This window comes from Amblyomma maculatum, chromosome 10 (genome assembly GCF_055883805.1).
Source record: "Amblyomma maculatum isolate TAMU_Amacu chromosome 10, ASM5588380v1, whole genome shotgun sequence".
NCBI lineage: Eukaryota > Metazoa > Arthropoda > Arachnida > Ixodida > Ixodidae > Amblyomma > Amblyomma maculatum.
Genome location: NC_139353.1, coordinates 115,123,751 through 115,245,646, shown reverse-complemented (window position 1 = coordinate 115,245,646; position 121,896 = coordinate 115,123,751). Strand labels below are relative to the sequence as shown.

General features: G+C 44.9%; 1 pseudogene; it reads left to right on the top strand.

The window, feature by feature from the left end:
* The first annotated feature begins 2,669 nt into the window (after positions 1–2,669).
* On the top strand, positions 2,670–78,117 carry LOC146177292 (uncharacterized; annotated as a pseudogene).
* Positions 78,118–121,896: the final 43,779 nt, after the last annotated feature.

Genomic DNA, 121,896 nt, shown 5'->3' with positions numbered 1-121,896 from the left:
CGCTTTTCTGCGGCCACACTCTTCCGCTGGCCGTCTATGCGGCGTAGGCCCGGACACCTCCCTATAAGTTGGAACCGTTTCAATTGAGGACGAATCTACTATGCCGCCTCTTTTCCATGTACAAACAGAAACGCAAGCTAGCATACACACACACATGCTGCAGTTTTTGCAACCGTTCGTTCAACCCGCGATAGACGCGATTCAACTGCGCACTTTACAATGACGATGCTACAGATTTTACATTTCAAGCCTGATGTAATTCTTCACTAATTTTTTGCAGTGGTCGTCCGCAAAGGAGAATTTGTTGTGTGCTAGCCCATGCGTCTCAGAGGCGTTTGTTATTGTACTGATAATGTTTCATATCTTCCTTCCCTGGCTTTTGAAAACTTCTCCCTCAATGATGTCGCTCTCTCCCTCCTACCGGTGCCTCTCGCTTTCTCTTGTGCTGTTTTACTAGTCCCTCGACATGGGGATCACGTCCCGCGTAGCCTCCAGAGCATCGTCTGGAGGCTACGCGGTATAGATTGGTGATGTTTTGGATTTATGGTGAATGGGAGTCCAATTTTCCAAAGGCTCCTAGAACTGTCTGTCGATAATTTCAGGAAATATTCGTGCGTAAATGCTTGAGCGCCACATTCTTGTCTGAAGATATTATACACTAATATGGTTAAATAAAGTGGGTGAGGTGCGGGGATATGAGGTGTAGGTTATTTTCATTGGCAGGCTATTCAAGCAGTACGAAGATGCTGTTCACGGTTTAGGGCGAGACATTACACGCTCTGGGAATGCCTAAAAATAGTGAATGAGGACAACCCCTCATTATCATCACATTCCGATGCCATAATCAGGCAACTATATTTCGTCCACAAGATTTCTGCAGCACTGCGAAAGGCAGAGGCACCAGGGTGCAGTCAGGCCCACCGGCATTACAATCGGCCATTGTGCTCGTCGCGCCTCTCGTTCCAAAATTGGCAGGGTGACAGTAGGAGTACAATTATCTATTATGGTGTGCAGGGGCAATAGACACTTAGGAGCACAATTGCAAGGGCAGTCTGCATTTCGAAGGGCTGCAGATAGCTTAGGAGGCCAAGTATAGAGCTAGACAAGGCGCAAATGGCTGGCTTAATTGTACCAAAAAAATAGAGCTCATCTTCTTGGAAAACGAACAACCTGCTACACATGGTTAGGAGTGCCTGCTGACAGAGAAGGGTGGAGAGAGGGAGGTGGGTAGGATTAGAGCACACAAAGAAGACACAACTCAGTATATTAGGGGAAGACAGGCACAATACCAGGGCGATTCCCTGGATGCGCGTCCTGGAGATAGGCATTGGGCAAAGGGGGCGGGAAAAAAGTCGCCGGAAGGAGGGAGAGAAAGATAGTCAATATAGGTAAAGTTACCGAAGCCTAAGAATTAAAACATAAAACAACACAGCCACAATAGTAAACACCCCTCAGACGCATGCGGTAGCTTCCTGCGCGTCCTCCTTGGCGAAAAGAAATGCACAGGCATTAGTGATAATTCCATAAGGCACGAAATGTAAAGTATATAGCGTAAACGCCACTTAATTTCTTACTGATTTGTTGAGTATAACATTGAAGATGCATCTGTACGATATTAGGTACATTTAAGTGATCATCAGCCTTTCAATATGTTTTTTTTCTGTAGAACAGAAGTGACAACATGGCGATTTCTTAGATTAAAGCTAAACTAAACCAAAGGATAAAACGTTCCGTGACATCGATGACGTCATTCATTGATAATTAGGAGACCACCAGAGAAATGCATGCAAACATTAATTCCGATCTGAATTTGCATGCATCGGCAAGCGTAGGAATCTTCTCTGAGAAATAACCTGATTATGTGGAGCAAGCACATTATATAACATTCCATTCATTTCAATCCTCGAGCAGGAAATATGCAGTGTAGGAGGAATCTGTCCCCGCGCTGGGCGTCATATGCCACTGCCCTCTCTTCAAAGGCGCGCGAACACTTTAAGGCTATAAGCAAGTGATGGCCTGATGATGTGCTGATGTCACGGGGCAGCGTTAGCTACACCACTATTCATCGTTGAGGTATTTTACGACGATGTGATTCCCAACAGCCTCTGAGCCAAGTGTGGTTTCACGTGACATCTAACCCACATTCCAACACCAGTTTGGGCAATGTCTTCGGCACTTCACAGAATTTCACATGCTCCTGAGTTGTACAGAATATATTCAAGAAACAGAACGCCTCCGAAAAGCCATAAAACCAGTGTTGAGTACAAACCGTGCAGAAAGTTGGCGGAGCCATTTGACACCGACCATGACTCATCAGAACAAGTCACAGCTTACAGCTAAGTAGACTTACAATACCTCCTAGAACCAAGAGATAAGCGCAGCCTCCATTTCTTTGTGGGTCATTTCCCCCCCCCTCCCCCCTGGGATGACTTTCACTGAGAACAACAAAAGATGGAAAGTGTTGGAGTTCAAGGCGAAAGGAAAAATTTTGTACTGAGTGGCAAGTGGGCGAGCCAACCTTGATGGGCCTTCTTCCAAAGAACCAATCACGCTTAGCAGGGCGAAACGCTCCAGCACGTATAAAAAGGCTCCGTTTGAAGACACAAATCACTGACTCGAGGTCATCTCAGAACGTAGTGTTTGGTGGCGTCAAGAAAATATTTTAAGAAATGCGCATCTACGTGAAGGTCAGTACAACTGCTCATTTTTAACACCTTTTGGTAGATTACGTTCGAAACTTCAAGTTGTCTTTGCAAAGCATAGCTAAATTTATGACCCTACTCTCAGTTGCTTTTGGAGGCTTTCCTTACTTGTGCATGCATGCTAATTGTTGTCTCTAATTGCGGTTTGCAGTGCACAGCGTGTCCCGCAGAGATGCGGTGCTACGTCTATCGTGGAGAGCACTATTTTTACTTTCAAGTTTGGGTTGTGGAACCAGGAGATATTGTGAGTGCCTCCTCACGCTGATTCTGGTCGCTTAAATTCTTAAGTTAGCATGGTATAGGTAGAGCATTTTATGAGTTAATTTAGAAACCCTGTCAAATTGGCAGGAATAGAAGATCAACTTGGCGAGGTTTAGAAAGCATACAAAGCATTTTTTTTTTCGCGGAAGATACGTGGCTATTGCATCACCCTTAGGCTTATTTGATCATAAAACATAGATTTCCATTTCAATTGAAATGAGTGTACGTCACAGCCCGACTTTGCTCAATATATTTTATTCGATTATATTCTATCATCGCTCCTCCGATCCCTTATTCCAAACATATTAGACTGTTTTAGTTGATCACCAAGAAGAAAACATTTGTGTATGAGATTTGTACTGTTGTGAAGTTATAATATTTAAATTATATTGCTTTGAAAGAGTAACAAAAATGCAGCGGGCAGGAAAGGTGGTGTTAAAGGTGCTATCCTGTGAATTGATATGTTGAAGCAAAAGCGTCCTCCTAATTTTTTTAGTGTTCGTCGCTCAACCCTGACGCACCCGAATTCTCCCAGAAGTCCAGAGAAAGTCGTTCCGCACTGGACACGACATGCGATTCAGTAAACGAGGTAAGTTCGTCGTTCAGTCATTTTTTCCTCACCTGTCCAACGTTCAGTGGCTAAGCATGCAATGAATAGACGTAATCCTTCCATAAAATGGTAGGGCCAGTCTTAGTGCACTTTCATGGAGGTCCTCGCGATGACCGAATAAGTTGTGCGTCAAATTCTCCCGGTGTACCGCAAAAACAGCCTCCCGATCTGTTTTTGCGGTTTCTTCTTTTCTCTCGTCAAAGTTCCCGCAACCATATTTAAAGTGTTGCGGAATTAGGATGCGGGCATTTATCACAATAGTCAATGCGTCGGTTTTGCTTTCCAGGCCACACAGCTCAGCGCTGCCGACAAGGGCCTGCAAAGCGATCCGAACGTGGCTGGAGCTGGTAAGCCCCCACATCACCCGGCAGGGCACCTACAGGTCCAGCCTCCCTTCTATGCCACGGATCTTGACCAGGTCAGCTGTGTAAAGCAGACTTCGACCTCTTGCGACGGTCATGACTTAGGCGGGCGTAATAATACGCTGGATTCACGGGTCACAAGCGAGGAGTCCAGCTTCGAGGCCGTCGGGGACCTTTACTGGCGTCTGCGGAAGGAGCACGGGCGTCTTCACCCGAAAGGGCTGTACTCAAAAGCCCATATACGACCATCAGCAGCGGCACGCACCGAAAGATTCAACATGCTCCCCTTGCAGAAGCCCCCTGTATAGTGCTTTTCAGGCATTTAAATAAGCTCTTTTTTTTTTTACTTGCCATTTAGTTGCAGTGTTGTCTCGGGAACTCTTTGGCTGCTGGGCTTTTTCAGCCTTTGAATTCGAATGCAGAAAGGGGGACAAAATGTTGTTGCGGGTAACGTGTAACTAAGTTTAGCGAATAATGAATGGAATGTCTGAATGGCCTACTCCTTAAGGGGCAGGCCTAGGCAACGTTATAGCTTAAAACTATGCGATCGTGTTATTTGATTTGATATACCAAATAATGGAATATTTTGTTTTCTCATATTTGTGAAAAACTGGGCATTGTTTTTAAGCGGATTGAAGAAAAATTTAGCGTGGTCATGTTTCTAAATTCAAATAGAAGTTGTCAACTTTTAGACAGTTTTTAAACTTTTTTCCAATTTCGAACTAACATTAGAACAAACAGACAAGTACAGAGCTGCAAATTAAGAAACAATAAGGCCTGCGTAATGCTGGGAAATGATTTTCGTGTCGAAAACTTTTTGGATCCCGCCAGAATCTAGCGCTCAATATTGACCATTTTCTGCAAAAGTTTTTAGTTTTTTGACATTTTTATAATTGTAAACAGTATAGTGCAACACCGTTTAGTCCCAAATGAGTGAGTTTTTCAGGGCGAATTTAATAAAATTGAAGGAAGTGCTTTTTCAAAAAAGTCATCAAAATTATTCGATTTTATATTGTGTTCTAAATTGAAACGAATTGTTTGCGTTGTCAAGAAATCACCTCGCGGTCCAGAACCTTAAAATGTTCTTTAAATAAAGAATAAACCTTCGTAATTAAGAAAAAGCTTACTTTACAGCAACTCAATTCTTCGTATCAGAATGCAGGATTGAAAGTGGACGTTTTGCTGCTCGTTGATCCTTGAACAAAGTTTTCGACTTTTGACTAATACAAGTGTGACGAGGAAAAAGGAATTTATTAACGCTCCTCGAAGTGAATGCTCCTAGCTCTATAGAGGCAAAATTAATACAGGATAAAACTTTAGTGTACAAGCAGCAGGACTTCAAACTTGTAACAATTTTTTATGAAAAAACACCGCTATCCATCTCTAGTGATATGCGATTTTATTCATGAAAAACTACTGCATATCTTGCAAAACTAAGGATCATTCCTTTGCGCACAGAATTTGTGCACAACATATAAAAATTTGAATAATAAATTGGAGGGAACCTTGATTACCTTTGTCTCGCACATCCACATATAAGGCTGTCCATGATATGTTCCCATGGTTTTCCAGAATACGGTGCGCCTGAACGTCGTGAAAACTAGTGAGAGCTTTAAGGTGGCGTTTCCATGGTCGCCATCTTGAAAGTAGTTCAGATTCTGCCACCAGTCTACGCCACTAATCCATGACTGAGGAATTGAGCACCCACCCAGCCCTCTCGACTTGCGCTGCCTGAAGGCTTTTCTTGTGTTGCTGCGCGGACTTTCAAAAGTTTTTGCGGCTCCACATCAGTGTCCAGGCAGAGAAGGGGAGGACTTTTGTCCCCATCTTTGCAGCATGGGCTGCCCCATATAACTCCCCTCTTCACCCCACCGCACCACTTCTTCGGACAATACGCGCTCCGAAAATGGGACAAGAGCCTTCCCTCTCTTGCCTATACTTCGTCTCACAAGATGTTTGCAGCACAGGGAAAGGCAGACGCATCCCAGCTGGTCCAATCATGCAGGATCACACGTACAATAGGCAATTGTGCTCCTAAGCGCCTCTCGCCCCCCCAAATTGGCGGGGGGACAGTAGGAGCACAATTCTCTATTATAGTGTGCACAGGCGAGAGGCACTTAGGAGCACAATTGAAACGGCTCCTCGGCCTTTCGCAGTGCTGCAGATATGGTGTGAGACGAAGTATAGTTTCCGCTGTAGAGCCACGAACCCGATTGCTCCTACCCGCCGAGCGTGAGGGGGTTGGACAGGACTGCAGTAGGCTAGCTTCACTGAACACAAATAAAACAGGGTGTCAACATGATTGCACAGTGCACTCTTAGTACGAGTGAAAAGGAAAAGCGAATGACATTATTTCTGCACACTTCGTCAATGAACCTTAGTTGAAGTCGGCGCCTGTCTTGTGTTCTTTTGATCCTCGTCTTTAGGGCTGTGCAATCGTGTGATCATTAGCGAGCTTTAGAATACCGCGACCCTATCCGTAAGTGGGATATAGTAATAGCGGAGCGCGCGCACTATAATAGAGAATTGTGCTCCTACTGCCACCCGCGCTATTACCCTGTCCCCCTAAGCGGTAGGGGTACCATATTCTAAACCTCCCTATTGTTGATTCCATAGATATAGTAGGGATCTGGACACTCCTTGACTGGAGTGAGCTGCCAGCTCTTGCGGTCAACAGAAATTTGCTTTATCAAATATGATTACAAATATGATAATGTAGCTATAATTCGCTGAACTTCAGTCAACAGTCGCCCTTGTTTATTTTTTGTTCGTGCTTGTCCAGTCTTGGAAACTAGAGCTGGTAAGTTACAGTGTGCAAATAAGTGAATGATTGCCCATTTTTTCCTTTTGAGATGAATCGATATTTCGAAATAGATGTGAAATACACCAAGAGGCTATGTATCGCGCAGGAGGCCGGCATGTATTCATGTTCTCTTCGGCACTGAGGAGGCGCATTCACACTAAACTGTGTGGGAAATGGGGGAAGGGGAGATGGGGTTGTAACGGAAGGTTGCCAGAAGAAAGAACCTAACGGGGACAGTTTTATTTATTTATTTATTTTGAACATACTGCAGGCTGCGCGCCCAAGCAGGAGTGGCATACATTTACATAAATTCAAAAAAGCATGAAAGCACAATGTACAAAACACACCAACACATCGAGTAGACCAGTTGAAGCGGTTATTACTGCACATAAAATATAAGCACAACAACAGTAAAAAAAAAAACTCACTCAATCAAAACCGACACCCAAGAACTGACAGGAGGCAGTATTTCATAAGTCATCACATACTTAATTCAAGCATATCTAAAGACTGGAGGGAAGGCGCTTATGGCGGCCACTTCCCCACTCCCAACTGGGTGCTCGACAGAGTCCTCATTTTATGTATTCGATCCGCGCGTACGTGCGCGCGGATACGTATATATATATATATATATATATATATATGCGTGTGTGTGTGTGTGTGTGTGTGTGTGTGTGTGTGTGTGTGTGTGTGTCTGCAATTAAAGGAACAAAGTATTTTCAGGCAATTATGTAGAATAAAATTTTAACAATCAATCTCCTAGAAACATTTTTCTCCTGCAGAATTTCACTCGACACTGAAACCTGATGTGAAAAGTAGCATATGCTATGGAAGACGCTGACCTGTCCTGCTGCAGCTTCCCGTGATGACGCATGCGCTTTCTGAACCAATATATTGGGCGGACTACTGTTCATTATTAGCTTGGAGCCTGACTTTATTGTACTCATTTCACAGGGCACACACACGTATGCAACAAGTATGCTTTACTGTTGAGCCCTCCTTTCGGCTTCATGTGTTGGTAGTAAATAATTTCGTGATGTGGCACTTACTTGTACATTCACACATTTGCAACATAATAATCAGAGCCCAATTTTTACTCCATGCAAGAGCGCCTATGCTTACCAAATGTTTTCCTGCAAATGCCAAACGATTAGACGCATCGATCAGATCGCGTTCTGTAAGATTTGGCATGTGCTATAATTTCTGCCTTTTTCCATACCAATGCAGCACAGTGGTTTTGCTTCATGTAGTCAAACGGAAGCAGGTTCTTTGTATGCTTCGATATTCTCACATGCTTCTATGACACTTTTGCTAACATGATCGGACACCTTTCAGAGCACAGGAAGTCGAGTTGCTTCAAAACAAGGTTCAAATATAAATTCAACAAATTGTGCGTTGAGGCGGCGGGTGTGTGGACGCCTGGGTGACACGGTATCTACCTTACTCGAGAAAAGGGCCCCATTCTTTTGGAGACGCTCTGCCTGCCGATGGGCTTTTAGAGCGTTAGCTATGTTGCTCACTTGCGCGAGTGGCGCGTTTTTCTAAGAATCGTAAACAGTGCCAGCACCATAGCAACATCGCCGTCGTCGTTGTGCCCGGGCAAACCAGATCGAACGCTCCACGCCACCGGCCACAGCGGCAAAGCGCAGTAGCGGGCTATGCTAGGCAGGTATAGCAAATTATAGGAAAAATGAACGCCGAGCCAGCTTCCCTGCCGAATGCATCAACGGTTTACCGTAGACGCCGTAATGCTTCGAACAATCCGCGGTGTATCCCCCTTCACGAAGCGGAATTAGCTAGGAAGATGACGGGACATCATGCACGTGTAAAATAAATAAAATGAGCGCAAATAAAAACATCGAACTGGAAACCAATTCAGTGTTTTCTCTCATAAAAATATATAGGGCCACTGATCAAGTCAAAGTATTTGAAGAAGATATAAACGAATGCTTTTTGTCTGGTTTCTCCATTGTGAGCAACGAAGCTGTAGGGCTTCCGAAACGTTAGTACGTTTACATGAAACTTAGACTTGGTCAGTGACCCTGTATATTTTTTATGCCACCACCTGATCAGATTGCATTTCGTCGAACTATTGATTACAGTGGTTTCTCTCATTTGTGCTAAAGCTCGACATTCGGTTCAGAAGCGTTGAGCCTCATCGTTATTTTTTTTTTCAATTTTAGTGAAGGAAATGACTGAAACGCAGTGGCAAAGCCCGATTCAACATCACATTTTTGTATTGGAGTAGTTTCACATGGCTGTTTCCTATTTGCCCATTCACCGAAAAATTCCCCGGAAGCTACTGCGGCACGTTAGCTTTACTATCATCACCGGAACACAACATTCGGAAAAAAAAAAGAAAGATGACTGAAATGCTGGTGATTACCTTCGGCCGCCCACTATATCATTTTTTCTCCTTTTCTTTGGAGCCTGCACTGCTTGCGCTATATAGGAACTTCAGTAGGAAGGTTGAAGAGGCATGCTTGTGCATGTTCAGGTTTTCAAGTTGTACTGGGCAGACTGTCGAAACATTTTATCTGTACAAGTAAATTGGCAGAGGGTACAAGTATTCGTGGAATTTCTCCTAGGGGGACGCTCTTTGAAATTATACTATATTAATTTATGAAGTGTTATAGTTCCGTGCCCTACTATTCATTTTATCGTAGAAAGGGGAAGATATTTTTTCTTCTTGCCACTGAAAAAAAGAAAGTCTAAATTCCGCACCCACACAATATATGCTAACACCGCGAACATCTGAAGATAGCTTTGTGGCGGAGCTAAGACGAGGAATAACCAGCTCCGACAGCGTTCGTGTTCGAACTGTTTTTTTTTCGCTGCTATTGCCCTGAGACGCTTAGTGCCAAATTCTTCTTTGTTCAGCGCCGTGCCGTTTTTTGTGATAAAAGCGCGGCGCGAGAGGCGCTCCAAGATTACAAGCAACTACGACCCTGCCAACGATTTTTTTTCCTCCCTCGACTGCGGCGGCAAAGTCAAATTTATTCACACATTTGTAACACTTTTTTTCCTGTCCTGCCTAAGATATGGAAAATAAACAAACAGCAATGCAGTTAGGCTGATACCAGTAAATAAACTACACTTTAACAGCCGATGCATTCTTTATCATGTGCGCAGAGCGAAACAGAATTTTAGTATTTGTTTTACCGTTTCTATCTTTGTTCTGAACTCGTAAAATCTTCATATCATGCAATAAATTTGTGCGGCACGTAGCCTCTTATCCTCATTTGATTATTTCCATAGCATCAAGTTTTATTTTTCCTTTGAGGGTTTGCATGATACCGACCCTCTAACGTGCAAGAGTTCATTGCCTCACTTTCAGTGGAAGACTGACTCGATAATAAGAATGCAGAGATTTCGCGTTGTCTGAATGTATCTCTAGCTGCTAGGTTTAAATTATGACAGCGCTGTTCTTTGAATTGCTCATTCCGCTTAGTTGTTTCTGAAGAAGGAAAGAGGCCTCCTTTGTTCGTCGGTTTCCCCATGTTAGCGGCTATTCGCTTCTCGTGCGAGGCAGCCCCATGAGCAGAAAGATGCCTGCTTTTGCCAAACACAAGCATATATCATGTGTGCTACTAAAAAAGCTAGAAACCAGTAACGAAAGCCACTACTTGTACTGGACAAGAAGCACGTTTCGTTCACCGGTGTACAGTGTTGATTGTAGCCGGGGCGCACCTCAGCTGCACGCACGAGAGCCTTAGCTGGCAACGTTTCGGCACACAAACAGTATGACACACTTAATTCGAGGCGATAAATAAATCTCAAAGCAAGTAAGTGTACATTTGTCAAGGGACCATTTTCAAGTAGCGCTACTGCGCATGGGCGAAGCACCTGAGTGCGCGAAGCACCTGCATCTCAGTTCGACCCGAACACTCGACCCGACTCGCCACTGTTTACCTCTCTCGCCCGATGGAAAGGAAAGGGCAGAGGGAAGACGTTGTAGAAGCACAATAACCTCTCGAAAATACCCCTCGATTCAAGGTGTTTGTGGCGCCTTCCTCGTATTTTTCTGAACTGCGACATTTTAGTGCACATGAAATTAAACAGATGGCGCTACATACTAAATTTATCATACGTGGCTCTGTTATTTCAGTATTATTTGCGTTTTGTACACTTTGTAGTTGATAATTGTTAGCGGCTGAATAACGGAACGAAAGCCCGAACCTTTAAGTTATATTCGCCAGAAACAAACAAGCCATGGAGCATTTTCATCACGCCTAAAATATTTCATAAAGAGTTCGCGCGCTTCAAGTGAGCCACAAAAAAAATAGCTGAAATCACCCTGACAGTGCACATTCCTCGAGAGTCGTAGAACAAAACCGATGCTTATCCTTTGACAGCCAGGTGTAATGTTTTTTCACGCGAAATTTCAGCACAGATAAAAGCGTATTACTTGAACAGTTTAGCATTTACTTTTAGCCATTTTACAAAAAACGCTAAGTTTGATCACAAATAACTTTTACACTAAATGAAGCAGACAGATAATATTTTCAGGAAACAGCGAAATATGTACGACCTCCAACTGCGCAAAACATAGCAGCAGAATGCATATTTTGAAAGTTATTGTATGTATACACTTTATACAATTTTCACAGGCGCGTCGCTAATAAACTATGCGATACACAGTAATAAAAATGCTTAACTTTGTTCATTAGCACCTAGTCTCAAAACACCTCGAACGGGTTTTTTCTAGGTGCAAAAGATTTCGCACAATTCTGCTTTTCCCGAGCCAAGTAGAGCTGAAGAGCAGTTTCTTACCTTTGTGTTTTCCTTAACAGCTTAAACATCGTTGCAGCTATTTATAAACCAAATGCACCATTGGAAAGGAGAGTAAATAATCTTTATAAATATATTAAAGTCACATTTATAACCTAAACGAGTGAGGCGCAGTGGGCGTATGAATATCACCAAAAATGTCGTCTCTTCCCCGCTGGAGTGGGACCGCCATCTTAAGCATTGAGCATGCTGACCTCCCAGACGAACGATGAAGTAACGAAGTTCTCTTTTGTCTGATACTATCGCAAGCATGGTTTGCAATAAATGGAAGCGAGCAGAAGAACATGATGATGGAAGTTTTTTTTCGCGATGAGATTGTCGTGCGAAAAGAATTTGCTCAAGGATTTATTTCTTTATTCTTTCAAAATTCCTGCTTCATTTGACAAACATAAAACCACGTTCCCGAGAGAATTGCAAAGATAACCGATTTCCTATATGGTCGGTCATCTAGGGGCGCTTAAATCGCTTCCCTATTAGTTCCGTGTTTCGCGGACGTTTTTCGAAGAGCAATACGAAAAGTGACGCCAATTCGCGAAAAGGACATGGCGAGCCATTTCTTGAGCGAACTACAACTTTTGCGTTGACCCTAGACTCCTCAAAACAATAAATGCAAAACTAGAAAATATTTATTTATTGTTGAATAAAACGAAAAAACGAAAAATTCACCATATTCTCAGCACCCCTCAGTAGATTTGAAAGGGCTATGACGCAGTGTATAGACTGGAGTGCTGGGCCAGTTGGTACATTTTAATCCTTACCACGCAGTGTATGTTTAATACTTTGCTGCTTACATTTACCTAGAACACCCTCTGAAATGTACTAGAATTTTGTCTAGAAATAAAATTCGTATATTTAAAGCCTGACTGGAGAATTTATAAATTATATATCTTCGAACTAGTGCTCGTTGATTGAAATGCTAGGAAACTGCTTTCGGGAGGTATTTGCAGGTGTCCACCCGATGGCCGTTAGGCCGTATACGTTCATTGATTGCCCCGTCTCTCTTATCTACTGTTTATGAGAGAAGAGCTTTCTAGAAGGTAGACAACTTTTGAAGGTGTGCAATGAAACCATGCGTTTATGTGAAAAGTGAATTCGTTTGCAGTACTTTTAACCGCGGTGTATTTTTGTATATGATTGCACGTCTTACATCTGGGCCAAGAGCAAGGATGTATTTATGTTGGATGCTTATTGTCGAGCTTAGATGTTATTGGTTTCCAATTTTCCAATGGGAAATAGGACTACCTTAGAACTACCTTGCACAGAAACTCAACAGATAAGCAACAAAACCTAGGTTTTACCTTTCATCACCCGAAACATTCTATCCAAGGCAGTTTCCCAGCATTTCAAGCGGAAATACCATAAGTTCGGAGAAATTAAAATATGTATTCTCCAGTCAGGCTTTAAATCTAAAAGGGACCGTAAATATAGATAGGCATATCTAATCCACAAATTTAGAGCACTAGAACCAGAAGGAATAAATATCTCTAAAGGGACCTTAGAATCCCTTAAATGTGTTCCTTCAGCAATTTAACTAGTCGGCAAAAGAATCCCATATATAGAGTTATTTGTACAGTTTATTCACCGCACTTGCATACTCTATCCCCCCTTCTGCAATAGCTGCACATGTTCCTGTAAACACTGTCTTTCTTATCGTTTTCTACTTTTGCTGCACCTCGAATTTTTTTTTTTTTTTGTTTGGCGCGGCAGTTTCAATCTTCCGTCATTATTCTATTTCTTTGTCATTCTCCCCCCCCTTTTGCAGAAAGTTTTTTAGAATTGTTCGCCGACAGATATATTCCTTATCAGGACCCTTTGAAATGCTGGTCTCCATTCAAGAAAGGTGTTTCTGCACAGCACCTTCTTTAGACGCTGACTAATCATCCTCCGGGCATTGCAGTTTTCCCTGGTACTGCAGCTATTATTTCCTTGTGTGGTGAATGTTACATGGGCTGCTGCTGCTAGTGATGAACTAGTGTTTTGTTCAAGCTTTCCTTTTCTTTTTTTTTTTCAGATGTTGCTGAGCTGGTCAATCAGCTGACGGAATCCGTTAATAATGCTGCGTGTCCAACACAAGCAGTTGTGCCGTCAACCGAGGCTCAGGTTAGTTTCTTTAGTCTAGTGTCTGCATGGTTGTCTTCATTACTGCTTTTCTCGATAAAACATTTTTAAGGGTCACACAGGAACTTGGTTCTAGCTTTATGATAGCACTGCCACAAGTCATGCACTTCCATTATGAAGGTGCAGGGATAGGGAAACGAGGAGCTCATTATCCATGTGAATGAAGTCAGCAGTCACCGAATTCAAAGATAGGCAAGGAGCAATGCTCTTTATGATTGGTTGGCTCTTAGGGTTTAATGCCCAAAGCGACTCAAGCTATGAGAGATACTGTAGTGGAAGGCTGTGGAATTTTCGACCACCTGGGGTTCTTTACCGTGCGCCGACAACACAGAGCCCACGGGCACCTTGCGTTTCGCCTCCACTGAAAAGCGGCTGCCGTGACCGGGATGCTCTTTATGAGGCTGGGCTCAGACTGCATAATTAGTAGCATATTGATATTTTAATATAATGTCAATTTAATAGAAATGACAAAAAACAGACAGTGCTATTTTCTTAGGTTTGTCAAACAACCATGAAAAAAACCCGAACTGCTTCCTTTCGTTTTAGTGACTGTTACTTCATTCGTGTGTACTTTGATTTGGAAGAGCTTTTGTGAAAGCTGTAGTGATCAGAAGTGCAAGGTTACTTTTGTTTACGCTTCCTGTTGAGTATACTTCGCTTGGGCTATAGCAAAGCCCTTTTCTTCAGAAAAGAGATTTTCATTAGGTTGTTTAATATTCAGCAATTTCTTAGGTTATCGATCTCGGAAGGCCATCTTTTTGCACTACAACTCGAATGACGCAGCTGGTGCTCCTCTAATGAGGCATTTTAGCAAGCGATTTGGGCCAGTCATCATGGTATTCAAGCTAATGTGCAGATAATTCACTTGCACCTGACAGCCACCTGCAATGTCACTCTTACAAGTCAAAGGCAATTAACCACCATGGTATTGCCAGGAAGGTCTCCTTTGATAAGGAGTTGTTGCTTCTTAAGCTGATCCAACAATAGTTCAATTTCAATTTAACCCCTTGAGCACTATTATTTCAAGATTTCTAGCTAAAATTGCTTAAAGTTACGATATCGGTAAAGGCCCCATTACATGAAAATTTGTTGCCTGTGTTGTGAGCTAAACATCAAGAGCATGGTGCTGGCAAGTAGCATGGCCGAACACACATTCTTCGATGATTTGTGTGGCTTAACGAGACCACATGATATCCAAAAAGTTAGGAGGAGCTGCTAACTGCGGTCGTCCATTTCAGGTGGGAAGGGGAAATACGAATCAACATTCCAGTGCTCTTCAATGCTGAGTCAGGCTTGCTACACCTAGGCTACGCAGACATGTTGATACAGCTTGGTTAAAGCAGGGCTTTATATGTTGGGTGGTAGCCTACACTGGTCGCCTCATACCCTTAGAGGCGGAGCTTAAGTGTCCCTTTGGTTTTTATTTTTACTGCTAGTTTCTATTGGTAGTGTAATAAAAAGGAGGTATCCGAGATAAAAATATTTGAACCAGAAACTAAGTCAAATTAGCGCAGTGCAGTTTATTGCTCATTACGTGAAAAATCAGCTGCCCGCCAATAAGCAACAATCTAGTCGAGTAAAATATAGCGAGGTAACTGGAAATGTCTTACAAGGGACCACCAAGACTGGAAGCCCAGGGGGTTTCATCGGAATGTTGTCAATTTTCATCCACTGACACAGAAACAGAACTCGCAATAGTATCTTCTGAGCTGTCATCATCTTCACCTAAAGAACTACTCATGTCATCATTGTCGTCTTCGCTTCCCATAACAGTGCAAAAATTGGTGGCTGAGCTATCTTCGGATGGCGAGGATGGCAATGAAGGAAAGTTCTTTTCCGCGATGATGGGCCAACAGCGCATGCGTTGCCTCTACCAGGCGCCATTTTTCTCATTAAGGCTGCTTAAAAGGCTTTCAAGCGGTAGAACAAAAAGCAGTTAACGGGTCAGTGGTGCCATCTGTCAAATGGCGCATAACCTAAGCCACAGAGGAGTGCTGTACTCGCCTAAAACTCTCAGGGTGAGGAACTATCCTGCAAAGACAAGCTACAGTTGTCCAAAATGGCTTGAGGGCAGCTTTACAAGGACGAGCTGCTTGTCCAAAGAGCTTGAGGGGTTAAATTATGAAAGCTACTTGTGCAAGCTGGAAACTAAATGTTGCCTCAAAGTAGCACATACAGAGCAGGGAGTGCATGCTTTTACTAAACCTTCATTGGCAGGTTTTTTAATTGGTTGAGCTTCTGATGTACGAAAAGGATGTTAATATTTTGAACAGGAGGTGACAATGTGGGCACTGTGCTATGTCTAAACTGGCATTAAATGACCTTTGCAATGTTAATGATGAGTAAATCACTTTATTTTCTGACTTAAAGTCTGTTTTTTTTTTTATTGTTGAAATGCAAACATAAATTAGGTCATTAAAAATCTCTTATTTCTTGTTTTTTCTTCTGCTATAGCAATGCACTGTTAGCGCTCAATCCTTTGCGGGGCATTATGTGCCCTCTTTTTGGCTAGTTACTTTAAATACACAGTACAGAATTGTCAGGTTACGCTAATAAAAATGTTAAAAGATGTTCGGCATCATTCAGAATTAGATCAGCGCTCGGGAAGGTGTCAACAACATCCAAAAGCAAGGAGGAATAATTTCAGAGATATCATTACTGAGCGCGCTGTAGAAAGGCGGTAGAATAGTTAGAGAGGATGTCGGTAAGCTGTCTAAGGAGACGAATGATTTGATTAAGAAACGCGAGAGTATGAAAACTTCCAATCCAACAGACCGAATAGAATCGGCCGAGATATCAAAGCTCATCAATAAACGCAAGGTGGCCGATATAAGCAAGTATACCATGGAGAAAATTTAGCATGCTGTAAAGAACGAGAGAAGCCTTAAAGCGGTAAAGAAGAAATTGAGCATAGACAAAGACCAGATGTATGCGATAAGGGATAAGGCAGGCAACGTCTTCACGAATTTGGACAAGATAGTCAAAGTAGCCGAGGAGTTCTATACAGATCTCTAAAGCAGCCACAGTAGTCAGGACCGTAATAAGATGGGCGGTAAGGAAAAAGAGTCAGACGTTCCACCAGTGATGAAGGACGAGGTCAGGAAAGCGTTAGAAACTATGAAAAGGGGGAAATCAGCTGGAGAGGATCAGATAACTACAGATTTGTTAAAGGACGGGGGGGATGTCGTGCTAGAAAAACTGGCCACCCTGTATACACAGTAAAAAATTTTACACCCTTATGGGTGCTAAAAACGTGCTCTTGCAAAATACACCCACTGGAGCACCCTTCTAGCACTCTAATTCTCATATATACACCCTTCATTTCGGTTCCAAAAAGTGCTTTTGCTCTAAGCACCCTTGATTTTATGTAGGCTGTTGCAAAGGTGCTGAAAGGGTGCTAAAAGCCTGCTCAGAAATGAGTACAGATTGCATTTCAGTACTCACATATACCTTATACAAACAAAAAACGAGCCCGGAACCACAGTTAAAGAACCGCCAGTGAAGTGCAGTTTTCTCAAAGCGCAGCTCTAAAGGCTAATTTGTCTAAATTACATGCTGGAATACTAACTTCGCAGCATAAGCTTTCCAAGGTCGCTCGCCTTGATGAGCCTTCCGAACGCGCCATCTTACCGCATTAATGACAGGGAACAAGCTATGGCAATATTCATCCACTTTATTAACTCTCTTCTTTCTAGCGCGATATTCGTCATGTATATATTCATGTAAGTTGCAGTTATTCTTCCATCAATATAAGAATGAATATATTCTTTTTGACTGTGACCTTTGCATTCTAAGAGGTTCTAGTATTTGATTATTAAATTTACATTTTATTTCAATTCAGCTAAACAATCAGGCGCAAAGGAATGTCTTTCAACAATCACTATTTTATTCATATTGTCACGTGGTGGTGACCAAGGTCGATGACAAAAATGAAGACACAGGCTTGATAGTACGGAAATTAACTCTTTATTGGGGCTGACTTGCGCCCGCAAAAGAACTAAGCAACTCGAGCTAAGCGATAGCAGCAAACGTGTTGGTCGATCGTCGAACAAAGAATGCCCGTCACACTCGTCAACGCTCAATTTAAAGGCTGCACAGAACAATCTAGATATCGTCGCAAACAGCTACCAGCACGGGCTGGAACATTGTGGAAAGACACCCGAGTGACCGGAACCTTCGAGACAGATCTCGGTGCATCTTGCGCTACAACGAAACTGATAAAGTTGTAACTCGCGACATCGAGCATTAACAAACAAAGATTACGGAACTGATACGCGAACCAGAATCGGAGTGATAAGCCTGTATGCCAGCGGCTGTTAAAAAACAACAGACACAGCTTTGAAGGTTTCGAGGCAAAACTCCCCCCTTAAAAAAAACATCGCCTCGATGTTCCAAAACAAAGAAACTTAAACATAAACACTGCAAAGTTTGAACACCACAGATTCTTTAACGCGCGTAATATGGCTTCAGTCGTACAGCATGCACAATTTCTGGCCGTGCGCGTCGCCGTTGTGATGCTGACGTTCCGTCGGGAATGACTTCATAGTCCAGTGGTCCGACACGGCGAATGATTTTGTACGGCGGAAAGTATCGACGCAACAACTTTTCAACCATCAAGCCTGTGCCTTCATTTGTGTCGTCGACCCTGGTCACCACCACGTGACATCTGGTGGAGGTGCTGCCCTTGATCCTTTAAGCGAAGACCTCAGCCTTATTTCTGTCGCCCTGGAAGACCAACCTACAGGTCACCGAGCCAGCCGCCGACTCCAAGGCCTACAACCCGAACACGGTCTGCTGCCTGACCCCACTCGATCTCTGAAGGCATCGACGCTGACAGTGGCCACGCCTACAGCACCGGTTGTGTTCATCCAGCCCAGTGAGCCCCCTTGCTTCCATGGACGACCGGATGAAGATGCGGGAGACTGGATGGACCTTTTCGATCGTGTGGCAGAATTCAACGGCTGGAACGACGCCGCGAAACTTAGGGAAGTCTACTTTGTTCTTCAAGGACATGCCCGAGTTTGGTTCGAAAATCATGAGGCGACTATGAAGGATTGGGAGAGTTTCAAGGAAGCGTTTCTGACTGCCTTTTCAAGCGTCGTCCGAAAGGAAAGAGCCCAGGCCCTCCTTCAGTCAAGACTTCAACTCCCTAACGAGCCTGTCCTGGCGTACGTTGAGGAGATGAAGCGTCTCTTTCGCGGCGCCGACCCTATAATGACCGAAGGTGACAGAGTAAAATTTTTATTGCGAGGCGTTAAAGAGTCGCTCTTTGCAGGTCTTGTGCGAAATCCGCCAAGAACTATGGCGGAATTTGAAACAGAAGCGTCTACCATCGAGAAGACGTTGGACAGCTGGATGCGACATTACGAGCGACCGCTTCAACCGGACTACCCCAGCGCATTTGCAAGCGGGGAGAACCTTTGGGACCTCATTCGTACTGGGATCGACACCCAGCGCCTCCACCAGATATCACGTGATGGTGACGACACAAATGAAGGCACAGGATTGATGGTACGGAAATTAACTCTTTATTGGGCTGACTTGCGCCCGCAAAAGAACTAAGCAACTCGGCGGCGGCGATAGCAGCAAACGGTCACACTTTTTTTCTTGAAGGTTTGTACTAAAGCTTCGTGTTCAGCGATAACTACGCCCACGGTAGCAGAGCACCACCGAGGAGCCGGCGTTGGTAAACTTACCATGAAGTCAAACTCCACATGTTAAAATGATTTCAGTGCATGAAATAGTGCGCATAGGGATCCAGAACATTAGTTGCAAGTCGTGAGAACAGGCAGCAAGCTCCAATAATCAAAAAGTTATATTTGTTAGAGCGGCAGCAATGGCCTGTAGACTGCGAAACATGAAGTCCTAAGCTTATAAATGTGGTCATGACATAAAACGCAAAAAGCTTCAACGCCAGCCCCTGGCAGGCTTATTATATTGCTACGAAGAAGACGAAGCGGGCAGTGGCGCGGGGCGGAGCGCTCATGCTAGGCGCTGGCTATTAAAACATATTCATCGTCATGTCATCACGTCGTTTTGTTTCTTTTGTGTCGCCGTGTTTCATTGCTTGTCATGCCACCACGTAACGTTTGGTTGGAGTTGCGGTTCATCCCCATCCTCGCCTTGCACCGTCGAAGTCAACCGTACGTCGGGTCCATCTGCCGAAAGCCCGTGGAGATCGCCACCTAGCTCTGCCCCAGCCCTTTTTGCTCAGACCCGACCAGCCGCTGTCCCCAGCCTCGTCCCCAGCCCTCACCACAACACACGACGACCAGGAAGAGCCCAAAGCCGAGCCGAGCCTACCGACCCTACCGACGCCACGACGAAGCGACCTCACGACCACTCGAGCGAAGACAGCATCCCCGCAAAAGCCGTTCGGCGTGTCCATGAGCCTTGGCCTTCGGCAAACGGTGAAGATTAGACTTGATGCTCCGGTCTAATCATTCTTTCCATCTTCGCATTCATTTGTGGTGTCCAGCGTTTCATATCCCAATCCTGTGCCTATATTCATCGTCACGTCATGCATTGGATTTCTAGCAATCGATCGGAAAGATCGCTCGGTGGCCCCGGGTAATGCTACGAAGATGACGAAGCGGGCAGTGGCGCGGGGCGGAGCGGTCGCGCTAGGCCCGTTGGCCATTAAAACATATTTCATCGTCATGACATCACATCATTTTGTTTCTGTTGTGTCGCCGTGTTCGATCGCTTGCCATGCTACCACGTAACAGTATCAATGTCTTGCGTGTGCTTGTGTTGTCTTGCAAAAGTCAGGAAGAACGGTTTCCAGTTGAGTGGTTAGTGTAGGGAGCTACATATTAAGAGTTAGCTAATTCGAATCTTGCTTAAGTGTACCTATTTTTTCTATTTTTTTTTCTAGCTTTTTTATTTACTTGCGGTGCTTCGTTAGTTTTTAGCTTTCAATTTTTATCCTAAGCCTTCTTTTCTCCGGGCGATCAGTTCCGTCAGTGCGGAACGAGCCAGTATGCTGCGTCCCCGTGCGCCCAGTGTTAAGCGCCATACTGGGCCCATTATCAGGTATGGTGCTAGGGCGCTTGCACCCAGCGGCACTGGTTTTTGCAATAGAGTAGGCAGCGAAACTGCCTTTTCAGTCTTGTTTGACTGCTTATTCTCGTGAATACTCGACATTCAGTGCCGTGCTTCCTTCGCATGTAATTGCCTCACAGCGCTCATTTGCTGCGTTTGCAAGTTCTTTGTCTGGCACCCACTAACTTCAGTACTCGAACCTGTGGTCATTACCTCACAGTGCTCATTAAGCCGCCGCCAGTCCTCTAACGACAGAAAACAGTTCACATCCTCGGCCAGCTCTTTAGTGAGGGCCCATACTATGCCTAATTTTCTTTCGGATCGTAACCCAGATTTAATCCCGCTCACATTCTATAAGTGGTGCGTTACAGTAAAAGGATACTGAAAAATATGGCTACTGAGTACATGTACCCGGGAAAAATTTCCTTAGAAGAAAACTTGCTATGTTCGAAGTAGAAAAACATTGTCCTGAAAAGTGCCCTGAAACATATTGTAACGTTAGGCTTCGCATAGCCTTATGGCCAGCTAATCACTGATTAATTTCGTTTACCGTCACCATGCAGCGTTTACTTATTTTAGTTTTGTACTTGTTTTTATATCCACGTGGTTTCAAAGTTCGTTCTACACTATCCTCTTCAAAAGGGTTGACGCTCGTCATCCCAACATGTGCGGGGGGGCTCTAATCACCTCTCCCCTCGTGCGCTGCCGAGAAAAGTCTTTGTTCGACTAACCGATTGTACTTTCTTGAAGAGTGATATTATTCGCCTAATGACACATGCCTTACCGAGTGCTAAAAAAAATGCGAACGTTACGACCAGACAACTCTTTTTGCGAAGTTGGTTCCGAGCGATTCATTCTTATGTCTAATTTTTGTCTTGGTGATGTTTTTTTTAGACCACTTCTTCAAGGGCCTTTTCTTCCTCAGTAGTTTTCCCGGGGCCTAATTTTTCAGCGGTTAACCTCGGGTGTTGCGAATCATAATTTTATTTGATTTGGTACCATGAGCCTCAATTCAACCATGAGAATTTTTCCTGAGGCGTTTGATTCGGGTACAATTTCTCCAGCGGCGTTTTTACCGGATCCCGGTTCCCCACGCTGAATGAGTTATTTAACTATACTAGCATGCCGCAAATATGGCCAATGAACCAGTGTTCGTACCGAATTAGAAAACGGTTTGTTCAGTTTATTGTCTCACACCACACTGCAAGGGACATACCTTAAGGTGGCGGTTCCACGGTCGCCATCTTGGAAGTAGATCAGATTCTGCCACCAGGCTACTCCACTAACCCATGACTGAGGAATTGACTACCGGGCCGCCCAGCCCTCTCGACTTGAGCTGCCTGAAGGCTTTTCTTGTGTTGCTGCGCGGACTTTGAAAAGTTTTTGCGGCTTCACATCAGTGTCCAGGCAGAGAAGGGGAGGATTTTGTCCCCATCCTGCGCAGCATGGGCTGCCCCATTGAACTCCCCTCTTCACCCCACCGCAACACTACGAACGATACGCGCCCCGAAAATGGGACAAGAGCCTTCCCTCTCTTGCCTATACTTCGTCTCACAAGATTTTTGCAGCACAGCGAAAGGCAGAGGCACCCCAGCTTGTCCAACCAGGATCACATACATAGACAATTGTGCTCCTAAGCGCCTCCCCCCCCCCCTCCCAAGTTGGCGGGGGTGACAGTAGGAGCACAATTCTCTAATACAGTGCGCACCGGCGAGCGGCACTTAGGAGCACAATTGAAAGGGCTCCTCTCCCTTTCGCAGTGCTGAAGATATCTTGTGAGACGAAGTATAGTTTCCGCTCTAGAGCCACGAAACCGATTTCTCCTAGCCTCCGAGCGTGAGGGGGTTGGACTGGACTGCAGTAGGTTAGCTTGACTGAACACAAATAAAACAGGGTGTTAACAGGATTGTACAGTGCAATCTTAGTACGAGTGAAAAGGAAAATCGAATGGCATTATTTCTGCAGACTTCGTCAATGAACCTTAGTTTAAGTCGGCGACTGTCTTGTGTTCTTTTGATCCTCGTCTTTATGATTGCACAGTGCAATCTTAGTACGAATGAAAAGGAAAAGCGAATGGCATTATTTCTGCAGGCTTCGTCAAGTCGGCGCCTGTCTTGTGTTCTTTTGATCCTCGTCTTTTGGGGCTGTGCAATCGAGTGATCATTAGCGAGCTTTAGAATACGGAGACCCATTCCGTAAGTGGGATAGAGTAATAGCGGAGCGTGCGCACTATAATAGAGAATTGTGCTCCTACTGTCACCCGCGCTGTTACCATGTCCCCCTAAGCGGTAGGGGTACCATATTCTAAACCTCCCTATTGTTGATGCCATAGATATAGTAGGGATCGGAACACTCCTTGACTGGAGTGGAAGCTGCCAGCTCTTACGGTCAACAGAAATTTGCGTCATCAAACGTGATTACAAATATAATGATGTAGCTACAATTAGCTGAACTTCACTCAACAGTCGCCCTTGTTTATTTTTTTTTGTTCGTGATTGTCCAATCTTGGAAACTAGAGTTGGTAAGTTGCAATGTGCAAATGAGTGAATGATTGCCCATTTTTTCCTTTTGAGATGAATCGATATTTCGAAATAGATGTGAAATCCACCCAGGGGCTATGTATCGCGCAGGAGGTCGGCATGTATTCATATTCTCTTTCCCCGCCGGGGTGGTGCAGTGGTAAGACGCCCGGCTACTGTGCCGGAGTACCCGGGTTCGAACCCGACCTCGGTGGCTGCGTTTCGATGGAGGCGAAACGGAGTGGTGTCTGTGTGCTGTGCGATGTCAGTGCACGTTAAAGAACCCTAGGTGGTCGAAATTTCCGTTGTCCTCCACTACGGCGTCTCTCATAGCCTTAGTCGCTTTGGGACGTTAAACCCCGCAAACCAACCAATCATATTCTCTTCGGCACTGAGGAGGCGCATTCACACTAAACTATGTGGGAAATGGGGAAGTGGAGAGGGGGTTGTAAAGGAATTTTGCCAGAAGAAAGCACCTAACGGGGACAGTTTTGTATGCGCTTATGGCGGCCACTTCCCCACTTCCAATTGGATGCTCCACAGAGTCCTCATTTTATTTATTCGCTCGCGCGTGCGTACACGCGCGCGCGCGTGTGTGCGTTCGTGCGTGTGTGTGTGTGTGTGCGTTTGCGTGCGTGTGTGCGTGCACGCAATTAAAGGAACACAGTATTTCCAGGCAATTACAATAAAATTTTAACAATCAATCTCCTAGAAACATTTTTCTCCTGCAGAATTTCACTCGACACTGAAATCTGATGTGAAAAGTAGCATGCTATGGAAGACGCTGAGCTGTCCTGCTGCAGCTTCCCGTGATGATGCATGCGCTTTCTGAACCAATATATTGGGTGGACTATTGTTCATTATTAGCTTGGAGCCTGACTTTATTGTACTCAATTCACACGGCACACACACGTATGCAACAAGTATACTTTAGTGTTGAGCCCGCCTTTCGGCTTCATGTGTTGGTAGTAAATAATTTCGTGATGTGGCACTTACTTGTACATTCACACATTTGCAACACAATTATCAGAGCCCAATTTTTACTCCATGCAAGGGCGCCCATGCTTACCAAATGTTTTCCTGCAAATGCCAAGCGATTAGACTCATCGATCAGATCGCGTTCTGTAAGATTTGGCATGTGCTATAATTTGTGAATTTTTCCATACCAATGCAGTACAGTGGTTTTGCTTCATGTGGTCAAACGAAAGCACGTTCTTTGTATGCTTCGAAATTCTCACATGCTTCTATGTCACGTTTGCTAACATGATCGGACGCCTTTCAGAGCACAGGAAGTCGAGTTTCTTCAAAACAGGTACAAATATAAAGTCAACAAATTGGGCGTTAAAACGGCGGGTGAGTGGACGCCTGGGTGACACGGTATCTACCTTACTCGAGATAAGGGCCCCATTCTTTTGGAAACGGAAACGGCCGACGGGCTTTTAGAGCGTTAGCTATGTTGCTCACTTGCGCGAGTGGCGCGTTTTTTTTTTAAGAATCGTAAACAGTGCCATCACCATAGCAACATCGCCGTCTTGTTGTGCCCGGGCAAACTAGACCGAACGCTCCACGCCCCCGGGCACAGCGGCAAAGCGCAGTAGCGGGCGATGCTAGGTAGGTATAGCATTATAGCAAAAATAAACGCCGAACCAGCTTCGCTGCCGAATGCATCAACGGTTTACCGTAGACACCGTAATGCTTCGGACAATCCGCGGTATATCCCCCTTCACGAAAAGGACTTAGCTAGGAAGAGGACGGGACATCATGCACGTAGAAAATAAATAAAATAAGCGCAAATAAAAGCCTCAAACAGGAAACCAATTCAGTGTTTTCTCTCATAAAAAAAGTATATATATATAGGGGCACTGATCAAGTCAAAGTATTTGAATATATAAACGAATGCTTTTATTTCGGTTTATCCATTGTGAACAACGAAGCTGTAGGGCTTCCGAAAAGTTAGTACGTTTTCATGAAACTTTAAATGGTCAGTGACCCTGTATATTTTTTTATGCCACCACCTGATCAAACTGCATTTCGTCGAACTCTTCATTACAGAGGTTTCTCTCATTTGAGCTAAACCTCGACATTCGGTTCAGAAGCGTTGAGCCTCATCGTTGTTGTTTTTTTTTTTTAGTGAGGAGAATGACGGAAATGCAGTGGCAAAACCCGATTCAACATTACGTTTTTGTATTGAAGAAGCTTCACATGGCTGTTTCCTACTTGCCCATTCACTGAAAAAGTCCCCGGCAGCTACTGCGGCACGGTACCTTTACTATCATCACCGAAACACAACATTCGGAAAAAAAAAAAAGAAACATGACAAAAACGCTGGTGATTATCTTCGGCCGCCCACTACATCATTTTTTCTCTTCTTTGGAGCCTGCACTGCTTGCGCTATAGGGACTTCAGTAGGAAGATTGAAGAGGCATGCTTATGCATGTTCAGGTTTTCAAGTTGCGCTTGGCAGACTGTCGAAACATTTTATCTGTACCAGTAAAGTGGCAGAGAGTACAAGTATTCGTGCAATTTCTCCTAGGGAGATGCATTTTGACATTATATATATTAATTTCTGCAGTGTTATTGTTCCGTGCCCTACTATTCATTTTATCGTAGAAAGGTGAAGATATTTTTTCTTTTTGCCACTGAACAAAAAAGAAGTATAAATTCCACACCCGCACAATATATGCTAACACCGCGAACATCTGAAGATATCTTTGTGGAGGAGCTAAGACGGGGAATAACCAGCTCCGACAGCGTTCGTGTTCGAACTGTGTTTTTTTTTTTTTTTTTTCGCTGCTTGCACTGAGACGCTTAGTGCCAAATTCTTCTTTGTCCAGCGCCGTGTCGTTGTTTGTGATAAAAGCGCGGCGCGAGGGGCGCTGCCAGAGGGGCTTTATCCAAGACTACAAGCAACTACGACCCTTCCAACCATTTTTTTTCCCTCCCTCGGCTGCGGCGGCAAAGTCAAATTTATTCACACTTTTGTAACATTTGTTTTTCCTGTCCGGCCTAAGATATGGAAAATAAACAAACAGCAATGCAGTTGGGCTGATTTCAGTAAACTGCACTTTAGCAGCCGATGCATTCTTTATCATGTGTGCAGAACGAAGCAGAATTTTAGTATTTCTTTTACCGTTTCTATCTTTGTTCTGAACTTCATATCTTCACATCATGCAATAAATTTGTGCGGCACGTAACCTCTTATCCTCATTTGATAATTTCCATAGCATCAAGTTTTATTTTTCCTTTGAGGGTTTGCATGATACCGACCCTCTAACGAGTGTAAGACTGACTCGATAATAAGAATGCAGAGATTTCGCGTAGTCTGGATGTATCTCTAGCTACTAGGTTGAAATTATGACAGCACTGTTGTTTGAATTGCTCATTCCGCTTTGTCGTTTCTGAGGAAGGATAGAAGCCGCCTTTGTTCGTCGGTTTCCCCATGTTAGCGGCTATTCGCTTCTCGTGCGAGGCAGCCCCATGAGCAGAAAGATGCCTGCTTTTGCCAAACACAAGCATATATCGTGTGTGTTACTAAAAAACCTAGAGACGAGTAACGAAAGCTACAACTTGTACTGGACAAGAAAGAACGTTTCGTTCGCCAGGGTACAGTGTTCATTGTAGCCGGGGCGCACCTCAGCTGCACGCGCGAGAGCCTTAGCTGGCAACATTTCGGCACACAAACAGTATGACACACATAATTCGAGGCGATAAATAAATCTCAAAGCAAGCAAGTGTACAATTACAAGGGACCATTTTAAAATAGCGCTACTGCGCATGCGCGAAGCACCTGCACATCAGTTCGACCCGACCACTCGACCCGACTCGCCAGTGTTTACCTCTCGCTCCCGATGGAAAGGAAAGGGCAGAGGGAAAACGTTGTAGAAGCACAATACCCTCTCGTAAATACCCCTCAATTCAGGGTGTTTGTGGCGCCATCCTCGTAATTGTTCTGAACTGCGACATTTTAGTGCACATAAGATGTCATAGATGGCGCTACCTACTACATTTATTATACGTGGCTCTGTTATTCTGCTATTATTTGCTTTTTGTATACTTTGTAGTTGATAATTGTTAGCGGTTGAATAAAGGAACGAAAGCCCGAACCTTTAAGTTATATTCGCCAGAAACAAACAAGCCATGGAGCATGTCAATCATGCTTAAAATACCTCATGAAGAGCTCGCTCGCTTCAAGTGAGCCGCAAAAAAATTAGCTGAAATCACCCTGACAGTGCACATTCCTCGAGAGTCGTAGAACAGAACCGATGCTTATCCTCTGACAGCCAGGTGTAAGGTTTTTTCACGCGAAATTTCAGCACAGATAAAAGCGTATTACTTGAACAGTTTAGCATTTACTTTTAGCCATTTTACAAAAAACGCTAAGTTTGATCACAAATAACTTTTACACTAACTGAAGCAGACAGATGATATTTTCAGGAAAAAGCGAACTATGTACGACCTCCAACTGCGCAAAAAATCTCCGCAGCAGAATGCATATCTTGAAAGGTATTGTATGTATAAATACCTGTTTTTTACACTTTTCACAGGCGCGTGGCTAATAAACTATGCGATACACAGCAATAAAAATGCTTAACTTTGTTCATTAGCATCTCATCTCAAAACACCTCGAACGGTTTTTTTCTAGGTGCAAAAGATTTTGCACAATTTTGCTTTTCCCAAGACAAGTAAAGTTGAAAAGCCGTTTCTTAACTTTGTGTTTTCCTTTACAGCTTAAACATCGTTGCAGCTATTTATAAACCAAATGCACCATTAGAAAGGAGAGGAAATAAACTTTACAATCATATTAAAGTCACATTTATTAACTAAATGAGCGAGACGCAGTGGGCGTATAAATATCACCAAAAACTGTCGTCTCTTCCCCGCTGGAGGGGGACCGCCACCTTACATTTTTCAAAAAGTACAAATTCCTCGTCAAAGGTAATCACTGAACAAATTTGTTAACTCCGCCTTCCCCATCAGATAGCTCGTCTAGAAGCTACCTTGCTGCGCCGTTTATGGCTTGATGTTGCGTTCAGCAACAAGTATGATTTCAGGATTGGAACGGCCAAGAGCCCTGCATGCGAAGAGACAATCGAATATCTTTTATGCGAATGCCCTGCATTTTTGAGTGAAAGACATAAGTTGCGTTGTGCGCTGGACCGCTTCAATCCTCACCCTTTAACGGCGGATAAGATCCTTGGTCCGTGGCCACAGCAGTCGAGTGCCTTTAAGGAATACAGGTGTCACGAAATCGGCGCACATTTTCATCAAGCCGGTAGGGCGCGAGGCCCGCACGGCGTCGCGTGGAAGGCATGGAGAGAAAAGCCCCCTTCCCCGCGCGGGAGAGCGCGTAGCTTTGTACGCGTTGCCGTCACCCTCTTTCCCAATGCCCGGGGAGGACGGTGGTTCATCGGACTGGAATCAGCCAGAAAATTCCAGCATCTTCTATGGGACCTGGCCAATGGCGACGCGCGGCTCGACGGGAGGAAGAGAGAGCGCTATAACCAGCAAAGCTAAGTGTGTGTGCGCGCTAGCTTTGAAGCGTGCAAACAAACAGACGCGGCGCGCCCTATTTAAAGAGACCGCGCCGCTTGATGAATCAGTCACACAGTCAGTCAGTTCGTCAGTGTTTGCGACGTGTTCGCCTGTGCTTCGGCTGGACTCCCGGGGATCACCCGCTGCTGGCACGCCCACGGACTTTCAAGGGAGCGGCGCTCGTCTCGTGTGGCGGCCACATCGTGACTCTTGAGGCGTCGGACTGCAACAGTGCCCGGTGAACAATTTGGTGTTTGTTTATGTAACTCTCTCGTGTTTGATCTGTTGTAAAGCCTCTAAGTTATTGAATCATTCTGTGGTTGCATGCTTAGCGTTTGTTATTCTGTGAACCTCTCGTCTGTGCATTTAAAGTGATCTTGTGTGTTCCGTTGTATCGTCTCTTGCTGTGCATAAATTGTGTTTTGTTTGTTACTTCTGACTCCGTTCCTTACTCTGGTTTGAACCGGCGGTGCATGGAACGCCCTATCTACGATTTGGTGTTGGGAAATATCAAGGGCGCCACATTTCCCGAGGATCCTGATCAAAGTCCCGCGCCTGTGCGCTGCAAGGAATCTAAAAAGAAAAAGGCAAGGCGAGGAAAGCACGGCCATGAGAAGCCGGAAGAAAAGCCTCGAGACATGAAGAAACAAAAGGAAGCCTCTAAGGAGGAAATCGAAAAGAAAGAGACGACTCATAAAATTAAGCCAGAAATGCCTAGGCCGTCGTTGATGCAGGTAGCCCAAGGGTTCGTCCTACTTATGGGGGCGTTACTTGTGATATGTCACCTTCAGCGGAAGTAATACCGGTGCCTAGGAAAGAACACTATTACAGTGATGCGCGTTGGCACAGGTTCCCGTGTATCCGTCGGCGCTACTGGTTGTAGGGGCAATTATCGGCACACATTGGTTGTGTGATTTGCAAGAGGATAAGTCCTGCCTCAGGGAATTTTCAGTAGCCCGATCGGAGAACATAGAAGCGTCTCAAATGCGAGAGACTAGAGCGAAGGCAGAATCCCTGGCGGACAGAAGCGTGTCACGCACTGATCGCGGGTTAGAATTACGCTCGGAAATTTAGGTTTGTGCGCTTCGCATTTGAAAAGCGGTGTGTTGTTGATTCTTATGTGTATCTGACGACAGTGTGGTGCTATGTTTGTGAACATCATGGCATTGATGTGTGAATTTTGTAATGTGTTATGGCGGTTGTGAAATTTGTGCAATGTGTGGACAGTTGCCCCATATATTTGTGAGCGCATACATGTGCGCGCGATGTTTGTGGTTGTTGTGAATATTGTGGGACAATATTCTTTAAGGGAGGGGCAGTGTCACGAAATCGGCGCACATTTTCATCAAGCCGGTACGGCGCGAGGCCCGCACGGCGTCGCGTGGAAGGCGTGGAGAGAAAAGCCCCCTTCCCCGCGCCGTAAAGCCCGTAGCTTTGTACGCGTTGCCGTCACCCTCTTTCCCATTGCCCGGGGAGGACGGTGGTTCATAGGACTGGAATCAGCCAGAAAATTCCAGCATCTTCTATGGGACCTGGCCAATGGCGACGCGCGGCTCGACGGGAGGAAGAGAGAGCGCTATAACCAGCGAAGCTAAGTGTGTGTGCGCGCTAGCTTTGACGCGTGCTAACAAACAGACGCGGCGCGCCCTATTTAAACAGACCGCGCCGCTTGATGAGTTAGTCACACAGTCAGTCAGTTCGTCAGTGTTTGCTACGTGTTCGCCTGTGCTTCGGCTGGACTCCCGGGGATCACCCGCTGCTGGCAAGCCCACGTACTTTCAAGGGAGCGGCGCTCGTCTCGTATGGCGGCCACATCGTGACTCTTGAGGCGTCGGACTGCAACAGTGCCCGGTGAACAATTTGGTGTTTGTTTATGTAACTCTCTCGTGTTTGATCTGTTGTAAAGCCTCTAAGTTATTGAATCATTCTGTGGTTGAATGCTTAGCGTTTGTTATTCTGTGAACCTCTCGTCTGTGCATTTCAAGTGATCTTGTGTGTTCCGTTGTATCGTCTCTTGCTGTGCATAAATTATGTTTTGTTTGTTACTTCTGACTCCGTTCCTTACTCTGGTTTGAACCGGCGACAGCTGGGCACCAAACGACTACCCCCTTCTGTCACTACAAGGTAGTTGAATTCCGGCTGAGCTTGCCACGCAGGTCGAGGGCATCTCCTTCGCGACCGGAACAGCTACCCCCACTCACTCTAAGGGTGTCTGGGAGTGTGCGCACCGTTAAGGGCGCATCGTTAATAATACCCCCTAATTATTAACGGGTGACAACAGGGCACTGTTTAGCTGTCTAACAGCCACCGACTTGTGTGACAAACTCTCATTGTGCGCCACGTCCCCTTTCGCTTCCCCTCTTTAATCCTCTTATCCCATTTTCCCAGTGTAGGGTAGCCAACCGGAAGCCTTTCTGGTAAATATTCTTGCCTTCCATCCTCATATCTATCTATCTATCTATCTATCTATCTATCTATCTATCTATCTATCTATCTATCTATCTATCTATCTATCTATCTATCTATCTATCTATCATCAGCCTGACTATACCCCCTGCAGGGCGAAGACCTCTTCCATATTTCTCCAATAACTCGGTTCTGTGCTAGCTGCATCCACTTGACCCCTGCGAACTTCTTATCCTCATCCACCTACCTAACGTTTTTTTGACGTCGGACGTTCCTCCGAATTGAACGCCACAGCCAGGCGAAATCACCTACAGAGTCCGTATTTGAGAAGCTGGTGAATGGCACCATATCATGATTTCGAGTGTTCCATCGAAGCACCAGGCCGTAAGCTAGATGTTTTCTGAGCTTCTTCGGCGAGACAGAGGATATCGGCCAGGCAGGGACCTTCACAGCTTGAGAAGGGCAGGATTGTATCCAGGAAAAAGAGCGATGGCCTGGCATACAAGAAAAAGAATGGGCTGTATCCAGTCGTCTCATGCGGGGCGGTGTTAAACATATGTGTAATAAAAAGTGGTATGGTGTGCAAGGTCTTGTGCCCTGCATCCACATACATGGCTATCATATTGGCAATGATCTTAATAACGCGCTCAGTCACGCCATTTTTCTGGGGATGGTATGGCGTCGATTGTTCGGAAGTTACGACGCACAAATGCATGAGCGGTTCAACAGTATCAGCGGTGAGTTCTCGGCCTCGATCTGTGATATTTCGAGGCGACCGGTGTGGTAAGCAGCAGGAAAAGCGACACTTGATGCGCCGTAGCAGATGGTATAGCAGCGGTTTCACAGTAACATCCGACTACGATGTCACTGGCGACTTGATCGAAGGGAGCTGTCGGAGGCTCCAGAGGTTGTAGCAAGCCAGACAGAGCGGTGGTGCGACGCTTGTGGCGTTGACATCGCTTACGACTGGCAACGTATTGCTAAATCCTCGGAAGCACTCTGGGCCTGTAAAATACGAGCTTTTCTTGAGCATGGTGGAGTATTCGAACCGATCCTAGATGCCCAGAAGTCTGGTCGTGCATGATACGCAACCCGCCAGTGCAAAGCGCTGTGGAACCACGAGTAGGTATCTCTGGTCCATAAGGGTAACTCTTTTTTTTTATAGCAGGCCATCACGGATAGAAAAACGGCTTGAAGCTTCGCTGACTTGAGCAGCGGCAAGGAGGCGCTACAGGTCCTTGTCTCTTTGCTGTTGCGTTATTGGAAACTTTTGAGTCGGGCAGCACCGGCTCAGGGATGGATATATAACTGTTGAAATCGTCGGTTTCGGTTCGGGCGTGGCCACAGGCATCTTAGAAAGACAATATGCGTCTGCATGACGCCTCCTAATTTTGTATACCACGACGAAGTCATATTCCTGTAACCAGAGGGCCCAGAGTGCGAGGTGACCACATGGGCCTCGAAGGTTCTGCAGCCAACAGAGTGAATAACGATCGGTACAATAGTGAATGACCATCCGTACAAATATGAACGGAAATACCGCACAGCAAAGACTATATAATTGCACTCTGGCTTGCTCAGGGTGCGACTTGCACACGCAATAACATGCTCTTTTTCGTCTTGGCGCTAGATAAACACTGCACCGAGGCCGATCCTACTGGCGTCCATGTGAAGTTCTGTTGATGCAGCATGATCGAATAGACGGAGAGTGGATTCAGATAATTAAAGGAACTTAAGCTGTCGGAATGACACGTCCCACTCTTCTGTACAATCAAAAGTGGCGTTTTGTTGAGAAGGCACAACAGGTATAAAGCGTCTAAAATACAAGCACAATTCTAGAAAACTGAGGAGCTCCTTAATTGTCAGCGGGGGTTAAAAGACTCGTATGCTGCAGTTCTCAAGGCATCCGGCATAACATCATCACCATTGACAAGATGTCCTAACACCAGCGCTTGCCGCTCTACAAAGAGGTTTGGACTTTTTCGAGTTCAGGTTCAGGTCAGTGTTGTGCAAACAGTTCAAGACGCGTCCTCTAGATAGCCATTCTGCTCTGGGAAGGGGTTTTTAGATATGACGACGTCGTTAAAATACGACAGATAAATATCCATTTTTAAGCCGCGCAGAACTGTGCCTATAAATCGTTCAAATGGGACAGGCGCATTGCACAGCTCTAATGGCTTAACATTGAACTCAAAAAAACCGTCTGAAGTTACAAAGGCCGTCTTTTCCTTACCCGAAGTGTCTACTGTAATTTTCCAGTAGCTAGATCTGAGGCCGAGACTAGAAAAATTTGACGCACCAGAGAGGCAGTCGAGGGCATAATCTATACGGCGAAGAAGATAGAAGTCTTTTTTGTGACAGAGTGAGACGTTGCACTACATGTACTGCCCATGCTCATTTCTTCTTCTTAATTTCCACTGGAATGCCAGTAACAAGTTATTTCTCTCACCCACTCTGCACGCTTCCTATCTCTTAATATTACCCCTACCATTTCTCGTTCCATAGCCCTCTGAGTTGTCCTCAACTTAAGTAGAACCCTTTTGGTTAGCCTCCACGCTTTAACCCCGAAGTTGCTGTAGTGCGAAGAGAAGATAACCGATGGTCGCTTAGGATAACAAACTTGATTCCAAGGGAAGGAAAGCGTAGCAGAGAGCGGCAGAACGTTAGGTGGGCGGATGAGGTTAAGAAGTTCGCAGGGGTCAAGTGGATGCAGCCAGCACAAAACCGGGTTAAGTGGAGAAATATGGGAGAGGCCTTCACGCTGCAGTGGGTATAATCAGGCTGATGATGATGAGACGTCGATGATCACACGAAGTCTCTATGAACCGTCTTTCTAGCGCACGACAATGACAGGAGCAGCCCAAGTGCTGGACGACTGCTATATTACCTTCTTGCATATCATGTCCTCCACTTGCTCATGAATGACTTACGCTCAGATGGGGACACGCGAGTTGCCTTTTGACTGATGGGACGAGGTAAACCAGTGTCGATCGTATGATGGGTCTGAGATACAGGGTCCATTTTTCAATTTTTGTTTGAGAAAAATCAAACATAGGCGAGACGGGTAGAATACTATTCATAAGAGTACGTTGAGGTGAGCTGAGATCGGAGCTGACCATGTGGAAGTCATCAGCGGCCGGAAGTACGGGTGCAGTCGTAGCATCCGGGACCAAAGCAACGACGCTGGACACATCGGGCCCACACGAGACATGCTTCAACACAGTTGGTAAAACTGCAGGCTCGGACGATGGGTTCAGCGCCCATAACGAAGTACTGCCGTGGTGCACGGAGATCATACAATGAGAATTATAAACATTTTGCTTGAGGAAAGCTGCGTGAATTGGGTGCACCACTGCCTGAAATGTCTTCTGGTCAGTAAGTGGAACGTCAACTGAGGTGATCGTGGCAGACGCAGATGGAACTACTCTGTCTTTGGTAATACTAAAGACTGTTTCTTCTTTACGGCCGCTTTCGAAAAGACGGCAGATTAGCACCGTCAAAATAAACATCTTCATTTTAGCACTTCATAGTAACACCACAAAACTTCAGAAAGTCCATTCCTATTATAAAGTCATGCGTTTAATGGGGTAGCGCAAAAATTCGGCTTGAAAGATTGCACCACCCGCATACACTTTGGCACTACACACACCCATAGGCCGCGACTCTTCTCCACTAACACTACTAAACGTTCAAACACGATCGTACTGAGACATCACTTTGTCTCCCAAAAAGCGTTGAAACCTATTACGTATTTCAGAGACAGTCGCACCCACATCCACCAAAGCTGACGAACACACACCACCAATGGACACAAGATTTTTGGTTTCTGATCATTACAGTACAACGGAGGGAAGTATTGGTGCGCAGCACATTCGCCGCCGCCTCACTCCCATTGGTCGCAATGGGTAGTTTTTCTTACGAGGTGATACGGAGCATCACCGGGATGGTCGGGAAAAGCGCGCACTTCAATCAGAACCGGGTGATAGTCGTGAACATCAGTAGTGTGGCTTTTTGGGCTTGTTGGTACATAGCTCCAATACACTATAGCGCAGCAAAAGACAAGGCCACACGACACGAGAGACGAACATCACGAGCGCTAACTTCTAACAAATTTTATACTCCTGAAGCATCACATTTATACGCCAGAAAAAAGGAATCACGTGTGCAAACTGTATCATTGCCTTGGAACAACGAGCTCTATCTGAGAGGAGAATGGAAGGTGTGCTTACACACGTGCATCCTGACGTGCTTATTTTTCGGCTTCAGTGATTTCGTGCGTTATTCTTTCTCTGCTTTTTCCTATTACCGTACTTCAAAAAAAGGCTTACAAGTTTTTGACTTGCATGTGCGAATGTGAACCAGCGATCCGGCTTAGCCCGTTTGTGATGTTTCGAACGTGTTCTATTAGGCGCTCGTTCAGACATCTCCCCGTATGACCAATATAATGTTTCCCGTATGAAAAGAGAATTTTATACACAATACCTTCATCGCACATTACGTAATGCTTCTGGCGCCTAGTTGCGCATTGGCGCGCTTTGTTGATGTTGGTTTCTCCCAGTTTGCACAACGTTGCAAGTATTTTCGATAGATACTTGTTCGGGATTTTTAGGTAATACGCGCACAACCTTTGATTGCCGTAAAACAGGTAAGTATTGCCGATTGTTGGGCAACGTTGAAGGCGCCGGGCGGATATAGCGTGGTGGCACCCTACTGCGGCAGTACCGGTCGATACGACCGAAAACAACTCCTGGCGCAGTAAAAAAATCTTCCTGGTGACTTCCGTTCTTCTTTGCCTTGCTCTGTACGATGAAGCTGGCTCCACGCACTTCAAAAATTTCAAATAGGTAATTAGGTCGACTAATTAATACCTCAGTCATATATATACAACGCTGTAAATTAGCATAGGCGACTCAACATCTCCGAGTTTGTTTCACTGGGCTTGCGCTCACACTATATTTTAGAACCTTAGTTACAGCAGAGTCCCTCAATAGTTTTTTTCTTGTCAGGAAACTCCCGCTAAAGTTTAATATAGGGTCAGCCCTGGCCGCTAGGGGCGCAGTTGAACACTGAAGGGCATGCATCCACTGTGGGTTCTGGAGGTGACCTTAATATGAATTTTTTTTTGCCTCTAATTTTTCAAATTGCCTCGTCATTCACGTATTAGTTACCGTAAGGTTGTACTCCCCGTTAGGCAATTGCACGAGAGACGATGACAATGCTAATAATATACGCGTATGCCTCACCGGAACAGACGCCAGGCGTGAAACTAACTGCACAGAATAAAACCTGTTATGAAATTGATAACGTTGCGGCACGCTTAGCCCCACTCTGATACCACTAAACGAGCCGCACCACCTTTTACTTGTTTCCTGCCTATACGCTGCTCTGTCCGATCGGCAAACTTGCAGCACGCAAGCGAAAACGCCACCGCAGTTCGTGTTGAACCCGTCGCGGGTGATGGCTACGCTAAGGTTGAGGCAGATCTTCGCCACCCGGCATCGATCGGCAGATCGTCAGCGAATACATTTTTTGTGCTTTATTTGCCTTTGTCATTCTATGGTGATGGTCAGCGGCGTGCCGATGTCAGGCTACAGTGCCACAATATCGTCATAGAGAAAGACATTGCTGAAGAGCGGACACTCCCATAGGGCCCATTTGACTGTAGCGCACCAAGCGGCCGCCGGCAACTACCTCCGGTCTTGCTGAAAGGGGCGCGATTGGAATGCTAGTATGCGCTGCGCCCTTCCCTGCCCTTTTGGCGCATTATTTTGGTTTTACATGGTCTGCTAGGGTTTCTTTTATTTTCAGCATGCATAACAAAACGGAAAATGAATTATCAGTTCTCTAATCCAGGCCATCAACGCAGCTACGCCACAGCCTTTGCAAAACCGTATTGCAAAAAAGACGCCAAGTGCTCTGTGAAATTGCCATTTATTATGCTGCATATAAAACACATAAGAGATGCAACAGATGTACATGGATGCATTGACAAAAGTTGGCACACATTAGGCGATGTGCACAGTACAGAAAAATAAAAATACATGAGGTGAGAAACAGCACTTAGATCGAGACAAAGATAGCATAACGTTGCTTTCCGAAATAAGGCAAGTGGTATGTAACAAAACAGGCATTATACATAAACTACACAATCCCAGTCGCGGCTACTTTAGCAAGGGTAACTTGCAATGTTCAGGGAAGAGAGGAGTACTGACGCTAGGGGGAAGGCCACACCGCTCACTCGTCGCATCTTCCGTGCCTCGGCTGCAGCCCATGGGTCCATGCAGTGCTGTTGGAAGAGGAATGAACGTGATGCACCAGGTCGCAATGAAATGTGAGGCCACTGCATCGCGCACACATATGTGCATGTGGGTGCGTACTTAAGACTTGTTGAGCAGCAGGTATGGTCCAGAACAGAAAAGCTGTTCTTTGTAAAATTGATACAAAACCTACTCTTGCAACGTAGAGGTCAGGAAATGCAGGCTAACCGAACCTATCTGAAAATGCATTTAGACAGTGAGTGAAATAACAGCCACTAAAGTACCAATATTCCTGTGAAGCATTGAAGAGCTGAAGCAATGAAGCTTGCAGCATAAAACAGTAATCACCTTAACGTTGTTCCGTTAAATGCAAAGCGATACCACACAAAACTACCCGTTCGCAAAACCGCGGCCTGGCCTCAAAGCGGCATTCGAGCACGCCGTGTTGGCTTGCCCTTCATACGCGACTTTGTGAAGCGCAGACCACCGTGCTGAGCTAAACTGCCCGAAATGCCTCGCAGTTTGACAAGAATGAAACATATCTCACCTTGCGGTTGCCCTGTTAAACACGACACCACGCAAACACGCGTCACTCAATGTCCCGTCACCGCGCCCAGCACGCCTTGTCATGTCTTTTACCCTTCACGCGCGACTTTGTGAAGCGCAGTCACCGCCGTACTGAGCTAAAATGCCTGAAATACTGCGCAGTTTGACAAGTCAAGAATGGAACATTTCTTGCCTCACCGTCGTCCTGTTAAACGCGACACTTAGGAAAACTAGCCGTTCGGAAAACCGCGTCAGGCCTCGCCGCAGCGCCGGCTAATACGCCATGTTGGCGCAACGGCGTGCCTTGGTGCCTTCACATGCCACTTTGTCCAGCGTGCTATGGTAAACTGTTCGAAATGCAGCGCAGTTTCGCAGAAACACAACATATTAAACCTTGCCGCGGTTGGAAACTGCCGGAGCGTGACGAACTGAGCCTGAACTTCTCTATGCCTGAACAGCCGGCGCGCCTGTTCACGAGCTGCGAAACTTAATTGACACCAGCCGGCATGGTAAACTGCTTCAATTCAGCGTAGTTCGGCAAAAAACGTTGCTCACCTTAACGTCGTTCCAAACCGCAGTCGTTCCGCGTAGCAGCTCAAGAGAGATAAAAATATGCAGTCTGTGCCTCACAGGTGCGGCGAGCAACGAGGAAACAACCACTCGCTCCCTTCGACAACTTTCTGTCGTCTGCTCCGGCGGGCTACCGCTGCAGCGAGTGCCGTCGCGCGGACGCGCTGGTGCTGCCATCCATCAATCAGCGGCAACGCAACAAGTCGCACGTCATTTCCAAGGGCCAGTTTTCGCCGAGTGTCCGCACTATACCAATCTCTTTCTCTATAATATCGTCAAAATCGGAGCTGTCGTGCCATGTGTCGTGTGCGCGTCGGCCTGCACATCGTCACGGTGCTCCGCTGTATTCGCCGACCAATGGCGGACTCCGCCGCTGTTTTCTCTTGAGCCGGCTGATAGAAGCGGCGCGAGTCTGCTACGCTCCCGTGGCGTTGATATTGATCTCTGTTTGAAATCTTTTTCGGCCGCTTGTTATGCAGTTATAGTCATGAATTCGAAAAACGAATGCTTCAGAATAATAGCAAACAATTCTGCACTTAACGAGTGTGCGTCATGTTTTCCCAATAATGCACCGATGGCAATGGCTGGACATCAGCGCTACGGCTGTTTTCTAGCTGTGTACAAACATATATCGCTGTGTACTGCGCGTAAAATGTAAGCTGAGCCAGCTCAGCTCCCTCTGTTATCACTAAATTTGGGACCGCTGCGGTCCCCCTGTTTCCGAGCTACTGGGGACCGCCTACGTGGATTAGACAATTGTCAAATCCTTGGGATAGCGTACGGCCGGAGCACTGGCCTCCCCCCGTTGTAGTGATACCGCGACGCGGTTCAGAGTAAATTGCTCGACACGAAGGATGTCGGCGGCGTGAAAGTGCTTTTCACAAACACGCGCATATTTAGAATCGAAAGTGAAGCCACCAGTCTCTTCCCGAGGTATTGCACGCTTCCATTTTTCTGACAGCTCCTTGCCAGCAAGGAAGCGAAACAAAACAAGACCTTACGGTCGCACCTTTGCAGCCGGAACGACATCCTGGTATGAGCCAAGTGTTCGGCATGGTTCCACGCACACGAGTTACATAATGTCAACGCACAGCATAGCTTCCTGATCGGTCGCGACAATGCTGAGCTACTCAAAGGTGCACCTCAGTGCTCAGTGGCTGGCGCGGGCGGTATATGAACCTCTCCCATAGGATTACGCAGGAGATTCGTGACCAGAAAAAAAGTATTGAGGGACTCTTTTACAGTTAACTGGACACCCGACGTGCGCGCGTGTGTATGTGTGCACCTGTGTGTGTGTGTGTGTGTGTGTGTGTGTGTGTGTGTGTGTGTGTCTGTCTGTCTGTGTGTGTGTGTGTGTGTGTGTGTGCGTGCGCGCGCGCGCGTGTGTGTGTGTGTGTTTGTGTGTCCAGATTTCGATATAAATGCCCGCGACAGCAACGGCCCTCGAGTAAACATCCCACGAATGAATGGCCTTGGAAAAACGTCCTCGGTAGAAAAGTCCCCATTTGCGAAGTAGGAAAGAAATGTCCCCAAACGAGTGCCATCAACATGCTCTCACGTGAAACCTCACCTCGCCTGATGCCTGAATCATCACTGGAGAATTTATTTCACCATCACCGAGTTTTACTGATTTTACTTGACATCTATGGTTTCAGCTCAATCGTAGTTTGTACTTTGTTTCACCGTTCTCTTTCTCTCATTCCCACGTACTATAATTAAAGCACAGATAACTTTCCCCGTGGCGTGCTGCATTATCGTACAGCGCATTCGTCCTTCGGATTTCAAGTGGCCAAACGGCAAAACATCATAATGATGGTGGGCGCTCATGACAAAAATATTGATGGTAGCAGTATATTAATGACGGGGAGCATGTGTCAGAGCGTACAGAGCAACAGGATAATAACAGGTCTGTGAACACCACCTGCAATGACAGGAAAAAAGAATGTTCCTGGAACAATCAAAGTAGGAAGTGATAAAAAGGAAATGTCTGAAAAAATAAGCCCAACATATTCTTTTGCGACGAAGGACAAAGTTATCGCGGGGTTTGAATAAATTCTCACAATTAACAATATAAGAGATTGTTTTACCGACTAGTTATGGCGCAGAGGGAATATATTTAGGTGATTCTAACATTCCTTTCGAGATATTTATTCCTGCCAGTTAAATGTGTTCTAAAATTGTAGATCAGATATGCTTCTATATTTTCTATCCCTTGTAGATTTAAAGCCCGAATGGAGAATATATAATTTAATTTCATTGAACCTATAGTCTTTCTGATTAAAGCGCCGGGAAACTGCTTGCTTGCGGGAGGTTTTTGCCTGCGTCTGCCTGATGGCCATTAAGCTTAAGTTCATTGCTTGTCCGGTCCCTCCGATGCACTGTTGATGACAGAAGGAGCATTCTAGAAGGTTGGTAGCGTTTGAAGTTGCGCAAATAAAGCCTGATTTAAGTCAAAAGTTGAATCGCTTGCTGTACTTTTAACAGTGGTGTCTTTTTAAGCATGACGGCACGTCCTTCATTTTGGTCGAGAGCAAGGATGGGGTTGTGTGGGATGCGTGTTGTCGAAAGGGTGAGGTAAGAATATTAAGACTGGGATGGAGCGCATTTGCAAATACTCGCAGATTATGACTAGCAGCTTAACAGTATCGCTCGAAAAGAAAATAGAACAGTTGTACCTTACATGTACTCACCTATGGGCATAAACGTCTATGCTAATGAAGAAGGGTTATGATTAAGCTGAGTAAATTCAGAGGGGCTATGCAACAAAATAATTAGTAGGTCAGCGATAAGAGATATGAAGCGTGCAGAGTGGGCAAGAGAAATAACCAGATTTAATGAAACTCTGGTGGCAATCAAGAAGAAGACACAGCTTCGGCAAGCATGTAGTGCGAAGTGGCGATAACCGATATCGAATAGGGTAATAAATTGGATTCCAAGTAGGGAAACATAGTAGGGGCAGTAGTAAGTTCGAGGAGCCACAACGCGTGGAAGGATAAAACACCGTCGAGAAACAAAAAAAAAATCAAATTAGTTTCAAGCTAAAATCATAAAATTTAATTCAAGGTAAAATAAACAAACATGCGCGATGTAAATTGTGTCCTCTTGCTAATTCGTCGTATGAAAGTTCACATGCGGCCGTTTTTCACACTATATTTGGCCAACCATCTTTTTTCGATGCAATTCGATGCGATTCACCCCTGGCCATGCGAAAGATTGACTTTACCCAAACATTTGACTTCGCCCGCCTGGGGCCATTTTTTCCTACTTCGCGAAAACAGACTTTTTTTCCTTGGACAATTTTTCTTGCTTCGCAAAAAGGGGCTTTTTTTTCCGGAACATTTTTTTCCGTGGACATTTCGTCAGGGAACATTTTTTTCCGGAGACTTTTTGACCGGAACCCTATTTGAACGTATTATTCGACAGAGCTTGTCTTTATGCCAAGCGCATTTATAACAGGAAGAACACCGAAGCAAATTTTGAAATGACATCGGACATTTCAGAACATAGTGCTGTACTTTCTCTAGGTTGAATACCGGCATAGGTTCCTGCCTCTTGAAACTTTTTCGTTGTCGCAAAATGCTTCGTTTTCTCAATGAAAGACGCCGCTGAGCACTGGACGGGTGGAATTCTTCGAAATGTAAGGAATTAAAAAGCACACTTTGACTCACCTTTTTAGTAGCGACCTCCCTGAAAGTTTGGGTCTCATGGGAAAGTGGGCGCGAATTTCTGTGTGCACCCCTTTTCCCGGAACGTGATGAGCATTCCTCACTTGTTTACTATTGTATCTCTATCTTACCTCCTGCTCGCTCACCGCGTGACATACACTTTTTTAGTTGGCTTGCATTTCGCACACTTTTTAGCTGCGTTCCGTAATTATTGCCGACTTCAAATCTTAAACCTACCTCCAAGTTTGTAGGAATACGAGAAGCTGCTTAAAAGTACTGCGAGATAAACTCCACAATGTTCCACAAGTTTCCACAATGTTCATTTCATACTTATTTGTCTGATTCTGCTATACAAACAACCTACACACTAAATTTACGTGCTTGTAAGAGCAACAAAATCACAGTTCCTCATTTGCTCAATATCCTTTTTTAAGCACCTAATATTGCAACAGAGTAATTAAATTTCGCAAACAGAAGTTGTATGAAATACAGGGTATATAAACATTTACTCTGATCTCACCAACAACATTCATGAATTGTAGGAGCGTAACGTTTCAATTGCCATGCGCATTTGACGATATGGGAAAACTATGTTTCTTTTAAAAGCCTCAGAGCCAAAACGGATTATGTGCCCGTTGAATGGTTGGTTCATGCATGATTCCCAAGCAGAGATATCCCTTACCCGCTGGGATATTACATGCATGGATAAAATGCATTCAGTCGGTGCATTTAGCTACTGCCTTCGTTAGACTGTCATTTCACAAACCAATGTATTCGTACAGTAGCAAAATTTAGCCTTTTGCTTCTTTCCTTACAATCTAAGTAAGAGTTCTTAATCCTGTGGACCGAAAATTTCAAGAAATGCGCTCATTCAAGAGCCACGTGCACGCTGGCATAGCTTGAGCAAATATGGCGGCGCGACTCCGGCGTTTGGCGTACCTTTCCACTTAAAGTAACTTTAGCCGCAAGCACCCGTGAAATTCCTCAAAAACGTCTTGCTGCCACAGCTGGGGGTGGTTGGGGGAGGATAGGGTGCCATTGGGAGCGACGCTTTTCTGCGGCCATACTCTTCCGCTCGCCGTCTGTGCGGCGTCAGCCCGAACACCTCCCATAAATTGGAACCGTTTCGAATGAGGACGAATCTACTATGCCGCCTCTTTTCCATGTACAAACAGAAACGCAAGCTAATATACACACACACATGCTGCAGTTTTTTTAACCGTTTGTTCTACCCGCGATTGAGGCGATTCAACCGCGCACTTTACAATGACGACGCTACAGTTTTTACATTTCAAGCCTGATTTAATTCTTCACAAATTTTTTGCAGTGGTCGTCCGCAAAGGAAAATTTGTTGTGTGCTAGCCCATGCGTCTCAGAGGCGTTTGTTATTGTACTGATAATGTTTCATATCTTCCTTCTTTGGCTTTCGTAAACATCTCCCTCAATGATGTCGCTCTCTCCCTCCTACCGGTGCCTCTCGCTTTCTCTTGTGCTGTTTTACCAGTCCCTCGACATGGGGATCACGTCCCGAGTAACCTCCATAGCATCGTATGGAGGCTACGCGGTATAGATTGGCGATGTTTCGGATTTATGGTGAATGGGAGTCCAATTTTTCAAAGGCTCCTAGAACTGTCTGTCGATAATTTCAGGAAATATTCGTGCGTAAATGCTTGAGCGCCACATTCTTGTCTGAAGATATTATACACTAAGAAGGTTAAATAAAGTAGGTGAGGTGCAGGGATATGAGGTGTAGGTTATTTTCATTGGCAGGCTATTCAAGCAGTACGAAGATGCTGTTCACGGTTTAGGGCGAGACATTGCACGCTCTGGGAATGCCTAAAAATAGTGAATGAGGACAACCCCTCATTATCATCACGTTCCGATGCCATAAACAGGCAACTATATTTCGTCCACAAGATTTCTGCAGCACTGCGAAAGGCAGACGCACCCCGGTGCAATCAGGTCCACCAGCATTAAAATCGGCCATTGTGCTCGTCGCGCCTCTCGCTCCAAAATTGGCTGGGTGACAGTAGGAGTACATTTATCTATTATGGTGGGCAGGGGCAATAGGCAATTAGGAGCACAATTGCAAGGGCAGTCTGCCTTTCGAGGTGCTGCAGATATCTTGGGAGGCCATGTATAGAGCTAGACAAAGCGCAAATGGCAGGATTAAATGTACCAAAAAAATAGAGGTCATCTTCTTGGAAAACGAACAATGTGCTACACGTGGTTAGGAGTGCCTCCAGACAGAAAAGGGCCGAGAGAGGGAGGTGGGTAGGATTAGAGCACACAAAGAAGACACAACTCAGTATATTAGGGGAAGACAGGCACAATACCAGGGCGATTCCCTGGATGCGCGTCCTGGAGATAGGCATTGGGCAAAGGGGGCGGGAAAATAGTCGCCGGAAGGAGGGATAGAAAGGTAGTCAATATAGGTGAAGTTACCGAAGCCTAAAAATTAAAACATAAAACAACACAGCCACAATAGTAAACACCCCTCAGACGCATGCGGTAGCATCCTGCGCGTCCTCCTTGGCGAAAAGAAATGCACAGGCATTAGTGATAATTCCATAAGGCACGATATGTAAAGTATATAGCGTAAACGCCACTTAATTTCTTACTGATTTGTTCAGTATAACATTGAAGATGCATCTGTACGATATTAGGTACATTTCAGTGAGCATCAGCCTTTTAATATGTTTTTTTCTGTAGAACAGAAGTGACAACATGGCGATTTTTTAGATTGAAGCTAAACTAAACCAAAGGATAAAACCTTCCATGACATCGATGACGTCATTCATTGATAATTAGGAGACCACCAGAGAAATGCATGCAAACAATTATTCCGATCTGAATTTGCATGCATCGGCAAGCGTAGGAATCTTTTCTCTGAGAAATCACCTGATTATGTGGAGCAAGCACATTATATAACATTCCATTCATTTCAATCCTCGAGCAGGAAATATGCAGTGTAGGAGGAAGCTGTCCCCGCACTGGGCGTCATATGTCACTGCTCTCTCTTCAAAGGCGCGCGAACACTTTAAGGCTATAAGCAAGTGATGGCCTGATGATGTGCGGATGTCACGGGGCAGCGTTAGCTACGCCACTATTCATCGTTGAGGTATTTTAAGACGATGTGATTCCCAACAGCCTCTGAGCCAAATGTGGTTTCACGTGACATCTAACCCACATTCCAACACCAGTTTGGGCTATGTCTTCGGTGCTTCACAAAATTTCACATGCTCCTGAGTTGTGCAGAATATATTCAAGAAACAGAACGCCTCCGAAAAGCCATAAAAGCATTGTATAGTACAAACCGTGTAGAAAGTTGGCGGAATCATTTGACACCGACCATGACTCATCAGAACAAGTCACAGCTTACAGCTAAATCGACTTACAATACCTTCTAGAACCAAGAGATAAGCGCAGCCTCCATTTCTTTGTAGGTCATTTCCGTCCCCCCCCCCCCCCCCTGGGATCGCTTTAGCTGAGAACAACAAAAGATGGAAAGTGTTGGAGTTCAAGGCGAAAGGAAAAATTTTGTACTGAGTGGCAAGTGGGCCAGACAACCTTGATGGGCCTTCTTCCAAAGAACCAATCACGCTTAACAGGGCGAAACGCTCCAGCACGTATAAAAAGACTCCGTTTGAAGACACAAATCACTGACTCGAGGTCATCTCAGAACGTAGTGTTTGGTGGCGTCAAGAAAATATTTTATTTAAGTAATGCGCATCTACGTGAAGGTCAGTACAACTGCTCATTTTTAACACCTTTTGGTTGATTACGTTCGAAACTTCAAGTTGTCTTTGCAAAGCATAGCTAAATTTATGACCCTACTCTCAGTTGCTTTTGGAGGCTTTCCTTACTTGTGCATGCATGCTAACTGTTGTCTTTATTTGCGGTTTGCAGTGCACAGCGTGTCCCGCAGAGATGCGGTGCTACGTCTATCGTGGAGAGCACTATTTTTACTTTCAAGTTTGGGATGTGGAACCAGGAGATATTGTAAGCGCACCCTCACGCTGATTCTGGTCGCTTAAATTCTTAAGTTAGCATGATATATGTAGAGCAATTTAGGAGGTAATTTAGGAAACCTGTCAAATTGGCAGGAATTGAAGATCACATTGGTGAGGTTTAGAAAGCATACAGAGCTTTTATTTTTTTTTTCCCCAGGAAGATACGTGGCTATTGTATCACCTTTAGGCTTACTTGATTATAAAACATAGATTTCCAATTCAATTGAAATGAGTGTACGTAAGAGCCCGACTTTGCTCAATATATTTTATTCGATCATGTTCTATCAACGTTCACCTGATCCCTCTATCCAAACAATATTAGACTGTTTTAGTTGATCACCAAGAGGAACACATGTGTGAATGAGATTTGTACTGTTGTGAAGTTATAATATTTAAAATATATTGCTTTGAAAGAGTAACAAAAAATGCAGCGGGCAGGAAAGGTGGTGTTAAAGGTGCTATCCTGTGCATTGATATGTTGAAGCAAACGGGTTCTCTTAATTTTTTTTTAGTGTTCGTCGCTCAACCCTGACGCACCCGAGTTCTCCCAGAACTCTAGAGAAAGTCGTTCCGCACTGGACACGACATGCGATTCAGTACACGAGGTAAGTTCGTCGTTCACTCATTTTTTCCTCACCTGTCCAACGTTCAGTAGCCATTCTCTAAGCATGCAATGAATAGACGTAATCCTTGCATAAAATGGTAGAGCCAGTCTTAGGGCACTTTCATGGAGGTCCTCGTGACGAACGAATAAGTTGTGCGTCAAATTCTCCCGGAAAACCTTTATAAGAAAATTAAAGCGGGACTATGGGAGAACTTATAAATGACCGCGATAGGCGCTGCTAGCCTCCCGGTCTGTTTTTGCGTTTTCTCCGTTTCTTTTGTCAAAGTTCTCGCAACCGTATTTAAAGCGTTGCGGATTTAGGATGCAGGCATCTATCGCAATAGTCAATGCGTCGTTTTTGCTTTACAGGCCACACTTCTCAGCGCTGCCGACAAGGGCCTGCAAAGCGACCAGAACGTGGTGGAGCTGGCAAGCCCCCACATCACCCGGCAGGGCACCTACAGGTCCAGCCTTCCTTTCATGCCACGGATCCTGACCCTGTCAGCTGTGCAAAGCAGCCTTCGTCCTCTTACGAAGGACATGACTTAGGCGGGCGTAATAATACGCTTGATTTACCGGGCACAAGCGAGAAGGAGTCCGGCTTCGAGGCTGTCCAGGACCTTTACTGCCATCTGCGGAAGGAGTACGGGCGTCTTCACCCGAACGGGCTGTACTCAAAAGCCCATATACGACCATCAGCAGCGGCACGCACTGAAAGAATCAACACGCTCGCCTTGCAGAAGCCCTCTGTATAGTGCTTTTCATGCATTTAAATAAACTCTTTTTTACTTGCCATTTAGTTGCAGTGTTGTCTGGGGATCTCTTTGGCTGTTGCGCTTTTTCAGCCTGAGAATTCGAATGCACAAAGGGGGACAAAATGTTGTTGCGGATAACGTGTAACTAAGTTTAGCGAATAATGAATGGAATGTCTGAATGGCCTACTCCTTGAGGGGCAGGCCTAGGCAACTTTATAGCTTAAAACTATGCGATCATGTTATTTGATTTGATATACCAAATAATGGAATATTTTGTTTTCTCATATTTGTGAAAAACTCAGCATTGTTTTTAAGCGGTTTGAAGAAAAATCGAGTGTGGTCATGTTTCCTAAATTCAAATAGAAATTGTCAACTTTTAGACAATTTTTTAACTTTTTTTCAATTTCGAACTAACATTACAACAAACAGACAAGTACAGTGCTACTAATTAAGAAACGGTAAGACCTGTATAATGCTGAGAAATGGTTTTAATGTCGAAAACTTTTTGGATCCCGCCAGAATCTAGCGCTCAATATTGACCATTTTCTGTACAAGTTTTCAGTTTTTTTCACATTTTTATAATTGTTAACAGTACAGTGCTACACCTTTTAGTTCCAAACGATTCTGAGTTTCTCAGGGCGAATTTAATAAAATTGAAGGAAATGCTTTTTCAAAAACGTTCATCAAAATTATTCGATTTTATATTGTGTTCTAAATTGGAACGAATTGTTTGCGTTGTCAAGAACTCACCTCGCGGTCCAGAGCCTTAAATTTTTTTTTTTCAAATAAAGAATATAACCTTCGGAATTAAGAAAAAGCTTACTTTACAGCAACTCAATTCTTCGTATCAGAATGCAGGATTGAAAATTGACGTTTTGCTGCTCGTTGATCCTTGAACAAAGTTTTCGGCTTTTGACTAAAACAAGTGCGACGAGGAAAAATGTTTTTTTAATACTAGTCAAAGTAAATGCTCCTAGCTCTATAAAGGAAAAAATAATACAGGATAAAACTTTAGTGTACAAGCAGCAGGACTTCAAACTTGTAACAATTTGTTATGAATAAACACCGTTATTCATCTCTAGTGATATGCGATTTTATTCATGAAAAACTACTGCATATCATGCAAAACTAAGGATCATTCTTTTGCGTACAGAGTTTGTGCACAACATATAAAAATTTCAATAATAAATTGGAGGGAACCTTGATTACCTTTGTCTCGCACATCCATATATAAGGCTGCCCATGATATTGTCACATTAGGCGGTACAACGCATAAGGAAAGAAGAACGCATACGCATAAAGAAAGAAGAAGAAGACTCTCTTGAGTTTTTGGAGAGAAGACGACGTTCAACAGCGTCGGCTGGTGCCTACAGAGAACGTCCGTTGGAAAGCCTTGTCTTCGGTGTCCGCCCTCTGCTACAAGCTGAACTACCCCGTAACACCTTGGTGGAGGTACTTTCGATTCCCCTTGACACAGCTCCTCGTACTTTCACGCCAGAAACCTGGACTTGCGCAGTGGACGTCATCTCTCTGAGCTCACCCCACCGACTACCGCAGTAAGCATGGCGTCCCAGGACGCATCACCCGCTACGGAAACTCCAGCTGCCCCCATGGTTTTAACCAAAATCCGTCATCCGCCTATCTTTAACGGCGAAGACAACAAGGACGTTGAAGGTTGGCTCGACGAATATGAAAGGTGCAGCAAGAATAACCGCTGGGATGCTAGCATAATGCTGGCAAACATCATCTTCTATCTGGCGGGAACGGCGAAGACCTGGTTTACCAATCACGAACAGGAGATGCCTACGTGGGACATCTGCAAACAAAAACTGCAGGACTTATTCGGCAAACCAATTGGGCGAGCTCTGGCAGCCAAAAAAGACCTGGCTACTCGGGCTCAGTCGTCAACCGAGTCATACCTGGCCTACATACAGGATGTTCTCGCATTGTGTCGAAAGGTGAATACCTCCATGACCGAAGAAGATAAAGTGGGCCATATACTTAAGGGTATCGCCGATGACGCATTCAATATACTTCTCTGCAAAGACTGCTCTACGGTGGACTCAGTCCTGCAAGTCTGTCGCCGTTTCGAACAGGCGAAGCAGCGCCGCATCGTCCATCGGTTTCAGCGCCTTCCCAACACGGCGACTACATCCTCATGTGAAGACTTGCCCACGTTACAGCAGCCTTCAAGTCAGAATAACCTTACTACCATCGTCCGCAGATAAATCGAGGTCTTGACTCCTGTTACACATACGTCACCTCCTGCACAGGCAACAATAGCTATGATACAGGCTGTTGTCCGCCAAGAATTCGCTAATGTGGGCCTCGTTTCAAATCCTGCCCCACCACCCCCTGCACCACAGCCAATCCCAGTGGTTGCTGCTGCTGCCACAACCCCGCCCTACACATCGCGCTACCCTACCCGCAATCCTGCGGAGTGGCACACATCTGACGATAGGCCTATTTGCTTCGTCTGCTGTCGAGCTGGCCATACATCCCGCTATTGCCGCAGCCGTCCGGCTCCCCCCTCTCAACCCTATTACAGCCCTGCCCGCCATAACTATTATGCACCACGACCCGTTTCTGTCACCCCAGCACATCTTCGTACTGAGGACACAGAGCAAGACCGTCGTCCTAGCCGTTCTTCATCACCTCAAGCCCACCATTCCCGATCACCTACTCGTCGCCGCAGCTTGTCCCCAACGTACCAAGGCACCTACTCGGGAAACTAGGCAACGCGGCGCCCGGACGTGACGCTGCGTTACCAACCCGGACAGCCAACTGTGTTTCGACCATCGCACCACGCCGCAACCTGATCAATGTCCTCGTAGATCGAGTCCCTGTGCCCGCTCTCATTGACACTGGAGCTCATATTTCAGTTCTTAGTTCGTCGTTCCGCCAGCGCCTCAAAAAGTTCTTACGCCCGCTAACACCTCTACAGTTCGCGTAGCTGATGGAAAAACTGCTGCCATCATCGGAATGTGCACTGCACGCGTTAGCATCGCCGGCCACCATGTTCCTGTGCTCTTCGCCGTCCTTAATACTTGTCCTCAAGACGTGATTTTAGGCCTAGACTTTTTAACAGCCCATTCCGCTCTCATTGACTGTTCCGCCGGACTTCTGCGCCTAGCCCTGCCCTATTGTGTTCCCGACCCCAGTGCTGACCAATCCCAGCCTCGCCTCCGCTCCAGTACATTTACTCGCCTACCTCCCGAGGCAGCAGTATACGTGCCCATGTCACCTTTTCCCTCCCTTTCTGACGGCGACTACGTTGTCAACCCCATCACCGACGTCACTCTACAGCGCAACATCGTCCTACCTCATAACATTGTACACGTCGAGAATAACCTCACCTACATTCCCGTACTCAACTTCAGCATGTCTTCACAAGTTCTCCCGGAGGGCATTTTCCTTGCCGAGCTGTCGCCTTTGTCCACCTTTACCATTTCTGCAGTGCTGTCCGACCGTCACGCCGACGTACCTGCACAACCTGTCCCATCACATAGTCCGGAGGACCGCATCTCAGCCATGGTTGCCTCTGACCTGCGTCCCGAATATGCTAGCGCCCTTGCCGGCCTTTTGCGGTCATTCAGCGACATTTTTGATTTCGGTCACGGATCCCTGGGCCAAACGTCCGTCGTTACACATCGTATTGATACTGGAGATGCCCGACCTATTCATCGACGGCCTTACAGAGTTGCTCTTTCCGAACGCAGGATCATTCAGGACGAAGTAGAGAAAATGTTGGCAAGCAACATTATTGAGCCGTCGAGCAGCCCCTGGGCGTCTCCGGTAGTACTCGTCAAAAAGAAAGACAACAGCTGGAGGTTTTGCGTTGATTATCGACACCTAAACAAGATAACAAAGAAAGACGTGTACCCTCTTCCAAGGATCGATGACGCTCTCGACTGCCTGCATGGTGCTAACTACTTCTCCTCCATCGATCTCCGTTCTGGATATTGGCAGATCTCTGTTGACGAAAGAGATCGTGAAAAGACGGCTTTTGTCACCCCGGATGGCCTCTACCAATTCAAGGTGATGCCTTTCGGCTTATGTAATGCCCCTGCGACATTCGAGCGTATGATGGACTCTCTATTACGCGGGCTCAAATGGACCACATGTCTCTGCTACCTCGATGACGTCATCGTATTTTCATCAACCTTTGAAGGCCACCTATATCGTGTTTCGGCTATTCTTGGCGTCTTCCGACGAGCTGGCCTTCAGTTGAACTCCAAGAAGTATACCTTTGGTCGCCGGGAACTCAAGGTCCTAGGGCATTTAGTCAACACCCATGGCATCCAGCCGGATCCCGACAAAATTCGCGCTGTAAGGGATTTCCCTAAACCGAAATCTAGCAGCGACGTGCGTAGCTTCCTCGGTCTTTGCTCATATTTCCGGCGATTTGTACCAAACTTCGCAGAAATAGCCCGTCCGCTCACGCAGCTTCTGAAAAAAGAGGTCTCCTTTACCTGGGGCCACGAACAATCGGCCGCCTTCGTCGCTCTTATTGCCCACCTCACCGGTCCGCCAGTGTTGGCTCACTTCCATCCGTCAGCGCCCACAGAAGTGCGCACCGACGCAAGTGGTCATGGAATTGGTGCCGTTCTCGCACAACGTCAGCTCGGGTTACCCCGCGTCATCGCCTATGCCAGCAGACTCCTCTCTGCGGCCGAACAAAATTATTCCACCACTGAACGTGAGTGCTTAGCCCTAGTTTGGGCCATTACAAAGTTCCGCCCTTACTTGTATGGGCGGCCATTCACAGTATTCACTGACCACCACGCACTGTGTTGGCTTTCTACACTCAAAGACCCTACTGGCCGCCTTGGACGTTGGGCCTTGCGCCTTCAGGAGTACAATTTTTCAGTAATTTATAGGTCTGGCCAGTTGCATCGAGACGCCGATTGCCTGTCCCGTCATCCAGTCGACCCGCCAAGCCAACCTGAATGTGACAATGACGCTTGCGTGCTCTCTATTTCTGATTTCTCCAACATTCGCCATGAGCAACGCCAGGACCCTCACCTTCGCGAAATTATCAATCGCCTCAGCGCCCATCGCGATGACCCTTCTCTTCGTTTGTTTGTGTTCCACGACGGCACATTATACCGGCACAATATGCGACCTGATGGCCCCGACCTTCTACTAGTAGTCCCTCAGCACCTACGCTCAGCCGTCCTTCAACAGCTTCACGACGTTCCTACAGCGGGTCATTTAGGCGTCTCTCGCACATACGACAGTGTGCGTCGTCGGTTCTTTTGGCCAGGCCTATATCGCGCAGTCCGCCGTTACGTAGCTGCTTGTGACCGATGTCAACGCCGGAAAAAGCCATCATTTTTACCAGCTGGACTTCTGCAGCCAATCGACATCCCCATAGACCCATTTTCTCGAGTGGGTCTGGATCTTCTAGGGCCTTTTCCACTGTCCGCATCGGGGAACAAATGGATTGCGGTGGCCACTGATTACACAACACGCTACGCGGTCACACGAGCAATACCAACCAGTTATGCAACTGATGTCGCTGCTTTCCTCCTCAACGACGTTATACTCGTCCATGGAGCTCCCCGCCAACTGCTCACCGACCGTGGCCGTTGCTTTCTGGCTCGTATAGTCGACGAGATCCTACGGCTGTGCAACGTTCGTCATTCTTTCACGACCGCCTACCATCCACAGACGAACGGGCTTACCGAACGCCTTAACCGGAGACTGACTGACATGTTGTCTATGTACGTTTCTGATGACCACCGCGACTGGGACATAACGCTGCCATTTGTGACATTCGCTTACAATTCGTCGCGTCACGACACTACCTGCTACTCCCCCTTCTATCTTTTATACGGCCGTGAACCTCTGCTTCCTTTTGACAGCCTGCTCCCGTCTGTCACCACTTCCAGCTCATATGCTCGTGACGCCATAGCCCGAGCTGATGCTGCCCGCGTTGTTGCTCGCAACCGACTAGCAGCCTCTCAGCACTCCCAGAAACGTCGCTATGATTCCTGTCATCGCAACACCGAGTATTCTTGCGGCTCTCTCGTGCTGCTCTGGACTCCAGCTCGCCGCGTGGGCCTCTCGGAAAAACTTTTGCCCCGGTATACAGGACCTTACCGTATTTTACGACAAGTGACACCAGTGACATACGAAATTGCGCCCTTGCATCCCGTCCACCATGCCTCTACACCACGCACCGAGACGGTCCATGTTGCACGCCTAAAACCGTACTACATGGACCCTGGTTTGGACGCTAGTACGCACCGGGACGGTGCTTTTCAGCCGCCGGGGTAGTGTCACATTAGGCGGTACAACGCATAAGGAAAGAAGAACGCATACGCATTAGGAAAGAAGAAGACTCTCGTGAGTTTTTGGAGAGAAGACGACGTTCAACAGCGTCGGCTGGTGCCTACAGAGAACGTCCGTTGGAAAACCTTGTCTTCGGTGTCCGCCCTCTGCTACAAGCTGAACTACCCCGTAACAATATGTTCCCATGGTTTTCCAAAATACCAGAACGTGCGCCAGAACGTCGTGAAAACCAGTGAGAGCTTTAAGAGTTGAGCGTGCTGACCTGAAGTATGTGTCTTGTTCGCTTGTATTATTTAATATCAAAGATAACGTTTTTACCTTTCTAATGGTTTGTGGGAGAAAATGTCAAAGCACATATTGTATATGAGCTCAAATTTGTTTCCTTGAAGCTACGATTTCCGTACCTTTATTCATTGGCCTTCGAAGAAAGCCCATGAAATGGAATGGCAGAAGTTCAAGCGCTTCCAGACGAACGATGAAGTAACGAAGTTCTCTTTTGTCTGCTACTATCGCAATCAAGGTGTGCAATAAATGGAAGCGCGCAGAAGAACATGATGATGGAAGTTTTTTTTCGCGATGAGATTGTCCTGCGAAAAGAATTTGCTCAAGGATTTTTTCCTTTATTCTTTCAAATTTTCTGCTTCATTTGACAAACATAAAACCACTTTTCCGAGAGAATTGCAAAGATAACCGATTTCTTTATTTGGTCGGTCATCTAGGGGCGCTCAAATCGCTTCCCTATTAGTTTCGTGTTTCGCGGACGTTTTTCGAAGAGCAATACGAAAAGTGACGCAAATTCGCGAAAAGGACATGGCGAGTCATTTCTTGAGCGATCTACAACTTTTGCGTTGACCCTAGCCTCCTCAAAACAATAAATGCAAAATTAGAAAATATTTTTTTTTATAGTTGAATAAAACGAAGAAACGAAAACAACATCATATTCTCAGCCCCTCTCAGTAGATTTGAAAGGGCTATGACTCAGTGTATAGAGTGGAGAGCTGGGCCAGTTGGTACATTTTAATCCTTACCACGCAGTGTATGTTTCAATACTTTGCTTACATTTACCTAGAACACCCTCTGCAATGTACTAGAATTTTGTCTAGAAATAAAATTCGTATATTTAAAGCCTGACTGGAGAATTTATAAATTATATTTCTTTGAACTAGTGCTCGTTGATTGAAATGCTAGGAAACTGCTTTCGGGAGGTATTTGCAGGTGTCCACCCGATGGCCATTAGGCCGTATGTCCATGGATTGCCCCGTCTCTCTTATCTACTGTTTATGAGAGAAGGAGCATTCTAGAAGGTAGACAACTTTTGAAGATGTACAGTTAAACCATGAGTTTATGTGAAAAGTGAATTCGTTTGCAGTACTTTTAACCGCGGTGTATTTTTGTATATGATTGCACGTCTCACATCTGGGTAGAGAGCAAGGATGTATTTATGTTGGATGCTTATTGTCGAGCTTAGATGTTATTGGTTTCCAATTTTCCAATGGGAAATAGGACTACCTTAGAACTACCTTGCACAGAAACTCAACAGATAAGCAACAAAACCTAGGTTTTACCTTTCATCACCCGAAACATTCTATCCAAGGCAGTTTCCCAGCATTTCAAGCGGAAATACCATAAGTTCGGAGAAATTAAAATATGTATTCTCCAGTCAGGCTTTAAATCTAAAAGGGACCGTAAATATAGATAGGCATATCTAATCCACAAATTTAGAGCATTGGAACCAGAAGGAATAAATATCTCTAAAGGGACCTTAGAATCCCTTAAATGTGTTCCTTCAGCGATTTAACTAGTCGGCAAAAGAATCCCATATATAGAGTTATTTGTACAGTTTATTCACCGCACTTGCATACTCTATCCCCCCTTCTGCAATAGCTGCACATGTTCCTGTAAACACCGTCTTTCTTATCGTTTTCTACTTTTGCTGCACCTCGAACTTTTTTTTTTGTTTGGCGCGGCAGTTTCAATCTTCTGTCATTATTCTATTTCTTTGTCATTCTCCCCCTCTTTTGCAGAACGTTTTTTTTAGAATTGTTCGCCGGCAGATATATTCCTTATCAGGACCCTTTGAAATGCTGGTCTCCATTCAAGAATTTGTATCTGCACAGCACCTTCTTTAGACGCTGACTAATCATCCTCCGGGCATTGTAGTTTTCCCTGGTACTGCAGCTATTATTTCCTTTTCAGGCGACATGATCATTGGTACTAGGCTGCAAAAAAAAACTGAAGAACGTTTTATTTCTAATTTTTTTTTTACTTCTTTACCTACTTCCTCCCCACCGACTTCCCCCTCCGCAGCTTTTCTTCTGCGACACATGTTTAGGTGTGTCTTGGGACGGAAGAGGACAGAGAGAAGGAGTGGATAGGGATATACTACATAAAGGCTCGAGATAAAAAAAAAAACCTTTTTAAAAATTGAAATAAAGTGTATATAAAGAAACAAAAACGAGGTCCTTGTCACAAGGTGGTCCACGCTGGCTTAAAGAAAAATAAAAAGAAAAAATCCACAAGGTAGCATGAAGACATGCAAATGAAACAAAAAATTACAAGAGTTCAACTCTGTTGAACTAAATATTGAGCGAAAGCATTAGCTGCGGGTGACCGAGTGTTGTTGTTCTTTACTTTTTTCTCTTCCTCGGCCCCCTTACAAAGCCCCGCTTTAACCAAGCCGTATGAATGCGCCTTAGTGGCCTATAGAAGTAATATAGAAGTAAAGTGAATGCCGGGGTCCTAGCAGGCTGATTCTAACATAACCGTCCCATGGCAGCGCCTGCCAACTGAGCCGCGGCTCCGACCGCGCCATGCCGACCACTTGAGTTGAGAGCCCATCTCTCGTTTTTCTGTCACGTGGGGTTTGACGTCACAGAGTCACGTGGGTAGGACGTGGCTACCGCCGCGCTACGCCGACCGCTTTAGTTGGTAGCGCACCCCCTCACCCTGGTGTTACGTGGGGTGTGACGTCACTGTGTCACGTGGGTAAGACGTACGTGGTTACTGCCGCGCTACGCTGAAGGCTCGAAACCTAGAGTAGTATTGCTAGGGTGTCTAGACGGGGAGATGTGAAAAACGTGGCGCGCTTCCCATAGGGAGAAGTGGCCCCCTGCGCGTGACTGCCGCCAGGGAGCGCCGCGGTCTGGGGCGCCGTCAGCATTCCGGAGGAGGCGGCAGAGTGAAGGTAGTCAGTGCGCGGTTTGACCCGTCGTTATTGTGTGTTTCGGTGCGATTTCCTGCGTGTGCTAGCTGCTTGTATACCCTCGCTGCATGCTGGCCAGAAATGCCGCCGACGTCAAAGAAAAAAACTCAGAGGTGGTGCTTTGTTCCCTGGTGCGATTCGGTTTACAAGTCGTGTTCGGAAAAAGTGTCTCTTTTCCGTGCACCGTCTTGCCCAGATCAGCTCTGGAAGCGGGGGTGCGCCATACCAAGAGCCGACAAGCTGCTGCAAGAGAATTCGGCTGTTTGTGAAAGACACTTCGACGCAAGGTACGTAGTGCCAGCATTTGTATGCATCTTACTGCTTTCAAAACAACCGGTGTAACAACAACGCCCTAAAGCTGGTAGCGCTTATAATGATGTGCTGAACATTTTTCAACTTACTGTGTGCGTTTTGATAACAGTCTTCCACGCACTGTGTTTTCTCTTTCTTTTCTGTCGGCAGGTACATCCAAAGAGAGTTCAAACACGTTGTGAACGGCAAGGAGGTAATAATAGCTCGCGACGTTCCCCTATTGAAAGAGGGTGCAGTGCCTACCCTTTTTCCGAACCTGCCCAAGTATATTTCCAAAGCATTACCAAAGGAAAGAAAGAGGCGGACAAACAACGCACAGGACACTGTTCCATAGAAGAAGGCTCGCACGGAACAAGACACATGTTCGCAGGAAGATGGAATGGAAGCAGATATGGGGAAAATGTTTGGCGGTGATTCTGCCGCGCACTTCATTTACAGCCTTCAACTTCCATCTGAGCACTGGTCGATGCAGACATTTAAGAACAGAAATGCAGTTTCGTTCCAAACTGCAGAGTATGCAGGCAGCGAGAGTCCGCCTGTATTTTTTTCGGAAGATTGTTCTGTTCGACTTGGAAGAACAAAAAGACTCAGTAAAATGCAGCATTTTCCTGTCAGGATTTTTACATTCTCGACGCGACATTCAATCGGAAGAAGAAGCCCAGCAAGTCCTTACTTATGCAGTGAAACTTGAAGTTTGTTGCGGTATTGGGAGGACAACCGAGTTTCCAGAACTAGACCTGTCAAGTATCACGAAATCGTCAGGACAAAGTATTCATGCCAGTGCCTGCGATGGATCTCTCTCACAGGGTACATTGCTCTTTACATTGAATTCTTAAATAGAGGTTCATGGCAGGCACGCTCAAATGCAACGAGCAGTTGCAATGTTGTTTTGTGTGGGCTAATTTCATGTGCTTTTTAATGCAGGGATATCCACTCATGTGGCGCAACAATGCTCTGCTTGCAAAAGAGTAAATAGAATTTCAGTGATGCGCATACTACGCTTTAAAAAAAAGTACAGCGGCCACTTTTGTGCTGTGCAAAAACAAGACTGAGACATGCTGTGCGTACCTTGAGACGCCGAAACAGGAAGGTACGTGTCATGCGTGATGAGCTGCAAAGGCTTCAAGAAGAGAATTCTGCGATAGAATCAACTGTTCATGAACAAAAGGTACAACCTCTAATTTCCGTTTTTGTTGTCCGCATGCAACACACTGCCTGATTGCATATGTTCCTTTTCTAGATCAGTCAGCTTCCCAGCAAACAACAGAATGCTGTGCGCACTTGCTTTGAAGCTGCAAGACGGCGGTCCCTTCATGGGTACAAGTATCGAAAAGAATGGCTTTGGGAATGTATCATTCTGAGAATGAAGAGCCCTCGTTTATATGAACACGTGAGGTGCCACAAAATCCTTGCTCTCCCCAGTCGTGTATGCCTGCAGAAATGCATAAAGGTCTGTGTCAATGAGTTCCAATTTCAAGCAGGAGCTACTGAAGTTCTCTTTACATTTGCAGACATTCAAAGCAACTTATGGCTTCAACCAGAAAATACTTGACTGTGTGAAGGTAAAGATGACTGAACTAGACGACACAAAACGGCATGGGCGCTTCGTGGTTGATGAAATCAAACTTTCGACTCATCTTGACATGAAATCATCGATGGATATTGAAGGCTTCATCAATTTAGGGTCATTTACTGAAGAGAAGGACAGATACACAAGAGCTGACCATGGCCTGGTTGTTATGTTTCAACCATTTGTGGGAAAATTGACTCAGATTATAGGTATCTATCACCTGCAACATGCATGATGCTTTTTATGCAGTTTCTCTGTTTTTTCTTTCATCTACAGGTGTCTTTGCATCAAAAGGAAATGTCAAAGCTGCACTATTAACCAAGATCATTTTGGAGGCCACAATACTTTGTGAAAAAGCTAGCCTTCGCGTAGATTACATCTGCTGTGATGGAGCATCATGGAACCGTGCAATGTGGCACAACATCGGCATTCATGCAAGCTCCAGAGGTGTGTGGTGCAAGGTGGCTCACCCATGTGACAAGGAGAGGTTTCTCCACTTCCTCTCGTACTTCCCGCATCTCACCAAGTGTGTGCGGAATGCCATGATGAAACGTGGATTCAACACGCACATAGGCAGGGTATGGTTGAGAAGTTTTTGGTAGTTTGATGGTTTCAACGTTTGATGGTTTAAAGTTGGCCTAATAAATCCTTCATGTTGCAGGTGCACTGGGATCATGTTGCTACCACTTGGAAGCTAGACAGCACCACCGTTGCTCTGAGAGTTGCTCCGAAATTAACACGGGCGCACATATACCCCAATGGGTTCGAAAAATGCGGGTGAATTTGGCATTTCAGGTCTTCAGCAGTCCAGTACTCCATGGGGCGGACTTCTACAAGGGAAAGATTGAGGACCAGTACTCCAATCTGGAACCAACGAGGTTTTTTATTGCCATGATGACGCATCTCATTGAGGCAATGACTTCCAGATTTCCTGCAGAGGCATTAAGGTATTTGCAGCGTGGTCTTTTTTTATATCATTTCTGTCATAAGAAAATGAAACTAAGTGCATAAATTTTTACGGTTTCAGACCAGCCAGTGCCAAGGAAGCTGCACTAGATGCAGTTCTAGAATTCCTAGACAAGTGGGAAGCCCATGCAAAGGGTCTTGGCTTCCTGAGCAAAAGTACATCGGAAGGTCTGCGCATTACAGTGCACTCAACGAAGGCCCTCCTCAACTACCTAACCGAAAAAGTCAGCTTCAAGTACCTGATGACATCTCATCTGAGCCAGGACTGCCTCGAGCGCTCTTTCGGGATAGTACGGCAGGCCAGCGGTGCGAATGATCACCCAACCCCTGCTCAATTCATTGTTATTATCAGGTACCATCTCTATCTATAGAATCAATTTTGACACATTTTTAATTGTTATTGGAACATTTGCAGGTGCTTGACGTTTTATAGCCTTGCAAAAAGTCCCACAAGTGGAAGTGTGCCAGCAGGACGTCTGGACTCCCTACTTTCTGAAGATGAGGAACTTGTTGAAACTGAGAGTCAAGATGATGCAGTCCCCCTGGATGCTGTTGAGGTCGCGGTAGACCACACAGACTACGTCGAAAAGCGAAGCGACGCTCGCTTGGTATATTATATTGCGGGCTATGTGGCGAGGAAGCGTGTGCTGTCGACAAACTGTATAGCATGCAGGGAGGCTTGCCTTGTGGAGAAAGACTGCGTCCCTAGTGATCTTCCAGCTGATGCTTGTAAAGAGTGGGACATGGGTGGGCTACTGTACCCATCGTCATCACTGTATACTTTGATTCAAACTCTTGAAAACAGGCTGACACATGAATTCAGCAGAACCCGTCTGCATTCTAGATTTGTTTTCAGCATACTGCACAAAGTGAGCTCCAACGTGCCACAGATTGGTTGTGTCGAGCTTTGTGCTGAAATCACAAAATCGGTAGTCAGGTTTTTCTGCCTCACCAGAATCCACTTTCTTTTGAAGGGTCTAAATCAAGAAATTAATGAAAAAAAAAGGCAAAAGAACAAAGCCTTGTGTGATGTGAATAAACAGCGAAATTGGTCGAATACATTCTGCTGTGTGCCAATAAAGCTTGCTTGTCCAGGAACACGTCGCATGATTTTATTGCGTTCTTGTATCATATTCAAAATGCACGAATGTCTGTTGCAGCCCACGATCTTGCTATTGTACGGGCAACAAGCTTAATTTTGTTTACGTAGGCTGCATGACGCCTACCACAGCACGAGCAGCGAATATTCGAGGAAAACGTAGTTGAAAGGGCTCTGAAACCTCTCAACAAAACATTTGAATCGCATTCAATCGCTTGCGAGCGTGATAACCCCCGCCGCAGAAAGTAACGTGCGCAAGAATCGGGTGATTCTGGCAATAACTATCGCGTTCACCAAGAAGAAAAGGAAAATTTTTGCGTATACAATCGTGCTGAACACATTCCGTCGTAGTTAAGCTCCACAAAAATTGACTGGCTTCAATAGATTCGTAAAATATGTGCTTTCGGCTAGCAGAAAACTCGCGCGAAATTCGTTCAGATGCCCAAAGATACTGTTGTTTCTCTTTGTTTTTATATCAACAGTAGTATTAGTCGAGCCTTATAATGTTTGAAGACCTGCGGTGCCTGCTAAAACTTCGAAACTTCAATAGTACGCGTTTCGACTACAGCCTTGTCCTTGCTCGCGCAAGCAGACGCGCCGAGCGATCTGACGGCGCCGCTGACAATAGCGCCGCCGCGCGGCAATCACGCGGAAGGGACCAGCTTTTCCTGTCCGGTTTTCACACCTCCCCTTCTAGACACCCTAGTATTGCTTTCGCAATAAAAACAGGAAAATAACGTAACAGCAGCAAAACAACAGTCATACAAAAATGACAAATAACGTACAGAGAGAGAGGCAGCCGTACAAAACACAAAACATAAGAAAAAAGGGGGACTCAGGTAGAATAGTAAACAGGACAGTCCCCAACAAAGAAATAAAAAGTCCGGTGAACAATAGAGAATATCAGTCTCCTACTGCATAGTAATCATTGGTCCATAAATCCACAAAGAAAAGACAATAAATTAATTAGCAGAATAATAAAAGAATAGAAAAAGTGCTGTCACCAGAGACAAGAGGGAGGGGGTGAGAAAGAGCTGTAAAACTTAGATAAAACAAAAGAGAAAAAAACTATTAAATCTAGTCTGATGCGAAAGATGTGCATCACTAAACCAGATTATATTAACCGCAAAATGCTCGGTAAGAGAAACAATGGAGGAAAATAGATTAAAAAAAAACTCCTGCACCACTGTGCAGCAGTGTGCAGCAGGTGCAGCGGTGGCGTAGCGGTAGAACATCCGCCTCGCATACAAGAGTACCGGGGTTCAAATCCCGGTGCTACGCAATTCTCCACCAGATTAAAAAAGACCGCATGTTGATGAAATTGCATAAACAGGTTTGGGGTGCTACCTGATGCCACTGAACTACTCCGGCAACGCACCCCCTCACCAGAACAGGCATTAGCCACCCTGACGCAGTAATTGGCCGCAACCTCTCATGGTTAGTTCCATAAAACCCCAGCCCTCAGTCACTAGCGGCTGCGGAACAACTGTCCACGGCGGCAGTCAGACCTGTGCCATAGCAGGGGGTGCTAAGAACTTCTGGCTCCGCTGGACAGGCCGCCATTGGAAACTGACCCTGGCAACGTTTAACGCTAGAACCCTAGCTAGAGAAGCTAGTTTAGCAGTGCTGTTAGAGGAACTAGAGGGTATGAAATGGGATGTCATAAGGCTTAGGGAGGCTAGGAGGGTGAATGAGGCATATACTGTACTGAAGGATAGGCCTGTATTGTGTTATCGAGGCTTGCCAGAGAGGCGAGAACTAAGAGCAGGTTTCCTTGTCAACAAATATACAGCGGGTAATATAAATGAATTTTATAGCAATAATGAGAGGGTGGCAGGCATCGTATTAGTCTTGATAAGCGGTATAAAATGAAGGTTGTACAGGCCTATGCACCCACATGTAGTTATGATGACCAGGCAGTTGAAAGCTTCTACGAAGATGTAGGATCGTCAATGCGAAAAGTAAGGACGCAGCATACTGTACTAATGGGCGACTTCAATGCCAAAGTAGGGAAACAGTAGGCAGTAGGTGACTATGGCATTGGCTTTAAGAATAGCAGGGGGGAGTTACTAGTTGAGTTTGCAGAGCGCAATAACATAAGAATCATGGATACCTTCTTCAGCAAACGAAAGAACCGGAAATGGACATGTAAACGTCCTAACGGGGAGTATAAAAATGAAATTCACTTCATACTGTGTTCAAACCCCGCCATTATGCAAGATGTAGAGGTGATCGGGAAAGTTCGACGCAGTGACCACAGGATAGTGAGGTCCCGAATTAGCCTAAATCTGAAGAAGGAACGCAAAAGAATAGTAAGAAAGAAACCCATCAACGAATTACAGGTGAGGGGGAGAGCAGAAGAGTTCAGGATCTCGCTACAGAATATATTCAGCTCTAACCGAGGATGGCGATATTACCCTAGATGCAAGGAACAATAATTTCAGAGATATCATTACGGAGCGCGCTGCAGAAGTAGGTGGTAGGATAGTTAGAGAGGATATCGCTAAGCTGTCTAAGGAGATGAAAGATTTGATTAAGAAACGCGAGAGTATGAAAACTTCCAATCCAACAGACCAAATAGAATCGGCTGAGATATCAAAGCTCATCAATAAGCGCAAGGTGGCCGATATAAGCAAGTATACCATGGAGAAAATTCAGCATGCTGTAAAAAACGGGAGAAGCCTTAAAGCGGTAAAGAAGAAATTGAGCATAGGCAAAGACCAGGGCGCGATTGCACGATAAAGTCTGAGCTAAGTCCAGACTTAAACCGTGTCTTTAGTAAGACCAGACTTCTTCAAGACCGGACTTAGACAGGGCTGTCTTAACATGCACATAGAGACAGTGGGTACCTATTGTTGGGGATAGCGGGTACTTATATATGGGAAACCTTGGCCCCTGGCTAGGGAATGCGTCGTGGAAGTGAGTGTACGTTCGTGGCGGTGGTGAAAAAAAAAATCCGGAAGGCGACGGCCCTGCCACGTCTACGTAGTATACCCCCGTGCATGTTCCGTGTTGACGTAATACGAGTGCCCTAACGCATGTTGGGCTCGTCTACTTATCATGAGTTTGCTTGCCCAAATTTCGAGAGAGTGGTTGGACCTAGAGCTTGCATTAATCCTGTTTCGGTAGTCAAAGTGTCTTCTCTAGGGTGCTTTTTTGTGGTAAGTGTAAGCGTTATAGCAGGCGGCGCTCGACTGGCGTCTGCAATGGTCGCGTGTATTAATTCACGAGGTGAACATTATGCACTCCTAGTGCGGACAACCTGGCATTAGAGGTGGCGACCAGGAAACCCAGTGCTTGCTTTGTGACCTTTCTAATGGTTTCAGCAACGCGTTCCTCGTTTGTTTCGCGGTTCGTAGGTACGGCACGGATCCAGTGTAGGCAGTGTAGGATCTTGATGGTTTCAAAGACATGGGCGAGCCGAAGCGCGTCCCTGCACCATATCCCACCGCGCTTATTTGAAAATCGATGGACCATACGCCCGACCTGCAGTTTGCCTACTCGCTTGATTTTGGCTACAGTAGCCTCCGGACTGAGCTTATTGTGATTTGATAAGCAGAAGACCCGTAACTCGATCCTCAACCCCTCTGATGGGACTTCCTGTCAGAGAAATGTGCAGACATTCCGGAGCGAGGCCGTCCATTGGCGCAAAATACAAACAGGAACCTTCCAAAACCCATGGCTATATAGCAAAATTTTTCCCAAATCTTATTGCACCTAGCTGCAAATACTGCTCACAACCGGCCATATTCATTCACATGGTGTGGACATGTATACGTCACAACGCAGACAATACAGCTACAATGGATGCGTGGGAGTTCCTCCTGCGTACCACCGAGCTCGCCCAACAGCGCCAGCTCATTCTGCGCGCATTGGAGGCCGCAGAGTCCCAAGGGATCCCTGCTGACCTTCTCTAAGCAGTGCAAGCAGTCTTTCGGCTGGTTTCCCTGCTTTGGGAGTAAATTAAGAGCTTATCATCATCATTGGGCTATCTTTAGGATGACTGTCATTTGTATGTACTACATCGGTAGGCAGCCTTGCATAAAGGCCAATGGTGCTGTGCATAAAGAGTCAGCGCCATCTTAAATTACAGCTTGTGGGTTTGAGTCATCCGTCCCGTGCATATGGGCGGCCAAAATAACCCACAGATTCTAGGCGACATTTTCGCTCAGTGCTTACGCTTCACCCCCCCCCCCCCCTAGCTGGGTTGCATATGTAACAACGGCCGGCAAAGCAACGCGTTTTGCGCGAATCACGAGGCGGCAAGTGCGAGTAATAGTGAGGATCACGTACGTGGTGCAGATTCACACCGGAAGGCAATAGCCGCGGCGACAGGTGAGTATGCAGAAACGCGCGATAATCGCTATCACTCGTGCCTGCTTTCCTGGCCGTCTCATTACACTGCAGCATCACGACGCCCTGGCCAGTCACCGCGTCACAGAGGATCTGCTAGCCTGGCGGAACAGACCAAACTCGCAATGCAGGGGCTGGACAAGAAAGCGATGAGGTGGCATTCATCTCTTTCTGTCGTGCATGAGAAAAAGTGAATGCCTCAAACCCAAAACTTTAAAAGGCGCTCACATGCTCCGCAGAGCAGTCGACGCGCTGTGGAGAGGACTGTTGGTCACTGTGGGCTGCTCATTTAACACTACAGTGGCGTGACCTCTCAGCCCCCCCCTCAAACGTGTCCAAAAGGCCGTGTGGTTGGAAGATGAAAAAATAGACCTTGTGAATTTGATTGCTGACCATAGGGTCGCAATTTTTGCTAAACGGTCAAAAAAAATTACTGACGATTACGTTACTTCCTAACGCGAAATTTGAGCGCAGCAAATAAGCTGTTTCACCTTTTCGATAGATTGAGGCAAAGAAATCGAGCAACACATGTATGCGCTATCACAGAATTTTTTAGAGCGCGCGAAGAAAGGAATTAAGTTCGAGCCGGCGCTTTGACAACCGGAGACTCGCAGGAAGAGGGGGGAGGGGGGTGGCGTGTACACCCAGCGGCAAACGATGGGGGCAGAAGCGCGCGCAGCAAGCGGACAACGCGATAAAGGGAGGAGGGAAGAGATAGCAGCAACTAACTGATGCTGCTGACGCCGATAGTGAGTCAACCCCAGCTGCGGAGTTGGTTTCAGGACAACGCCGCCGATGCCGACGCAAACAATATGATACCCTCGCTTCCGCAGCGCCAAGAACCAGGTCTAGCCGTGGGAAGGTGGTCACGTATTCGTCGAAGTGCCGGGGCCTACGTGAAATAACCGGCGCGTCGGCAACTGAAGAGCACCCTATCCGCCACACAGGAACAGGGGGGGGGACCCTCCCCTCCTCTTTCTGCATGGCGGCGATGGTGTTCTATGCAGTCACGTTATCTTGACTCTGTAGCGACGTCAGCGGCATCCAGCGATATCAGTCGGTCGCTGCTAGCGCTGGGGGGATGAAAGGGGGGCGGAGCTGGTTACGAGGCCGACGACGACGCCGACGCGAAACCCAGGAACGGACGCCAAAGAGCTGCGCTCTAAAAAGCGATGTGACGCCTGGCGCGAAGTCACTAGGATATTTAATTCACACCACAGCAGGTCGCAGAGAGATGAGAGAGAGCTGCGTAAACATTGGCAAAACCTGAAGCAGCAACTAAAGGCCACCCTTCAAGTAGCCCGCAAAAGACATCACGAGGCAGGTGAGTATTGCTTTTCTATTTCCCTTGTTGACCAGAACGGGTACAGAATTGCAGTGTGTAAGAAACTTTCGGTTTTGCCACGAAGTGGAAGTCCCTGAAAACCACTACCAATGAAGCGGACTTGCCCAGAAACAACAGCAGACATTCGTACTGCGAAACTCTCCATGTTTGTCGGCAGTGTTCCTTCAGTATTCTCTGGTACAGCAGGTGACCTATCGCAAAAGTTTGAATTTCGAAAAAAAAAAAAAGGAAATGCTTGATGTTTGAACCCGTAAACCTAAAATGTGGCCCAATCAACCCTTCTGTAACATAAATCAATGTAGTCACTCTGAGGAACCCCTGCCTACATTTAATACGCCGTAATCAAAATTACTGCGCCCGATTCCATTTTAATCCATTTATTTATTTATTCATTCATTCATTCATTCAAATAAATTAGAGGCCCTCCGAGGAGGGTGTTCCATAGGAGGGGGGGGGGGCACAAAGCACTTGGAGAATACTTAGCTCAAAATCAAATGAGCAGAAAAGGGAACAGAATGCAAACAGCATTGTTTAGCAATTCGCCACAATTAAGCAGAATTTAGCGTAACCAACACCCTTATTGCACGTTTTGCGACGAAATGTGCTTTCAGTTTTTAGACAGCACACTTCAGATTAAACTGATCCGTCCTTGAGGTAACATAATTGAACGTCACGCTCTTTACACCACACACATTATCAATGTTTAATGGACTAGTGCGACCGTATTACACTTCGGTTAACGGCACGCTTTATTTTAGGGTCCCGTTGTGTGGTCGCCAAGCAGCGTTGACATGCATTCGTTATGCCGGATATAACTGTTACATCCTAAAACGAAAATTTCGTGAAGAAAACTTGCAGCAATCACTAATTAGAGAAAACGCCTGAAAGGAATCACGTGCTGCGCATAGCTTGCGGACAGGGGCTAAGCGGGCTGGTGCCGTCACCACCGAGATTCTAACAAGGCCTTTGCATCACCTTCTCTCCCATCAGCGAACGTCACGACAAGCGGATGAGCGATAAGGTGTCAGCCACTGAATCTGGGCGTACAGGCTTGGGTAAAGGGGCGAGATGACATCATATGACTAGACTCAGATCCGCGCTCGCCCCTTCATTTGCTGGAACTTTATCGCCATCCGCCCGTCGTGACGTAGGCTGCTGGGGTGCGCAGGCCTTGTGAAGATCTTGGTGGTGTCGGCTGGGCGCCTTTCCTTGCTTCTTTTTTTTTGTGGCGAAGACTGCAGAAACCGTTATCACTCAATGAAGTTTTTTCACTCGCAGCCGGCGCAGTAAGCGGCCGCCACGTCGTATCTCCTAGCGCCCGTGACAGCGTTGCCGCTAGCACCGCGCGCGCGCGTCTGAGAGCGTGACAAAGGGGTTTAGGCGCACTGCAATGTTACAAGCGCCTTCGTGCAGCCGACACGAATGAATAAGCAAAATGCCGCACTTATTACATGGCCAGCAAGACTGCGCCTTCCTTCCTCGTCTGAAAGGAAGAGACCGATCCACTAGTGTGTAATATAATACTGGAAATGCGCCTTCTTCGGCACCGAGCAATGGGGCGAGGTGTCCTCTTTTAGCGATGAATAGCTTAGAGTGCATCCGTATAACTCGTGCTATGAGCTTTCCAGTTGTGATGTATGGATGCGAGAGTTGGACTGTGAAGAAGGTTGACCGTTTACGACCGCATCCACCACCGATCCCGACTTTCCGCTAGCCGCGTCCAAGCAAACGACCTTCCCAGGCTTTATTTTCTCCGCTTTCTTTGCGAGAGTCTCGACCCTCTTTTGTCTCCTCTCCTTGTTGTACGTAGGATGCATGTTTTTAGGTAGGGGGTGGAGGCACTATTATTTATTCGCGACACTTTTGTGTAATGTTTACTTTGTGGCTTGTCCCTCTATCTGAAGTGGAACTCGAGATTTTTGATGAGCGTACAAAAATAGTGAGATTTTGCTTAAACTGAACATTAAAAAGACAAAGATGATTGCGTCTTATCCTATCAAGTCCTGGAGCATCAAGGGAAAAGAAGTGGAAGCTGTAACAGGTTATGTCTTTTTGGGCTCCAAGATTACCCCGGAAGGAGACCGCAGCCATGAAATTAAGAGACGCTTGTTTCTGGGAAAGAGAGCCATGGTTTGCCTTGACCGCCTAGTAAAGAGCATAGACATTAGACTGCCAACCAAGATCCGTATAACTCGTGCTATGGTCTTTCTAATTGTGATGTATGGATGCGAGAGTTGAACTGTGAAGAAGGCTCACCGCCGAAGAATTGACGCGTTTGAATTGTGGTGCTGGCGGAGACTCTTGAGAGTTCCTTGGACTGCCAGAAGATCAAATCAGTCGATATTGTCGACCATATTAACCCTGAGTGCTCATTGGAGGGTCAAATTATAAAGCTAAAGCTCAGCTACTTTGGTCATCTGATGAGAATAGAGGAGTCGCTGGAGAAAGATTTGATGTTGGGAAAGGTTGAGGGTCACCGGAGAAGGGGTAGGCAGCGAACGCGATGGTTAGATGGCATCCTCGAGGCGCTGCAGATGAAGTTATGTGATGTTAGAAAGATAGTGAGAGACCGGAAAAACATGGCGTGGTATGGTCCATAGGGTCACGAAGAGTCGGACACGACTGAACGACTGAACTGAACTGAGCTTAGAGTGCGCCGACTATCACAGGAAGTCTGGCACTTACTTTCGATAATGCGTTTCTGAGCCTAATAGCAGAGGTACAGTCGAGGTTGTATATAAATCAGGCAGCTGTTGGACGATTAGTACTATAGGTACCCATGGCAAATCTGCAAACGAGGCGGTACAGGGAAGTATCGGCTGGACATCATTCGAAGCACGAGGAGCTAAGAGTAAAATGTTTTATAATGAACGCCAGAGGAAAATGGACAGTAAGAGGTGGGCAGCTACAGTATTTAAATAACTATCTGAAAAGCGTCGGCTCAAAATGTAGGAAACGAACTAGGAAGGTAACCACTAAGTATTCAGGGCGCATGGACGGCAGAGTAAAGAACGTTAAAAAATGCGGTAAAAAAAATGAGGCCAAAAAATGGATGATTTGTATGAAAAGCAAGCATAGTGCATGAAATATGCCGAAACTAGTAAGTTCTGATCGGGAAGGAACCTTTCTTTGATAACTGCTCGGTCTGGGTAGCTTAGTACGCCCAGCTGAAAATAATAATAATTAGCAAGAAGATGGCACATATGCAGAGTGCAGTAAATCCGAAGACTTAACCGAACGTCTTATAGTCGAATGTGATGGTATCCACCCTGATGCCAATTCAGGCGCAGTGACCTTCTCTGAGGCTTATACTTCGGTCCTAGGGTTTAGAGTCACCAGTGGTGGGTGATTTAATATGCGGTGTAAGGTAGAAAAATGATTGGAAGATTGGTGGTTGAAAAGTAGAAAGATGACATAAGGTTACTGGAGTAAAAATGAAATTAAAAAATCTTAACATAATGATGAATTACTTAAATTAATAACAACATTCAATGCAAAGTAAAATAAATCAACTCGAGCGTGATGGCAACTGCCACCATCCTGTTTCAAAGGGACCACTCTTATATTCAATCCATTCATGCTGCCGCTTGACTCGCTGCGTAGGCACGCGAGGCGTCTGCTTCTGTACGTTTCGTGCGTATTTTTTTTCGTGCCATGCAACGCTCTTTCGTACTAGTGTCACGCTGCAATCTGAATTGAACAAAAATGCGGACGGATGACGACACACGAGGGACCACACGTGCTTGGTAGCTCGCAAAAGCTAGCTCCGGTCGTGGAAAGAAACGCGATTAACCTTTGGCACCCCGCTGGTAGCCCTTCGGCGTGAAGCTTATTCACGATGCATAAAAAAAAGAACAGCGGTTTTATTTATTTATTTATTCGATACTGTTAATCCCATCAGGGATCGTAACAGGAAGGGCATAAAAATACAGAGGTACAAAATATAGTAATGGCAATTAATCAAGTACATGAACGAATATGATACCAAAATTATGCATAACAAATTATACTATAGCAATAAGACAGACTGAGGAGCGTATGACAAGATTTTCGCGGACAAATAATACAAGTGAAACACAAACGGAAGGAGAAAAATTCGTAATGACATAAGAACACAGTAATTAGTCAGATGTAAGTAGCTTATGTTTCACACGTGTACTAAAAGCATTTATTGATGAATTATTAACAATGGATGTGTGTAAGGTGTTCCATTCGCGTATAGCACGAGGGAAGTATGAATATTTGAAAGTGTCAGTACGGAATGAAAACTCGTTTAGAGTGTGAGCGTGATTATTACGTGTTTGTCTTGTTTGCGATTTTGATATGTATCTTGAAGTGTCGATTTTTAAGTGATTGTGCATTAGCTGGTACATGGTTTTAAGGCGCGCTAGTTTTGCTCTGTTTTGAAGGGTGAGTAGTCCTGCCTGTTTGAGTACTGTTGGTGAGTCTGTCAACCTGTGTTTGTTATATATACATCTGACCGCCTTCCTCTGTACTGCTTCTATCTGTTTAGTAAGCTTGTTACTGAAAGGGAACCAGACAACATTGGCATATTCTAGAACTGGCCTGACAAATGTCTTATAGGCGAGTAGCTTTGTTTCGGATGGTGCTTGTTAAAGCGTCTGTTAATGAAAAATAGCTGTTTTAAGGCGGTTGATGTGACAATGTTAACATGAGAATCCCATCTGAAACCAGAGGTCAGTGTTATGCCTAAATATTTATATTCGGAAACCGAGGCAAGGGGAATGTTGTTTAATGTGTACTGAAAAACTGATCGATGTAACTTTCTGGTTATGGATAAAGTAACTGATTGTTTAACATTAATAGTCATTTGCCATTCTTCACACCACTTTGTCACTGCTGTTAGGGCGTTATTTAAAGTTATATGGTCATTGACAGAGTTAATTTCCTGGTAAAGTACACAGTCATCGGCGAAAAGTTTAATATTGTGAGAAACAGTAGTAGGTAAGTCATTTATAAAAATTAAAAATAATACTGGGGCCAGAACACTCCCTTGTGGTACACCGGATGTTACATTGGCTGTTTCGGACCTCGCGTTGTTAAGTTCGACGAATTGAGTACGGTCAGTCAGGTAGTCAACAATCCAATCTACTATGGAACCAGCTCCAAAGGTTGCAGTTAGTTTCATAATAAGCTTAGAGTGTGATACGCGGTCGAAAGCTTTAGAAAAGTCTAAAAAAATTAGGTCTGCTGATCAATGGCGAAGGATATGTCATGTGTAAGTTCGATTAGTTGTGTGACTGTAGAAACTCCTTTCCGAAAACCGTGCTGAAGAGGTGTTAAAATTTCATTTTCTTCTAAGTAGGTTGTTATGTGTTTTAAGATAATGTGTTCTAGTAGTTTGCATACTGTGCTGGTTAGTGAAATTGGTCTGAAATTTGAGGGATCTGATTTACTTCCTGTTTTATGTATAGGTGTCACTTTAGCTATTTTCCATTCTTTAGGAAGGGTGTGCGCTGACAACGACTTGTTAAAGAGTACCACTAAAAATTTTGCTACCCATTCCGCATATCTACGCAAGAAGATGTTAGAGATTCCATCAGGCCCTGATCCTTTTTTTGTGTCCAAGTTTAGTAAGAGGTTTAAGACACCTGTTTCTGTTACGGTAAGGGGTTCTAGGTAATTTCCGGAGCAAAAATTAGTACGAGGCGTAGTTCCGTTGTCTGTAGTGAAGATAGAAGTAAAGTAGTTATTCAGCGCGGCTGCAATAGTTCGGTTTTCGTCTGGAGAAGCTTGGTTTTCCTTTCTTGATTTAGGGCTCAGGTGACGCCAGAACTTTTGGGGAGCATCTTTTAAGAAGCGAGTCAGCGTATTAGTAAAGTAAAAAGTTTTAGCTGTTTTTATTTTGGATTTCAAATCAGTGATAGCCAAGGTTAATTTTTCAATTGTTCTCGGTGATGGATGGCGTTTTTGCACTTTTTTCAGTCGTCGAACTTTTAGTTTGACATGAATTACGGCTCGAGTTATCCATGGATTACGTTTGCGTATTCTCTTAGTCTTGGTAGGCACATAATTAGTGATGCAATATGACACAACGTTTTTAAATCTCTGCCACAATGTTTCTATATCAGTGTGTATGTCATCCGAGAAAAGTTGAAATGATGTTAGTTCGTGCGATAAAGTATCAAGTATGGTAGTGTCGTCAGCTCGGTTGTAGTCGGGATACGTTTTTGTTGATTGCAAACAAGGTGCATTATGTGATGCGGGACAGAACACATTACTAGTTTGTGGTCAGACAGGCCATTTAAAATTTCCACATTGGTTTCTTGACAGGGGAAATGACTACTCAGGAAAACTAAATCTAGAATGTTGGAGCTGGTGCAGTATTGCGTATTATTCAGTATTGCGAGACAGTTCACTTCCAATATAATCTATACACCATACCAGCTTCTACTTATGCTAGCTTTAAATATTAGCCCGGCCGCATTGCCCCGAGCGTGTTCGCTGGAGATAAAATTGGCAATTTTGAAACTAATAAAATTATCGCTATAGCTACATTGTACACTTGATGGTCAGCACCACTCACGATTTCAGCTAAGGATGATTTGCACATTTCGTCCTAGTTCGATACTCTCAAACTTCGAAATCGTGATCGGCTCCTCTATGTATGTAGTGTTTCTTGCAGATAATTCTATTAACTGTATTCGTGAAGTCAAACACTTCTGCCGACCATATAACTGAGCTTCTCGTTGTAATTTACTTTCTTATTTTAGTAACTTTATCATCGCTGATACGGGCGCTGCGCAAACATTAGCAAGCGACATGCAATTTATGTGTATTAAATTTGATGCAGGCGAAATATTAAACAGAAATGAAAATGTATTAAAAGTTTGTGTATATATATATATATATATATATATATATATATATATATATATATATATATATATATATATATATATATATTATACATTGAGGGAGAGAGAGAACATTCCTCACTTTTCTACAATAGTAGTATTGAAATCTCATCCAGCAGAATTTATCTCCATAATTTCGCTAATTCATTAAACCTTCAATGCCATTGCTTACGAAACATTCGTTATTGCTGATGCCCTGGTACGTAATTTTCTGTAGCAGCTTCATTGTAATGCAATGCGTGTCGTCATCATTAGTGCTTTTCCTTGACTTGTGTGTCCTTTTCTAATCGCGCTGTTTCCTCCTTTGGAAGGCGTTGTTACAGCTGGATGAAATCACCGAACCAACTAGCAGAGTTCTACCACTGAAAAACACCTACAGCTGAGGAAATTAAACAATCGCTGTTGTTGCACTACATGAATGTGTTTTATATTTGCTTTAAACATTGTCTCTGGTTCTAGCCCTGACATTCGCCTTGCCCGCATTTTAACTATTTGTGTATATTTCGTTTGTCAAGTATATTTACGCATTATATACTTGTCATAATTTCACATTGTTTTTGTTGTAATGATCACAAATTCTAAACAGCCGAGGTAAGTATACTCAAATGTCATGTAGGTTTACTCAAACGTTATAGGATGCGCGCAAGGCAGCCACGAACTTGAGAGGAGCCGAGGACTCAGTAGCCACGAGTGGTTAAGGGTGTGGCAATATAGTTCACTATATAATTACTGTGTCCGTGAAATGCTATCTCATCCATAGGTCAGGTCTAGCAGTCACCTTTGCTTCAGCCATCTGTTTCTCCTCCGTCTCCTCTCTGTCTACAACTGTTGCTCATCTAGCCTGTGACAATAATCATCATCATCAGCCTGATTATACCCACTGCAGGGCGAAGGCCTCTCCCATATTTCTCCACTTAACCCGGTTCTGTGCTAGCTGCATCCACTTGACCCCTGCGAACTTCTTAATCTCATCCGCCCACCTAACTTTCTGCCGCCCCCTGCTACGCTTTCCTTCCCTTGGAATCCAGTTTGTTACCCTCAGCGACCATCGGTTATCCTCTCTTCGCACTACATGTCCTGCCCATGTCCATTTCTTCTTCTTAATTTCCACTAGAATGTCGGTAACTTGAGTTATTTCTCTGACCCACTCTGCACGCTTTCTATCTCTTAATGTTACCCCTACCATTTTTCGTTCCATAGCCCTCTGGGTTGTCCTCAACTTGAGTAGAACTCTCTTAGCCTCCACGTTTCAGCCTAATAGGTGAGTACAGGCAAGATGCAACTGTTGTATACTTTCCTTTTGAGCGATACCGGTAAGCTGCTAGTCATAATCTGCGAGTGCTTGCCAAATGCGCTCCATCCTGTGACAATACAACCGTTTATATGACTACTGCAGTTGTCAGCATAAGAACAACGTGGTATGTGTACTTTTGAAGGCACAGCTTTTGCCCTGGCCGTGTTATAGTGCAGATAAAATAAATGTCTTCTTTTTTTCCACAGTCATATAATGCTTGCCTGTTCTAGGTATTGCATGTGCACAGGTTGTGAGTACGCAACCTCGTGTATATATATATATATATATATATATATATATATATATATATATATATATATATATATATATGAGATGAGTAGGTTTTGAGGCGATGTATTGTAAGCATTTGACCGGCACCCACACGACACTGAGCACAATCAGTTGCACCTTTTATTCTTGCAGCATATAACTGAGAAAAATATACAATGGCAAAAAATGCTGTCAGATGTGTAAAGGAACATAGACTTGAGACGGCCACAAATTCACAGTTGTAAATGCCATACACACACTAAGCATGGCGACACTTTGTTCAACAGGTCACACTGCAGCAGAGACTTCATAACAAACACCAAGCAAGGATTGCCGGTATTTGTCTTTAAAGGCGGAATAAGTAATAATAAAGCATTTGCACAAGTATATAATGCAGATATGCTTAGGTGGCACAAAAAAACATAACAAAACATGCATGTGATATGACTCAAGGTTTTGCTACACCTGCGAATAATATGCGTTTTACATGCCACTATTTATATTATGCATTTGTCGCAGCTGTGATTACAATGAAAGCGCTGTTAAATGTACAGAGCTGTGACAGGTGAAAGTTTCTGCAAGTACAAAGTAATTTTACATGACATTTGTCAAACACCAAACATGAGGTCACTTATTCACATGCTGAAACACATCTATAGGTGGGGGCAGCCATGACACTGTCTTGGGTCCCGTTTTGGAGGCCGTGCAAGCCGTCGTTGGCCCAGAAAACCTAATGCTGGAGGGTATTCCTGATGGCATCGACCTAAACGCGTAAGTGAAGGTTTCATCTAAGTGCTATGCCACACTAAAGTTGAGAATGATTTTGAACAGAACTGTACGCAACTTTGGTTGCCACATATAATCTGGGCTTTTGGATCATACTAGTTGGGAAACCGCTTCCAAAAAGTGATTGGTTTTAGTATTCACACTTTGGATGCGTATGAATGGTTTCACTATCTAGAAGCGGTCAATAGAAGGTTTCTCCTGTTGCTGTCATTATACCCTAGGAATCATTTTTTTTTCTTTTTTCACCTCAACAACTGCTGTGTCAGAATTTTCGCTACTGCATTGTAAGATATTTTCATTTCCGTAATGATTGCACTGTTGTCAACAATCTGAATGTTTGCAATTTACACAGTTTCGTTTAGTGGCCGTCGACTCTGCCACTATTGATAGACACCCGAATTTTTGACCAATCAAAACTGCAGTTTTCTTACTCATGGGCCCTATGGGAAGTTTCACAAATGCTAGTATTACAGAGCTCTGCGTACAATTAGTGTGGGTCTTTGGCAATGACCTCTATGTCCGAAAAAAGTGACAAAAAAGAATAACATTTGTTTTCACGATTGTAAATATTTCCATGGCACTGATGCAAGCTAACTGCAATACTGTATTAAGAAATGTGCGTTACTTTCATTGAGTACTTAGTAATTATTTTCAATGTTCCCTAGGCGCGGTAAATAGCACTAGCCATTTTCGACATACTGCAATCGATTTCACAAGGTGACCTTGTTTATTGTCAGTGCAGCATGAGGTGGAGGTTTCTCAAGACGCATTGAAATACTGTAGTATGCTTTGCACAACCTGAGATTACAGGACCCATGCACTTTTACACTAAAAGTGTGTAAAGTGGAAAAAAGTACTTTTGAGCTAGTTCCATGTTTCCTGTTGTGCAGGCATAATGCATCACTGAATATGAACATTCCCCTATCTTCGGTGTTCAGTGATGCAAGCATACAGCGTGTGTCGCAATGAGTACAAAACTGAAGCAAAGCAACACAATGACATTTTGTTGCCAAAACATTTGAGTGAGGTAATGCAACATGCTTCAGTAGCTGATGCTGGCAAGGCTGTTTGGGGGCTATTGAAAACAGTATTTAGCATGCATTAAAAAGTGCAGTACTGAAGTGTACAAGAAACATTAATGCGGCAGAACTCATTGCCGCAAACTGAAATGGCACTATCAGCATGTGAGTGATCAAGTCAGAATTGGTGCATCTGCAGTAGCATGTTGTTAAGTGCACATGCCGCAAATACAGTACTCGGAGACTGTGCAAGTGTTCCTAAAGTAATCATTCATTCCAATGACTTGCATTCACAATTAAAGTAGAAAATCAGCAACAACGAAAGCAGCAAACCTGCTTGCCAATCATCGAACTACAAAACAACTGCAGCTATCAGCAGTGCTGAAAACACCTTTGAAAGGTAAAGAATGAGACAGAAGTACTAAACAAAATTAGACCGGTGTGGAGCAATGCAGAAACAGTTGAATTTGGCTGACATCAGAGCAGAAAAATGTTCATTCCTGTGGTGTAATCAAAGTGATAAAACATCAGAGACTGTGCTAAGCATGAAAAAACGCATAACTAAAGCTCGCGTGATATTTCACTCAATGCAGCCCTCTCCTGTCTTGGTATACACAACTTATCATAGCTATTGGAATTGTACAGGTCAAACGAACTTGACGAGACTGCTCAGCTCTCCCCACAACCTGGACCATCAAGGGTGCAGCGTTCAACAAGTAACTGCACAGACATCTATTTTGAGCATCGCAGCGAAAGCGACCAAGTCGAAATATTCTTTCCCGAATAGGAGGAGGAGGCACCTGGCACCAGCAGCTACGATGCTGCTTCAGCGACCGATCCGCATCTTCAAGACTTGCGGCAAGAGACGTCTCAGCTGCCCGCACACGAGACACAGTCCCAGACCACAGGACACATTAGGGGGGCCACAGTGGGAGGACGAGCAGGGTCTGCACGCCTGTCACAGTCGCAACAGCATGCCCTGCAAATGCAACATGTTCTCGAGCTAAACCGAAAGAACATTGAGCTTGAGGCAGCGACGCTGCAAGCACGAATAAGGGCTGCTGTGGCTGAACAGGCTACAGCAACGTCTGTAGCAGATTCCACAGCCAAGGTGGCAGAAGCTGCTACAGCAAAATTAAAAAATGCGATTTCTTGGCAGACCAGTTAGCCAATGTAGCTGTTGCTGCCAAGGATGTGCTAACGTACCAGAAAGAGGTGTTGTGCTCCCAGAAAAAGAAGCTAGACCTCTAGGCTCGCAACTCAGTGCTAGTGGGAAAGCGTCGGCTTTTGGAGCTAGAGTTGATGGAAATTGAGAAGAAGCGTAGACTTTTGGAGCTCCAAAAGCTAGAGGACGACACCGACACAGAAGCCGACACATGTATATAATGTAAATACTATAGTGCAATATTTTTTTATAAATAGGTTAAACATTATTTTCTCTACCCACCTATTTGCTAGCAAGCAGCTACACCTTGTTTTGAAAAAAAGAAATATTATTGAGTGCTGAATTTTGAACATTATATCTTGCTTGTTTAGTTTATGGGATTAAAAATCCCAAAGCGGCTGAGGCTATGAGAAGCATTGGAGTGGATGGCGCAGAAGTTTTTACCACATGGGGTTCTTTAATGCGTACTGGCATCGCACAGCACACAGGTACCTTGCATTTTCACCGTATCAAAAAGCGGTCGTCGAGGCCAGTATTCGAACCCGCATCCTTGGGCGCAGTAGTCCGAGTGCACTAACCACTGCGCCACCTCGTAAGTGTTATTTCACTGCTGGGTACGGTGAAAATCTGTTCTTAGTTTGGCTAGATTAATTTCTGGGATTTAATGCCCCAAATCAACTCAGTCTGAGGCTGACATCTAATCCTGCATCCTTGGGCACAGTAGTCGAGTGCCCTAACCTCACCGGCAACACAGTGGTGTTATGTATATCTATTTGTACAATATTGTATTGAATAGTGAATATTATTTCATTGCAGTCTATGGTGCAGTGTTGTGTTTAAGGGGTTCAATGTCCCAAAGCAACTCAGTCTAAGTGAAATACTTTACTGGAGGAAGAGTAAATGCCGCTGTTGTCAACATCACTCTAGCAACATACCTTGCATGGCAATAGCATTTGCAATATCTCTTCAAAATGAATGCAGCCTAATGCTAATGACAGCCGACTAGTCCCTGCAAAGTGTCATAGAACATGTTTTTTCAAGTCAGTCTGTATCCATCAACAATTATACACCTACTGCATTACCGATTACATTGCAAGAATTTGGTCTTTGTTTTTGCTACAATGAAATTAAAGCATGCTAGTTCCTCTACCTTCTGTATTCGCTCTGTCCCTTATCACTACTATTTTCTTGTTTTCGGATCAACTTCGGCAAATTGTGCCTACACATTATTGGTGCATAGGCGAAATCAAGGTCATTATCTGATTCTTTTGTCTGGAGACATACTGTGAACTGCCATTGATTTCCTAAGAGGTCCTGACATCTCAGCAGCATTTGATTCTTTCTGCTCTACATAGTCGATGCAAAGACTCACATCTCTGGACTTGCGGCTTAGACAGTGACTAGATGAATTGCTGGCAGCAAGGGCAATTCCTGTAAAACAAATAATAAATTGAGGACATGAATCATATTGACACAAAAAAGTGAGTAAAATTTCTGGCAATAGTGTTGCCTGCATAAACATTTGTTCGCCCACTGAACCTAAAGTCTGGGTACGCATTGCAATATAAAAAGAAATTCACAAATGAGATGAAAATGCTACCCTGTGCAACTGTGCTGCAAATGTTTATGGGTAGCAGACATGAACCTGCTGCACTTGCACGTGACTGCAACCCCGCGGTAGAAAAATTGTACATGCTGGTATTCATTACCCCCTACTTTCGGAAAACGAAGTGAAAATACATCATACATACATCATTCAGTAAGACATAAAAAGCAGCAGCGCAATGTATTTAGTGTTAGTGTCCCACACAACCTTATTTTCTGATGCTTACACTGTTACAGTTTATGCTATGTGACCCACCTAGGTGTAATTTGAGTACATAGACTGACAGCAACATGGACATGGTCCGTCTTTGCCAAAAAGTAACCAGGCTGCGTGTTCAGCTTCTCAGTCGGGTAGCAGAGGATTCGTGCCACTTCTAAAGTTGTAATCTCTGCAACAGTAAAGACAAGCTTCTGTCTTCACTTCTCAACAAATTGGGATTCTTTCGGAATAATATTGCCTTTAGAATACAAGCGAGAAGCAAAACATGCAGCATGGTTACTTTTAGCAAAGACGGTACATGACTGAGCTAATGTTTCCCTACTTAGTGTTATAAAAATAACCCTTACGTATATGTTGCACTTAACGGGAATAGACTGTATCATGCAGTTCAGGGCTCCAATTATCTAAGCATACCTAAATAATAAATTTCAATTTATTGCAAATGCAGGTTGAAATATTGAACTCAGCAACAATTTAAAGCATTTCACAAGTTATGCACAGTGAAGACACAGGCATCAATTTAGCAGTGTAGCTATTTTTACACAATTCATGGTTTAGTTTTTTTTTCAATTACATTTACCACATGTAGAGATTACATGACATAGTCACAATGTTTATTACGTTGCTCCATTGAACCTTTGTGTCCGGTGGCTAGCATGGGATTCTCAATATCCAAAGGGCTCATTCTGATTCCAAACTCTATTCACTTGTTACAAAGACTCCACATAGGTACCTTTGCAGGAATGTAGTGATAAGTTATGCACCGCTTATATTTTATCACGTGCTTACAACCTGCCAGTCAGGTAGGCCTGGAGGATGTTCTAGATGTTGTACTTGGAGCTGCTTTGTCTCGGCTGTGGTGTCAGAACCGTGTCTGAGAAATGTGATGTTTCCTAGTTTATAGTAGAATTTATAGAACTGGTTACTGATCAAGGATATAAACCTTTTCCCTTTGAACATACAGTAAAGTTGCATTATTTTGGCACCCTTTCTTCTACTTATTCAGTGAACTGCAACTAGGCACCCCATATTAGTGGACAGATGCGTAAGTGTGTGGCATTGAACTGTCTCTAATTCGGGTATTCGTGGGCTCGCTCCAAGTAATTTGAACGGGCAGTCATATCAAGGTGTGGCTCGCACAACCAACAATCACTGAAGTGGACCTCCCTATACATTAACTACAATGATGGGTTCACTTTTACAGTACACTGTTCCCTGCATGCAGTTTCTGTTATGCTTTCCTCAAGAACACACAATCCCACAGCTAAAGCAGGGAGCACATATTCGCCAACCGCACCATTTGTGACACTGCTTGCCATTTAACTGTTCCTAAAGTCTTGAAGTGCTGCCACACTGAAAAGAATGTTCTGTAATTGTAAGATGCACTACCCTAATGCTTTCAGTATGCTTAAGCTGCTGACACTGCAAGCAAGATATGCTAAATTTCATTGCAGTGCATACTTCACTGCAATAATTCATGAAATGTGTGGTGAAGCATTCTCTGAATATGGGATTATTTTCTGAGGAAGCACCACTGATACTGAGTTTCAGTGCAAAAGGGCTAGAAGAGGCCTTTTCAAATTTGAAGCACTTCTTCAATGTGGCCAACAGTATGCACATAAAAGGTACTTGACAAAAAAAAAAGAAAAACATTTTCAACATGGGTTTTATCTGCACTGACAACGCCCATCTACTTGTGTCACATGAAATTGCTGATGTAAGCATTTTTCTGCCCTTCTTTAGGGCACATCCGATAACTTTCGCTTTCGTCAAAGTATCTCCTCGAGACATTTGGCCAAATGAACAAGTTTCATTATACACTGTATTTGTAACGTCATTTTGTTGCCTTTGCATAATTATATATAAAGGTGCATTATATGATCTTTAACCCGAAATTATAGATGCTGATTCTGTGCTTCATAATGCAGAGGAAAATAACAGGATTACTACAGTGCTGCTTCTATCATCATGATATTTTTAAATTGCACACAGAAGGAAAGAGCGCCTATTAAGGTCTTATACCTGCTCATTTTGTGTGAGATGCCTCGACCCGTATCATCTTTAAGGTGAAAATTTATGTCTTGCATTCCCTCGAATAATCAGTGTCTCCTACTGAGGAAAAAAATTGAAATTCTGTACTTTACCATGCACAACACTATCACATTACAGCACTAAGCAAGGCTCATAAAAGAAAAAGGAAAACATAAGCATCCTTGACGTTCTCTTTCCTGTGTGTTCCTTGGCGTAGACAAAACAATGTTATATTGTCTGGCTGAACAGTCGATATTATAGTCAAACCCACTTATAACAATAGCAAAGGACCACACAAATATTCTTTTAACCAGTAATTGTTATAACTGGCCTAAGCCAAAACAAAGAAAACGAGAAACTTCAGAAATGTTAATAAAGAGGAAATAGCTTACACTTTTCACTTATTTGCAAGCAAGAATATGCAATCAATCAGCTCAAATTTAAATTGACTTCTTCACGCCAACATTGTTGACAATATTCTACAGGGCGTCGAACTACTTTACAAAGCTAAACGAATTTCAGCACAAGTGACATGTCCTGCAGGGAGTTAATCATTCTTAGCACTTTGTGACGTGCTTTGCTTGGCATGATTGCAGTACCTGAGTTTTTTACTGCTAGGATTTGCACACAGTAACCAAATATAATTGTACTAATAATTGACTGTTACAGCATCGTTAAATTTTCCCTAAAAACCATGGTAAAGTTCACGGTGTTGCGGTTGTCCGTTGTTATATGCAATGTATTGAAAAAAGTGGTATTGTTATAAAAGGCTTTGTCTGTACCGATTGTTTACTTGTCAGGGATACATAATACGAACACGTATATTTACTTAGGTGTGCATGCTTGCTAATTGCTTAAGAGTATCATCTGCTTTCAGATCATTCATTGCCGTACACAATTACTGCCCTACAATAGGACGGGCTGGCAACCTCATTGAGATTTGCCAAGTGCACATAAACACACGCCAGGCATAGCCTTGTCTTCTAAGTTGTTTGTAAAGTAATGTGAGGCCTTTAACCATTAACGAATGCAATTATCTTTTTTAACTGCGTCTTGTGCACATCACGACCTCCTACCAGCAACAGCATGCTCTAAAGGTCATTAACAAATCTTGATACATCGAGTTTCATGTAATATGTCTGCATGACCTACCGTGCGCATAGCAAGAAAACTTGTAGCAACTAACACTCATGCCTTCAGAAATACACGCTGAAAAGTAGCATAAATGGCATGTTTGTGCTTTTAATAAACAAATGTTATTGAAAATCAACTGAAATGAGCCACAACAGAAAGTGAGGTTGTCCTAACGAAATCAGAAGTGCTGAAATCAAAATTACTTGTGCCATTCTGAGCAGGCAGCTTTCAAACTATTTATATGCTTAAGAGAACTTTTTGTTGGGCTAATTGGTGTCTATTCATTATAAGTTAAAGGTGCCAAAACAACATGCACACACTTCTTTTCTTGTATGTGTGCGTGTTGTTTTGGTGCCTTTAACTAATAATGAATATTTTTATGCCACAAGGCTTGTCCAAGCATTGCGGGCATGTTTACCATACACAAAACCTGGGGCTGTGAACACCAATCACATTATGGTAGTCCGGGATGGTGCTTTCGCGTGCATGTACCAAGTCACATAGTTTAACATCTCATTCTGTTAGCATACACTTCTTTGACAAAATGATAAGGCTTTGGTGATAAGAATAGAAATATTACATGTTAAACAATTTAGCTGCACAGATCATAAAATATTTATTGCAGTTATTAAAATTACCTATTTGTTTTCTGTCACATGTGGTACTTTTCCAAATCGAATCGGTTCTTGGTATTAGGTTTGGTTTATTAACACTTCTTTTTGGGCGAGCTGGTTCATTTTGACTGCAGTCTTCAGACAGTTGGCACAAGGCTCATCGAGTACATAAGGAATTAACTATTTACCCAGTCGTGCGATCATGACAGGTGACCCAGCGAAAGCTTTAAAATCTGTGACTAGTACAGGCATGCTCTAGTGCATGTAATAGTACTTACAGCAGGAGAAAACTTGGCGCACCAAGGCATTGCGCACCGCAAATCCATCACCCCGGAGAAGACACTCGTGTCCGGGCACTTCAGCTGGCAGTTCTGTGTAGTCGTCTATGCTGCTCGAGTATTGTTGGGCCACATTGTGGAACACGCAGCATGCGACTATGTTGGTGCACACACGGCCCGGTGCCATGCGCTACTCAGCATGCGACTATGTTGGTGCACACACGGCCCGGTGCCATGCGCTACTCAGCATGCAGACAATGGAAGCGGCGTTTGAGCTGTCCTATTGTCCTGCAAAACACAAGTTCAGTGAGCTCTCCACTGCCACTATAGCATCAGTGACGGGCACAATGCAAGTTGTTGCAACCAAAGTGAATGCATATAATGTGCAAGAATGAAGATTTCCACTCCGCCATGATGTGTTTCACATAACTGTATATCTGCAGTATGCAAACCTGCAGTTTGTGGAACTGACTGCTTTGTAGTCTTATGTATGCTGTGAGCATTTGTCCTTCCAGGCATCGCACATTAAACAATATGGAAACATATCAGCTGTAATGTAAGGCAGTAAAAGGAAATATTTTGTTGCGAAATCAACACTCCGCCAGCCAAAGTGAGTCCTAGTGTTGCAGCAGCTACACCGTGAAGAGGCAAAGCTACGGTCTCCTCATAAAAAATCAGCCAGTCATGACATTTGGATTCATTTTACCCCTATGCCACGGGAAGGAGCTGCCAACTTGGGTCGCTCCTTCCATATGGGAGGGTAATATCAGAATCAGCCTGCCAGAACCGTTTCCATTCTCGTTACCCCTATGACACGCAGGCACGTCCATACGGCTTGGCTGAAGCGTGACTTCATATTTGAGATAGTAGCTTACGCTCTCGCGTCGCACCCTTAAAGGATAAGCTTAAGTGTCCCCAATAATGTAGCACCTTACACTGATAGGGCGTGATTAGAGGAATAATGTAGCAAGCAAAATAAGCTTCTGCCATTGCTTTTGTAATTCAACAACAGCTAACTAGATTTAAAACACAACTAACTTTTTCAGTGCTTTCGCGTAAGAAAATTTATCCTGCCCAAAATACAAAACAATGCTGTGAACTTCAGACATGCCAAATTGCTAAATAAATATTGATATGTTCCATGTTCAATAAATATAGCTTGACGAACATATGGCCATGATTTCATGTTTGTTTCCCGAGAAGCCACCCCCCCCCCCCACCTTCAGGTTCGGCCTAAGTTATTGGCCTGCAGTGTTACTGAACTGTTGTCTTGCGTAGGTTTTTTTTTCCCACTTAAGCAGCTCAGGCTCTCATGTGCCAAGAGCAAGGTATGTTTGATTTCGTAGATAGTTTTTAAGCTCTTAAAGCTTGTTCAGGAGCTTTGCTTCTTTTAAGAGAACAAAAACATGAGAAATTTCAACCAGTGTATGCTCGCCTAAAAGCAGGCTGGGGTGAAAAGGGATTTTCTCAAGTTTGGTGCATGAAAGTAGGAGGTGATTTATTTTCAGTTCCTCACATCATTCAATTAGACTTTTGTCTTCTTCCTTAAAAATGCAGCTATGCGTTAATGTATGTGTTAAGTGCGTCCAATGCAAACGTGACATACAGTGACTTGTATGATGTGTTTCTGATAACAACATGATTTTCATTCCTCGATGACTGGTTTAGCAAGATGTAGCTTGTTGTTCATTTCGTTGTTCCATGAAGCCTGCCAAGTGTTATCTTAATAAATTTTAAAACATCTCTGTGTGACATGTTAAGTCGTTGTATCTTAGCATTACGGGCTGCTGCAACAAACTTATCCGCTCTCTCTGTTACTAAATTAACAAACAAATGCTAGATCGAAGTCTATTTCTTTCAGCGTACATTGTTCGCCCAACAACGCTTGCAACTGTATCACGCTGTGTGAACGAAATGGGCACGGACAACTGATCAGCGTCTAGGAGGCCATGCAAACCAATATTTACAATTTATTGTGTACCGACCTTTAAACCACTGCCCTGGTGGTGCCGTAAGCAGCGTTGTAGCGCCTTTTACTAGGTGTGTCCGCATTCCTAAATGGCGTCATGAGCCATGGCTTGCATGGGTAGCCGCTGTCTCCCAGCAGGATGCCGGTGTAAACTCCCGACTCGAACCGCTCTGCGAGCCTGCTGTTGGTAAGCACTCGCGCGTCGTGGGTGCCACCAGGCGACTTTGCAAACACATCAAGGATCCGGCACTTGCTATCTACCACGAGCTGCACGTTGATGGGATGGTAGAAATGGCGATTTATGTACGCCTCCTCGTGCAGCTCAGGCGCCTGGATCCTGACATGAGTGCCATCGATGGCGCCCACGATGCCGGGAAAACCTCCAACAGCATAAAAGTCGGTCATGCAGTCCGGCACCTCATCCTGTGAAGGCCAGCTGTAAAGCAAGAAGCCTGTTTCACTTCTGGTGCCCATATTCACCACTCGCACTGCAGACAAGCACGTGAAGTCACGACCACGTAATTAAATTCCGCACTCATGCTCGAGCGCGGCACGATTTTGTTGTCGAACAGCATGTATGACGTAAAACCCGACCAAGCGCACAAGCGCTATTATGAAACTAACTTACTTAGCCGCTGTGTTCGATCAAAGCACTATAACTATACTCAACGGTAGAAATAAAGCGGTAACCGCATGAGGCGACAATCCCTGGCGATGCGTCGCGCGGCGACACCACTGTCTGTCATTGCCGCCGGCGTACAACGCACAGGGCCACGGAACGACGAGACTCAGCGAGAGAGAGAGGCATGTTTTCAGCGTTGGTTTGTTACCGCCGCCTCATCGGTCAAGGGAAGTACAGTTACGCTATGTACTGTTTCCATCTCTAAACAGCAGGGTGTACGGTAACACAGTAATGAAATTTTCGGTAACGCATAAAGTTAAAAAAAAGGTCACAGCGCAACGGTGCGTTACACTGTGATACAGGCTGGCATTGCAAGCAGTGACTTTCTCTCGCTTTTGTTTTTTACTGCTTTTCTACCAAACGTTTACAGAACGTTTTCGCTGAGGCCATATGTGCACGGGCAAAACGAAGTGAGCGTCTGAAGGTACGTTCTTCGCTTCAAGCGGATAAGGAAAAAAAACTTCGCTCACAAAAAGAACGGAGGTTGAGTGCCCTACAGCCTTCTGCGATTGGCTGCCTCGCGCGCTGCTCCTGGGCGGCACGCGCAATTTTATAAAAACCTACAACCTGAGCGACAGCGACGAGTGGCAATGCTTTGGCGTTCATAAACGTTGGCATTGGCGGCCCCCAGCCCCCCGCGCGACGCGGCCTGTCCACCATGCGGTTAGCGCTTTAACTTCCCTCAAAATGTTACTTCGTGTTGGCGAAAGTACGCTATCGGTCATTTTCATCACATTGAGCTCTGAATAAAGGTGTACGATTTAAAACACTGTGTTCTATTTCTTCCTGCTTGACTCTACTTGCCGAGGAATATCACAACTGGCAAAATGAGTGAAATGACAAAGACTGCTCTTACCGTATCCAGGCTGCGGCGCTCCTTTTCAGTGCAAAGGAGACGCTCCTGACTGCCCGGCTTGCCGTCGACTCGTGCACGCCGACTGTGTCCCCAGCCCGTATAAGGAAGCCTCCAGTGGCAAAGAATTTTAGCGCAAGAAGCACCTCGCACTGTGCGGAATAGTGCGTGGCTGCGATTAGTCGGGTGAGCAATGTCCTCATACAGCAGCTCGGTTAAATAAGCTATGCCGGCCCGACCGAAGCGGAAACGTCGCTTTAGCTCTTGCTCGCTATAAACGTCCAAGGGGTTTGTTCTGTCCCTGAAAACACGCTCACGCCGCAGGTGGAGGTTCGCGAGGAGCAGCAGGCGATATTGACGCTCTGCAGCCATTCTTCGCCAAGAAAACGTGAACTGAAGCCAGAAAGCACCAAGCCGGTCGTGGAAAGCACACCAAGGTATATGAGCACACTGAGCACAACACCGACGCGCCACGCTAACCACGCAGGTGGAGGTCTGCGAGGAGCAGCAGGCGATATTGACGCTCTGCAGAACTGAAGCCAGAAAGCACTGAGCCGATCGTGGAAAGTACACCAAGGTATATGAGTAACACTGAGCACAGCACCGACACACCACGCTAACCACGCCGAACACAAGCGTACCATCATACATGCACCCAGTGACCATCGCTATAGTTCCACGTCCCCCCAAAACACGGCGACGGTCTTTAGTTCAGTTTCAGTTATTTTGAAAAGCCGCCGAAGAGCGGCGCGCACATCCTTGGCTGAAACATCGAATGAGAAGTGCGCTTTGCAATCAACGCAGGTACAAAAAAAAAAAACGCGTGTAGCAGTTGGGTTAGCCAAGTCGTTACTTCTATGATGTTGCCACCTTCCGGCAAAATGCCATCACTGCGCAGTTCATTCATAGCTTTCGGCCAGGCATTCTAGTTTGTATCGGTTGGCTCCAGATTTCCCTGCGGTACCTATGGCTTAAGTTGCTTGCACGAAACGTTTAGTGCGCATTTAAGACTGCGCTTAAAACACCGCACAGGCAGTCTTAACCACAGTCTTTAACAAGATTAAACATGGCTGCAGAGCGACTGCTACAATTGAGTGCACATGCTGGACGTCTGGGAGCGTGGAAAACGTGCAACTAATTTTTTTTTACCCCTTTGTGTTGATTTGGAGGTCAAATGCGACCTCTCGGAACTATTTCCTAGGTAATCGTGTCGGCGTTGCTCTTCGTAGAGCTATGCAAGTCGCGCTGCTGCGGTTTCGTCTGTTTGAGGTGAGCTTGATCATTTTCTTCGCGGCCTCCAGTCATGCTCTTCGTTACAGTTTTGTTTGTGCTATTATACTGGGCGATACAAGATAACCGAGTTCGTGTGTTTTCGAAGCAATTGCTTGGTTGTCGTCGTAGTTGCGACGCACATATTTTTTTTCGTTTTCCCGCTTATGTAGTGGCACCTTACTAGAAGACGCTACATCCCACGGGTGTCACTAGCGATTTGCTAACGTTAAACTCGTCACGACCTGCCGATTGGAACCTCGCAGGCCCCGGCTCACCTACTAATCGCTCAAACCGTTTCTTTCCGTTCAGTGCATCAATAGACCCCTTGCAAAAATACGTCACCTACCCGTGATTTTCTGTTTCGGTTTCGATTCGAAAAGCACTCTGGGAAGACTTCCGCCATGTTGGGGGCAGCCTCTTATTTCTCTTGTTAGCCCTGCGCGCGCCGGTTGCTGATTGCCGAGTCGAATACACCGCCCGCTGTTAGCGCTAAGCCGCTGCTGCTGCGAAGAAGATACTTTGTGAATGTGTCCATCACCATGAGCGACATCGTTTATCCAGTGTGTGCGTGGGAAAAAAAACCTCGCGGTCTTGCCGCCGCTTCGCCGTGCGCATACTGATGCGTATGTCTCGGTTGACGGCGACGACGAAATGTCAACGAAGGGCCTACAAGCTTCTCACCGAGTGCTACGTCGTCGCGTCTTCTGTGTTGGCAAACTATTCGAGCACAACGTAAGTAACCTGTCTTTTGTTTTGCTGCGTTAACGGCTGTTAAAACCGAACAGATGAGGGGCCCTGAAACACGTGCCGTGTTCTGTACCAGTTGCAATGTATGACTCTGTTTTGTTTGCCTTTTTTTCCCTACGTGTTTGTTTGAATGGCAGAAAAAAAAGTACATGCAAGATTGAATACGATTAAGCTGGCGGTGTTGCTGACTTGTTTCGCCTGCGTCGTATGCGTTTCTTTCCCATTCTCTGGGTTTTCAAGCTGTGCGTAAAGCTCCTAGTGTGTGATGTTTGGCATGATTTGGAGGCCACCAAGGAGTTGCGCCTACTTAAGTCGACCAGCGAAACGCTGCGACTCTCGAAAGCCAACCGCGGCTCTGGAAAGCTTCGAGTTCTTTTCTGTGAAAAGCTCGACGAACCGCGGAGTCAGTGGGGGCGTGGTTAAGTTAGGCCAACAAGGAATGAGCCGTGTACTAACGTTATGTAGCCCAGCCGTGAGGGGCAGTTATCGAGGCATGCCCCAATAGAGTACTGACCCGGTAATGTTTGCCCATAAAGCGATCGAGTGTCGCTGGGGGTAGAAAATATAACGACGTTCTGAAACAGGTACGACTGACTTTTGTGGATACATCCGTTCAAACGTGGCCGAATGGGCACGAGAACCGGGCGCACGCGCGGCACCTCTAGTGAAACAGCTGCGATGTCACTTGATTTGTTTTCCGACACTCCGCCGCAGGGCTATCGGCTCACTATGCTTGCTAAATCAGGCGCTCTACGACGTCCTGATGATCGTTCTATATAACGTATGACGAGCATAAGCTCCGTGCAACAGGTAGTGCATTAAAACGAGTGTAAGAGGCAACATGACGAGAACGCGAAGCAGCTAGTACTGCGAGCTACGCAGTCGTCCCTTAGTTCTCACCGTTCTGTTGCTCAGTTTTTATTTTTTGAGACTCTTCTCAGATGAGGCTGTTTTAGTCACACAACAAATGTTGATGCAGGTACTATTCTCTTTGTTTCAGAAACAACATGGTATTCGTGAGGGCCAGCTGCCACAGGAGCCAGAGAAAAACAGAGCCACCCTATACTGTTTCTGCAGCCTTGTCACGGCAAGGTGACGTGATTGGTGGGCAGTGCGAGTGTGCTGCTGGAAAATATGCCTGCAACCACTTGCAAGCTGTGTTGAGGGTTGTGGCGCTGCTACAAGAAAATGGGTTCTTGGAAGCACCACAGCATCTGTCCCCGACCGATTTGCCTCAGCAATGGCGAGTGCCGAGGCGAAATCCTCTGCGGGGAACCAGTATACAGAGAATAGACTGGAGGAAAGTTACAGAAGGTGAGCAAACTGTTCCCCGCAGCTCGAAGATTTACGAGGGCTATGCTGTCAGTGAACCTATCGACCAGCAGCAGAGATACATCAAAGAATTTGCCGACGCCCTAAGCACATTGGATGGGATGGAACACTTTGCAGCTGTTCTGCAGGCTACCGAATACAGTGAGACCAGTGATACGAAATATGGCAAACGAGTAAAAGGCTCACTGCTGAGCTACCAGCAGTCGTTGGTACCACATGGCTTTTCGGTTCTCATGTCGGGAGACCTGAAGAAACGAGAACAACTGTGGGAGACGCCGCAACTTTTTGAGTGTTTCCGAGGCGTCATACCTTGGGTGGTTCCTGGCGGAGTGGATGGGCATACTGCAACAGTACTCGAGGTATCTTTTCTTATGACTTCTGTTTCGTTTCTTGACATAAAAATGTCCCGTCTCTCAAAAACTGGACATTATTTTTGAAACCTGTGGCACATAATAGAGTACTTGTGGCATGCGGTTTCTCTGTAGTATTTACACAGCATACTAAGAGTTTTCTTTTATTTTTTAGAGAATAGTTGTAACGCCAGCCGAGGCCCAGCAACTGGAGAAGGCGTCAAGAAAGCAACGGCTAAGCCCAACATGGATGCATGCACGCTCCTTCCGTTTGACAGCATCCAATTTCGGAGTGGTGATGAACCGAAAACAGTGGACCGAGAAGGGGCTGGCCAATCTGACTGCTGTAAAGGACTTGTCTCGTTTTAGGGCTGTCAGGTATGTGTATATGTTGAAATTAACTTGTCAGAGCATGTGCCCTATGCAACTGTTTACATAAGTAGCCTGAGAAAGATGTTTGCATTCGTAATGTCACCTGTCTGCTTTATTTCAGGTATGGAATCGCAAACGAAAGCGACGCACTGCTTCGATACAAGAAAACAATGGCTTCAGCAGGCCATCCAGTGGAACTGATGAACTGCGGCATTTTCGTTGACCCAGGCAAACCGTGGCTTGGTGCATCACCTGATGCCATTGCCTTCGACCCCCATGAGCCCTTCCCGTGGGGCACTGTTGAAGTCAAATGCCCTTATTCGCTGCGAGATGCCAAGGAGGAGGACCTTCTGCGTGAAGATTTTTTCATGACGTTTGATGAAAACGGCACACCTGCTCTCAAAGAGGACCACGACTACTTCATGCAGGTTCACGGTCAGATGGGTGTAACCCATACACAATGGGCAGACTTTGTAGTGTTTGGCCCACACATCCTCGTTGTGCAACGGTTACGTTTCTGTGAGCACAAGTGGACGAGTATGACAAGTGTGCTGGACAATTTCTATTTCGACACTTTGCTGCCTTTCTACGTAAAGAAGCTGAAGGACTGAATAAATGCATCTACTTAAGGCATCCTTGAAGTAAATACTTGAAAAAAATCATTCACATTCAATAATCAAAGGAATTTGCATGTTGCTCAGCACTGCACAGACTCCCCATATCTAATTTACCAGTGGACCAAGGGATAGCGGAATGAGGCGGTCAAAGATGTGGTAACACTTAATGCGCTGTATTCTTCGCTCGACGTGGATGCGACAGGATGCAATATCCTGTGCTTCTTGAACATCTTTTTTTTTCAAACTGGCCCTTTCTCAGGAATGGGGGAATGTTCAGGCCAACGCCTTTTTCTTCAAGGCCATAAGAGTCAACAGGAGAAAATGTTTGGTCCAGAAATCCGCTTCTTATCACTACTTCTCTATCGGACAGAGATCCCATAAAAAGTTCTGATGCAAAAGTCAACAGACCATCCGGTGATACACCAACAAGCGCCTTGAAAGTGTTGGCGGATTTATAGTTTGAATATGTTCCTGACTGTGTTACGAGAGAACTTGATACCTCGCACCTAATCTCGGTGGCGTAAATAATCACTCTTGTAGAGGGGTAGCGGTCACGGAAAACAGCAGGCATGTGGTTGTCGATCACACTTTGAGGCGCCCACAAAGACATTTTTCCCAGCTGCACATACATGAGGCTCACCCAGCTAGAAAACACTCTTGACAACATACTAACAGAGAGGCCAAAAATGTGCCCAAGGTGTGGGTGGAAAAATCCTGTCCTGAGTTTCACCAGTGTGAGGAATAGCTCTTCCTCTGGAGAAAGCTTGCGAGCACGACCTCTGACATCATTGGACAGGCATTGCCTCTTGTTATACACATTGCATGCATTTTCCCCCGGTTTTAACAGTATCAGCAACTTCTGGAAATGCTGGTAGCTGAGCAGTCCCGTATAGAACTGCATACTGGTGTCGTCATTCTTGAACCTGTCGAGAGTGAATATTCTTGGCTGATGTTTTTTGTTCAGTGCTCGAAGTTCTTCCACTTGCTGCACGGCCATTTCGCACTGCTGCTGGAGATTTTCATTCGCTTTTGATAGCTCAGAACTCTTCTTTTTTTCTTCCTGAAGTTCACATTTCACTTCTAGACACTTCTTGAGATGTGTTACATAAGCATAGAGGCCCTTCAGCTCCTCACACTTGGCCTGAAGCTCTGCTCTTATGTTGGGCCATGCAGAACAATCTTGAGAGTCCAGTGGTTCCTCTCCCAATTCCATGGGTACAGAGTCACAGTCCACAGTGTCGTCATGGCTTGTCAGATCCTCGTCATCTTGAGTACTCCCATGAGCACAGGTTTCTTCTGACTGTGCACTGCTTGTGCTAGGCGACTGGTCACTGTTGACGCGCAGCAGAACGCGCTGCTTTGGTGGCCGCCATTTGGTCACTGCCCTGGAAAATGGGAATTCAGAAGGAGCAGCATTTTCTTTCAGGAAACGCCTTCCACTTGCCACGTTGTTGACAAAATCATCTGGCTTAAAGTGTCTGGAGCACACCTTAGTCGACTGATCTACAACAAAATTAGGGCCTGGATCTCTCTTTATAGCCACTATTCACTTCTTGAGAAGCAGCTTGTCTCTTGGGAACTTGTGGTAAGAGATCTGCAAAAGGTGGTATGAATGACACTGTGAGTGACTTGGCTTGTTAGCTGGTATGCAGACAATGGTAGACAAAAGAGTGTTATGACAGAAGTCAGCCCTTAACGAAGGAAAGCGTAAGGCAATGTTTTTTTATTTATGGTGCTCGTCAACGGGTCATTGGCAGTGCAACAATTTTCCTAAAATATTTCAGGTAGAAATTTTTACACTTCTCATTAGTTAATGAATAAAAAGAGCATTTCGTATGCTTTCCTTCGTTTCAATGACTGCTGGCTTCATATGAATGGTTAAATGGGTTATGACACGTTAACTCGATCGATCACGCTGATAAATGCACACCGATGAAATCGGCCGTACCCGCCGCAGTGGCTCAGTGGTTAGGGCGCTAACTATTGAACTGGAGTACCCAGGTTCGAACCCGGCCGCGTTTCGATGAAGGAGAAATACAGTGCACGTTAAAGAACCCCAGGTGTTCGAAATTATTCAGAGCCCCTCCCCCCCCCCCCCTACTACAGCGACCTTCGTAGCCTGGGTCGCTTTGGGACGTTAAAACCCAGTGCCATAAACGAAATCACGCGCTTGAGCATATGCGGCGATGGTGTGGCAAAAGCGTCTTGCTGCAATCTCCGGGCAGCCTCAGCAATATTTCCTGCAGTTACCGCATTTCGATTCGAGCGAGACGTAAACAAGTGTGGTATGTGATGCGAGTCCATAGACATTTATTTTTCTTTCTTTTATGGGGTTTAACGTCCCAAAGTGACTCAGGCTATGAGGGACGCTCGAGACAGGAGGATGCTTTAACAAAACACCATCGCATCGAGAGGTCACGCGCGCGATTTCATCGGTGTGTATACTCGGCTGCGCACGAGCGCAGGGTCGTTCAGTCGGCGTTTCCATCGGCACCGCAATGGTGTGCTATGTTTAAAATGCAAATTAATGTTTTTCTGAAGTACCGCATGGCTGCTTCCTAATACGTTCCTGCACAGCCAGTTGACAATGTGCGTCAGCCGTTTATTTTCGGAATCTTTGTTGCTTTCGCGAATCAGGTGCATTTGTTTCATTTTCGGGGCACACAAATCCAGAAACTTTCGTTGCAGTAGATCAGAAAACAAAGCGACGTGAGTCGACATCGTTATCCGCGACGAAGCACAATATCCGGAAACTGGCATCGGTTGACAGCGGCAGGAAAAACGCACGTAGTACGTACCTGTTCGTCGTTTTCATCGTGATATCCACGCTGGTGACATTGCGGAACACAGCAGGAGTTGCCCATTCTGATATGGAGTGAAAGCCAGCGGATTCCAGCGATTTCGACAGCCAAGCGCGGCGTTTCGTTGTTTATCCGTGCGGTCACCGAAACGCACCTTCCTCCGGATTCCGGCGGGCTCTGAACATGGCGGCGGCGCGCTTTAGTGCCAGTGGCCGCCAGAAGGGGCGCATTTTTGCAAGGGGTCTATTGGGCGTGCAGCTCAAACACGCCTTCGTACCACATGTATGTTTGTAATCGAGAGCAGTAGAAATGTTTGTCACAAGTGAAACACCTACGTCTTGTTTCCGCCACCCTTCTCGGGAGCATTGGCCTGGCCTGAGTACATAAAACCTCTGGGAGGCTTCCACGGCGTCGTGGGTGCCATTCATTGCACTCTCTTCAAGATCCCAGCGCTGAGCTGCACCTGGGAGCGTGCACAAACAAACTCGTCTTCGTCAGTGCTTCAGTGGTGTTACTGTTTTTAAAACGCCGCTTGTTCTGCCATTTCGAGTAGCAACATCTGGTGGAGGTGCTGCCTTTGATCCTTCAAGCGAAGACCCAAGCCGTGTTCCTGTCGCCCTGGAAGACTAGCCTACAGGTCACAGAGACAGCCGCCGACTTCAAGGCCTACAACCCGAACACTGTCTGCTACCTGACCCCATTCGATCTCGGAAGGCATCGACGCTGGCAATGGCCCAGCCTACAGCACCGGTTGTTTTCGTCCAACCCCATGAGCCCCTCTGCTTCCATGGACTACCGGATGAAGATGCGGGAGATTGAATGGACCTGTTCGACAGTGCGGCAGATTTCAACGGCTGGAACGACGCTGCGAAACTCAGGCAGGTCTACTTTGTTCTTCAACGACATGCCCGAATTTGGTTTGAAACTCACGAGACTTCTTTCAAGGATTGGGAGATATTAAAAGCACAGTCCTTGATGGCCTTTACAAGTTCTGCTCGAAAATAAACAGCTCAGGCTCTCCTCCAATCAAGAATTAAACTACCAAACGAGCCCATCCTGGCCTACGTAGAGGAGATGAAACGCCTGTTTCGCCGCGCCGACCCTAACATGATCGAAGGTGAGAGAGTGAAATTCCTGATGCGAGGAGTTAGAGTCGCTTTTTGCGGGGCTTGTCCGGAACCCGCAGAAAAATGTGGAAGAATTTGAAAGTGAAGCATCGACCATCGAGAAGACGTTGGACACCCGGATGCGCCACTACGAGCGACCACTTCAACCAGACTACTCATGCCACTACCCCAGTGCATCTGCAAGCGGAGAGAACCTTCAGGACCTCATCCAGGAGATCGTGCGAGAGGATCTCCGCCGAATGCTGCCATCATCGCAACAACCCCAGGTGGCGACGCTCGAGGACGTCGCCCGTGAAGAAGTTCAGCAGGCGCTGGGCGTTCCTAAAGCGACGTTTCCGACGGCTCCCGTGCATGAATCAGCTGCGATGGACAATGCAGCTGCATTATGTCGTCCTGCACCCCGACGCGACCTCCCAAGCCCTCGTCGCTACCATCCTGCTCCCGAAAGCCGCCCCTTGGTCCCCGCCCGTCAAGCCTACCAACGACCCCCAAGCCCCAGAAAGTGCGACGCCTGGAGGACAGCAAACAACCGACCGCTCTTTTTCCATTGTGGTGAGGCAGGACACATCCTCCGTCACTGCCCGTACAGGCGGATCGGCCTCCGTGATTTCGCTGTCGACGCCCCACGACCCCGTCCTGGCGAGCGACCACAGGAAATCAACGACATCCTGCCTCGTCGCCAAGGCGTCTGTCACGCTCCCTATCGCCGTACAATGCCCGATTTGCGTCGCCGGGCCGCGGTTACGTGCAAGGACGGTCTCCTAGCCCCCGTAGGGGAATCTAATTGCAGCAACCCTTGGAGGTGAGGTTGCTCAACGGCGAAAAGACGAAGATCCTCCGCCGCCGACGACCACTAACGACGACGCAACCATTTTATCGCCGCTCCACACGACGACATCGACGACAATACGACCAGAGTGCAAGCAGACACCGGCGCCCAGCGAAGTAACAACGGTATGCCCCGGCCATGACCTGAAGAAACGACGAAGCCGAGATCGGACACTAACGCTCACGTGCAATGCGAGGATGCGAACATGTGACCTTGGAGTTGATATCGACGGTCGCAGAGTCACTGCCCTTGTAGACACCGGAGCTGACTATTCAGTTATCAGTGGACCGTTAACCTCCCATCTCAGGAAAGTTACAACTGCTTGGGATGGCCCACTGATTCGCACCGCAGGTGGCAACCTAATTGCTCCATCGGAACGAGGTACTGCGAGAATAACCGTAAATGGGCGTACTTACCCCGCCAGCTTTGTGGTCTTGCAGCCGTGTTCCCGCGGCGTGATTTTAGGCATGGACTTCCTAAATGAAAATAGGGCTATCATCGACCTCCGATCCAAGCTCATCAAGCCTGATCTGCAGACAAAGCCATACCTGCTACGACGACTTCGACGCAACACGTCGCTCTAAACGCACAGACATCGAAACCGCTGCAGGCATCGTCGAAGGAAATATCCAATTGCTCTTGGAACGAGGTATCGGCATCGCAAGAGGCATCGCGAAATTCCGGAGAGGACAAGCTCAGGTGCTGGTAACAAACTTCACTGAAGAATACCGCCCTCTCAACAAGGGCAAGACGATCGCTTTTCTCGACGAATTAGCGGACCTCAAAGATGTATTCGCCCTCCACTACCAAACGCTGGAAGACGCGCCGGACCTTTTCCGTCAGCCCACATTTGACATCAACCCGGCATTGACCCACAACAGGAAAGACTAGATTCTCAGCCTGCTTCGAAGCTACGGGGAGTGCTTCTCATCGTCATCGAAGGTACGACAAACACTACTGGCCAAGCACCACATAATAACGGACGAACACGCCCGACCTCTGCGCCAAAGTCCTTATCGTGTATCGCCGCGAGAACGCCAGGCCATTCGCGATCAGGTTGAGTAAATGCTGCGTGATGACGTAATCCAGCCATCGAACAGCCCCTGGGCGGCACCAGTGTTTTGGTGAAGAAGAAAGACAGCACACTTCGCTTCTGCGTTGATTACCGCCGCTTGAATAGCATAACGAAGAAGGATGTCTACCCGCTTCGTCGCATCGACGACACTCTCGACCGGCTCTGCAATGCAAGGTACTTCTCATCGATGGAACTGAAAAGCGGATATTGGCAAATTGAGGTCGACGAAAGAGATCACGAGAAGACCGCGTTCATCACACTGGACGGTCTTTTTGAGTTCAAGGTGATGCCATTTGGCCTCTGCTCCGCACCAGCCACATTTCAACGAGTAATGGACACAGTCCAGTCCTGACAGGCTTGAAGTGGCAGATTTGTTTGGTATGTTTGGACGACGTTGTTGTCTTCTTGTCAAACTTTGAAGACCGCCTAAAACGACTACAGGCAGTGCTGGAAGCCATCAAGTCATCGGGACTAACGCTAAAAGCAGAGAAGTGTCACTTCGCCTACGAAGAACTCCGGTTCCTAGGTCACATCGTTAGCAATGAAGGTATTCGCCCAGACCCGGAGAAAAGAGCTGCAATCGCACAATTCCCACCGCTTGCCGACAAGAAAGCTGTGCGCCGATTCCTTGGGCTGTGCGCTTATTATCGACGATTTGTCAGAAACTTTTCGCAGATCACCGAAACGTTGACGCAGCTTACAAAGGCTGACGTACCTTTTAAATGGGAAGCGCCGCAAGGAGAAGCCTTCGACGAACTTAAGCGTCGCCTGCAATGCCCCCCTGTACTTGGCCACTTTGATGAAAACGCCGAGACCGAAATTCACACCGACGCGAGCAGTGTGGGCCTAGAAGCCATTCTCGTCCAGAAGAGTGCAGGACAGGAAAAAGTAATCGCCTACGCTAGCAGGTCCCTCACAAAAGCCGAAGTCAATCACTCGACGACAGAGAAGGAGTGCCTTGCGATCATCAGGGCTACTTCTGAGTTTCATCCATACCTATACGGCCGACCATTCAAGGTTGTTAGCGACCATCATGCGCTCTGCTGGCCGGCTAATTTGAAAGATCCCTCCGGCCGTCTTGCAAGGTGGAGCCTACAACTTCTAGAATTTGACTTAACTGTAGTCTATAAGTCGGGCCGGAAGCATTCCGACGCAGACTGCCTGTCACGCGCTCCCGTCGACGCTCCCCCGAAGGACGATGACGACGACGCCTTTTTGGGACCGGTAAGCGCCAGCGGTTTCGCAGAACAACAGCGATCAGACCCTGAGCTGAAAGCGCTAGCCGATTACTTAGAAGGAAATACCACTTCCCCTCCTGGTGTATTCAGGCGACATTTATCATCGTTTGCGTTAAGCAATGGCCTCCTAGTGAAGAAGAACTTTGCAAGCAACAAGACCGCGCAGCTTCTTGTAGTGCCTAAAAACTTCCGGCAGGAAATTCTGCAGGCGTTGCACGATGAGCCCACAGCAGGCCATCTCGGATTTGCGCGCACTTGTGTCGAATCCAGGAGAAGTATTACTGGCCGCCACTGCCTGCCGAAGTTGCCCACTAAGTGAAGACGTGTCGTGAGTGCCAACGACGCAAGACGCTGGCGATCAGACGAGCAGGACTACTAAACCCGATTCCGCCCCCAATCCTGCCCTTTCAACAAATTGGGATGGATCTCCTCTGCCCCTTTCCATCTTCGTCTGTGGGTAACAAGTGGATCATCATGGCCACTGACTACCTTACCCGTTACGCCGAAGCAAGAGCACTACTAAATGGTACCGCGGCAGAAGTCGACAAATTTTTTGTCGAACAAATTCTCTTGCGACATGGCGCCCCAGAAGTGCTCATCACGGACAGAGGACCGGCGTTTACGGCAGAGTTGACGCAAGCCATCCTTGAATACAGTCATACAAGCCATCGACGAACAACGGCGTACCATCCCCAGACCAATGGCCTTAAGGAGCGCCTGTATAAAACTATCGCGGACATGATCGCCATGTACGTCGACGCTGAACACAAGGCCTGGGACGCCATCTTGCCGTACGTGATCTTCGCGTATAACACGGCAGTCCAGGAGACGACCAGAGCGACCCCGTTTAAGCTTGTGTACGGCAGGGAGCCGAGGACGACGCTCGACGCAATGCTGCCGCACGTAACCAGCGTGGACAACCTTGACTTCAACGCCTATCTGCAGCGTGCAGACGAAGCCCGACGACTCGCACGGCTGCGTATTAAAGACGAGCAGCTCAGCGACAGCCGACAATACAATTTACGACGACGCCACGCAGAGTACAATCCAGGAGACCCAGTGTGGGTTTGGACACCAATTCGCCGTCGCGGATTAAGTGAAAAGTTGTTGCGTCGATGCTTTGGGCCGTACAAAATCATTCGCCTCGTCGGACCGCTGGACTATGAAGTCATTCCCGACGGAACGTCAGCACCACAACGGCGACGCGAATGCCCAGAAATTGTACATGTTGTACGACTGAAGCCATATTACGCGCGTTAAAGAATCTGGTGTTGTTAACCTTTGCAGTCATCATCATCATCATCATCATCAGCCTGATTGTACCCACTGCAGGGCGAAGGCCTCTTACACATTTCTCCACTCAACCCGGTTCGGTGCTAGCTGCATTAACTTGACCACTGCAAACTTCTTAACCTCATCCGCCCACCTAACTTTCTGCCGCCCCCTGCAACGCTTTCCTTCCCTTGGAATCCAGTTTGTTAACCTCAGCGACCATCGGTTATCCTCTCTTCGCACTACATGTCCTGCCCATGTCCATTTCTTTTTAATTTCCACTAGAATGTCGGTAACTTGAGTTATTTCTCTGACCCGCTCTGCACGCTTTCTATCTCCTAATGTTACCCCTACCATTTTTCGTTCCATAGCCCTCTGGGTTGCCCTCAACTTAAGTAGAACTCTCTTGGTTAGCCTCCACGTTTCAGCCCCATAGGTGAGTACAGGCAAGATGCAACTGTTGTATACTTTCTTTTTGAGCGATACCGGTAAGCTGCTAGTCATAATCTGCGAGTGCTTGCCAAATGCGCTCCATCCCAATCTTATTCTTCTTGTTATTTCCTTTTCATGGTCCGGATCTGCGGTTACTACCTGTCCTAAGTAGGCATATTCGCCTACTACTTCCAGTATTTAGCTACCTAATGTAAACTGCTGTTCCTTCCCAAGGCTGTTGAACATTACCTTAGTCTTCTGCATATTGATTTTCAAGCCTACCTTTCTACTTTTTCTGTCTAGGTCATCAATCATTATTTGCAGTTCATCCCCCAAGTTGCTTAGCAAGGCAATGTCGTCAGCGTATCGCAGATTACTGAGGTATTCTCCATCTACCCTTATCCCTAACTGCTCCCATTCCAAGTCTCTGAATACTTCCTCTAAACAAGCTGTGAATAGTACTGGGGAGATTGTGTCTCCTTGCCTAACACCTTTCTTTATGGGAATTTTGTTACTTTCTTTATGCAGAACTATGGTTGCTGTGCAGCCACTATATATATCTTCCAGCACTTTCACGTACGGCTAGTCTACCCCCTGATTTCGCAATGCCTGCATCCCCGCCGAGGTTTCAACTGAGTCACATGCTTTTTTGTAATCAATGAATGCTATGTATAAGGGCTGGTTATATTCCGAGCATTTTTCTATCACCTCATTGATGGTATGGATATGATCGATAGTAGAGTATCGTTTCCGAAACCCTGCTTGATCCTTTGCTTGATTGCAGTCTAAGGTTGTCCTGATTCTATTAGTGATTACCTTAGTAAATACCTTATACGTAACGGAGAGTAAGCTGATTGGTCTGTAATTGTTAAGGACCTTAGAGTCCCCTTTCTTGTGAATGAGGATAATGTTTGTGTTCTTCCATGGTTCCGGTACCGTCGATGACACCAGGCACTGCGTATACAGGGTAGCCGGTTTTTCTAGCACGATATCCCCCCGTCCTTCAGCAAATCTGTAGTTATCAGATCCTCTCCAGCTGATTTCCCCCTTTTCATAGTTTCTAGTGCTTTCTTCACCTCGTCCTTCGTCACTGGTGGAACGTCTGACTGTTTTTCCCTACCGCCAATCTCATTACGGTCCTGACTACTTTGGCTACTGTAGAGATCTGTATAGAACTCCTCGGCTACTTTGACTATCTTGTCCATATTAGTGATGACGTTGCCCGCCTTGTCCCTTATCGCATACATCTGGTTTTTGCCTATGCCCAATTTCTTTACCGCTTGAAGGCTTCCCCCGTTTTTTACAGCATGCTCAATTTTGTCCATGTTATACTTCCTTATATCGGCCACCTAGCGCTTATTGATTAGCTTTGATATCTCGGCCAATTCGATCTGGTCTGTTGGATTGGAAGCTTTCATACTCTGGCGTTTCTTAATCAAATCTTTCGTCTCCTTAGACAGCTTACCGGTATCCTCTCTAACTATCCTACCGCTTACTTCTACCGCGCACTCAGTAATGATATTTCTGAAATTATTGTTCCTTGCCTCTAGGGTAATGTCGCCATCCTCAGTTAGAGCTGAATACCTATTCTGTAGCGAGATCCTGAACTCTTCTACCCTCCCCCTCTCCGCTAATTCGTTGATGGGTTTCTTTCTCACTAATCTATTGCGTTCCTTCTTCCGATTAAGGCTAATTCGGGACCTCACCATCCTGTGGTCACTGCATCGCAGTGTTTATGTTTAAGTTTCTTTGTTTTGGAACATCGAGGCGATGTTTTTTTATAAAGGGGGAGTAATGCCGCGAAACCTTCAAAACTGTATTTGTTGTTTTTTAACAGCCGCCGGCATACAGGCTTATCACTCTGATTCTGGACCGCTTATCAGTTCCGTAATCTTTGTTAATGCTCGATGTCACCAGTCACACCTTTATCAGTTCGTTGTAGCGCAAGATGCACCGAGATCTGTCTCGAATGTTCCGGCCACTCGGGTGTCTTTCCAGAATGTTCCAGCCCGTGCTGGTAGCTGTTTGCGACGTTATCTAGATTGTTCTGTGCAGCCTTTAAATTGCGCGTTGACGAGTGTGATGAGCATTCTTTATTCGACGATCGACGAGCACGTTTGTTTCTATCGCCGCCGCCGAGTTGCTTAGTTCTTTTGCGGGCGCAAGTCAGCCAAATAGATAGCTTCTTTAGTGCAATCATCGACCCCTTCATTTGTGTCGTCGACCTCGTCACCACTACGTAACTGTATCATACTGCACCATATTTATGCATGCATTGTAATGAAGACGAATGGTGCGGTCCTGAAGGGCCAATGTCATTCACAGGAGCACAGATGTTTCCAAAGTGTTTATGCAATTAAAAGGGCACAGTACATTCATTCATTTATAGCAAAGTGTCTGCACATTCTTTAAAATGCATAACTGCAATTGCACCATTTGAAGCACTTTTATTAGCCTGTAGAGTTAACATGCTCACATTTCTGTATCTATAGTGAGCAATGTGTTTTGAGTACTGATACTACCTGTTGCTGGAAACAGACACATCACGCATTCGCCAGGAATGTGAAAGAAGTATATTTCTAACTCCCTTGAATACCCTGTACACTGTCTCGAACACCATTTTCATATGCTGCGCGACCACGATGAAAACATTGTAGCAAAGTGCAACTGTGAACCATGGCTTGTCCTTTATGTATTATATCATAGTGTTGCCGAAAAAGGGTAGATAAGGGGCACGTAATGGCACACACATGTGATCGGCTTGGTTTGGTTTGTGGCATTTTAGGTATCTCAGCAACACGGGCTATTACAGACGTTGTAGTGGAGACCCCAAAAAATTTCGTCCACCGGGGTGTCTTTCCCGTGCACTTACGTCACACAACACACAGGCAGCACACATGAGTGAAATGACGAGTTACCAATAGCTTTGAGAGTATTGTGGTGTTTTGAATGTATGTATGTATGTATGTATGTATGTATGTATGTATGTATGTATGTATGTATGTATGTATGTATGTATGTATGTATGTATGTATGTATGTATGTATGTATGTATGTATGTATGTATGTATGTATGTATGTATGTATGTATGTGTTTGTGTGTGTGTGTGTGTGTGTGTGCATAAAATTGTATTCATCACAGTCATATGGACAGTGAAAGCATGAGATAGCTGAAGTGTAAATTATTACATAGCTTGAAAAGCACACTACCTGCCCATGCGCAACTGCCACCTGCATATGTGGCGTACAGAACAGTACCACATGAACCCTTGAACAGAACCTTAGAGAAATGGCAAAGTATACTTACTTGATTAGAAATGTAAGTGATTATAGTGGTCATTTCAAAGGAATTCATCTATGCCATTATTGATCTCAAATTTCTTTCTTTCTTTCTTTATTTGTTCCTTTCTATTACAGAAAGCCGGAGCGAAAGCTAAAGGCTACAGAGCCTGACAAAGGCTTCCGCTCCGGATGACGTTCAGCGTGCAGTTTGAAAAATGTATACAAAACATACAAAAGAGCACTTCGAATCATAAACACAACGCGCAAATACAGAAATTTGATTGCATGAAACTGAGTCACTCCAAATAACTATGGATAGGAAAAAGAAATACAAAAGATTGGCATTTTATTGCGGATTGCTATGTAATAAATCAACTGCAATTAATGAAACAGGTGAAACATACCGCTGTAGACGATATCAATAAAACCGTTTGTTGAACTTAGTGATACAGTATAGAACACTTCCAAATAATAAAGAAAAGCACATGTAACCTCTGATACAAAAAACACAAAACAAAAAAGTAAACTATGCAATTGCGATGTCATACTTGAGTAATAAGGCTTTAAGAAACTTTTTGGTGACAGGCTTGTTAAAGTTTACGAGCGTATCTACATGATTTAACAGAAACGGTATCTGGTAGTCTGTGTGTTGCCGGCCGTAGTTCTTGTGGCAGGTGTCCTTCTGAGTATTCGGCGAAAAGAATACTGTGAACTTGGGTTTGAATCAGAAGCTTTATATAACTTATTGTTGTTAATGTACTGTACGAGCTTGTAGTAGTAGACCTGGTTTGCTTTGATTATTAAATGTTGCGAAAAAAGCGGATGCGTTGGGAGAAGATGGGGCTTGCCATAAAAGTTTTCAAATATTCTCAGCATTTTCTTCTGCAATAAAATTAAGTTCTTATAATTTTGGGCTGTCGTAGTTCCCCAGACGAGTGCGCAGTAAGACAGTCGAGAGTAGAAGAGGGTATAATACAACATTTTTTTCAGCCAAAGTGGAACGAGGTTCTTAATCTTATACAGACACCCAACAGCTCGACTTAAGTCCCCTGCAAGACGACTAACGTGCGTATTCCAAGATAAGGTATTCTGAAACCACACACCCAAAAATTTTTGTGTCGATACCTGATCTAGCAGCTTATTACGGAAATTGATGGCGATTTTGCAACATAGAGGCTTATTTATTGGTGCAAAGATTATATATTTGGTTTTGTGTATGTTTAACCTTAATTTATTAACATCGAGCCAGAGGGATAGTGAGTTGAGGTAGTTATTCACTCTGTCCTGGAGCGAAATGAGCGATCTGCCTGCGAAGAAAAGATTAGTGTCATCTGCGTACATAATTAATTTTGGCGAACTTGGTATATTCCAGATGTCATTAATGTATAAATTGAACAATATCGGTCCTAGAATTGATCCTTGCGGTACGCCGTACAGTACATTAATTAATGATGAATGCACATTATTTATTGTAACATATTGGGAACGATTAGTCAAATAATTTCTTATTAGATCTAATGCGACACCTCGTATACCGCAGTCGTAAAGCTTCATTAATAATATTTCATGGTCCACCGAATCGAAAGCCTTCTGAAGATCCAGAAATATACCTACTGTGTAGAGTCTTTGTTCAATATTGCGTATTATTTCGTTTTTAATGTTTAGTAAAGCCTGTTCAGTTGACTTATTCTTTTGGAATCCGTATTGTGTCTCATAGATTACGTTATGTTTTCTTATGAAATCTTCCATTCTGACGTTTATAACACCCTCAAAAACTTTTGACAAAAGGGGGAGCACTGATATGGGACGGAAGTTGTTGACTGAGTAATCACTCCCACCTTTATGAATTGGACTCACCCTTGCTATTTTGAGTTGATCAGGAAATATTCCAGTCTCCAGCATACTATTAACAATATGGGTAGCAACAACAGAGATTAGATCGAAAATATATTTTATAGGAATTGCCTTAATATCATCAATGCCGGCCGCAGTGCTATTTTTAAGATTTTCTATCAGTCGCTCAATTTTAAGTGGTGTGGTTGGCGACATTGCCAATGAGTTCAGAATAGCAGGTTTCGGTAAGACAAGCTCTTGTACAGGTGGGCAAGTGGAAGTGTATTTTCCGCTTTTTATGAAATGTTTGTTGAGGGTATCAGCAGCTGTTGTGTCACTAATATTTCCGTGTGGCGAGGAAATCTGAATAGTTTCCTTACGAGGTCTGCAGTGCGCAAGGTTTCTGACCTCTTGCCAAATTTTCCTAGGGTTATTGGAAACACGGGTAAACAACTTTTCATAGTAATCTAACTTTGCTTGCTTAAGTTCTCTATTAAGCCGGTTGCGATATTTTTTGAATTCTACAAGCTTACTGACATCACGAGTTTTTATAAAGGAATGGTACAATTTGTGTTTGTGTTTAATCCTGTCTAAGAGTACTGCATCTATCCATGGTTTCCTAATTTTGTTTTTGTATTTTATGCTCCTTGCACTCAACGGAAATGCTTTATTGTAGCAGTGTTTCAGTTTCTCGGCAAATAGAGTGTACGCAATGTTCGGGTTTGATTCATTGAAAACAGATTCCCAATCAGTGTCTTCTATCAAACGGCGAAAATCCTTTAGTGCCTTGCTAGATATGTTACGACATGAAGGTGAATCGTTTTTAATTTTTTCTTTGTGCACGATCGGTATAAAACAGAAAATGGGCAGATGATCACTTATGGCAAGTGATAATATGCCAGACGAAGCGTGCAGCGGGTCCACGTTTGTGATGCAGACGTCTAATAATGTAGCACTGTGCTCCGTAATGCGCGTGGCTAAGGAGACAAGATTAGAACATGCATAGGAATTCACTATATCGCTAAAAGTTCTGGAATTCACATCCCCCGCCATTAGGTTTACATTCATGTCACCCATAACAACAAACTTAGTCCCGCTGTTACTTAAGTGTGGTTTAACATATCATCGGCAAAAGAAAAGGAATTTGTTTTATTTCCGCATGGTGGTCGGTACACCACTGCGACGATAACCGATTTGAGACGCACGGTTAGACACTAAACATGTTGGTCGATAAAAGAAAATTCAGACACTACTTCATGAGATAGATGCTTTCGGACGTAGATAGCGACTCTCCCACCACGCCCAGAATTTCGTTCAAGGCCATGACACACGTAGTTATCAAGATGCGGTGGGTTATCATTTGCTGTCAACCAGGTTTCTGAAATAAGCACGAGATCAAACTCAACTACAGTGTTTTCGAATAAATCGAGTAGTTTTTCGTGTTTATTTCTGATGCTGCGCATATTTATATGCAATATTGAAAAACACTCATGAAGATTTGCATATGTGTCGTTTGTCACCAGATGCCTCTCTAATAATGAACGCTGCTTTAGGTAATATTTCATGTCACAGTATTAATGGGAAAGTATTATTAGCTATGTTCACAGATTTCTGTCCGCAGGCCGTGTCAGCAAAATCATGTCCGCAGCAGTTATTTGCTGTAATTGCAGTAATTGTGAAGTGGTAGAGGTTAATGAATGGTGTCAATCGATAGAGGGTGACGTAATGTTGCCGGAAAAACAATTACGCCAATAAATTCTCTATGTAAGTATTTACAGGCAAAAAAATTGTTAAACTTCTTTGCTGCAGCTATGATTTCCTTGTCTGGTTTTAACATCCCAAAGCGACTGAGGCTGAAGTGAAAGAAAAAGAAAAAAGAATCTTCAGTATGTATTTATCAGCCTGAAAAATACATACTGATAAATAAATACATTCTGATAAAAAATACATTCTGACTGATGAGTTCGGTAGGGCCCGCGGCGCGCCGGGCATTGGAAGGCCGCGCCACTTCCCAATGCTCCCTGCGCGCTGCCTGTTTCCCTCTCCCCGCCTTTGACGACCCCTGTGAGATTAAAGATGTTTGTTACGCGGCCAGTTGTGTATTTGTCCTGCGCATCCCTCGGGCAGAGGAATCGCCCACAATTCATACAGAAGATTTTTTTTTTCTTTTTTTCTTTCACTTCATGACCCACTTTCTTCTCACCCATCCTCTCCTCCCCACTCCTTCACACCTACTTTCTTTGCACCCACTTTCCCCTTCCCAGCTTTTCTTCTTCAGAAGCAAAAGCGTATTTAAACCCCAACCAGTGATGATCGCTATACCCATACAAAGACATGTCCACTTGTCGAAACGTTGGCTCATCTGCGAACTGAGGCGTACCCCATTACCCTTGTTCAGTTCTTCTACTCTCACCCTGACACACTAACAAAAACAATCATATTCTCAAAGCGTATGGGCAGATGATGTACACACTGGATGGGTGCTTCAATGAGAACATGGTCGGTTCGTTATTTTCAGGTGAAAGCCTTTCTAGGCTCACAGTGCATTGGCAGAAAGTGACCGTCAGGTGTGACCGGCGGACCCATCATCAGGAAGTGTCCGAAATATGAAGACAGAGGAAAAGAAATAATGATAGTGATAGTGAATTACAGAGGTTACAATAGAGAATGGTACATGTTGAAATTTCAATGGCGCACATGTCTAACGACTTGTAACAGCAATTGATTAGAAATGACTAAATATGCTTAGTAATGAGAAGTAATGACTACACTGACTTGTAGCAACTGCAATTGATTAAAAATGACTAAAAATGCTTAAAAATGAGTTCTAATGATTTAAATGCCTTGGAATGAGCAGTAGGCTGAACGACTTGTAACAACTACAATTCAGTTCAGTTCAGTTCAGTCGTTCAGTCGTGTCCGACTCTTCGTGACCCTATTGACCATGTCACGCCACGCTTTCCGGTCTCTCACTATCGTCCTAACATCACATAACTTCATCTGCAGTGCTTCGAGGATGCCATTTAACCATCGCGTTCGCTGCCTACCCCTTCTCCGCCGACCCTCAACATTTCCCAACATCAAATCTTTCTCAAGCGACTCCTCTCTTCTCATCCGATGACCAAAGTAGCTGAGCTTTAACTTTAGAATTTGACCCTCCAATGAGCAGTCAGGGTTTATGGTCGACAATATTGACTGATTTGATCTTCTGGCAGTCCAGGGAACTCTCAAGAGTCTTCGCCAGCACCACAATTCAAACGCGTCAATTCTTCGGCGGTCAGCCTTTTTCACAGTCCAAGTCTCGCATCCATACATCACAACTGGAAAGACCACAGCACGAGTTATACGGATCTTGGTTGGCAGACTAATGTCTCTGCTCTTTACTAGGCAGTCAAGGCTAATCATTGTTCTCTTTCCCAGAACCAGGCGTCTCCTAATTTCATGGCTGCAGTCTCCTTCCGAGGTAATCTTGGAGCCCAAGAAGAGAAAATCTGTCACAGCTTCCACTTCTTGTCCCTTGATGCTCCAGGATGATAGGGCAAGACACCATGATCTTTGTCTTTTTAATATTCAGTTTAAGCCCAAACTTCTCACTCTCTTCTTGTACGTGCATCAGAAGTCTCTTGAGTTCCGCTTCACTTTCTGCCATTAAAGTGGTATCATCCGCATATCTAAGGTTGTTGATACGTTTTCCAGCAATCTTCACTCCAGCTGAAGACTCGTCCAGACCAGCCTTCCTCATGATGCACTCTGCATATAGGTTAAATAGGCAGGGCGACAGTGTGCAGCCTTGCCTCACTCTTTTCTCAATAGGAAACCAATCAGTAAGACCATGCCCAGTTCTGACTGTGGGCTCTTGCCCTTCATACAGGTTCCTGAGGAGACAGATGAGGTGAATTGGAACTCCCATCTCTTGGAGAGCTTGCCACAATCTGCTGTGATCTACGCAGTCAAACGCTTTCGCATAATCAATAAAGCAGAAGTAGATGGGTTTCTGGAACTCTCTTGCTTTTTCCATGATCCAGCGAAGGTTGGCAACTTGGTCTCTAGTTCCTCTGCCCTTGCAAAACCCAGCTTGCACGTCCGGAAGCTCCCGATCCACATACTGCTGCAGCCTACCTTGGAGGATTTTCAACATCACCTTGCTAGCATGCGAAATAAGCGCGATCGTGCGGTAGTTGGAACAATCTTTGGCACTGCCTTTCTTTGAAATGGGGATGTAAACTGACCTCCTCCAATCCTGTGGCCACTGCAGAGTTGTCCAAATCTTCTGACATAATGTATGCAGAATGTTAACAACTACAATTAGAAATGACTAAAAATACCTAAAGATTAGTTGTAATGACTACTAATGACTTGTGATGACCAATATGTCTAACGGTGACTTTAATGCCTTCAATCAATTAGGCATGACTAAAAATGCTTAGCAATGAGAAGCAATCGATAAAATGACTTCTAATCACTTGTTATGACTACAATTGATTAGAAATCAATGCTACTACTACTAGGCTTTTGCTGTTTACCTCGTATAAGTTGTCTTAAGCGACCATCAATTTTTTCTTTACATTATTCCGAAAACATCTCATGTTTACGCCCCAAGGTAGCGCATGCTGGTTAAAAAAATGTTGCATATATTGCGTTCCAATTAACTGAGGTGCTTGCCTCTCCATTACATGCAAAAATGATACGGATTTGTTTTCACTAATGCTTTGCATGCAGCACAGTGCAAAATCATTACCATTATGTTGTGTTTTCACAAGAGACCAGTGTTTGTGGCAGCTAGATGACCTGCATTATAACTGTTTTCAAGATCAAGTGTTCCCTACACACATATCTAAATAGAATGATGGTCGCCTTGGGGACTCTGGCACTTGTGTTTCCCTGCCAATTGAAATGGATTATGTTCATAGTAAACAATTGGTATATGAGCAAACTAGTAAAATTAAAACAACGTTGGTAAAAGCCATTCCTTGCAATACATTCATGAGAATGAGTTCTATAGCAGCCATAACCAATGATGGAAACTGTAATATGTCAACTTCCTCATGAAAACTTCTCGCAAATAAAGTACATTTGCATTTGCAAATACTGCCTCACTTTCCAAAGCTTGCTGCAAAGAAAAGAAATTCTTGCATAAAGCCAAACTAAAATATAATCTTTATTAACACTGGAATGAAGTTCAGGCACAATAAGTGCTTTAATGTAATTGCAAGAAGAAACCATTTGCATTACAATGCTACAGTTTGTGCTTGAAAACTCCCTTTATTTACTTTGTGTATCTTCACTGTGCTAATCCCCTGAAAGCTTCTGCAGCTTACTATGAACACGCAGCAGAGGGTGCTCAATGGTGCTAGTGATTTCAAGCAGTCATTATACATTTGTGCATCTGACACAGTCCTCAATAGAGGATGGACACACAGATGGAAAACATGATGCATGCGTACAAACAAATTGATCATGGAGTATGTGGAACAGGCCACTGAAGGTTTTATTTAGTACAAGGAAATAATCCTGCTACGTGTTCATCATTGACACTCAATGCTTTTCCTGTTACATACCTCAACACTGCCTCATAAGATATGTCCACGATGCTGTCAACAGACAGAATGCTGTAACCTTCTGGAATAAGTGAGACATTTCTATGAATGGTTTCCTTGGAATGCTTTCCACTCATCTGACTGAGCATTCACAGAGTGCAACAGTCTTCCTGTCATTCAAAAGGAAGGTATCTATCTGTGTGTGGCCTTGCATTGTCCTCGTTTTCAGTGAACGTTTTATTGCTGCTCACGACAAAACGCTTTGGGACTGCTGCAAACAATCACACTTTCAGAAATGTTTCGACCTTAGTGGAGAATTTGTTAGTCTTTTTAGACCATGACAATAAAGACTTTCTGCACAAAGCTGTACATGTTTTGAATAGGTTTTACAAATACAGTACCATTTCTCAATTTAAACTATGAAATTGCACACATTTCCGTGTACTTCATGAAGCTTTCAATTTTCACACATATTCACGAGTGCCCGACATTCCAGCCAAGGGGCCAAAAATGTATTGTCATATGACACCGCTCACTAAGAATCGCTTATGCATTTCTGTCATCATGTTTTTTTTCTATGTGCTGTTCTGTATACGCATGTGTATGTCCTGTTCACAAATGTGATGCACCACCTAATCGGCCGACGGCTATTCCTATTTCTGAGGGGATGTGTCGCAGCCTCTTATTCTTAATTAAGATCAAGCAACACAAGCAATTACTAAATCCTTTGCTAGTTATCAAACTAGACTGCTTTCTGCAGCATGACACACCATCCGCGATTGCTATCATGACAAACCACAAAGATTGGGCCAGCCAAAACAAAGTCAATAGCAATGTTTATCGAAGCTTCTCACAAAGAACGTATTTGTACTAAAACAGGGAAAAAATGCAGCAAATCTGTGATGCACATTGTAGAAATGAAGGAAAAAATAAAATAATGCAAAAGTAGCCACTAGTGCAAACTTGCTCTGTGCGTGTCTCTTTCTGCCTTTTCCTCGCATGAACATAAAAAAAAACCACTTTTTTGCCATTTGTGCGCTATTTGTAGCGTGTTTGTTACAACAATTCCAATCGCAGCCAAAATTCTCTGTGAACACAAACACAAAACAGAATATTGATCGAGAAACACAAACACCATCCAAGGAAGAAAGTTTGCGCTGATCACTACTCGTTTACAGTGCGGAGGCAGTAAAATAGAGGCAGGTAGAGAGCATGGCATCCCTTTAAAACCACCGACGAACTTCAAGGACCACAGACGCCTCGCACATAAGCGAGAGATGTGATCGCACGCACAACTTTTACACGGCACGGATATCATCACTTCACCACAAGATGTATGTATACATGGTGCACAAGATGCTAGCGCACGCAGACATAGAAACACCAATATACATGCTTCGATAGAAATTATGTACATCACAGCACGCACGTTTGGACGCGGAAGCTCTTCGGCTATCACCGGTGATGCATTCACTTAGGTCACAAGACTGATTTGATCATACAATCTAATTTTTTTTTCACTAAACGCTTACTGATCCACGATGTGCTTGGCTGGCTTCCTGCATTACGAAAAGTGGCCTAAATGCTTCATACGCTTGAGCGGGGTACCGAATCGCAGAACCAGTGATATCCGCAGATGCAGCGGTCAGATATTAGTCGATAAAAAGAAATACACTGCTAGAGAACGAATACTGACTGAGGAAAAAACAACTAGTGAGCTCACAGGCCCAACAGCAAAACACCCGACTGCAATTTTCGCTGTTCCCTTCGGCTCGGCTCGTGTTCACAATAGTGGCTTCCATGAACACCCTCAGCAACCACGTTGGTCATTTTACCTCATGACACAATCTTAAGCCGCACAAAAGCAATGGTACGGATCTAGCACAACGCAAGAGTGACAATGTTTACATCTCAAAACGGGGACGTGGCCAGCACGTCCCTGCTTTCCCTTATTTCGCTACTTAGATACCTGTCGTCCTTGTGTCTTAACTAAGATGGCACTAGAGTCGTAATCTTGCAAGCGACCTATTCAAGTCAAGACTGAAGCCCAGTCTTGGCTCCAGTCTTAAGCAGCCATGCTAGCGGCCTATCCTTAAGACTCCAGTTAAGTCTGGACTTAGCTAAGACAGTCTTAAGATCGTTTGTGCAAGCGGCGCAGATGTATGCGATAAGGAACAAGGCGGGCAACGTCTTCACGAATTTGGACAAGATAGTCAAAGTAGCCGAGGAGTTCTATACAGATCTCTACAGAAGCCAAAGTAGTCAGGACCGTAAAGAGATGGGCGGTAAGGAAAAGCAGTCAGACGTTCCACCAGTGAATAAGGACGAGGTCAGGAAAGCATTAGAAACTATGAAAAGAGGGACATCAGCTGGATAGGATCAGATAACTACGGATTTGTTAAAGGATGGGGGGGATATTGTTCTAGAAAAACTGGCCACCCTGTATACACAGTAAAAAATTGTACACCCTTATGGGTGCTAAAAGGGTGCTCCTGCAAAATACACCCACTGGAGCACCCTTCTAGCACCCTAATTCTAATATATACACCCTTCATTTCGTTTCAAAAGGGTGTTTTTGCTCTAAGCACCATTGATTTTATGTAGGCTTTAGCAAAGGTGCTGAAAGGGTGCTAAAAGCCTGCTCAGAAATGAGTACAGATTGCATTTCAGTACTCACATATACCTTATACAAAAAAAAAAAACGAGCCCGGAACCGCAGTTAAAGAACCGCCAGTGAACTGCAGCTTTTCCAAAGCGCAGCTCTAAAGGGTAATTTGTCTAAATTACATGATGGAATACTATCTTCGCCGCAAAAGCTTTCCAAGGTCGCTCGCCATAATGAGCATTCCGAACGCGCCATCTTACCGCATTAATGACATGGAACAAGCTATGCCAATAATCATTCACTTTATTAACTCTCTTCTTTCTAGCGCGATATTCGTCATGTATATATTCATGTAAGTTGCAGTTATTCTTCCATCAATATAAGAATGAATATAATCTTTTTGACTGTGACCTTTGCATTTAGAGAGGTTCTAGTATTTGATGATTAAATTTACATTTTATTTCAAATCAGCTAAACAATCAGGCGCAAAGGAATGTCTTTCAACAATCACTATTTTATTCATATGTAGTAAACCAATGCATAAAATATCGAAATAAGAGAGAAGATGCCTGAGGAGACACCCCGGCTAAAATATCTGACAGCCACACCTATGGTCACGAAAAAAAAGTGAAAACCTGGCATGTGCAAGGAAAAAGGGCCGTATTTAATTAGTACTGCTTTTATACCGCTCTTCATGGAATCACGCTGTAGGATGTACCAACTATTAAAAAAAAATAGTTTATTTGCGAGAAAAAAAAAACATGCGCCATCAAAGTTATTTATCCAGCCGCATCTCCACCATTTGCGCAAATTGAAGCCGGTGAACCTGTTCGTCCACTGTAATTAATTTCTCTAAATCAAACGAACGAGCTGGGATATAACATTTTCGGTGCAGGGCTAGCGCTTACTACTAGGCCAACGCTGATCTCGTGCTCAGTGTACAAGAATCGACCTGAATCAAGAGTGAAAACTGGGTCTGATGAGCTGCAGCATCTTTAAGTCGAGCATTAAACATATTACTTGCAACCTTAACAGCATATCGTATCGAAGCCTGAAAAGCATCTGCTAAAGATAAGGAGACAGCCGAGTCGGACTAGTATGTGCGTAATAACAGAAACGACAGAACAGCGCTGTATAAGGTTTTTGAAAATACGAAGTAAACTTATTAACAAAGTAAAACCTCAATTCGCACAACATAAGAAAGCTCGAAAGACACACGCTGGGGCGTCAAAAGTTCACGGCGATTGAACAGCCGATCATCGAGGGATAAAAAAAATACGGCCACCTGCAGCGCATTCCGCAATGATTTATATATCCAACAGCTAGCTGCAACATGATAGAACAGGGGTGGAACAGCTTTGCTAAAGCCGAAAACGTGCGCTCGCTGATAGCCGATACGGTCAGAGCTGCCAAAGTGCATACGTGCGCCAGCAAAACACGCGTGGCGCTCGTATTTCTGCGTTTCTCTACTGCCTTTTACTTTGGTATATTTCGCGGTTTCTTCAAGGCTTCAGGTGTACAGCAGAGAACGGTGACGTGAAACCGAACCGGTGCGGTAATCGAAGAGACGACGGAGACCCTATGCCGCCGTGCACAAAGACCCCAAGTTATTCTATCCGAGTGATACGCGTTCAAAGCACCACGAAATGCACTGCGCGCTCTCAGACGCTGGCCATTTATTTTTTTTTTTTTGTCGCTCCTTTCTTCACACTCATGTTGCCTAGCTCTGAATCCTCTACTTGGGTGGAGAGGAGGGCGCCGCATGACGCCGACGCCTTTCCCGCTTTCCCTTACACTTGTCTACAGCGCTGCGGGTGCTGCGGTGTATATCTGAACCGCTGATAACACGATACGATCCTTCCCGTCATCCCTCCGTTTTTCAAACTGGTGCGCCGTTGCTGACGCTTGAACTAATGAGTTTCTTTGTCTGTCGCCGGCCGTTCGCAGCTAAAAATGTTGCTTGTGCGTTGCTTTGCTTGGTTTCTGCGTTATATGTCAATGCGAAGACGATGTTTATCTCTCAAGGCTGCTAGCTTGCTTGACACGAGAAGAGCATCATGCACTGTGGAGGCGTCGTCAACCCGTTGCCACCGTCGTCGGTGAAATTTCAGGTAAGCGTAGCTATATTACGTCCTCTTTTTGTCACATAGGAATCTTGAAATGAGGTAGCCTTATGTTCGTGGAAATTTTATCTGTGCTTTGTGGATGTTTCATTCCGTTAGGCACTGACACTCGCAAGTGAGATAGTTGGTTATGGCGCTTGTGGGCCGTTAGTGCTGTGGGTACGAAAGACGCTTGAGCGCTGTCAAAATATTTTCTAGACCTGCCCACTTACTTCTTAAAGAACCAATAAAGTTTTCATTCATTCATTTATTCTAGACCTGCCGAAAATTTTCTTTATTCGAGATGGCTTTAAAGAATGCATTAAGGCCGGAATACATGCAGCGTTTTTTTTTCCGCGATTTTCGCGCGTCGAAAACTGCCGCGCCGACGTGACGCCCAGCTCGAGATACATGAAACTTCGAAGTGGCACGCGCGCCACCGCGGATGACTCGATGCGAAAGCAAATACATCAGCGAGCGGAAATAACCGCACAGCGAGGTACGTGAGAGAAGCGACGCTGTCCTTTGTGTTAAAATCGCGAAAGGGCGCATTCCAACGCTACTGTGCTAAATGTAGAAAGCGTACACAGGTCGCAAAAGGATTTGTCTCGCTTGAATGAACGAAGATACCTCAGAATGGCCGCTCAGATACCAGCCACATGGTTCTTTCTTTTTTTTTTTTTTTTACAAATTTCTCTTCAGGGAGAAAACAAGTACATTACGATCCGAGACTAGGCCGTATACTCACAAACAAGTAACATTCCGTGCTTGATTAAGCGTTTGTTTTTAGGACAATCACATTTCTGCGGCCAAACTACCGCACACCTCGTCAGCCTCGGCGGCCATGTTGACAGCGGCCGCTCAAACCGGAAATGCCAGCTTTCCGCGCTCCTATTGGCTCACGTCGGCAGTAGCTTCCGGTTTGAGAGGACGCCGCGCCGCCCGCGCGGCAAATAACTGGTAGGGCCAGATCGGCGGCGGCGGGCGTTCTTTTTGACGCCGGGCGTCGAGTGCGCGCTGCCGGGCTAAAAACGCCGGCTTGACGCGGCAAAAACACTCCATGTATTCCGGCCTTTACGCGACAATAAAAGCTTATAAAGGTAACACGTAAGACAACTGCGGATAGCAATTTAGCTTTTTTTTTTTTCTAGAAGCACTGCTCATCCTCGTGAAGCTGTCACAGAAAGGAGGTTAGAAGGGAATCCATAGCGTGAGTGTTTTAAGCGGAGAGTTATGCGTGGGAAACGGGTGGCATTATAGTCACTTCGGGGCTTCGAATAGCCGACCGTGCTGATAAATAGAGGCGCACGGGCAGCGTGCCGCGCAGCAGACACGTTGATCTCTACGGCGAGTGCGCCCTGTCATTTTGTGATTGCTTTTCTGCGGTGACTACATGCAGAAAAAACAAAATTGCCGCTTTTGTTTCTGGTTTAGGTTCCGACTAGCAGTAGGCGGCCACTGACTAATTCTATGGCTCTAGACCTATTTGCCTTGAATTCCGAATAGCTCACACAGGTTAAGCTGTAAGCCGCTTTGCTTACCTCTGCAAGTTTGTCTTAAACATTCGGGACTACCGCAGTAACACGTTCACCCGCTGAGTTCCCTCGTTGACGACAAAGCGCTAGTGAACATGACACAGGCTTTTCCAGTCGCTATCGCCAAGTCGCATCATATGTCCGCGAATCATTCCCGGAAATTGGACCTTTTTTGTGGGGTCTCTCTGCTGGCTGAACATCATTGTGACTTTCGCACAACTTTACACAGCAGCTGTTTCACGTGATTCATTGCAAGAAACTTTGTGCGTGCCGAATATGCAAATATTTTTTCGTTATGCATTTTTTCTTTACGGGTGTGTTCAGATAAGACCCTTTTTTTTTCAATCACATTTTTGTATGTGGTGGGCAAATGTCTCTGCACAAAGAAATTTGCTTTAGTTTTGTAAGATACGGTGCAGTTTTCTCGAAAATAAATCGTATATCACTGTTCACTACAGGGGAAAAACGCAATTTTTGCCATTTCAAAAAGTTGCAAGTTTGGAGACCTGCGGTTAGCGTACTAAAATTCTGTAATCTAGTGTTTTTTGCCCACTAAATCTATTTTACCTTTACTTGTATTGGAGTTAATAAAAACAGGTTTTGTTGTTGCAGTTGGTTTAGTCAAAAATTGCTAACATTGCTGCAGAAGCAGCGCGCGGCAAAAAAAGTCAATTTTCAACCTTATATACAGGCATGATTCATTATGTTTTTAGCATTCTTTTTTTGTTCTTTAGTCAGATAATTGCCTACATTTCAGGTAAAATTTGGAGCTCGAAACTGCTGCGTGTGTTCTCCACAACGCATAAAATTCGCCAAAGATTCTAAAACAGCAAAGAAGACTCAACTTTAAAGAAAAACGTCATCAATATTTAGGAACATCCCTCACAATAATCCTCACTAGCTCATAAATATTACAGCCTGAAAATGTGGTGCATTATATTGTTTAAAATTATAAAAGGTATAAAACGTAAGGCTCGTTTTGAAAATCGCCAGCATTCAGCCTTACATTCTGGCACGACTTAATAAAGAGTTGCACCTGAGACTTTTTCGCTATATTATGCAGGACTAGTTCTTTATTTCTGCAAAAATTGAAGCTGTAGATTTGTTTGTTCTTCATCCATATTATTTTTAAATCGGCCAAAATTCAAAATTATAAGAAAACGAACAACTTTGACTTGAATTTGAAAAACTGCCACATTTTCAATTTGTATCGAAGCCCATGAAAACAATCCTAAGTACTTTATAAACCTCATATACTAAACTGTACCGCAATATTTAAATTAAAATGCAAAATAAATATAAAACTAAACGCATGTTGTCATTCTATAGTAATGCTTATGGCTTGCCTTTATGGTGTTGGCGTCAAAAGTTCGATTTATTATTTGCTTAATTTAGATATATTATAAAGTCGTTTTCTCCTTGTTAGCAGTGCTGTTTGCTTAAAGTGGAATGAATTCGCTATTTCTAGCAATTTCATGGGACAACGTCAGTGACAAACTTTTTCACTATACTTTTTTTTTGCGAAGAGCTGAGCTAATTCATCCAGTTCCTAATTATATTATTTCATTTCTCCTTTATGAGAAAATTTGAAAATACTCTGTTCTTGATGATCATCTTTCTAATGTGCACATAATTAGAATCATAAGCATCGCTCTTTGTAATATGATAGTTCAGCTGTAAATTTTTATTTATTTATAGCAGCAACACGAATGAGAAGAGATGACGAACTTTCTTGACGACTGAGCCACCTAGCCCTGAAAAAAAGACGAGCCAACATGGAGTGAACCCGCTGTCCACCTAACCTGCAAAGTGCATGTAACCTGCAGTTTAGGTGAACGGCGGTTTTGCTGTGTGTTAGCTCGCCTTTTTCTGGGCTATATACCTTTGTCGACTAGGACGCTCGCCATCTCGGCTCATTTGTGCTACTGCTATAATGAAATATAAAATTCTACCTAAACTGTCATGCCGCAAAGTGTTCTGATTATGATTCAAATTATGTGCAGATTAGAAAAATGGTCTGCAAAAATAGGGTATTGTCAACGTTTGTCATTATGGAGAACTGAAATAGCATAATTATAAACTAGAGGGGGGGGGGGGGGGAATAGCACATCACCTCGCTATACATGTGTATATAATGTGTGTATGTGCGTGTGTGTGTGCACACAGAATGGAGACAAACTTCTGCCGCCACTTAAACACTCCACAAAGGCATGCCGCTACTTGCAGTCAGTTACGCATCACAGGCAGAGGCTCAGATTAATGATTCCGGACTTGGGTGTAGGTAGGCTGTAATGCATCGTTAGCCATGCTTTGTACCATGAAATAGCGAATTTCTTCCACATTAAGCAATCATCAACACTGCCAAAAAGCAGAAAACGACATTACAAGTATTGAGAAGGCTTTGGATATTGCATAAGTTAAAATATAGCTAAATTCAGCAAATAAATCGAACTTTTGACAGCAACATCATAAAGGCGAGCCATAAGCACTTTTATAGAATGACAACATGCGCTCGGTTTTATATTTATTTTTACATTTTAATTTAAATATTGCAGTATATTTTAGTTCGTGATGTTTATAAAGTACTTACGATTCTTTTATGAGCCTTCGATAAAAATCGAAGCTATGGCAGATTTTAATTCGAGTCAACGTTGTCCGGTTTTTATTTTGAATTTTGGGCGATTTCAAAATAATGTGGAGAAATAAAACACGTCTAGACCTTTCAATGTTTCTAAAAATAGACAACCAGGTCGGTATAATATAGAGAAAATGTTTCAGTTGCAGCACTTTGTTAAGTCGTGCCAGAATGTAGGGCTGAGTATTAACAATTTTCGAAATAAGCGCTCAGTGTTATACGTTTATAATTTTAAACAATATAATGCAACACTTTTTCAGGCTGTAATATTTCTGAGGTACTGAGGAGCCTTGAGAGGAAGTTTCATAAATATCGATGATTTGTTTTAAATTGGCATCAAATTTGCTCCTTTTAATAATATTACTGTTTACGAAACTTGGTCGAATTTTATGCATTGTGAACAACACACCTATCAGTTTAGAACTCTCAATTTTGCCTGAAATTTAGAACATTATCAGAATAATAAAGGAAATGAGACTCAATGCTGAAAAATCACGCATCATACCCGTATTTAAAGTTGAAAATGGACTTTTGTGTAGCGAGTAGCTTCTGGAGCAATGTTTACGATTTTTTGCTCAATCGACTGCAATAACAAAACAGGTTTTTAATAACTACAAAGTAGCAGTTACACAGATTCAATGGGTAAAAGAAATTGGTGATAAAATGTTAGTACGCTAGCAGCAGGTCTTTCAACCTGCAACTTCTTGAAATGGCAAAAACGGCGTTTTCCACCTGTAGTGACATACGATTTTCTTTCCGAGAAAACTACGCCGTATCTTACAAAACTAGAGCCAACTTCTTCGTGTTGAGACCTTTGTCCACCACACATAAATATCTCATTGCAAACAAAAAATGGTCATTGGACCTCGATTGCAGTTCTCGTCTGAACTAACCCTTGTATATCTTTTGGCCATTTGTAGCGTTTTTATATTCTTATAGGAAAATTTATGCAGATGATGATGCCCATTTTCAAGATTGTGTTGACCTGGCAGAAGGAGATGAAATTCCAGACATGGATAATGCATTACAGCCTGCTGACACCCAAGTCCCGAATCATTAATCTGAGCCTCTGCCTCTGGTGCGTATCTGACAGCAAGCACCCCCATGCCTTTGTAGAGTGTAACACCAGATAATGCGCACTTTTTGAAAGAATTCTTTGCTCGCAGAATGACATTTTATCAAGTCTGTTGTGTTGTTGTTGTCTTCAGAGTAACTTTTAAACAGATGTCGATTTCATTGCTTTTATAATCATACAATATGAAGGCAAAAATATCTGAAAAAACTAAGTTGCTATGTAAATACTACATTGGAATGCACTCTATTTTTATCCTACTAATGAAAAAAATGATTGCATAACTGATCACCGAGGACACAGAAAAAGCTTTGTATGTTGAAAATTGCGG